Here is a 138,803-nt window from a genome sequence, read left to right as displayed (position 1 = left end):
AATTATTGGAATTTTCAGGATAAATTCTTTTGTAATTTGGTTAAAATAAGGAATATAGTTCTAACTTTCTTCAACACTATTTCTTTCTTCGTATTTTCTTCATAATATACTTAAAATAAAACTAATCTTTGTAAAAACTATACTTGTAAAACTTCAAAAGCCCGCCATTTTTCAGCTTTAAGGTCTTTTATGTGTATGCTGTAGACTTGATTTATGTATATACATATATATTTTCTTTTTTTCACTTAATGTTATAGAAAAAAGTATAATATTGAGTTGACCAACAGTACGTGCGGTATCTAAATATAAGTTAAAAACATTTAAGAAAAATCTAACGTTAATCAATTATTTATAGGACATATTGATCTAGAATCTTTTGCCATCATTTGAGTAATTTTAGAATTCTTCTTTCGCAAAAATTATTGTCTTTACTTTTAAAATATAGCTGTTAGTGTCGTTTCATGGTCTCTTCGTTATCAAAGTAGTGTCCACTCAAAAATTTTGTCTGAAGACCGAAACAGATGAAAATCTGAAGGCGAATTAGGTGGATGAAGTAACACATACCAACCTAACTGTAACAGTTTTGCATGCAATCATACCATTAATGTGCAAGTCTGATAAAAAACATTGTATATTTCACGGACGGTACGGGAATTACGAACATCGACTCCGAAAGGACTTCAACTCGTAATAGAGTCTCATTCGTAATTCCTTATTTACCGCCCTTCATGCACCATGTACCTTCTATTAACGGCTTTGTAAAGATGTGTGTGATTTGGTGATGAACGGCGACACCTTTCATTTCCTTCTTGGTGTTTTTCATGCATAATAAACTTAAAACTTTCCTGCTTAATCTTAAAATGCGCGCTAAAATATTATTTTTCTAATGACCACAGACAATTATCATTTTAATTAAGTTTTTTTGTTCGTTTAAAAGTTAGGTTGTAGCAATAACCGTATGAACTTTTGCATTTTTCAGTGTTAGTCAATACTTCTTTTCTTACTTTTGATTTGTCTAGTTGTGCGGTGGTTCTCAACAGTCTAATAAAAGTCACAGTTGTAGCCGCTTTTCAAATTATGTATTCTTTACCAGATGAAACCAGACTAGTTTGAAAGTCACAGTTTCCATAAACACAAACCGTAGAAATAGTTAGCTGCCACTGCATAGCGAAGACGACTTATTTCCTTCCACTTTTCTTTCAATCTCACGGATTCTTTGTGAAAATTGTCATGATTATCACTCCATCTCATGCGGGGAGGCAATGAAATCCTTTTATAGTATCTACTTCGGTATGATATAATCACCAAAGACTTTCCATAAATCGATATATACATATATTCGTTGTAGGTACTTAGGTTATATATTGCCAATGCACTTTATTGCCTTACACGTAGATAGATTATCTAAATTAGACTAATGTAAGATACGTATCCGTATATATATCGTGTAGGTTTGGTTGACAAGCTATATTGTGGCACAGGAGGTATCGTTGTCGTAATCACGGCCGGCGGCGCTATTCAATGAGATAAAATCACTATGCGGCCCGATGAATAATTCAGGTGCGGTCCACCCAGTGGGGGCGCCCCCACCACTATTTGCTCGATATTGATATGTCGTATAGATACACAAATATGTGAAAACTGAAAATACTGTATGAAATGATGACATACGTTAGCGAAATTGTCAGATTTTGTTGACTGTAAGAAGTTGTCCTTCTACCTAAGGCACTTTTATGATAACTAGTACAGGATTTGTTTATTCTTTGGATTTGTTTCATGACAATTTTATTTGAATTTTAACAAAATTAAATGAGGTGATTTTTTTTATAATACCTAGTTTCTGGACGAACAAGTCGTGGTAAGCCACACGCCTGTCCATGACAGTTGCAGTGCCACTTAGACCTTTAAATCTTTTAGATCTGTGGGGCACTGCCATTGCGCCCGTCACCCTGAGACATGAGTTGACAAATACCATGTGCCTGTAAATTCACCAGCACCCTTACCCTTCAAAACCGGTACGTAGTAATGCTTACATTACTGCTTGGCGGCAGAAATAGGTAAGGTTAGCAATATTCCCCTGGAACTCTTTCACAAGGAGCTCTACTAATGCTAATATGTATATGAAGAATGTACTTATTTATTAATGTCTCCAAATTTCCGGCACTTCCGGAAGCCAGTCTTGTTTTCTGGAGTGTTTTAATTTTTCCTGACATCGCTTTTTTCTCTTTTCTTTTAATTTGTATTTAATAATTAAATACTTGCCCTGTTTTATATGTCTAATAGACACAGATTTGTTCTGTATAGGCAAAGATTTGCTTTTGTCTTCAGCCCTTCTCTTTAAAGTAATACATCACCATTGACTTACAATTATATGGACGTCGGGTCCGCGCTAAAAAGTGTCCGCACTTGTAAGGCGCTAAAATCGTATACAGAGCGCCAAACTCCGCTTTAGTCTTCATTTGTTCGACTGACAGCGCGATACTGCGATGACATTACAATTTAAATTTCGAATAGGTTGACTTGGGTAATTTTTTTCGTGGTTTTTGTATTAGACCCGTCGTCCATTTATTTGTAAGTCAATGTACATCACAGTTTGTTTTATAGCCCAGTGTAATAACTATGTACATAGAGCGCACTGTAAGTTTCCGGAAATGGCCACTTACATAAACAATATTTAAAATATAATCACAATATTTGAAAATGGAACTCTTTGGCTGTAGAATACAGTTTGTATAATCTGACTGCCACTTGTTTTTACATTGTGGCGTCATTTTAGAAATTGGTTGTCTACATTACCATGGACTCAACTCATCAAAATTTTAGTAGTATGATTTTCTACGACTTTAAGTGTAATTCAACAGCTTAGCGGAGCTTCGCTCGGCTTCAAACTGTTTTTGGCGATGAAGCACCATGCAAGACGACTATTTATAGCTGATTTGCAGAACTCAAACGCGGTCGCGTTCTCAGTGACGAATTTCGTGATCAAAATAGACAGGCACGTGACTTACCACGTGTGAAAAAGCTGCGTTCTCGGTGGATCCCACACAATTTCACTGAGGCTCATAAAACGGATCGCGTCTCTTGGTGCAAAGCCATGCTTACCAGACTCAACGAAGGGGCGTCAAATTTGGTGTGGGACGTAGTACAGGTGACGAAACATGGATTTATAGTTACGATCCCAAAACAAAGCAGCAATCGAGCGTATGGGTCTTTCGAGATGAACCGAAACTAACCAGAGTGGCGCGCGTGCAAAGTGCCTCTAAGCGGATGTTTGCTTCTTTTTTAAATAAAACTGGACACGTGGCTACTGTTGCTTTGGTGAATCGTTGTACCGTGAATAGTGATTGGTACACCATTTGTTTGCCGGAAGTTAATGACAAACTCCGTAAAAATAATCGTAAACTCCGTGTCATCTTGCACCATGATAATGCCAGTTCTCACACGGCCAGACAAATGAATTTTTCAAGTTGAACAACGTTGATCTTTTGAGCCACTCTGCGTACAGTCCCAACTTGACACCTTGTGACTTTTATTTATTTCCATAAATTGAGAACCAGTTACACGGTCAACGATTTTCATCACCTGAAGAGGTTGTCGAAGAGTTTGAAAAATATTTCAGAGATTGTCAGTCAGTCAGAGTGGCATCAATGTTTTCAAAATTGGTTCATTCGTATAAAAAGTGCATTAACGCTAACTGAGAATATTTTGAGAAACAATAAATTCATTTCTGACCATTTATGGTATTTTTTTCTTATTCATTCCGGAAACTTTTAGTGAGCCCCACGTATAATAATGTTGAAATGGTAAACAAGCATATAATTCAATAAATAATTTATTTGCTTCTAATCATTACAATAAATAGCTATAACTAGTTAACGAACAGTCTAGTGGTGGTAGGAGATGGCGGGAGAAGAGAAACTGACGGAGGCGAGGGGGGTGGGGTAGGCTACTTTGGCCACGGGGGAGGCGTACGCTAATTTGGCAACGGGAGCAGCATAGGCGACCTTGGCAACAGGAGCGGCGTAGGCTACTTTGGCTACGGGAGCGGCGTACGCGAAGGGAGCTTGATGGGAGTACGCTACGGGTGCAGGTGCGTAGGCGACCTTGGCGACGGGTGCAACTAGAATCTTAGTAGGAACTGGCTTGGGTTCACCTTCATAGCGCACGACAGCGTTAAAGCCATTCTCCTTATCGGCAGTATAGTCGACAACACGGAGGACACCGTCGGGTTGCACAAGTGAGTAAGATCCCTGAACAGCATATCCTTGGCGGCTTTCTTTCTGTTCCTTTACGTCGCCGGTGTGACCATCGTGCACAGAATATTGGAATTCGTAGTGCGCTGGTGCCTCTGGCTCTGCGTAAGCTACCTTGGCCACTGGGATCAGGGGGATGGCAGAGGCGGCGACGGCAAGGGAGAGGACAACGAAGAACTGTAATCAGAATAACACTATTTGTAGGTCTTAATAAGTTTAACCACATTTGTACACTAACTACAATTGTAATTCGCGTGTTGGCTTATGGAAAACGGACAAGAAAAATCAAAATGAAAAAAATTGGAATTCAGACTAAAATGCAACACACTGCACTTTCACATAAAACTTTGAACTTTAAACTCGAAATTAATATGCGAAACAAAATATTAAATGTTTTACCTTAGCGGCCATTGTTGCTAATTTGATTGTCAGAGGTGGACTATGTCAATGCGTAACCCGGCGGTGTTTATATACAATAATTTTTGCCTACAGCCACATGGTAGTGAGGTAGTGACAACCGACCGACCTACCAGTCCCCGGGGTTAATTAGGCCTTACAATTGATTGAGAGGTTAAGGTCACACTTAAGTCGGTTCGAGATTAATCTTGCATTACGTGGTAGTACTTAAGGAGATTGCTGATTAGCTATGACTATTTATGTTAGTAATGTTCTTTATAAAGTTATATGTATATATAGGACTTTTGTACCTTTGCGCTTTTAAATTTGTTATATTTTGAAAGGTTTTAAGATGTTCATTAAAAACTGTACTGCAACCAAACTAGGTTAGCATTCGAGTGTGTTAATAATATATTTCTTTCGATTTTATTCAATTTATCGCATGACCCTGTACTTATACAAAGTCCTTCAGTCGAAAACATTATAACTATTTTTAACAAAAAATTGAGGCTTAGAACAAATTCAAAATAAGAGATTATTTACACAAATAGGTTCTTAAGATTGTTTTTTTCTACAGTATTTATAATGTCATAGTTTACATGATCGATCTACGTTCATTGTTGCAAGTAAATATTGCAGTTATCATTTTTTGTTTAGATTCTTTGTGACAATTTTGCTTGATCTGCAACCGGGGCACCGTACCCTGGAATCTGTCATCATTTCGTTTTCGGATGGCTAAGTTTATTCTTTGCGGAGCTGCTAGCTCTGTGGTAATATGAAATTAGCAAGATGTTTTGCATGTGGCACATGTGAACGACGTTAGTACCCGCGGTAGTTAGTAGTTTAGTAGCAGTAGAACTCCTTGTGAGAGTTCGTCCAGGGTAGACTGCCACCTTACCTATTTCTTCCGCCACTTGTCAACTTACGCATGTCTCAGGGTGACGGGCGCAGTGGCAGTGGCCCTCAAATCTTTGCGATTGAAAGGTATGAGTGGCACTGCAATTGTTATGGACAGGCGTGTAGCTTACCATCAGGCGCACGACTTGTTCGTCCCGTCACTTGATATTATAAAAAAAGACGTGACGTTAGCTAAAGTAAGGTAGACATTTAAGCCTTTAGCGGGTTTCGTCAGTTCTGGCGGTGGAGCCTACTTCACTCAAGCCAACCTGGACATGAGTAGTCGCATCTCTCACTAGCTTTTACTCAATTTTCATAGACCTACAGAAATAAATAAATATCATAGATTGACTTGTTTATTAATAAATTGTTTACCTACTTTCAAAGTTTGACTTAATTTTATTTTGGGGAAATACAGTATTAATGAAAGTTAGTAGTAGCGCCATGTAGCGCGACTAAAGCGCCACTGCAACGCGTCTGAATGTAAGCATCTAATTTGAATTCGCCCTATGAGTCCGGTTATTATTTCAAATTTGACATTTTGGAGGTTTAAAGCTGTTGTGAAAGACATACATGTGGAACAAATACAGCTTCTTTATGCTTGAATGATACAAATCTACGGGAGTGCTTCCTATTGGCGCTTTCAGTACTTCTATACTATTATATTTCGAAATACATTTTGTCAATAATATGAACAAACATACAGACAGTAAAAAACTTTGGCTCTGCCTTTGCAAATACATGCCTAGTTAGAAATAGTATGTAGTGTGGAATCACGCACCTAATCATATCATTACGCTTTCATACGTAACGCCCTTACTTTCCAGATTCCAGAAAGAGTTCCTGCTAATATTTACTATATTATTAATGGCTAAAATACTTAAATTTCTCTTTATAAGCTATTTTTCCCCACGTTGACAAATTACTTGATTTCACATTTTATTTCCAGACCTTTACACTATCCACTTTCACACCGCGAGTTTTCCTTGTAGTAATTATTCATTATTTTACAATATCACTTTCTAAACATATTTATCAGATATCTTTTAATGTTTTATATGTCTCTCAATGTCAACAAGCTACCCCTAGAACTTTTTAATTTTCCCATGGGAATGTACATTACGAGCAGCGTTTAATTTTACTACTTGAAATATAATTTGTACACAAATTATTATTACTATTATATAAAGATAATTTGAATTGGAATCAGGCCTTTTGCTGTTGTTGCGACAGATTGGCTGTAGGCTCGAGGACAACCTGTGTTTTGACATTGTTATAGGCCCGGAAGTTAATGTTATTGCGTGCTCTGTGTCGGGATATCAGATGCATAATAGACAAACTCAAAGACAGCTAGCGAGAGAGAAAGTCTTGTGGGGTACCGACGTTAGGCGATGTTAGCGCATATAGTTTATATTCAGACTACTCTTCGAACATAGGCATAAGCTGAGGACGTTCTTCGGGGTTGCTGACAGAGTGCACGAATTCTTCTAAAACGCTATTGTGGAGCAGCTCATTACAACGCCTTTGTTTTTGTTGAAATGTCGAGATATCAATATCAGAGCATTTTGGACGTACAGCCTCAACTGGTTTCGGTCAAGCACGTCAGCTCAACTTAACCCAAAGAATAATGATGCAACCGAAAAGGTTGCGCGCGATGTGTGGAAAGCAGCGCAGATAATTTTCTTGACGCCTAGTTCACTGAACCGGATTGGATGTGAGACGTGAAGTCAAGAGTGGTCGTTGAAAGGCAGTTTAGAACTTCTATTATAATGTCACGGAACAGCGGAGAACATATGTCAAATTTTTGGAATTAATAGGCAGAATCGTATGACAAATAGGACCATGTGGAGGTTCATCTAGGAAGACGGTTGCATGTTTCGTTGGGTCGGTCTCTCAAGGAAAGGCGCGCCCAGCAGGTGGCAGGTGTCACTTGCGAGGATAGTAATATTGGGATATAAAATTAAACTGAGCGCAAGGATATCTGTTTGAGGAGATTTAGATAATCCCCTAAAGTGTTGTCTCCTCATTTAATTGTAATAAGGGATCAACATTATTTTCGCTTATCCCAATACGTCCGTCGTTCAACCTGTTAATTTTCTTGATTCCTTGAAACCGAAGTCAAAAAGCAGCAAAGCTATTTACCGAACTTCAGTGGGAGACAAAACTCGGGTCATCTGCACGCCATTGCACGACCATGCACCGTAGGCCGAGTGCATCCCCTCTGTAGGTAGGGTTAGGGCTCGTAAATAATAATAATATTATTATATATTACATGGCGATTAAGAAACATCTCATATTAGTATCATCACATCATAAACATATTACCGTACATGACATTAAAATGAAAAGAATGAAAATTGAATACAATAAATAATTTATTTTTACTAATTGTTACAATAAACAGCCTCAATATCATATATAGTTAACAAACAGTCTAGTGGTGGTACGAGACGGCGGGGGAAGAGAAGGTGACGGAGGTAAGGGGGGCGGGGTACGCTACTTTAGCTACGGGGGCGGCGTAGGCTAGTTTGGCTACGGGTGCGGCATAGGTTACTTTCGCAACGGGTGCGGCGTAGGCTACTTTCGCAACGGGAGCAGCATAGGTGATCTTGGCAACAGGAGCAGCGTAGGCCACCTTGGTTACAGGAGCGGTGTACGTGAGAGGAGCATGGGAGTACGCCACGGGAGCGGTCGCGTAGGCGACTTTGGCAACGGGGGCAGCTAGGATCTTAGTAGGAGCAGGTTTTGGCTGACCCTCGTAACGCACGACAGCATTGAAACCGCTCTCCTTATCGGCAGTATAGTCGACCACACGAAGTACACCATCGGGTTGGACGAGGGAGTAAGATCCTTGAACAGCGTATCCTTGCCGGCTTTCTTTCTGTTCCTTTATATCGCCGGTGTGATCATCGTGTACAGAGTATTGGAACTCGTAGTGTGCCGGCTCGTCGGGTTCGGCGTACCCCACCTTGGCCAAAGGTACAAGGGGAATAGCAGAGGCCGCGACGGCAAGGGAGAGGACGATGATAAACTGTAATTGGAATGACAAAATTATATACTTTTAATGTTGTATATCGTCGCCTTACTTTCCCAAACTCTTATAAAATACAAAAATACAAAATAATTTATTTTTACAAATGAACTTGTGCAGGTACATTACAATTTAGTTACGACAAAGAACCAGGTAACACAACTCAATTGTAGCGTATATCGCGTACAGGGAATTTCCTACGATTCCTGCACTAGGCAAAGCCTGTCTCGCAGGTAATCGATAAAAACATTGTTACTGTTAAAAGAATAACGCCAAAGCAAGGAGAATTTTGATTTTTTAATTTTTTTTATTATATATATTTTATATATATATTTATCTTAAAGCACAAAGTTACTGAAATGCAAAAATGCATTGTAGGTATATACAAATTTTGCAGGCTGATTTCACATCACATTTCCTTCATATTCACACAATGGCTTTTACCTATTCTTACAGTAATGCATTCAAATTAACACCCTTGATAAGAAATTTAAAATAAATAGAAGGTTTGCCATCTCCTGAATTATCACTCTTTATAAGATACGAGTTTGAGAAAGTTAGGTGTCAATATTGTTCATAGGAAATTACTTGAAACAAATTTATTATTAAAGGTAAGAAAGTAAAAATAAAAAAATCGGATTCAATCTGATGGATGAATGAATGCAGCACCTTTTAAAGTAAAAAAAATTCCCAAAACTCTAAAAGTTCACTCCAAGAGTAAAGTAATGTGTTATACCAAATATTAAGAATTATTTTATTACCTTAGCGGCCATTGTTGCTAATTGGAATGTCAGAGGTATACTATGGTCAATGCATGACCCGGCGGTGTTTTTATACAATGATTTTCGCCTACAGCCACATTGCAATGTGGTGGTGACAACTTGCTGACCTACCTGCCCCGGGGGTTTATTAGGCCTATTATTGATTGTAAGGTTAAGGTTTATAGTGATTGAACTTAAATAGATTGCAGGTTGTGATTTTAGTTTTGTGTTTTAAACATTATGTGGATATTTTGTAATAATAACGTGCACACACTCATAGCCCCGCACTAGGGAAACCCTGTGTCGCGGGTGCCATGGAGACATATACAGACAACCACAAATTGCACCCACACTCGCGAGAGAAATAAATGTAGGCCATACAAATATTTCTCTCGGCCTGGGAATCGAACCCGGGACCTCTGCGTGGCAATCCAGCATGGTAACCATTCGGCTATGGAGGCAGTTAAAATATTACGGTATTCATTACAATATAAATAAATGACGTGTAGGATGACTCAAGTGCATAAAGGAGTAGGCTGATTAGTAAGTAGATTTATTACTAGCTAGTAGGTAGATTTATTATTACTATTACTAGATTTATTACTAGCTTGTGTCCGCGATTTCGTCTGGGCATAATAAGTACCTACTTTGTGAACCTATTGGTACTACTTACTTTGTGAAATGATTGGTTCTCCATACAAAATTTCATCCCCTATTTCACTCCCTTCAACATTTATTTTTGTGACAAAAAGTGCCCTATGTCCTTCTTCTAGCTCCCATCTATCTCTATATCAAAATTCATCAAATTTGGTTCAGCGGCTTAGGCGTGAAAATCTAACACACAAAGTTACTTTCGCATTTATAATATTAGTTTGTATTAGTTTCTTACTTGTTCTGTGTTACTTATATAAAATTTGTTAAAAACATTGCTTACTTGCTTATTATGAACTCAGCGGTGCTACACCTAATCTGGACATATTTTTTGATTCCCTTGCAAAGTACAAATATATGTCTGCGAGCGCACTCGATAATTGTGTGATTGTTATTCTTTTAATTCTTTATTTTGGTTGTGATGATTTAACTTAAATTTAGTTTAATTGTTTGTTTCTACTTTTAATATTTGTTTATGTACTCATAGGTTTAATTGGCCTCTAGGTGTTAGTCATTGAATCGTACTATACTTATTAAGTGTATCGGAGTTTTGTCTTTAGTTTTAAGTCGTTTCAATGTATTAATACACATGCTGTTGATGTGCCTTATGAAAATAAATAAATAAATAAAAATGGTGATCTAGTTGCGTGAAGCTGTATGCACTTTTCGACTTAGTTGTATCAATATAAGTTATAAATCAAGGTAGCTCGATTAAATATAATTTTAGTAGCAATACAGCACCTTGTGAAAGAGTTCGTCCAGGGAATATAGCCACCTTAAGTATTTCGGTTGCCAAGCGGTAATGTGAGCATTACTTCGTTCAGGTTTTGAAAGGTAAGGGTACTGGTAAAATTACAGGCACATAGGACTTGTCAATGTATGTTTCAGAGTGACGCGCGCAATGACAGCGTACGTCAGATATTTGAGATTTAAAGCTGTGAGTGGCACTGCAACTGCTATGGGCAGGCATGTCGTTTACCACCAGGCGCACGACTTGCTCGTCCTCTCCCTTGATATCATCAAAAAAATTGTTGTGGATTCAGTTTGGTTCTCGGCATGACTTGGCAACACTACGGTCTTTTCGAAAAAGTATAATCATAATAATAAATAAAAAGTAAATAAAGCCGTAGTAGCCTAATGGTTTGACATACTGCCTCTCAAGCAGAAGGTCGTAGGTTCGAATCCGGGCTCGCACCTCTGAGTTTCTCGGGATTCATGTGCGAAATTTAATTTGAAATTTATCATGAGCTTTTCGGTGAAGGAAAACATCGTGATGAAACCTGCACGCTGAAGAAGTTTCACAACCCTCGGAAAACGTGTGAAGTCCTCAACCCGCATTGGGCCAGCATGGCGGACTATGGCCTAAACCCTCGTCTGAAAAGAGACCCGAGTCCAGCAGTGGGACATATAAATGGGTTGATGATGATGATGATGAATAATAAAACGTGTCTGACGACCGCCAGAACAACTTCCCAGAACACCCAGAATAGAACCAATTTAAAACCCGGGACCTTCCACATCTAGATGACGCAATCCAAACCATTGGGCCACCGACCGAGATCGACAAATATTAAAGGATTTGAATGTTAAGTTGCTTAATACTTGCCCTAACGGTGAAGGAAAACATGGTGACGAAACCGCTCCAAGTCGGAGAACATTGAAATTACTATGTATGTACATTCGATTTTAAGTCAACCTAAATTTTAAGTAAATTATGAAGACTGTCTTAATATGTGTTATCATATTTTAAACAACTTGTGTAATCATATTTTATTTTATTTTCATTTTTTTTAAATATGTAGGAAAACACAAATCACTTTAAGTAAAATGGAAAAAACAAATAAAAGGTATTGCTTATTTCTATAAGAAATTTCTTCCTGCAGACCAAAATACAGGACGCAATAATTACAGTAACGGGTATACAAAACTAAATTAAATTATGTAATAAAAAAACAATAAAAAAAAACAGCAAAAGTATTAAATTACTACGGACTATATAAATACTTAGATAAATACATATTTCATATTATAATATCTATAAAATGGATAGAACAGAGGATGAATAGTAATCCTTGACTCTCATTTTGAAGATTGCTAAGGATTTACTGTCGTGTACAGTAATGGGAAGTGCGTTCCAAAGTCTGACCGCATGAACAGTAAAGGTGTGAGAATAATAACCGGAATTGAATGATGGAAAAGATATTTGGGACCTAACGAGAGAGTGACAAGGCTTATCCCGGGACCTGAGGAGGCTGAAACGCTCTTTCTGATACTTGGGAGACAAAGGATTATGTAGAATGTTGTAAAGAAGAGAGACTGAAAGCACTGCAAAGATTCGATAAATTTTTTAGGCAATTATATACATTAACTTTTTATTCATTTTAGCTTTTAAAAGGAGAATTGCTGTTGGATGACTGAGACACAACTTGCTTGTGTTTCACACTTCAATTTCAACATACAGAACCGACAAGTCAATCGGCGTTCACGGTATTAGAAAACACCTTTTTTTTCATCCTATAGGGAAAACACACAATTCAAAAGCTTAGTGTTACATCACACTTGTCATTACTGAAAACAATTAAATACATGTCCTTAAACTTCATCCGGTATGCGTTCGCAACCTTCATTTATTTTCATCAGATAAAAGGTCAATATGCCGGCTACAGCGTACAAAATAATTATGATGCAATGTTCACGCGATTTTGCAGACAAGAATTCTCATTGTCAGTACAAAGTAGATAATTTGCAAACAAATTAACGTATTGTTATTTAACTCCTTCGAAAGCTGATGACATTTACGAGCCCATTAACGTATAAGAAATATTTTTTTATACTTGTTTAATACTTTTCACATTTCTTAGATCTTGAACTATAACCAAAATAAAAAGACCTTTTGTATTCTGAAGACTTACTAAGAAACTAACTATGTTGTATGAGAAGCGGTAGGTCTTTTCAAAGTGGGATTTCGGTAGGGAAATTAAAAGTAGTTTGGTGACCAACGACCGAGGCCTTGGCCGAGTTGTCGGCGGTACCGCGGCTCACGATATGTGTAACGTGTTACGATTGATCGATGAGATTATGAATCCAGTTTGAAATAATCATTACTATTGTTGCGAGTCTAATTTAACTCTCTTTATCTGCTTATACATGGGGTGTTTTAATCTGAGTAAATGGTGTTTTAACCGTGTGGAGTTTTTCTTAAATTTTATCTTACAATATTTACACAAGGTTGAAATACGTACTTTTAGTAAAAGAAATAATATGTAGTTTAGTAGCTGTAGCTACTTGTGAATGAATTCGTCCAGGGAAGTACTGCCACCTTACCTATTTCTGCCGCCATGCAGTAATGTGAGCATTATTACGTTCCGGCTTAGAAGGGTAAGGATGTCTGTGATACCTATTACAGGCACATGGGACTTGTCAACTTATGTCTCAGAGTGACGGGCGCAGTGGCAGCGTCCATAAGATCTTTGCGATTTAAAGCTCTGAGTGGCGTTATGGATAGGCATGTCGCTTATCAACAGGCGCACGACTTGTTCGTCCCGTCACTTGGTATTGTAAAAAAAAAAACTTAAAAAAAGTGACATTTTGTACACTTACACAGTGAATTTAATCACCGACATGTTTGGTTTATACATAACTTACATTTGCAATAAACGTACCTAAGTATTTGTAACTGACTGCATACTACCTAGTAATAAAGTAATATTAGTCGACACAAATCAAGACCTTTTCACACTTATCACCGCAACTTAAATAGGGATGTGAACTGAACAAGTTGGCAACCATATTAAACTATTCTCACGAGAAATCTTTTCGAAATTTTATGAGCCTGTGATTGTTTCGATTATTTTTCGTGTCACTGGTTGTCGCTTCTTGACAGAACAATTAATATTTGTTTAAGCAATATAAAGTTTAATATAAATAATAAGTAAGTATTTTAAATGATCACTTTGTCAACCTGTAGTTGTTGTAGCGTAATTACATTAACAGACTTAATAAGAACAACCTGTAGTTAACTAGCAAAATTCTGAAGCAAAATTCTGAAACAAAAAAAATAGACGTCATGGTATAAATATTTATCCACTTTCATCGGAAGATGAAGCAAAATCATCAGTTGAGCTAGTGTCACCTGTATGTACAATATTTGACTTTCAACCATATTATCAATGTTAACATCTTTGTCAAAATTAAAATTAAAAAGTCAACCTTTTTCAAGTGAAATTGAATTAATTCGGTGAAATTCGGACATTAATTGGTTACAACACTATTATTAAAAAAAAAACTAACTACTAAGTAACTGTTCTTAGGACATTTCGGACTAACTCAAAATTGCATTTTATTTTGGTATTTGTGCTCAAATAGTACTTAAAATATGTTCTATATTATAAAATGCTTCACTAAAATTAAAGTATTTTTTCAAACCCAATAACTTAATAATTGTTTGTTTACTGTTCCGTTAATTGCATTCAAAGTTACATACTATCACTTTCCTTAGTTGTCAATTTGGACCTCTTACATTTAGATGATTTTAAGTAACTACATAAAACCTGTTTATAAAATAGTCAGCGATATAAATAATATCAATTCTTGGTACACATCCTGTACATTAAACGTACTTGTACCTGCAGCAGTTATTTTGATTGATAGTTACTGTTTCCAGTTCGTCAGTTATTAGTTTATTAGTTACTTAGGAGTTGTTGGCCACGCGCATGACAGCCACCGGTTGGCGCTGTAGAGGCATGGTATATTTCTAATAGTATCTATCTCTATGTATTATTGTGATTTCTAACGTATTTTTGTGGTAATAGGCTGCAAATACTATAAACAAAACAATATGTAGTGGGCACAATGAAAAAACCGATATAACACTTTATGTATTGTCTATAACCCTGACGTCATCCGGAACTAGGAACAGTGGCGAACATTTTCAATTCTATATTCAATTTGTTTAAAAAGACATAGCAAACTTTACGACATCAACCAGTGTTAGGACACGATCAGTGAAATTGAAAATCGATTGAGATGAACTTTTGATACTGATTAAAATTAATCAGTGATATTATGTCATGGTAATAACTGAAATCACCTGAATGAATAAAAAAAATCACTATATATAATAACACAATTTTACCGAAAATAACACAAAGCTCGAAACAACATGAGCAATTTGCAAAAAACTAAAATTGTTGACATTACTTTTAAAAAAATACCGCCAACACATTTCTCAACTAATTAATGGACTCATCAACACTAACTAATCGACTCTATATTTTCAACATGTCCCATCTTATTTTTTTCTCATCAGACGTAACTTCATCGTGAGAAGTTAGAATATTAATAATATCGTAGTATATCATTAACTTGAAAAGTGATACGTCAATGATTTGTGAATTTCAATGATAGTGTGTTAATGAGTAAACGCAAAATCGAAAAATAATTGTTTTTTTGTTATGGGTAAAAAATGTAATTTGTTTAACGCCGCTACAAATTTACGTCGTCTTAATTTTGTTGACATCATTGTCATTCTAATTAAGCTAAATTTTATGGGATGTTTTATATTACATTTCTCGTAAGTCTTTTTCTTATGATACCAATTGACGGGACGAACAAGCCGTGCGGCGGATGGTAAGCGACACTTGATACTCGAGATAATAAAAATCGGTTCTCACTACTCAGAGTATATTGAGAGAAAAACGCCTTGAATTGGAGAAATAGCAAAATCAACCATTACAATAATTGCTCCTTAAGTAAAATTTAGGCGCTATTTATAAAAATGAATCTTCATGCGTGAACAGCCACCCTTAGAGGTGGATGATTTTCTTTAAAATGAAATGAGACCACTATGGAAGTAACCTCTTTCCAACAAAAAATGAATCCTGAAAATCGGTTCACAAATACCGGAGTTATAAACAGTCGAATTGAGAACCTCGTCCTTTTTTGAAGTCGGTTAATAATCAAAACATATCCACTTACCTCAAAATGATGATGCGCATTTTAGTACCACTTTCTGTACTTGATACTTGCGTTATTATTTATATCAAGGGAAAGTTATAGAAAGAATAGAAAAATAGAAAAGCAAAATCGAAGCAAGCATAGAAAAGACAAAATCTGAATTATTAAGTTATTGATTATTTTGTAAATGTTACGTAGCAATCTAAAATTTTTTAATTAATTTTTATTTAATTAATTTAATTTTTAATATAATTACGTAGTTTTTAAGTACCAGTAAAAACTACGTAATTCTACAATGGATCATGGGATAGTCAAAAACGGATGACGTAAGACCATAAACCCATAGTGTCCCTCCCTTAAAATGGTCAAGAGCAATTAATAATATACAAAAGTTAAAAAAAATACTCATAACGACACGTGGACAACGTGTATTTTTATAGGTAGTCTAGGGAAGCACTCTCAACGCCTGGTTACAATGATATTATACATAGCCTGTTTATCTTCATTTCCTTAAACTCAAAAGGCAAGATCTTCGTGCTCGATCTGCCGTTTTAACGAGCAGTGGTTCATATAATAAACACATTTTCAGTTTAGGTATCACGGACAACCGTTTATTTAGAGTGTGCAAGGATGTGACAGAAATGATATGTGTGGCTACACATATCGTTTTTCATTGCTCCGCAAGGCCAACTATTGGACGAAATATCTCGGTGGACCGAAGTCACTTACGAAGTATCTAGAAAACCCAATATGTTGCTAAGATTAGTCATAAGTCATTTACATATGTATTTATTGCGATCATGTGGTAGATGTGGTGTACATTTAAACATTTCAGTATTTAAACATGATCTGTAGAAGGGGACTGTGTGTGCTTTATTATTATTATATTCATATTGTCGTAAAATGTTCTGAACAAAAAATGTAATATAAAAGTCATCGAACAAACTCCAACTAAACATTCACATTACATTATCATATTCATTATAAATTATTTTTATGCATTCATATTATTTGTTAATTTATTGTTGTCCTTTATTTATTCTTAAATATATCAAACCATTTTATGTTAAAATGTACGATTTTGGAAGTGAAGATTCCTGGAATAGCTCATGTGGCACGTACCATACGATGACGCATTGTGGAAAGCTGTTTGTTACACCATACCATACCGTCGACTACGTAAATATCTTTTTTTCTACCACAATAGTAATTTTGTTTCGTACATCCAATCGTACGTCGATTCGTGGTAAGAAGAACATTTACATGATAACATAATTTAAATCATACTTCATATTTGCTATAAGTTTATGTAAATCAATAAGTTTAATAACTTCAAATTAGAGCAATGGCAAATATCAACGTGTAATGTTGTTTAACCGGTTAAGTTGTTGTACAATCTACAACAGAATTCTACGTCTACTCCCACTATTAATGCTCGGTAGACTTCATTGAAATGTGAAGTAATCAACAGTCTCTAGCGTGTTCGTATGTGTACCGTAATATGTCATGTTTTGGATTTTATTACGTGAGATAGGCGAGACCGATTTCTTCGGAAATTATATCTCAAGAAGGTAATTATCTTAATATAGCCTTACTTTACTATAGATATGTATGTTGTCAATAACATACGTTACGTTACTTAACGTTAACGATTATAAAGAAAACCTATGTAATCCTCAAGTAATTGTTTTAATGAAAAAATTTTTAACAACATTGTCAGTTTGTAAGCTTTTGTCAATGGAGACTCGTTTGGATCCTGCAGTTTTAAGCAGTGTTTAAGTAAGAAAATTGTACTCCTTTTGAATTCTAAAATAAAAAAAATAAATATCAAACTATGAAAGAAGCACATCTATGTAATAAGGTCCCACACTGGCTCAGTTTCAGCAAGGAGTTTATATCACCGAGACTTCTGAGCCTTACTCAACATACCTTTATTACCAATATCTTTCCTAATAATTTGAAATCTTTCTCTAAAGGGTCACTTGAGAAATAATTTTCGTACAGTTGTACTCGTAGACATTCATATGGACCCGCACCCTTGCCTATTCAATATACTCAAACAACCTTGAAAAAACTGTTCATTTTACTTATTTAGCAACGTTTCATCATCTCTTTACACATTAATAAAAATTTGAAATCAAAACTGATACGGGAAATCTGTAACACAGATCTAGTTGCCTAGCACAGACAGTAGTGTTTTATTTTAATTTCAACTTTCTTTGTAAGTTTGTTTCATTTGTTTAGTTTTGTAAGATCGTTGTGCAACCTTTGGGGATGCATAGGTCTTTCGGCTGAAATGACAAAATCCTAACTTCGTTGTCTAATTATTCACATTTGTATATTTGTTCTGACGTTATTTATGCATTGTTATTATTTTGACATCTAGTCAAATTATGAAATTGACCAAAATAACTATTACCGCGTTTAAATTAATTACAGACATTAAATCTAAAAAACATGTTACACCCAGTTTAGCTTGTTGAGGTGCGCCTCAGGTGTGAGGAAATGTATAATATGTTTGTATGCCTAATGTTTGGCCGGACACAGTGAAAATATACATATTTTGTTATAATGTCAACTTGTATACAACCTTTGTTTTCATAAATAAATAAATTATGAATTAAACTTTCTTCTGCGAGAAAAATTCAAGTCTTTATTGTTGTTCTAAAAAAACTGAGTTACCGAATGCTGTCTTTTATTTAGGTACCTACTACTTATACTATAAAGTATATTTAAATCTTGAATAACTTGAAGTCAGCGGTTAAAATGTGACGTACAAATACAAGTTTGTGGCACCATATACATGCCTCAATTTCTTATAATAAGATGCGTAATGTTCTTGTTAGCATTTCGGTTCGCCGTTTTTAAGTAATATTGCTGCAATATATATATTTTAATTAATTTGTTGTTACTTGTAGATTCGGTTATCAATTTTTTATTAGGAAGAAGTTGCGACATTTTAAATGTAGTATAAACATGTTCATAGAATTTGTCCTTTGTTTGTAATAGTTTAATTTAGAAACGTGGTTCCACCATTGATATTATTTTTAACAATGATTTGAGATTTAGTAGCAGTAAAGCTACTTTTGAATGAGTACGTCCAGGGAAGTAAAGCAACCTTGCCTATTTCTGCCGCCACACAGTAATGTCAGCATTACTGCATTCCGGTTTTGAAGGGTGCTGGTGAAATTACGGGCACATGGGACTTGTCAAGTTTTGTCTCAGGATGACGAGCGCAGAGGCAATGTCCCTCAGATCTTTGCGATTTAAAGCTCTGAATTGTACTGCAACTGTTATGGACAGGCGTGTAGCTTACCTTCAGGCGAATGACTTGTTCGTCCCATCACTTGATATTATTAACAAAAAAGCTAGTGGCAAGCGACACGACTGTACATAGCAGTTGCAAAGCTACTTAGAGCTTTAAATTACAAAGATCTGAGGGGCACTGGCACTGTGCTCATCACTTGAGACATAAGTTTACAAGTATTATAGTAGCAGCAGAATATGAAAGGTGGCAGTACTTCCCTGGACGAACTCTTTTCTTTACTTCTTACGCTTCTGGCAGATAACAGTAAACGAAAATTCAAACTATTCCACAGATTTGAATTCAACTAGCTTTAGTCTTATCCACGTCTTATCCACGTCTTATCCATCATTTTTTAAAGCAGTCACTGACAATGCGTGCGCGATATTCATTATTAATAACTTAAGTTACAATAATTATATATGATATTACAGATATAAAGTCAATCTCATGAATATTCCTAACTATTGTGTCGCTTAATAATAACGCACACACTCGACATAGCCCCGCACTAGGGAAACCCTGTGTCGCGGGTGCCATGGACACACATAGACAACCACAAATTACACCCAAACTCACCGGAGAAATAAATGTAGGCCTTACAAATATTTCTCCCGGCCCGGGAATCGAACCTGGGACCTCTGCGTGGCAGTCCGGCATGGTAACCGTTCGGCCACGGAGGCAGTTAATGTCACTGTTATATCTATTACATAAATTTGGAATAAGTTATTTAACAATTTTAGATTATATCATCGACCCGTTATAATACCCGTATTGATTTGACCTCACGATTTATCGTTTCAGACTCATCGAAACGACGAATTGATAGTGTATGTTATTAACTGGAACGCCAAGTGAGTAGCAACGGATCGATACGATTATCGTGACAATCGATCGAAATGAGTAATCGTCTGTATATGGTGGCTTATACACCCTTATGCCGGGCACGGGTCTCCTCTAAGGGGACGGTTTGGGATATAGTCTACCACACTGACCCAATACGGGTTGGGATCTTTTCAAGTTTTAGAAGTTTTTTTTAGAGTTGTGAACCTTTTTCGACATTCAGGTTTCCAAAGGAAAATTGCTACAAAACGTTGTGACATACGTAACTTTCAATTTAAAGTCATTGGTGCATGTCGCAACTGGGATTCGAACCGTCGACTTCTAAATTGAAAAGAAACCATTATCCTTCTGAGCTACCACCGTTCCTTGTATGTAAATGTAGAATTCATTTAATAATTCTATTATATAAATTATAAACATCGCGATGACTTTCGAGAATAGTGGCGTATCTCAAAAGTATCTAATTCTTCAGAAAGATATGGCTTAAAAAACTAAGAGAGTATCTGCAGCACAAAATTGAGAAATCATAGACTATACCAATGTGGTCACGAGATTATACTACCCAATGAGAAACTCGGAATCCCATTCACAATAAAATTTAGAATTTTCCGAATAAATCTCAGCAATAACTCAAAAAAGATCAGTTTTGGATGCTTGAAAAGCAGCAAAATATCCAAAATAGCTCTTCATAATTTTAACAACCTTTAATCTTCCAAGATTGAAACAGTATTTAAAAAATGCTGTCCAAAATATGTTAGGGAAAGCACTTAAAAATAATGAATATAAAAAGTTGTCTAACTACAGTTATGTACTACTTAGTTTATTGAATCGTATGGGTTCCACCGGATTGCCTCATAGAGATCCAGTTTTTGACTCATGACTGCTGCGATGGCAGGTACATCTTTTACGATGAGTCCTACGCAATCCTTGTTAGAAGTGTATATAAGCTCTTGATCGCCTTGTCGAAATACATTTAACGGTACATAACAAGCGAGATGGTAGCTAAAGTGAGTACCCATAACATTGAACAAAAAGAACAAACAACTTGAAATGTTTCACAATGTGTGTGTTGGTAAATCTGGATGAAAAGTGATGTTTATGATTGTGATATCTTTGTTGATATAAATGAAAGTGACTTTTGACAAAAGTGATTGTTTTGCGTTTAGTGAGTATTCTGTGATTTGTAAAGCTCCTTTTTCTTTGCGCAGCTGGCAACACTCTTCTGCTTGGTGGCAGCGGCGGCCGCGGAGGTAGTACCGGCAGCACCAGCCCCCGCTGCTGTAGCATACCAACCAACACACGTCGCAGTCCAACCTGCTCCCGTCACCAAACTGGTCTATGCTGAGCCAGAACTTCCAACGCAGTATGACTATGAATACTCCATCCATGACCCTAATAGCGGCGACGACAAACAGCAGAAGGAAACTAGAAATGGGGATAACGTGCAGGGATATTACACCTTAGTCCAGCCCGACGGTACTCGCCGTATTGTAGAGTACTCTGCGAGTAAAGAACACGGTTTCAATGCTGTTGTTCGTTATGAGGGTCAGCCTGTCGCAGCCCCTGCGAAGGTGTACGCTCCAGCACCAGCACCAGTAGCTTACGCTCCAGCACCAGCACCAGTTGCTTACGCTCCAGCACCAGCACCAGTTGCTTACGCTCCAGCCCCTGCTCCGGTTACTGTAGCCGCCCCCGTCGCAAAGGTTGCGTTCGCCCCTGCGCCAGTAGCTAGACTTGCGTATGCTCCAGCACCTGCAGCTAGAGTCGCGTATGCCCCTGCACCTGTAACGAGATTCGCATATGCTCCAGCGCCTGCAACTAGAGTCACATATACCCCAGCGCCCGCACAAGTGGCGTACGCTCAAGCTCCTACTCAATACACATATGCCCCAGCGCCCGCTCGGATAGCGTATGCTCCAGCACAGTACACATATGCGTCGGCCCCGGCTCCCGTTACAAATATAGCGTACGCCGCCACTCCCACTCAAGACGCATACGCCCCAGTTCCGGCTCAAGTCACTTACTCCCGTGCTCCGGCGCCAATACCCTACGCTGCAGCTCCAGCCCCGGTGTCCTATGCGCCAGCTCCAGTGGCTAAAGTTGCCTACGCTGCAGCTTCAGCTCCGGTAGCCTATGCGCCAGCTCCAGTAGCCAAATTCGCTTATACTTCAGCAGGACCCGCCTATACGGGCCACATCACATACGCCTCCCCAGTTGCCTCTTACAAACATTAGATTTAAGGTTCACAAATTATTTATTCTATTAGTCAATATAAAGTACACTAGACTGTGACTGAATTACTCTTTTATTTATACCCTTGGGTCAGCGGGGAAGAATTGCACAAGGAGGCGTCAAAACGGTGGAGTATCCGATATCAAAACGCTCCAAACGAAGTTAGGAAGAAGCGTGCGGGTAGTGTCGGGGAACCAATTGAATTATGTAGCATTATGAGGCGATGGCTCCGGTTACGGCACGTCCGCGCCCTCCTGGGTCCGCTGTTCCGCTTTGATGCATTACTCTTGACACCTATTCAATGAGTTATTTGAGTTGCCGATACCCACCTGAACCACTGATATTCCTTCTTAAAATTCCCCTTTCATCGCCAGTCAATTTGGCAGACAGGGGAATAAACTAACGCACGCTTTGCAAAACATCAGAGCTCGGCACCGCCCACATTAACGAGTGCAAGCAAATATAAATTGACAGCACTGCCAAAAGTGGTTGTTACTTACTACATACGAAGGGTTTGTGAAATGTGTGACAGGAATATTTAATTCTGTACCAACACTTTTGCTCATAAATTGATGTGAAGGGTTCGGAAAATATTTTGTTTTCAAAGATATAACAAAAGCCGACGTGTGTGTTGCGTGTTTTCGTATTTTCGCGTGTGGCAAAATCTTGCGAGTTATGTGTAAAAGTAGAGCAATAGGTATTAACTATGTAGTTAGTGTTACTTAGCAAATTGTGTGACTGTGAAGCGGGACAATACTTGGAGAACATGTTTTCTAATAATAAGGTCCTATAAAGTAGGTATATAATAATGTTCATAGTGGCCAAAACATTATAATATTAACAGGAAGTGAGGAATTCATAGTGGGAATATTAAATGCGTGGAATAAATAATCAGGCGCGGATAAATGTTTTGGTGGAGTTTTTCGGCTGCCCACAAAGGGTTGTATCGCGTTAATCCCTCTATTATCGGATGATGAACTATACCCTCGCCCCCCTCATCCTATCCTCAACCCCGTGGTCCCCTGCGATGCGCTGTCGTTTGTGTAACTATTAACTACTGACATTATACCGAATGTTGCTTGCTCCTTGGAGATTTGTATTTGAACAGTAATTACACGCGTAATAGAAGGGTTGCGTGTTGTTAAAAATATTGTTTGTGTAACATGGATTATATGAGTAATATTTTTTGTGCGTCAATCGCAATACAGTGGAAAAGGATTTTAACAAATTGAAATAATTTGTCATATTTTGTATTAAGTCGGTAAGACGTAATAGTAAAATTAAAATACGTATATGTAAAAGTGCGCATTGTAGAACAATAAAATCGAAGATTTTATTTGTAGAGAAATATCTTTCAACAACCTAGTTAGTGATTCTATTTTAAGATATTGTCTATAATTATACATCAGTTAACTCATCCAAACATCCCCTCGAGCGCCTAACAAGCGTGAATAGCAACATAACAATAGAGCATGATGTAGACATTGCTAATTCGTCACGAGCCGTTATCAAGCGCTCGGCATACGCTTGACACGTGGCCGTTTTCAAATATTTCAATGCGGACGAAAGCCATTGAATGGTGACGTTTAAACATAGTATTTGATTGCTTCCGGGTGACCCAGAGTGGGCAATATCGGTATTGTAGCTTCATATTACGAAAGTGGGAGGAATATCTTGTAATTTGAAACTTGCATGAGATCAATCTTGAGATCGGCTGGACTGGACCAAAAAGAATTAAAATGGAACACGTGTTAACATGTCATCGACAGACATTTAAAAGGCCAGGAGCTTTATGCTCCTGTCTGTACACACATCAAAAGTGAATCGAGGTACTTTTTAATTACCCTATTAAAGTTAAATAAAACTATCTATATAAATTTATTAAATGATTTATTTAGCTACTTATTTTTCAAATAATAAAATTGATCAAAAAAACCGTAGGTGTCAAAAAAATTAAATTAAAAAATCTGATTTTCAGTAATTGACATTAACGTGCTGGATCCTGGACACTTCTCATGTGAAGGTACATCCTCCTGTTAGTTTCTCAAAAATTTCTGAACAACCCCTTGGATGTGGTAGTAAGCTAGGAAGGGCTAAATCTTTGAAATGAGCGAAGCGTTATTCTTTATCTATCCCGTTTATTAAGAACGTCAATTGAAACTTTTCGCAAAGACAAAACAAACAGCTTCATGTTTGCATCTCAAAAATGGACTAATTATTCATTTATCACTATAACTCCATGGCTATGTCAGTACATAAAATTAAAGTGCCTTCTTTAGTTTAGTGTAGTAAAATATATGTATTTACATAGCTTCTTGTTACATTAATAAAAGTAGCTAGTAACTATCTTGTCTGAGGAATTGCAATTCACTTGTACATTCCGTTTTTCCCGTCGTCCGCGGGGGTAGACGGGTGGGGAAAAGGGTGGTCCCCGCAAGACTTGTTTCGGAAACAATTAGCATGGGCGCAAGCGCAGGAGCTTCTTTCGAGGCTAATTGGCGTATCTCTGCTGCTCGATGTGTTTCTATTATAATCGACGTCTGTTATGCAACAACCAGATTAGGTACACTCGGGCTTTGTTGTAAGAAGGGATTACGGAGACTAACTATATGTAAATCTGTCTACATATAAGATCATTGTTGTCTACGCTATACATTAATGTTATCTGGCTTTACCGACGTGATTAAGAGTAGGTGTGTATTATAGCTATTTGTTACGTTCTGACTCCTTTATTTTAATACCATTTTTTTCTATTGTCTTTGTGATTGAAGAGAATTATTAAAGATTAGTGCTGCATACACGTATGTGAATTATTTTCTAAGATGTTTTGTGCTACGTTAATGATGTTTCTTTCAATAAATAAATAAATAAAATCTCAAATGAAAAGTCGATTTTTGTTCACGAAAAACAACATATAATTGTGATGACAGCACTATATCAGCACCGTTGGCATCACTATTAGTTACATATGCTACTTACCGGAATATGAGATGGAAGAGACCTATGCCTGACAGTGGAATATGCACGTGGTTAATACATTACAAAGACGTGAGGTATTCCATTTCAAAGGTGTCGGAATATTGCAGTTTAAATATTTGAACGAAATGGACCCGACACTATTTAGTTTGAGTCGTTAATTCATTACAAGTAGATGATGTCTATTATTTTACTAGAACTAAACAGCAGTAGGACAAAAAATAAATCAACAAAATGACATTCAAATTGAATGTAGTACGCAATACAACCCTTCATTAGCAAAACAAATTCGCTAAACGGGGGTGTTTAGCCCTCACGTATTCCCATGGCGGGCTTTGCAGACCGAAATCTATTTATTCATATCGTATTGCTAATTTGGGCATTATTGGGGATTAGTCGACGTTCCGAAGGTTATTGAATTATCCATTCCGTTTGCGGGGACGCGAAGATCTCCCAAGGGATACAAGGGCTTTTTGCTTCTTCGTTTACGATTTTCTTTTGGCGGTTTTCTAGGTATAAAACGAGTCGTGGGTGATTTCATTGTAGATGTTCGCATGTAGCGCTGGTGTTAAGTTTTAATTTCAATATTCGTGTTGCCGGACAATAAATTAGATTTTGATATTCCACACAGAATAATAAAGACAGTAGAAGTGCTTAGTGAGCATAGCACGTGTGCCTATATTATGCGAAGTTCCGCATACTTGAGTACGCTATTTTCGCTTGGTACGTTATGGTCGTGTCAATTATTTTGCACAAAACCTCGAAAATCGTGGAAAAATGCCTTATTTTGCTACTTTGTAGTACAAAAATGATAGTCGCAACTGTAATATTCCGTGGTGGTGTTTCATGTCATCGTTAAGCCTTATTTTTTTTAATTTTAATAAATTTTCAATTTTGCGTTAACCGTAATTGATTTTTTGTTATAGAAACGAAAGTAAACCGTATATTGCTGCAATATAGTAAACTATTTTTTTGAGAACGTTAGTCATTCGTCGTCTTTCAGCTAATGCCGCTAGATGGCAGCATATCGAATGGAATTTCAATATAAAATCAACACGTCGTAACTTGCAATAATTTGTATTAAACTTTCTACTATATGTATAACTGGATAAAGTTTAAATTAAATTAATAGTTCAGAATTTGTTATATCTTTTTTAATTAGAAATTACGATCAAGATTTCAGTGTTTAACGTTATGATAATGTGAGTTTTGGCGACAGCGGTTGTGATAGTAATCGAGGCTTCAGGCCCTTTGTGTTTTTAACCGACTTCAAAAAAGGAGGAGGTTCTCAATTCGACTGCATGTTCTTTTTTTCTTTTCTTTTTATTTTGTATGTATGTTACGCGATAACTCCGTTATTTGTGAACCGATTTTCATGATACTTTTTTGTTGGAAAGGGGGTACTTCCATAGTGGTCCCATTTCATTTTGAAGAAAATCATCCACCTCGAAGGGTGGCTGTTCACGCATGAAGATTCATTTTTATAAATAGCGCTTAATTTTAATTTAGGAGCAATTACTTTAATGGTTGATTTTGCTTTTCTACAATTCAAGGCGTTTTTCTCTCAATATACTTTGTGTAGTGTCGTAGTGAGAACCTATTTTTATTATCTCCAGTGTCAAGTCCTGTATAGTGGCGAACTAGGGGATATTTCAATAAAACTTAGCAAATAAACGTAATTCTACGTACTTGTGAGGTCGGTTTTTTAGTACTCTGCACTGCACTGAGATTATTATTTCTTTCGTGATATTCCACAACCAATTTTAACATAATATATTATATTCTCGTGAAGGACCAAGACCATTGTTCTTGATGAGGTTTTTTTTTATAATATCAAGTGACGGGACGATCAAGTCATGCGCCTGATGGTAAGCTACACTCCTGTCCATAACAGTTGCAGTGGCACACAGAGCTTCAAATCGCGAAGATCTGAGGGGCACTGCCACTACGCCCGTCACCCTGAGACATAAGTTGACAAGTCCCAAGTGCCTGTAATTTCGCCAGCACCCATACCCTTGAAAACCGGAACACATTAATGCTCTGACATTACTGCTTGGCGGCAGAAATAGATAAGTTAACAGTACTTCCGTGGACGAACTCTTTCACAAGGAGCTCTACTGCTGCACATAAACGCATTGTAAAGTTATTAGTTCAATTAATCATAGCAGACTATATATAACTAACCTGTCCTTTGTACGTATTGTCCCGTTTTAGACTCATTACAAATTAACATCATGTTTGATTAATTGGAAGCTAATTATAGTTGCATCGGCTGCTTTGTCAATGTTCGTCCGTCTAGTTCATTAAATTTGGAATGACAATTCTACGTTGTACTTACATTACTTTCACGCAGCAGTAGATAAATTGCTACAATAAAGTACTTTTGTTAAATATAAAATATGTGTCTTTTTATGTATCAAGTATCGGGACAAATAAGTCGTGCGTCTGGTTTGCAAGCGACACGCCTGTCCATAACAGTTGCAGTACATAAAGCTTTACATTGCAAAGATATAAGGGGCATTTACATGGCACCCGTTACCATAAGACATAAGTTGATAGTTCTTTCAAAACCGAAACACAGTAATGCTTATATTACTGCTGGCGGCAGAAATAGGCTTCTTCTGTAGGAAGTACTTTCCTGGACGAACTCTTTCACGAGGAGCTCTACTGCTACTAAATGTGTTTGGTACGATGACAGGATTGTTATTATACTAATTAATTTATTTATATGATTATATGAATACAAAGATCAAACACAGAGAAATTATTTTTAACAAAAAAGAATCATCAAAATCGTTTCACAAATACCTGAGTTATCGCGTAACATACATGCAAAAAAAAAAACATACAGTTGAATAGAGAACCTGCTCCTTTTTTTTAAGTTGCTTAAAAACACATAGGGGAATTTCGACGACTCAGTAACTGGACCCGTGGCTCTGATCTTCGTGCTGACTTTCGGCATTCGTCGCCGCTCGTGACATCTAGTGAGAGATTTTTGAATAACCTTCTCACCGCAGCCAATACCTTTACAGGTATCACCACTGACGCAGATGTCGCTTTTCGGTAACTGGACCTGTGGCTCAGATGGTTAGAGCAATGTTAAGGTGCGGCATTGCTCGACGAAATTTTTTCTGTGTGTTCGACCTTTGTATTCATTATCGTAACACAACCAGTGGAGTTATTTCATAAAAAATCTCAATAAATAATTTATTTTAAATAGAAAATGTAGCATTTGTTATATTTTTCCCACTGTCTAACTCAGTCCAGCTTTAAGAGCATTGGCGCAACCACAGACTCTAAAGAGCATTATGCAAAGAATCCAAAAGACATTAAGATCATTGTGTCTGCCTCATCACTCGTGAACTGTTGAGGGTCTGTTAAACGCTCATTAATTTAGCATTTGACGGGTAATTGTGTCGCACAATGAATCAATGGGTGTTCGAGGGCACTCGATTATAAGACTCTCAATGTTGTGGTCGGGGGTTGCTCGGAAGACTGATTTCTCGATGGTCATTAAAGTTATTTTATTATGCTTTTCCATCGAATAAAAGTTCTAACATGCATATAATAGCATTAAATGGTAGCAAATCGTATGTTTTTCATTTATTTGTGAACAGTACATTTATGTAAGTTTTAATGTCTGTATACCTGTTATTTACTTTTCTTTTGCCTATAATTTACTATCGTTATGAAAATTGTGTATAAATTTTAAGCACAAGCACATCCCACAAATGAAAATTTAAAGTGTCTTCAAATTGCCGGAAGCGAATGTCATTCAGCATTGGATACTGCTCTATTTTCCACGTGTTGTATAAAACTTTTGTGATAGTGCTTATAAACGAATGTTTTTCATTATTATTACTTCTTTATTTTAAGAGTATATTTCTATATACTCTTAAAATAGGCGCCTGGACGTTGAGTTGCGGATACTAGCCTATTACGCCGTAATGGTATGGGCTGTAACTACTCATAAAACAGCTTTCTATTTTTAACGAACTTAAAAAAAGGAGGAGTTCTCAATTCGACTGTATTTTTTGTGTGTATGTTTCTCGATTACTCCGGCATGTGTGAAGCGATTTTGATGGTTCTTTTTTTATCGGAAAGAGGGTACCTCAGTATTGGTTCCATTTAAATTTTAAGAAAATATTCCACCTCTCAGTGGCAAACTAGGGGATGTCCCCAGTTTCGCGCACTTTCCGGTAACCGATTTAAATAACATTTGGCAAATAGATGTAATTCTATGAGGTTTTAAGGTCTTTTGAAGTTTTATTTCCTAATAAAAGTTATTAATTGAAGAATTATATTAAACAATTCAGAAAAAATCATAAACAAAATCTCTACGACGAAGATAACAAAACTATATTTATATTTTTATATTTTATTACACGTTAGTCTGTATAAAGTATATATTATATGGATCATAGTTGCCTAATTTAAATAAATAAAAAATTAAACTTAAAAAACATAAATTGTACAGATATAGTCATTAAAAAGTGAACGTAAAGAATTGGTACTATATAATATTATATCATTTAAATGCTAAGGTTTGCGGACGCAAGTTTTTTCTTTCCCTTTCGCAATACGTTTTTCAAATATAAATACTCACATGACATACATACTTACGCTCATTTCCCATCGGGGTAGGCACAAATCTTTCGCCTTATCAATACGCAATGTCGCTTTCATATACGCTCATCGCTGAAGGGTATTCTTCGTCGGAGTGTAAGTCAGGCACCTGGTGGTAAGCGACGCGCCTGTCCATAGCATTTGCATTGGCACTCAGAGCTTAAAATCGCGAAGATCTGAGGGGCATTCCCACTACGCCCGTGACCCTGAGATATTAGTTGACAAATCCCATTTGCCTGGAATTTCTCCAGCACCCTTAACCCTTCAGAAAAAGGAACGCAAGAATGGTAACATTACCACTTGGCGGCAGAAATAGGTAAGGTGGCAGTACTTCTCTGGACGAACTCTTTCACAAGGAGCTCTACTGCTACTTCGCAAAGAGCTCTACCACTTCTACTACATTCTAAATCCATCGCATTCTGCTCATAGCCGTTGAAAACGTCAACAATTGTGTAAGGAAGCCTTATAATTTTTGCGTTTAGGCAAGTTTTACACTCAGGAAAAATGACCTTTTTGATTTTAAGGCCCATAATTAAATTATTTTTCGTAGCCGTCTTTAGATCTGATCCTCGTTTAAGTGGCGTAACCTTTTCTTGAACCAACCTGTTGTGTACATATAGGGTTGAAAGAGGGTGTTGATTTTTGAACAGTTCTGTCTGTTCAATGATGTGGTTATACATTTACTACGGTAATTAGTCTTTATATACTGTCAAATTTTCACAAGTTTTAATTTGTTTAATTTTTTAATACTACAAATTTTCTGTGTCATGACTTCACCATGATATAATTTTTTTTACGAATAAATGGCATTTTCGGTTCATCAGATTAGATTTCTCTGTCTAATGTCGGTTGCAATTTTTATTATTTAAATATTCTAGAATATTATCATAAAGTTTTATTATAATTCGAGTGCAGTATCCTGAAATATTATTTAATATTTCTCGATAATATACTCGAATACTTAAATAATAAATTGCCACCGAAATTAGGCACAGAAAATAAACCTGAAAATTACCCCTTTACCTCCATTTGCTATTCCTGTATCAGTGCTCACACTCTTTGTTACCTTACTACCTTCATTTATTTCTTATTAAGATTTTTCTGAGAACGGAGTTGATTTCTTGACTGTACATCTATTCTAAAATTGTTGTACAACAAGGGGAGGCTTTAGTATATCGTTATAAATAGAAAGTTAATATTTGGGCTTAACATTTAGGACATTTTTATTTTTCACACCAGTTACACATTTTCTTGTCATTATTTCTTCTTTAATGAATTATACTGTTCCTATCGCGCTCTGCTACCAATGGTTAGACTACGATATATTTAGACAGTTAAATAGATGTTATGTTCATCTTCTTCCTTGAGGAAAGGCAAAAGTCTATGGACCGTGCAAATTACTTTTTGTGAAAAAACGCGATTGGCTAGAAGATACAGGATATAATGACGATGAACAAACACCACAGAAATAAAAAATAATTTTTTCACAGATTTCTGTGAGAACCACAATGTCAAGATATAAAAACACGTAACATGTTTCGTAAACTAATAAAAGATCACCAATCGTTTTTTTCACTAGTGAAAAAAGTCGGAAAAGATCTGTCAGAAAGTGTAAGAAAATTTCAAAAACTTTGTCTCGATTTTTTCTTTTTAAGATTTTTCTGGGTCATAGACACGTCCCAAAATACCATAAGATACATTTGTTACACACTGTATATTATTTAATTAGATTACTAAGTCAGTACTATATTCGACACTTAAGGGTCCGTATTTACCGTAACACTCGAATCCTCATTGGTTAACCATCTGAGGGCGCAATCACCCCTAGTTTGCACAGGAAAAGTTTAACCAAGTCACTTTGTAGTGTCCGACGTGATTTTAAAGATTTGATACACATTGATTTGCTAAAGATGTTGTTCATGTAACTAATTAATGGCACATGTGTAAATGACTCAATATAGTTAAAAGAATCATGTCACGTTTCTGTAATTTCATATCTTGCCTAGCGCATAAATAATTTGTCCAATAAAAGTCTTATTTTATCTAACTCTTTTTGAGGTTACCGGCAACAATTCAGGTATTCTGTCGATTATCAATCTCTTTTAGGGTTTGTCTATAATTTCCAAATTAATGATAAGGCAGCCAAGTTGCAGTAGAATCCTAGGAGGATTTCCCCACGTAAAAAAAACAAAAACTTTAGTTACAGGATTATACACATTGCCTGTAAAAAAAGTGTCTGGGCTGGTCCCGTCTGCCGCATGTCGAGCGAGTTGTGGGAAAAGATAACGAAGTGGAAGTCGCACAACTCAAAACGAGGACGCACTGATGGTGGGATGATTTAGAGTAATTTTTTAAAGGACTTGCCGGGGCCAATGATCAATGGAAAAAGAGGGAAGAGGCTTTTGCCCTGCAACGGGACAAGAACAGGCTCGAATAGGTTAGAAGGATTATTTGGACATAGCTACTAAGGTACAGGATTGATTTTCATATTAGCAGTAGAACTCCTTATGAAAGGGAAGTATTGCCACTTTACCTGTATCTGCCGCTAAGCAGGATATGTGAGCATTTTTTGTTCCGGTTTTGAAGAAAGTAAGTAGTGAAATTATATGGGAATTGTCAAGTTATATTTCAGGGTGCCGGGCACAATGGCAGTACACTGCAGCTATTATAGACAGGAGTATCGCTTAGCACCAGGCTTACCACGATGCCTACGACTTATTATATGATCGATAATTCAGAATGATTACATGCTTCATAGGCACGGGTTGGTAAATAAGAAACGTGTAACTAATTATAATCAACCACGAAAATCTTTAGTTACAGGATTATACTCATTGGCTGTATTTATACTCAATCTACATCAAAATGTTATTATTTGGGAACATTTAGGTACTAAATAATTCACTCGTTAAATGATAGCCCCCTCCCTAACTACCGTATTGTGTCGGCAGTCGCCCGATTTGCCGCGACTCCCCCGCCTGTAAGGGTAACTTGTATAGATATTTTTATACTCCATTAACTGAACTTTGGGGTTCATTGGTACTTCCTTAAACGAATATTATTTAATTCTGTGTTGAAATTAGTACAGAAATAATATTATGATATCCCGATTTCGTTTACACCTTTGTTTTTAACAACTACCTATAAACATTTAGGTAGTTGTTCAATAACAATATGACACAAAAGTACAAGCAAAAGTATGCCAGAATATTTATTTTGATGAATATCATGATGTTTTTACTATAAAATATTTTTTAAATAAAAATAATGTACTTTTTAGTAGTAGTAGAGTTCCCTGTGAAAGAGTTTGTCCAGGCAAGTGTTGCCACCTTAGCTATTTCTGCCGCCAAGCAGTAATGTGAGCAGTACTGTGTTCCGGTTTTGAAGAGTAAGGGTGATGATTAATTATAGGCATTATAGGACATGTCAACTTATATCTCAAGGAAGTGCCCTTTAGGTCTTCGCGATTTGAAGCTTCACACGACTGGTTCGTCCCGTCACTTGGTGTCATAAAAAATGTCAACTGAGCTTCGGAACCAGTTAGTAGACCTTACGAATCTCTCTGTCGTCGCCTTAGAGTGAAAAGGTATACGAGATACCTCACGTTTTCACATGATTCGTTTTTACTGAATTTTGTTAGAGAAAATTTTATAAACCTCTTGCTCAAATATATTATTAAAGTAAGATAGTATCTGAAATAGATATAATTTAACTAATTAAAATGCTAACTACAAATATTATTGCGTTTATCAAATTTTTTACCATATTTTATCTTTGTCCTGAAAAATTACATATCACATACGAGATATTCACTCTAAGACGACGCTATGTGCTTGTTGCAGATCTTTGTTTCGGTTTTAAAGGCTTTTTCGCTGTAGCGCCACCGATAAGAAACATATTATGGCAGTTTTTTCTGCACTCAGTCAGGTTCTTTCTACCAGCGGCTGACAAGAGAGTATGTCGGAAATCAATTAGTTTTACTATGTATAGATAAATAAACGAGAGCATCCTAGTTATGCGTTGTGGTCGCCCGCGCTCCATACAAATTAGAGCTTAACTCTAGGTATTACAACCGAAATACATACTAATATACTTGTAAGCAACCGACGCTCATAATGCGCTAAAGTGCGTAACAACTCCAGGAATAGATAAGGTATTAGCTTTAGAAATTATATATTTTGTATTTGATTATTAAATGTACAGCCTCCAAATCGGTCGGATGTTGTAGTTAATTGTAGTTTCATTAAAAAAAAATCTTCAATCGCTCCTAAATACTTGACTACCTTTCACTCTCAAATTTAAAAATCCACAATTACCGTGTCAAACATTTATTACTCCATCTTTGTACCGCAATTCGTATAGCAACATGCTCTTTTGTATGGTGAAGTTAATATCCCCTTCAAGCATCCTTCGAGCAGGAGGATTAGAAAACTATCGCCCGCTTTCTATGAAGTCCCACACTAATAATTTGCTTGATGAGTTTTCGCTAAGCTCCTACAGATTAGTTTTCCGTGACTTTGATTTGAAATAATAATTAATTAATAAAAAGATGGAGGTTCTCAATTCGATTTTATGTATTTTTTTGTATGTAAGTTACGCGGTACCGATTAAATTTATGAACCGATTTTGAGGATTCTTTTTTGTTGGAAAGAGGGCATCCAGTAGTGGTCTCATTTAAATTTGAAGAAAATATTCCACCTCTTAGCGTCGTATTTCAGAACTCTACTCAATGCTCAAGTCAGGATTTGAGCAGTCTTGAGTATGATTTCAAGCACTGGAAATACGACTCTAATGGCAAGGACTTGAATATGATTTCTAGTGCTTTGAATCATACTCAAGTCCTGACTTGAGCATTGAGTAGAGTTCTGAAATACGACGCTAAGAGTGGCAAAGTAGCCCTATGTATCCTGTTTCGCGCACTTTACAGTAACCGATTCCAGTAAAACTTGGCAAATAGATGGAATTCGATTTAATTTCATAAAATGAATTTCATATTGTAAAGTAAAAAAATAACACAAAACTTTAAACGTAAATAAGCACAATAATAGCAGGTAAATCTATACAAAATTATTTGTTAGGATGAAGATTCTTCGAAATAATAAGCATCATTTTTCATTGAATCAGTGATTCTTGGTTTAAATTTTCGGTACAAATTGCAGTAAATCCTTTTAGCAACTACAGTAAGCTTTGTATTAACCTTTGAACTACTTTTCCAGTCATCATCTTTATAATGTTCAGGTAGACACCATTTCATGCCATCCTTGCCCATCCACCATTTTCTAAAGTTCTTTATAGCGGGTGCGTTCTTGGCGAAGTCAGTGTGAAGCGCCGCACATAAATCGCATAGAGGGTGATAATCCTTAGGTGACGCTTCTACACTGTAATGATTTGTCCATTTAAAATATTGTTCGTAGTCAGTTCGATTAATCACTGCTGAATAGATGATCAACGCTAAGTCGTAGGGGTTAAGGTCCTTTGCATTTACGTAGGAACCTGGGGGTAGGAATCTGAAAATATAGGAAAATACTTAGTGAGTAGGTACTATGTATGGACTGAAATGCTAAAGAAAGAAACATTTAATCGGTCATACACAATAACATTTTAAACATTATCAAGTAGTTTCAGCTACATATAATAATATAATAATCTCAGTAGAGATCGTACTAAAAAACTGATCTCAAAAGTCATTTATATAAAGTTTGCCACCTTTAGAGGTGAAATATTTTCTTCAAATCTAAATAGAATTACTGAGGTACCCTCTTTCCAACAAAAATAGAACCTTAAAAGTCGGTTCACAAATACCGGAGTTGTCGCGTAACATACATACAAAAAAACATATAGGCGAATTGAGAACCTTCTCCTTTTTTTGAAGTTAGTTAAAAATAAAATTAAATAAACTAAAATACACATTAGCAGCCTAAATTGCTGGTTTTCAGCTGGAGCCTGAGAGAAGAGAGATCGTTATAAATACTTAACAAATTAAATAAACTTTTTCGGTTTATTGTTTGTCGAATTTGTTTAATATTTTAGGTTTATTTTTTGTCTACATTTTTAAAACACAAACAGTAAGGCAGACGGATAGTTTATTTTTAACTTATTTGTAATTTTATGAATCGGTCATATATGGATAATCGTAGGTGCTTCCGCAGATACGTACCTAGAATAATTAGCTCCCCCATATACTATCGGGACTGCAAAATTTTCATATCCATATAAAACTTTCTCCGTCACGTAATCTTCAATTATTGAATTTTCATATGCCATGTAAAAGAGGTAGTTCTCTTTTATTAGTTTCGGGCAATCATTATCTGGGCACTTCTTATAAGAACATTCTCCGTACAAGTCAATTTTCAACGAAAAATACACTAATACTGTCTGTAAAATAAGCAAGTAATTTTCAATGAAACTCTTACTCGGGCATAATGTCACAATCCAAACGACTGCTTTAGTTTTTTTTGAAAGTATGCTTTTTAAAACTGGCTTGATCGTTGTCGATGTGTACAAGTAATTATCTTCCCAAATCACATCGAGACTCGGAGCTACGATACCTCCTGATTTATTCCTTATGGAAAAGTAGGTCCATGGTATGTGCGAGTCCAGCCTATAGGTGAGAGTCCAGTTGAAAAAATTGTCATTAAACTCATCGCAAACTGGTGCCATGCGCGATGACGTCAAAGAGGTGAAAATATAAATCTGACTTCTCGTTCGGACACTTGGTCTGAATTCGCGAGTCAAATTCTTTGGTGGAAAAATAATAGCATCGAAGTGAGAGGGGTGAGCGCTGTACGGAATCCTATTCATAAAAAACTCACATTCCTTAATAGGACAGTTAATTTTTGGAAACACACTTCTGTTTCGATACCATATCAAATAGAAGTCGTCCCATAAGAGTATATATTTTGTTTGGTCAGAATGCTTATTCCAAATGAGATTCTTGACTTTATTTACAGCCCTTGTAATCTCAAACATTAGGCTGAAAATATAATGTATGATACTGAAGCCTACTATAATGAGAAATATGTGTACGAATTTGCGCCTGGAACTTGGAAGTACAAAAAACTTCATATTGGGTACTCATTTATAGTAATTTAACATAAATATTGAAACTATTTAAACATGTAATTATTCTTGTTTCCACTAGGCTTGTGTCAGTGTCAGTTCACTGTGACGAGTCTTTTTTTCTTTAGGGTTAGGCACAGACATTGAGTATATAACCAAAAATAGAGACGAAATGTCAATTAATTTGTTTGAAAATCATTCTGCCAAATCATTACTGTGACAACTGCACTCCGATTGACCAGTCCGAATTCGAAATAATTGACGGGTGTCGTCAATTGTTTCACTTCAAATTCCATCCTCTAAGCTTCAAATCGACCAATTTAATTTGGCGTTGCTTTAATGGGCGAAAATCGAAAAATTACACATAATGTTTATTTACCGACTAAATCTGTTTTTTTTTGTAATTAGATGTTTTGCTGTTTTTCCCACACCACCGAATGGAACAGTTCCCCATAGTTAGACATATTATCTTTAATGCAATAAATACGGAATATTTTTGGAATATACGGAGACGTACACACAGGTCAGTTGTTGGCTCTGTACTATTTCAGTTTTCTAATTTGTGATTTCAGCGAAAACGAGAGTTGATACTTAAAAGTGTACCTAATGAGTTGCCAGGGGTGGATGGCCATATTTCTGGTGATATACTCGATGGGCACAGAGCACTTTTTCCATGCTTAGGGCATTACCTAGATTTCAATTGGTTGTCACTATAGCAGACAGAAAACTTGAAAGCTTTTTTGTGGTACACTCCCATTGATATTTATTTCATAATGTGATCATTAAAGAAAATATGAAATTTAAATATACAGGGTTATTTATAAAATACTAACAATCTCGCAGGACTATAATGTTACCAACATCATATATAGCAACTTTTGTTGCCTGATACTTAATAAATCATCATATTTTACTTTCGTACAAAAATAAAATTATTTAATTACATCGCTCTAGCCGGTGATAACTCTGTGTAGTAATAAAAGAAAGTAAAAAGTCATGGAACAAAAGTTGTTGTCTATGATGTTAGGAATGCAGTCCTGCGAGGTTGTTGGTTTTTTTTAAAACAAATCTGCGTAATATAACGATTCATTAATAAGAATTAATTAACGTAACTTTACTATCAATTTAAACCGGATGCAGAAAGTTAGATGAAGATTAACCAAAACATAGTGAGTGTTATGGTGTGGCCGTTGAACAAAACGATCATTGTCCACCTCTGGTGGCACGTCATTCAACCGCAACTCCACGGTAGACATCCTCACAAAGGATTACAATCTCTAAGCCCGATTAAGATTCTATCTGATGCAGGTCATAGTAAACACTTCACTTACAAATACTTGGTTATAGCTCGAATACAGTTATGTTACATAGTAAACAAAATAGTGTAATGGACTCAGTATAATACAAGTGAAATATGTTAAACGCAAAACTCAGGGATTTTTTTAAAGAACGCAACAGAAATTACAGTATATAGGTGACACAGAAAAATAAATGACAATTAAGTAATACCTTTACATCCTTTGGCTAGCAATGAGATCACACCAACTAGAAATCTTCTAAACTCTATAGGAAAATTTATTCACACAAGTCGGTGTCAAAGCACAAATCTTAAATTTACTTAATCAGTATTCATTTGTCACAGACTGTATATCCACGATTTAAATGTTAATATTTGATATTTTGTTAATCTCTTTGATCACATTATTCTATTCTAATTCTAATATATTTAATTGATCATATACATACAGTTTCAATCAATGAACATAATAGAGATTATGTATGTACTGATTTTATTTTGGTACTCATGGGAACAAGAAAAAATCTTGAAATATTTATTTATTATTATCATTTTTATTCAGTATATTAACATAGTACTCACCATCTAATCAGGTATTATTATTATTTCATATAGTATATTATTTGCATATTCCAGTATCAAAAAATTGTACAACACAAAGCGTTCCAAATAAAATATACTTTAGGAGACAAATTTAGTTCCATTTACGTCTTTAATTTTTTCATACAAGTATTTGCGTCCCTTATTCTATCCTCCACGATATGAAGTGTTAAAAAATTACTGACCATCGTGACGAGGCGTCAATGTGGTCGAGATTTCTTATTGTGCCCCCGAAATACAGTTATTGTTGGCAAAATAAACGCTTTGTAACGTTTCGAGAGCAAAAACTCGCATTACAATAGTGTTATAATTGAATTAAGTCCACTAAATGTGAAGTAAAGTTGTTCGAAATATAATGGTTCTTAGAATATGCTTTATGTCGTTTTATAAGTAGGTAGTTCCTTTTGGTTATTGTGGTGTATCCTTGCAGCTGTTGAGGAAATTACTGTGATAGTTATTTCCCGAAGTGCGTTACATATTATACGCCTACATACAATATTTCATTCTCTATACTGGTAGTTAAAAATTCGATAGTGGTTTCTTTTTTTTTATAAAGAAAAATGCCTTTTGCAGGATCTTAATGTAGTCATTGATATTAAAAGTGATTATAATTCAGTGGTAGCAATCTTCGTTGTCGTCGTTCGTAGTTTTTAGGCCGCAGTTAAATGTGGAATGTAAGAATTTCGAAGGAAAAAAATATTGAGATGTAAACTGCAGTGTAACTAAAGGTGTAATTTAGGGCTCTACTGTAATTGAGGGAGTAATTGGATCTATGCTGTTTGCAATTTACACAACGAATATTTCTATTATTATTAGCCGTATTAAGTTGTAACTAAAATTTATACGCAGAGCAGACGATACTCTACTTTATGTACTACTTACATACACTGACTGTAGTGGCGAAGGTATCCATTGCGACTAATGTGCTATGTATGGTTAATAAAACGAATCCAATTTCTATCTCGAAATGATCGGTAGAACAATGAGTGAATCCAAATAAGAGTGTTTTGCGGTTCTTGGAACATATAAAATTAGACCTTTAAGTGACACTTGATTGTACAACTCTTCGGCATTATCCGAACCTATTGCGATATATATTACAAACGCATGCGAACGTTTATGTTACGCAGCGTCAAGACGAGATCACATTACATCTGATCTCGTTAAGAATCAGATTCTCAGTATGCGTTCCTCATGTTGCTTAAAATTTGCGTGTTTTTTACATTCTGTGCTTAAAAATATATGGCTATTTACCTTTTCAGTGAGCATAAGACGCAAACATATGCTGAGAAATAGCATGCCTGACAGGTGAGAGAGCTCACCCAGGGTTGTTATAAATATGCCTAATGTAAAATATTAATAAAATTTTAGATTGTTGATGAAATTCAATCTTTGAATGAAATTGTCTCCTCCTGTGTGAAGTGCAGTCGTTACCGACTTTCAGACGAAATTGCTTACAATGGCCAGTTGACAAACAATCTCGAGATGCAAATTACTTAAGTTAAGTTACTACTTGGAATTGGTACCCATGGTCATATATTTATACCTTATGTGTTGTAATGTTGTTGAATATTTTAATTGTATTCTTTAATTATTATCGTTATTACTCAGGTGTAAATATTATGTTTCATATTTGGTAACCTATCACAAACTCGATTTTTTTTTCCGAAATAACGTTTGTTCGAATTTTCACCGAAAACTAAATTATAAAGAAACCGTTATTCTTTCAGGGTATGTTGGATGTTTATCGCAAAGACACGATTAGGTTCAGTTAGGTTAGGTTAAGTTAGGTTCAAGAGAAAAAACATTTTCCTCTCAAAATTATTTTAGAGGTTATGAAAATACGATTAAACGTTATTTCAGGAAAATGTCATTTCGGACTACTGATAGGTAACCTTCATAATTTTTTGTGTGTTTTTAACGTTATGGGTTGGTAATATGCTTCATAGAGTCTTCTGTAGCCGAGTCATACGCCCATTTCTTAGTATATTAAGTTCTTAGGTTTTCGCGATTGTTACACACTGGAAACGAAACATTTTTTTTCGCCAATTTTGTGTATTATTAATTTGTATATCATGAATTCCGTTCTAAATTGCCATGATCATGTGTAACAATCGCGAAATCCCAAGAACTTGTTATTCATTTGTTAAAAGTCAAAGAAAGGAATTTTACTATTGATTTCTAATTTTGTTTTGTTTACAAATTATTTATTTACAATTACGTTTACATTACATTTGTAAATAAATAAATACTTGAATGGTTACAAACGGTAATACAAAAATGAATTTAATCTTTAGTGGTAAAAATCTGTAAATGACAAATGAACAGTGTAATCACACCTACGAAAACGATCGCGGTCACGCGCTGCGAATGGTAAATAAAATACATGGGGCAGATAAAATATTTACCAAATAAAATTGGTGCGAATTGCCGAACGCGGATATTCGGTTTTGTGGTTTGTGATGCTGATTTTTTTTAGTTTCTCAATTACAAAGCTTGCCTACCATATTTTTTTAATAGTAATTTGTTTAATTTACTGCCATAGGTAATAAAGTTGTGCGTATAGAGGAGATTAATTTATTTATAATAAAGAATCAAATTTCGCTTATTGTAATTATTAAATATGCAAAGATCGAAAATTCCTTCGATCCGAAAGGACTCCAACAAACTAGCAAACTAATGGAGTTATTTCATAAAATAATACAAAATATAAGTGCATTCGCTTATTTTGCCAATAACTACAAAAGGTGATAAAGAAAGCATACGTGGGGCGCACTATAAGTTTCCGGAATGAATAAGAAAAAAATACTGTAGATGGTCAGAAATAAATTTATTGTTTCTCAAAATATTCTCCGTTAGCGTTAATGCACTTTTTCATACGAATGAACCAATTTTGAAAACATTTATGCCACTCTGACTGACTGACAATCTCTGAAACATATTTTCCATACTCTTCGACAGCCTCTTCAGGTGATGAAAATCGTTGACCGTTAACTGTTTCTTTTTGGAAATAAATAATAGTCACAAGGCGCCAGGTCGGAATTGTACGCGGGATGGCTCATAAGGTCAACGTTGTTCACCTTTGAAAATTCATTTGTCTATCTGGCCGTGTAAGAACGGACTTTATCGTGGTGCAAGATGATATGGCGTTTACGGTTATTTTTACGGAGCTTATCAATAACTTCCGGCAAACAATGGTCGTGTACCAATCACTATTCACGGTACAACGATTCTCCAAAGCAACCACGTAGCCACGTGTCCAGTCTTATTAATAAAAGAAGCAATCATCCGAAAAGAGGCACTTTGCACGCGCGCCACTTTGGTTAGTTTCGGCTCATCTCCAAAGACCCATAAGCTCGATTGTTGCTTTGTTTTAGGATCGATACTATAAATCCATGTTTCGTCACCTGTTTCTATGTCCCACACTAAATTTGACGCCCCTTCGTTGAATCTGGTAAGCATGGCATTACATCAAGTGACGCGACCCGTTTTTTGAACCTCGTTGAAATCATGTGGGATCCACCGAGAGCACAGCTTTTTCACACCCAAATGTTTGTGTAGTATTGATTGTATTTGACTCATATGCCTAAAGATGCCCGAATGTCATGGTATGTCACATGCCTGTCTATTTTGATCATACCGCGCATAGCATCGATGTTTTCCTTGTTCACAGCAAGTGAACGGGCGATCATCACTAAATTCGTGACTAAGATTCACACGACCGCGTTTGAATTCTGCAAATCAGCTATAAATTGCATTTGCATGGTGCATGGTGCTTCATCGCCAAAAGCAGTTAGAAGCCGAGGGAAGCTCCGCTGAGCTGTTACATTACACTTAAAGTCGTAGAAAATCATACTACGAATATTTTCACGGGTTAAATTAAATACATGATGATGTAGACAACCAATTTCTAAAATGATGCCACAATATAAAAACAAGTGACAGTCATATGAAACAAACCGTATTCTACAGCCAAAGAGTTCCATTTTCAAATGTTGTAATTAATTTTTTAATATTATATACATAAAGTTACAAATCCTGACTCACTTAGAAAAATAGAACGCATACTTCCCGATATGGTGGAAAAAACATATTTATACCGTTGCATGCGGATAGGCTCCAAGGCAAAGAATCAAATATGAGAAGAACTGAATGTGGAAATGTAAACGAGTGATCAACGGCATGCAAAAACTATAATACATGGGGGGGATTTTTGTGCATTTTAAGTAAAAATTGTTCGAAATTCAAATAAACAAGATGACCGCCATACAAATTTTATAAGCCTTCTATCACGTAAACTATTAGAGATAGGGAGGAGGAGTTGGAAGGAATGTCATAGAGTGCAATAGTGGTCAACTGCCTGTGTAAAAAAAAAATTCAAGATGGCGAATCCAAAATGGCGGCCGATGGAAAACTTGATTCGATGCGGCTGAAAATTGGCATGGTCTTCAGGAGTCAAATGACTACAAATGTTTTTTTCATAAACTGGCTCAAATCAAGGATCGAATCTGGAACCTCCTCATCAAACGCCCATAGTACTAACCACTGTGCCACCGAAGAGCATAAGCACACCCGTAACCTGAAACCGACCACGCGCCGCAGGCCGAGCCCGACCCCACCGTAGGTGGGGTATAGAGCTAGTTGTTTATGTAAGTGGCCAGTTCCGGAAACTTATAGTGCGCCCTATGTACTTATGCGGTCCATTACTGGGTCCACATCGTACGAAATTCGGACATACTGTCTGGTCCGGACTTATGGCATCCATGAAGATTTCTTCTTCCGCCTTCCCACGGAAAAAATACGTGAAAAAAAAATGCCTACACCGGAAAGGAATCTAGCAAAAATCAGAAAACACCAGAAGGCACAACCTATTAATAGTTTTTTTTATTCTTAACAAATTCCCTAACAACTTTCTCAAGGGTTAAGCTGTTTAAATATTTATGAACTATTTGGTACTGACAAAACAAAATGTGTACAATGGCTTTCGTCAATTGTTCTCTTCAATGGTGAATGTTTTCGCTTGTGAACACGCCATTGACCACTCGAGAGCTTCCTCTTTTGGTCAGCACTAATCATGTTGTGGGACCATTGGCATTCTGGATTTTTTCAGTTCCGAGAATTTGATTTTAAAATGATAATATTTTTGAACAAGAATTATCAAAATTTTGTGAAGGAAGAGTAAATAGTAATTTCATAATTGCTTTCCTTTTTTTATTTACATTACACTATTTGACTATATTCTTTGAAGAAGAAAGGCAAGTAAGCTACAAAAAGGACTTATGGGAGATATTAATCATGCATTTTCCTTCTACGTAAGCAAGAAGTTATAAAATAACCTCCATTAGGTGGACCGAAGACCCGGTAAAAAGAAGGTTGCGAAACTTTGACAAGAAGTTTGTGCTGAACAGTATGATGATGAATAAAATATGTTTAAAAAATCTTATGGCGATTTCTTATTCCTTAATGAAATTTTAAACTCAAAACTTAAAAGTAGATTTTTTTCTATATTAAGCATGTTTATTATATTATTTCTATAAAGATACTATACTATTTATATATTAAAGTATGTGCTAAAGTATCATCACGAGTACAAGTGATTTATATACATATTTTTGTCTCTAGTCGGAATAACAGTAGCGACAACAAAGGTACTTCAAATAAATCTCACGTGAAACCAACAATTGATTATTTTGACAAGCGACGACCAGTAGCCGTGAACTCAAGTGGTATTGTGCCATTGGGAAGGGCGCACACGGGCGGTAATCCACTTAATATCTCGCTTAATCCTCGTTTAGTTACCCATCAATGTACACTCTACCACGCATGACGACCCCATTAAATGTAGTAGTGTTTAATAATAATATAGAGTTCCTGCTGCTGCTCTGTGAGATGTACTCATTGTTGTATCGAGAAGTGTGTTACTGTTCGAGTTGATAATGGCTTTTTCAATCTGTCATTAGGATTAGGAAACAGATAATCGGATGATTTACATTTTGTTAACATTTCATTACAGGCAGTTAATATACGTTTTGGCGTTAAGGCGTTTTGGAAAGTAATTATTAGGTGCTATAAATATTATAATAGTATGGTAATATTTTCATACTGCAAATATCAATGTGCCCACTTGATATTATACATGATGCATATAAAATACGGTATATGCGATGTATATACAGAGATATGTAGGTGTATGTACTTTATAATATTCATCATTAACTCATTTCAGCCAATACTAACCGCACGTCCCACTGCTGGGCACTCCTCGTAGGGAGAGGTCTTAGGCTACAGTACTCTGCACAGCAAAGTAAGTATGAAAATCTTTAAGAGTCGATACAACCTCAAATGGTTTTGGTTGGTGCCGCATAACGGTGAAAGTGTTGAATGAATCACTTTGGAAAAAATATATACGTAGTAAAATTGAGGATATACACTGATTAGTATAAGGTGTGAAAAAACGATTCATAAAAATTTTTACGATAGAAAAAAAATAAATAGAAACTTACCTCGAAACTTTACAAGAAAACCCGCTGTATTCAATAGGTACTTTACATATACCAATGATTTTTTTATATCAACTGAACTTAATAGAACACGTAAGTATATTACATTATACACTTTTCAAATGGCCTTAATTTCGTTTAAAAAAAAGTTCTAAAATAAAGCAGGTGTCCCTGTCGCTCGAATCGCGCAACAAAACCGATTCAGTACGGGAAAAATTTGAATTCGAGCTGAGGTAGTATCGACTCTTAATGCCCGCTAATCTACTTTTAAATCTATCGACTTAGGTACAATTGACAACAATCGTCCAACAATGAACTATATAAACAGGCAAAAGAAAACTCATACAGCCAACTGCTCAGCGTTCGTAATTGCAAGAATTAAACATACCTTCTTGTACAATTTACTTTTTTTTTTAAAGAAAAAGATGGTAAAATAAACTAAGTGCTTTGGTAGGTATTCTTTTCTGTTGTTTAATAGGTCCTAAGTGAGACTTCACAGGTTTTCCGAGTGCTGTGAAGTTTATTCGACGTGCAGGTCATTTATTTATTTTTTATATGGACAACAAAACAGATAACAATCAAATTACATTGATACAAATTTAATATGATTTAACAAAGTTCTGTTCATTCTAGTAAGATTGTAACCCTACATATGTTGATACATCATTCTAAAATAACAAGATAGAACTACTTTTAAATTTGCAGATAATTTACTACTTACTTAATACTAAAGCGTCCAGGAGGGGGTGAAAAATCTATACAAGCGCAAGTTGCTTTATTACTCGTTTAAATACTTTGGATCTTGGATCAAAAATTTCCAAATCGATGTTTTTTTGTAAAGCCGCCACATTCCTACAAGGAGGTTGTAAAATGAATCTTTTTAGGAAAGGTCATCGTTTCCTTCACCGTTAGCGAGAGGAATAGCTACTAAACTTTCACAAATGCATACATAACTTAGAAATTACAGTCATAAGTACACGCCGCCACAAGGATTCGGACGACGGCGATCTCTCAAATAATTTTTTTTTTCTTATGTCTAGACAATTGCATGGCATCTCAGTATTACAAGACATTATTATACGAGGAACATTAAAGATCAGATAGATAGATAGATAGAAAATTCTTTATTGTTAGCACCACATTACAATATACAGATTACAGTATACAGGACAAAACTAAACACATTACTCGGGTAACAATTGGCGGTCTTATCGCTTACAGCGATTTCTTCCAGACAACCTTAGGATGGAGAGAGATTGTACATGAATAAAAGCGGGGGTGCTAGATAAAAATAATTACACACACATATAGAATTTATTAAACAACATATTATAGTTCTAAATATACACACGAATACAATATAATAAATACATATATATATATATATATATATATATATACATAGAATATTTATATATATATATATATATATATATACACATACATACATATACACATACACATATGTATAATATATAATAACATACAATTACATAACATTTTATTCCTACATACGTACACAATATTTACATATTTTAAAGATATAGAAGCAGCCTAGCAGCAGTTTATTGTCCTTGTGAAAGATAAAATGAGTTAATTTGATTCTTAAATATGTTTAATGACTGCGCTTGTCTAATTGTAGCTGGGAGGGAGTTCCAGAGACGAACAGCGTGTGTAGAGAAAGAGAAATCATAAAAGGAAGTGGAGTGCAATGGCATTTTGAGACTAAGATTTTCTGAAGAACGTAGTGAGTGACTATTCGAGCAGTGTCGGAAACGAAATCTATCCTTAAGGTAGTGTGGGAATGTGGGGTTGAACAAAATGTTGTAAAGAAGGGATAGTATATGAGAGATCAGGTTGAACATTAGCGTCTACTAGTTTTATAAACAAAGGTGTCTACAGTTTGCTCGATTTTTGACGATTGTCACGTATGATCAAACAAAACGAACATGTGTAAGCAGCAGACCATCGACATCGTATTTTTTGTAGATCAACACGTGCAATAACACAAACTCAAGTAAATGTATAAGGAACAGACGATCGACCGCGCATTTTATGTCTATCGACACTGGAATTTCAATTGCTATAAATTTTTAGTATTGATATTTATCTATCGCTAACAGGCGACAGTAGCGATCGATACAATTGTGCAAGGAGCAAACCTGTTAGCTGACAGATTTATTAGTCCTCAAAACGCAGCACATCAAGCGCCAATTACGATCGTCAAAAATTAAACAAATCTATAGGCACCTATTGATCGTCAAAACACACCATATCGAGCGACAATAACGACAGTCAAAAATAGAGCAAATCTGTAGGCACCCTATGACTACGGCTTCTACTTTGAGAACCAGACATTCGCTCATTGGACTACTACTACATATATTATGACCACATAACAAGGATTTGAATGAGTATTTAATATGAAAATGCAATGTTTAAATATAAAGAATGTAGTTAGTTTAATAGTGGCCCTGAAGAAAACTACCAAATAAAAAACATTTCGTAAAACTAAGAAAGTCACTCGTATTACGTCTTCCTGCTTTAACGGAAAAATTGGCGACCACTTATCTCAAGCCCGAATCTTAAACACCCGGAATATCTTCCATCTACACTTAACAGATAAAGGGAGCTCCCAAAAAATATTTATTGTGTTTACACAAATACGTAGGTGGTAATCCGAGCAAACTGACGCTTTACTTATTCAAAATATTAAGTCAGTGGGAAAGGGGACTTGCTTTATTGCTTGCTTGGGGCGAAGAAAAAAACTTAATAATATTATTGGGCTCTAATTTCGTTTGTGATTGTTAATCGGGAGGTATAAAAGTGTCACAAGTAAGAATGGGGGTACCAATTTGTATAGAGTTACGTTGAATAGAGGCGCTTGTGTTACGTTACCTGAGTTACGCAAAAAATATATCGCGCCTTAATAAAATAAGTGATTCGAGTGTTGGAGTGATATATCTTTATTGTAGTTCTTGTAATGTGTTTCTTGGAAGAATAAATATTAGCTCAAGTGGGCTAAGAAACTTTTCTTATTTATTGACAATATAACAAAATCTTTATTGGCCTAATTTCAAGTGACAGTGATTAGTGAAATCCGCACCTCGACAACACTTACTAGCGCATGATGCTTATTTTAGTAAAAGCTCATTCCTGTCAGTAAGAACTTAAGAGATTTAGATTATAACCTAGTAACAATAGAGCTCCATGTGAAAGAGTCCGTCTAAGGAAGTAGTGCCACCTTACCTATTAATGCGTTCCGGTTTTGAAGGCTAAGGTTGCTGGTGAAGTGGAGACTTATCAACTTTTCTTTGTCTTATGGCGACAGACGCAGTGGCAATGTCCCTCTTGTCATTGCGATTTAAAGCTCTGAGTGGCACTGAAACTGATATAGATATAACACCATGGCAAGCACAAGATTTGTTCGGCCTGTGACTTACTACAATAAAATCAAAAATCTCTAAATAAATAAAACAACAGTGACAAATTTTATTCCAACTAACATGTACTAATACTTTGAACATAGAACTAATACACTACCTAAACGAATACTGTATTTGTACTTAGACGTATGACACGAAGGCGGGCGGCTTCTCCCTAGCTCAGTAGGTAATTTACTCCCTCTCGAGCTTCTCCCCAAAAACAGAGGCAACCCGAAAACAACAACATACTACGTACGTGCTTTTGTACGGTTTTCTCTTTCAGGATTGTTCGGAAAATTAGAGACCGACGTTAGGGAATGTTTTTTTGTTTTTTGCAGTCCTTCTACCATGCCATTAGAGTCTTCTGTGTGATTAGTATGTGCCAACATGATACCTATTAAATAAAAGGAAACGTGATGACAATGATAATCAAAATAGCATTCACGAAGAAAATAGACCTTGCATGTATGGCTAGCAAGCGTAAACGAATGATACAAGATGCATTTATAACAAAATGTTAAGCTTAAGTTACGTCATCTGAAGAACGAGGGGGAGCAGCAACAAGATCCTAAAGATGATAGCGGACTGGATAGACGCTGCAGTCTTCCGGAGGTTCACTGAGATGCACGGTGGCTTACTGCCACCTGGATGGCTGGGTACCTATTACCTTCTTTTATGTTGTAATAAGTGCACATTTGACCTACATCTCACCTGATGGAAAGTGACGATGAGGTGGACGACGACGGTGCATGCATTACAAAATAAACCTATATATAATAAACCTAACTGTTTGCTATAGTCGTGCTATATAGTGTGTGAATTGTTTGTAAGTGCTTGTAAATTTTTCCGTTAAAGCAGGAAGAGTAACTTTCTTAGTTCTACAAAATATTTTTTATTTAACAATTTTCTTCAGGACCACTGATAAATATATTATATATTTTTTATATAACCTAAATTAAACAATCTATTTATGTTATTAAAACCAACAAAATATAGTTAAAAGGCGTGTCATGTTACTAACTTACTAAATCGTTTGGGCTTTTAGTTGATTGAAAGTAAACAATTTTTATTTTTTTTATTATTATTTTAAGTTACGTGCACAGACAAACTAAGAAATTCAGCCGTCTATTAACTAAAACGCGGCTAAGTGACTTGTAGTCAAATATCGGTTTTTTAACAGCGTAAGATAGAGTTCAGAATTCTCTATTTAAAAACAGTTAAGTCACCCGTGTCCAGCAGTTGGACGTATAAATGGGTTGATAACGTTATTTAAATATTCTTAACAACAACCATAAATAGAATTCCCTGATACAATGAGTTGATGGAGTGTAAATTTCGACACCGCAAATACGTTGATCTTAAAAATTGTACCAATATTTATTACGATAGTTAGTCAAGGGTGTGACAATATGAAAGAACTCATTATTACCTTTTCTCGTACAATTCACTGTTTGCATTTAATCAAGTAAACCTACATTGAAATAGATTACCAAGAAAAACTACAATTTATAATCTGGTACAGCACGTAATCGTATCGGGGCCTCTTCTCGACGTCAGGGGAAGGAGCTTATCTCAAAATAAGCGTATTACATCCGCAACATCCTTTGTCATCCAAATAACTACGGCTTCCTACAGAGTTTTTTAATAATAATAGTTTATTAATTTCACAGTAATACCTTCCCAATGATCACTATCATTCATACCAGCCTCTATTTCATTTTTAGTAGCATTAGAGTTCCTTGTGAAAGAGTTCGTCTAGGTAAGTACTGCCACCTTATTTATGCCACCAAGCAGTAGGTAATTACGTAATGTTGCTCATCGTGTGTTGCTCTACAAGATTTGCGCCTGTGGTAAGCGACATACCTGGAATAGCAACTCAAAACCTTAAATCGCAAAGATCATTGTCAGAAGGGGCACTGCCACTACACCCGTCACCCAGAGACATAAGTTGACAAGTCCTATGTGCCTGTAATTTCACCAGCACCCTTGCGCTTCAAAACCGGAACGTGTAATGCTCACATTACTGCTTAGCGGCAGAAATATGTAAGGTGGTAATGTCTCCCTGGACGAGCTCCCACTAGGAGCTCTACTGATACTGTACTGTTTCTTATATCATTGACTTACCACTAATCGCTTTTTTTTTTTTTTTTTTTTTTTTAATAATAACGCACACACTCAACATAGCCCCGCACTAGGGAAACCCTGTGTCGCGGGTGCCATGGACACACATAGACAACCACAAATTACACCCAAACTCACGAGAGAAATAAATGTAGGCCATACAAATATTTCTCCCGGCCCGGGAATCGAACCTGGGACCTCTGCGTGGCAGTCCGGCATGGTAACCGTTCGGCCACAGAGGCAGCTTTGCTTTATCCTTCCTAATGTCGACGACAAAAAAGTGGAATACGCTGTCGTCGTTTGTATTTCTCGAAGCCTACATTTTAGGTTATTCACGGCAAGAGTGTATAGGCACTTATTAGACAAATGCGTAACATCGTCTTCTACATCATCGTTTAACATAAGGTGAAATTGTGGTCAAACGTTCACCAAAAATGTTTATTTGATAAAAAAGAATTATTTTTCTTTTTTTATTGTCATGACAATGATTATCTCTGTAATAATAGTAGTAAGTATGTAGTCTCAATACTTAATAGCTTTGCTTTAGAATTATTTAGATTTGCACGCCAATATCGGTAAAAAGGACTGTTTTGCCTTTAATGTTACAAAATTTAAATAACATTTATCTATAGCTCAATATATATTATTAATATTATACCTAAAAATGATTGTGTTCACAACGGATCACTGACTCCTAAGACACAGTTTTCCTAGTTTTGTAACTATTAAGTAATCTGTGGTTTAGCCAGCTAGCCAGTAATCCAGTAATCGCTTAACTGTTACGAAAAGCTATATACCACCTAGTGTTATTTTTTGTAAATATATAATATTATTATTAATCAATGTTTTATTATTTATATTTGTACGACCTATTTTTGAACCATATTTCAAGCAAATTAAATACCATTCATTAATTTGAAAAATAGCTATATGTTTTTCTTTAAATGATTCCAAGTGACGGGACGAACAAGTCGTGCGTCTGATAGTAAGCGACACGTCTGTCGATAACAGTTGCAGTGCCACTCGGAACTTTAAAACACAAAGATCGGAGGGGCACTACCATTGCGCCTGGCACGCTGAGACATAGGTTGATAAATCTCATATGCCTGTAATTTCATCAAAAATGTGATGTGAAACAGTAAAGATACTATTAAGTAATTCTCAATCAATACTTTCTCATTTATATGATGAACGGCAGCGGAGGAGGAAGAGGAATTCCCTGCCTGCATATTTGTTCCCTGAATGGTATGACTTGGGCCTTTCAAGACGAGAGTGAATAGGTATTATTTAGGTGTGTACATCGTCAACCTCGTCGTCACTTTCTATATGACATGGAGGTCAATTGCGACTTATTTTCTTATAAAAGGAAAATAAAGTGGTGTGGTACGTACTACGTTTAAAGCAATAAATTAATTTTAATTTGCACTTTGCAAAAATACACAGCGCCACAATTTCAGACTTTATAAATAAACTTTTCAGTCTTTACTTTGTAAGTGTACGTTACTTTATAGTCTTTTTTGCACATTTATTTCGTAACCACATTTCCTAACTCTTCTTCAGATTTTCGAATAGCTGTTATGGAAACTGTTACACAAAATCTTATAAGTACACAGGAAACTTGAGTAGGTGTACAAAGGCAGACGCCATTCTCGTTCGCCGCAAAGCCCCGAGGACAGAATGCCAGTAGGGCTTTAAATATTGCAGATTTTGTCGTTATGGCTTCTAATATTTAAATTCTTTGTAAATGCTTAGAAATATTGTTTTTGATTTTACCACACAACACACTTAAATGTACTGGTAATATTTTCATTAAGGTTTAGGTATATTTGTGTTTTCTTTTCTATCTATTGAAATTATTGTCCAGAATACAAAAACAATCATTTATATATAAGCAACTAACCTATCTTATTTAGTTTTTTTATTAATCTCGTGTATTTTATTATTCAAAACAACACAGCTGCGGCAGTCGCGTCGAAAACGAGGCGAAAACATTCACTTTATCATCGATCGACGTCAAAGTTTAGAAGTTGTTTCCCGGTACACATAAACAAATTCCGCAACCATAGTAAAACTCAGTCGGTGGTGGCTGCGGGTGTGCGGGGCCGCAGGGAGGGTGATTTGCATCAAATTATCGCGAGGCGGTATCTCCCTCCCCGCTAATGCCTCCTTTGTGACGCCAAAATATTTTGTGAACAGTTTTCCACACAAAGTCTATTGGATCTAATTCAATATTCCGACGGGCGGCGATCTAAATGTGGCACGAAATTAAATATTACTTTTTTTAGATAAGACAATAGAATACCAAAAATAATATAACTGTTTACTAATTTTTTTTTAGATTCCCTTGGGAGAAAAGAGCAGTGGATATCTCCCTTTACGCATAGACACAAAGTCACTTACGGTAGAGCGGACCAAAGTACAACGCGGACTCCATTGAAAGGACATACTGGTGATTTATATAATAATACCTGCTCAAAAATTGAATTATTTGCATGCTTGATGTAATAAGGCCTTATCTGAAAAATTAAAAGTTTTCAGGAGAGATGTTTAAAAAATTTAAGAGCTAAATTAATCGATAACTTTTTATCCTTAAATAAGAGGGTCATAAAATTTCACGTAAGTCAATGCATACATACATAATTTGTTTCATATTGTTCGTAGTATTTTATTTATTTCTTATTTAGACACAATAACAGTTCACAAACCATGTACAATACTTAATATTAATTTAATACTACAACACTCTTTAGCTTGGAACAGATGACAATTATTATTGTGCACAACATTGAAATGAGATAGACTTAGTTAAATATTCTATTTAAAAATGAAAATGCACGTTTATAAAATTAAAAGAAAAAAAAAGAGAATTTTGAGCAAACCATTTGTGATTTTCATGTTATAAAAGGACTTTTGACGTATTATCACACGTGCTTTTTACGAATTTTACGTTAGAAGCATACCTACTACCTACAGCAATTCAGTAGGAGAAAGGATACCTACTTTTTCTATGAGAGATCGATGGATTGAAAACCTGTGACGGTATGTACCTATTTAATTTATAATTCGGAATTTCTAAGTTACATACATTTTGTGAATTTTTAATAGGGAAAACATCGTGATGAGAAATGAATGTCGAAGGAGGTTCAAAACCCTTGGAAAACACGTGAAGGACCCAAATTGGCCCTGTGTGGCGGAGGTGGCCTTATAACCCTCCGCTTCCAAGCCCGTATCCCGTACCCAGCAGTTGCACAGAATAACGGGTTGATGACGATGAACTTATGTATGTCTTTATGGTACAATAATACAAACAGAGAAAACTATGGTGTGTACATGATAAAGAAACGCAAACGTTAGGTATACAGGGTGCAAGCATTATGCGCAAAGATATTTAATAGTCGTAATTGGCATATAAATAATTAGTTATTAAACAACGATATCTACTGAACATACATTGTAATTAATTCTATGAAGTTGAAAGATTTACTGTCAAATAAAAGCTGTAGAAAACATTAAAATGCTTTAATTATTTATTTGCCTCAGCAACTTATTTTGAGTTTGTTGATTTTGAGTAGTAAACTTTTAAAATGCAGTAATTAACTATAGGAACTGTGAATTCAGTTATCATGTACACCATATATTGATCAAAATTGATATTAAAATATAGGGAGTATATTTTTTGCTTATTTAGCATCTCACATCACAAGTCCAGTCGTGAATGGAGTATATTGCTGCCACTTATGAGATGGCTCTGCTAAATACCAACTAGCCACCTTGGATTCAGTTGAAAAGCGTGCTAAGTGGCTTATAGGTGACTCATATTTAATAGAAACGAAGCTGCAGAGCCTTGAACACCACTGTAAAGTTGCCTGCTTATCGGTATTCTACAGGATATATCACGGAGATAAGGTGCGACGTTATTGCATGATTTGATTCCGCCTTCCTCTTCCATCGTCTGTGGACTAGACGTATTTAGGCTGGGGTTCCACTCCTATATTGTGGATATTCCCAAGATTCGCACGTAGCGTTTTGCTTCCACATTTATACGGCGAGCCGCTAAGGAGTGGAATTGTCTACCTGCGGACTTATTTCCCGAAAGCTAAAACTTGGACCTCTTCAAGGCGAAAGTATGCATGCTTGCTACATCGTTGACCTCATCGTCACTTCTATCAGGTGAGTTGGAGGTCAAATGTGCACTTATTTTTTAATAAAAAAAATCCCGAGCGGTGATAGCCGGATGAGGAACAGTTGCTTTCTGGAATTGGGAGTTCCTTGGTTCGAATGCTCTATGAATTTCATTTCTGAACGTTGGAATTACCTATCGCTAAAGTTAAAACTTGCATATCAGAAAAGATTCACTACCTAGACACTAGATAGTTAGAACTAACGTAGGGTAGACCTGTGTTCAGCAGTAGATGTTTTATTTTACACATTCATCTCCATCCCTCGCAAACTCGTTGGTTACTTCCTTAGGTTCCATATTATCGTTCACATAATATATCCAAATTGACTGTAATTTACAGCAGTCTTCACAAAGACATAACTGCAGGTATACGCTTCTATTATTCGTTTACGGTTGATAATAAAAATTTGACATTTACGAGGTTTAAAATTATAGTGAAACAAAAACTATATCCTCGTACCTAATCTTTCTGTTTGTCTTAATTTATGATGTTTCAAATGAATACTGTAAATGATAAATGTCTACAAATGCCCATTTACAAAGGGCGATTCAAAGAGTTTCTTACTCATTCTCAAGGAATCGCCTTAAGAACGGTAGAGTTCAAAATAAATCCTGATACATGTTTGCCTCTCACGAGTATGTTTACGGGTATATTTTTGGTGATGGTTCGTGACTGTAGTTGCACTTGTGTTACTACCTTGATTAGTTTTATGCTACTGAAATAGGCTGCTTTTTGTCACAAAAGTAAGTCTTAAAGTAAAATTGGGGCTGAAAGTTTGTATGGAGAACCAGAGAAATTATGAAAATTACTATAGTACAGTAGGTTATTGGAAGTACTTATTCTACCCAGACGAAGTCGCGGGAAGCAGCTTGATATTAATAAAAACAAACGAACACCCCATATGTCAAACAATAACAATGGGCAACCTATATATCGAACAATACGGGACCGTAGTACAATACAGCATGTTCCAAAGAGTGTAGCGGCGAGGAGGCGGGGCGGCCCGCCTCCGCGCGCGAGCAATTACGCGGCTGGCCGGAGACGCCAGGTAGAACTAACCTCAATCCTTCCTTAATCTACATAATTTGTCAGTCAAGCTCTTCAAAACAGACGACAAATCTTCAATGATAAATGAGTTACTAGTTATTGTAACGGGTCTACAAAAGTTTAGAGATGCAAAGATAAATAAATGTAGGTGCAAATAGCTTTTATTTATGGGATTCTTTTAACAAGGCTGACAAATTTGGTTGTCATTGCTGTATTTTGGAATTTAAAAAACTGAAAGAAATTTAAAAAATCCTTAATTCTATGACTAATTAATATTAATTCTTCTGCCATTTCGTGATGAGAGTGAATAGGCATTGTACAAGTGTGTATGCTGCATTATCGACCTCATCACTTTCCATCTCATGTGATAGAGATAATGATAATAAAAAAGACGTAAGTAAGTTAAAGTACATACTACCTGACATTCTAAACAAAATATCTGTACATTTACTAAAAGATATGTTTATAAATGCTAAGATTTCTTTGCATTTGCAAAAAAAATTCGCAAAATTACTGTCTAAGTACTTGTTTTGTTATGGTACTTGTAATAAAAGTGGCTAGTTACATTGCGGTCCATTCTATTATCGTGTAAACCCTTTAAAGGGGTTTTTGAAAGGCGTCTTACTATACTTAAGTTTTAGTTTAAGTATTCTGTTTTTTAATAAATAAATAAAAAAACTAATAGCGGGACCATTTCAGTAAAAAAATGTTACAATTACCTAGTGTTCAGCTTATATTAATTTCGTGTTTTAGTGCGTTCTAATCTGTGATGATACTTTGACGATCTCGGTGGTTCAGTGGTCAGTACTATGAGCACTAAATGGAGAGGTCCTGGTTTTGAATTCTCTGTAAGATCAATTTAGGGAACAAACTATTCTTAAATTATTGATTTAGATCTGATCGATATGTTATAAAATGAATGACCTTACTAGTGTATTATCCAGATTGTCCACTCAGGTACTACCAATTACCTACTTTAAAATAGTTCGTGTACTTTACTGACACGTAGTACTTCTAAGCTATAGGATGATAACTGTTTAATGTCAATAAAACTATCTATATAAATCACCAAAGGGAATTCGGAGTGAATAGTTTACGCCGCGAATTTCAATTGTTTGTGTAAACCTTTTGCGTGGCCAATTTGTATTTTATTGACTGAACAAAACGAATGAGTTATAACGCGTGTTTGTCGGTGGGTAGGCGGTTGCCCGCGCTTGTTTAAAAGTGTATTGACGCGCGCCCCCACCTGAATTTTAATATTGTTCATTGCTATACCTCCAAAAATTATTCAGAAACTACTGATTAGAATTTTCACAATCAAGTTTAGTTCCATTTCGTATACCAATGAGCTACTGAGAATTGTTATTACGTAGCAACGACGAAAAGTAATTAAGTACATGATAACAACTTTACACGCAAAAAAAATTATAAGAAAACTAAAAATTCCCGCTATGAGACAGCTACGGTTTCCCGTAGCGTTGTCTACGCTGCAAATAGGTAAATATTTCCTGTAATTTCGTTACCCGCGAAACACTGCTTTCTGAAATACAAAAGCGTGGAGACATTGAACAAAATGGCGTATTTAAATGGGCGGCAACTGCATTGTTGGCACATCGATATATCGTCTATCCTTCTCCCACTCGCGCCATTCTGTCGCAGTGTCTTTATTTTCGTTTCTCATTCAGGTCCAAACAATGCACTAACGCTTAGAAAAAGCTACGCAGATTTCAAACTTATCACGTTACGTTAAAGTTGGAACTCGATTGGTAAAATGTGAGGGTATCACAGCCGTGATAAATGCGAAACTGTTGCACATGCTCCATCCCTCTCTAACATGCGAGAAAGGATATTTTTGTGTGTACATCTCTTTCGCGCGAAGTAATGTGTTGTTGTGTGTTGTGATATCTCTGAAATAACAGGGAAGCACTCGCTACGAAGTTGTCATTTGTAACGGTTTTGCGAAGTACAGATGGCAGACAAATCAAAATAATATTCATTCAAATCTTTCCACTTATTGTGTGTACTGCTAAATGAGTGCTAAATAAATGTAATATAAAAACATAGCATTAAAGAAAGGTGTTAAATATGCTTAATATGGAAGAAAAGAAAAATATAACCATTTTCCACTTCTAACGCTTTCTTATGGCTAGAAAATTTAATCTACAAAGGCCAATGCCTATTTTCAACTCGCAAATTTTGTTGTAAAAACAAAAATATGTTATAAAATTGAAGTAAGTTGGAGAAAAAATTTTTTTTTAATATGTAGTACCTAGGTACGTAATTAAAATATTGTAGATATTTGTTGTGGATCGACTAGTGCTAGTCGTTTCAAGACTTATATTTTGACATTTTATTTTAAGCGTCGTTTGCATTTGCCATGATTTCTCTAACGTTGGTACAATAATTATGATCGAAAATTACAATGTTTGTGAACCGATAAATCTTCCTTAACTTGAATTTGACTATCAACTTCTAAGTTGTCAGAAAACTCGAGAAGAAATTATCTGAACATTGGGAAAATCATGTAGCCCACGTATGGAGTCTCCCAGAACGCTTTGCAGGATGGCTTGCACGCTGCGACTACATTCATAATTCAGCATTACGCGGCGGACGACGAGGCGGACTGAAATGCAGGATGCCCCCTTATAGTGATGCTATGTTCAAAACTAAATACTAACGACGTATTCAACTTTTTTAAACTGTAATTATCAGGTTGGTTTTCTCTACCTAATTTCCGTGGTAATTGTTATTATTTAAGTATTCGAATACATCATCGTTTAATATTATATAATATCTCAGGACACTACTCCTGAATATGTAGCAATGACTTATATAAGTAATATTAAGACAATATTATAAAATGTTTAAATAATGAAAATTAGGTACCACCAAAATTAGGTAGAAAAAACTAACCTGAAAATTACCCTTGAAGTATTTTTAAAAAAGTAACATTTTTGCAGTAAATAAATAAATAAAAAGATATTTATTTCTCCACAAAACATAGGGAACAGAATACTTAAAAAACGAATAGAAAAAAAGAATTAAGTGATGTGGACAAAAAGGTTAAAGACTCAGCATTGCTGATTTTCAGTCTTCACCTGTAGCTAGCTAGCTGTTCTCATTAGTCAATCATAGTGAATCTAAGTGTTACTTTTGATGTGTACCCAGTTGGGTACATACCAAAAGTAACACTAAAGTAAGTAATTCTTATAGGCTCGAATGGTGAAACAATGAAATCAATTTTAGATATGTATTGGTATACTTATACCTTAGAATAATATTTAGCTTGTACTATAAATGAATATATTAATGTTAACTGTTAACAAATTTCAAAAAAATGTTACTTAAATCAATTTTTCCTTTAGTCCTTTATTACTTACTTTAATATATTTGCTTCAAAAGTCAAGTTTTTATCTACTCATCCATGCTCCACATATGAAGTAGATCGAATATAATATTTAGTTATTATCAATAGCAGTACATTTGAACTTAATTTCGATAGTCGTTTTAATGAGATAGATTTACTGATAAGTATTAAGATCCGTAACGTTCGTTGGTGACGGTACCCATTGCCTCAAGGCAGGGCGCGTGGCTGGAGTGGGGCGTCGCTAAACAAAAACACGTACACGGTGAGCTAGCGCGACGGTGATTGGCTGGCGCGGTTCGGCCCCGCGGCAGAGGACGCGCGCCGCCTGCCGCGCCGCACTGTGCGCCGCGACCTCGCACCGGCAACATGTGCAGTGGCCCCGAAGGAGGCCCCTGGCCACTCGCTAAGGACGCACCAACTGTGGCCGCCGCAGCACTCGACCACTACCGTCTCCAGCTGTACAATTATGCTGTGGCCGAACGACTGCGCCTGTATCCGCCTGCTGTAGCGCCATGCTATCCGCCGTACGCGCCGCGACTTGCGCTGTCCATGCAGCTGCTGCAACAGCGCGTGCTGCAGCCCGAGGAACCAAAACCACAGCATAGCTACATCGGCCTCATTGCGATGGCAATCCTCAGCTCGCCCGAGTGTAAACTCGTTCTCTCCGACATCTACCAGCACATTCTCGACAATTACCCGTACTTTCGATCCCGCGGGCCCGGTTGGCGGAACTCCATTCGACATAATCTGTCGCTCAACGACTGTTTCGTGAAAGCAGGACGATCGGCGAATGGCAAAGGGCATTACTGGGCGATTCATCCGGCAAATATAGAGGACTTTCGTAAAGGTGACTTCAGAAGACGCAAAGCTCAGAGAAAAGTGAGGAAACACATGGGTTTAGCGGTGGACGATGACGGCGAAGATTCTCCTTCGCCACCTCCTTCATCACCGCCGCCGACAGCGCTGCCACTGCCTTTCTGGGGAGTGGCCCGGCTGCCTGGCGGGGGACAGGCGCGCAAACGGCAGTTCGATGTGGCGTCGCTGTTAGCACCTGATGATGCGCCAGAGAAACGAGCGCGGAGGGAGAGCAGTTGCGAAGATGAACCTGAAGAGGACATCGATGTGGTGGCGAGTGATCAAGAGGAACGAAGCGAGGAGGAGGCACGACGTCCTCTAGCGCCGGCGGCGCACTACCCATTGCTACCAGGCTGGTGGCCGGCACTGGAGCCTGCGCTACTGCAGCAACTGCGCCGTCATGCGCCTACAGCGCTCCCCAGTCCCACCGACCAGCAACGCCCGCCAGATACTTAAACTGAATGTGAATGTGTGCTCTAAAACTAAATGATGATGTGAATCGCAGTATCGTATGTAGACCTGCCGTGATATGTTAATGTTGCCTGTTGGATACTCATCGGAACGACGACAATTTCGACATTTCTTCTCCCGCCAGCTTTATAACAGTTCTGACTATAATTTCTATTCAACTATACGTAGATCGTATAAATTCTTTTGTGTTTTTCTATTATACTGTTGAAGACTTTCCTTCCACGTTGTGGTAGTTCATGTTCCATCTACTTACTTAAAAAACTATTCTCTTTTCGTACTAAGTATACTTTCGTAATAACATTGTTCTATGAAGTGTAAATTATTGTAAATTTAGTGTACGTATTTACTCTACTTAAAGCTGTACTTAGAACGGCTATTGTAGTAATATCTGAATCTAATGATTAAAGTCTGATATCGACCAATCGCCTGTAGATACTCATAGGTCTATTTGTAAATAAATAAAATGTGTATATTATATACACTGTATACTTACTGTTATAATTAGTAACCTGTAAACCTACTGTTGTTTATTTACTAGAAACCTTCTTAATTATAAGAATATGAACTCTATAAAATCTCTGAATAAATAGAAGTCATAATACATATTTCATGCTTTAATTTCTACCAAAAACCCCGTCAATATTGGGTATATTGGCAAATGAGTTAAGGTATATTCAAAGTATACTATAAAAACAAGACGAAAGCTAATTTACTCAGACCTTCCATGTCTTTGTAGGAAAAATATCTACCTTCATAAATTAGAGTATAATATACGTTCTCTCGTAACATTTATCTTATAAATGAAAACCTTATTTCATTAATGCATTACTATATTTATTAATACAAAATTAAGAAAAGGCACTACAGTATCACAAAGGAAACAAATGTTGTTTATCTAAATTCCTGCATGCTTACAAAAAGGACGTGCAGTGGGTAATAATGAAAAAAATGTACTAAAATCTCTATTTGTTTTTGCACGTTCATTTTTAATCTATTTGTACGTAGAAGAAAGGAATAACCTCAGAAAACAGTATTAGTCATAAATTTCTCACGTAGAATAAAAGGAAAATCTACAAATTCGAGGAAGGGTCAAGTGATTATCTAAATAACATTCTTATCTATTGTTTGGACCTTTTTAAATAGTGCTAATACTATATTGTTTACTAATCGGTCTGAGAACTTGCATTTGTATTTCCATACATTTTTTTATAAATTACGTTTTAGAAAATGATTACTGCTAATAATTACGCAAGTATTTGTAAGAAAACGCTTAGTTACGTATTATTCAACATTTAATCAGCCACTACTCACACCAGTTATAAAATTACGTGTGGTTTGCCTTTTGAGGCAATGAATGGCATTAGCCAGTCAAAGAAAATGTTCAAGGGGACAATAAAATCACTTGCATATCGGCTACAACAATATAAAAACCAATTCCCATTAATATTTATATCGTCCGCATGGCGATTGTGTGATAAACAATTTTTTCGGCAATTTGTGGTTAGTATTATTTGGGATTGGATGATATGGAATCCCTTTGATTTAAACAGCCTTTTTTTCTATTTTGATGTTATCACTTTTCACTTTTACCACTTCACATGAACACGAACAACAGTAGCACGATACTAGTATAGGTATTATTTATATATCTGTGTATTTATTTACATGTAGGTATTGTACATACGCGAAACCCAGCGGTACCGAATTATTTTCGTAAACATTTGAGGTTAAGAAATGAGCGAATATAATTACTATTGGTATAATTTTAATCCAAAAAAATGTCAATTCAAATATTAATTTTAAATCTGTAATAAAAATTTCAAATATTAATGTTAAGGCAAACTTTTCATTCATTACTTAAATACGATTACGATGGCGATGTTCTAATACTGATATATTTATATATGTTTTCAAGAAAAACACCGGATAACTGAAATGTAGAACAAACTAATGAATATTAGCTATATAGTAGTCACAAACCCATGAATATACCTTATTTCTTAACTTTTAACAGGGAGTATATTATTACATTAATCTTCCGTAAAATTTTAATACTTTCTTGGTTCTTGCAAAAGAAGTTCGATATCTACCCAGGATGCTGCGTGAGGCTAATGAAATTAAAAATATATCTTAATTTCAACAGGGAAGATGGTTTCTCTGTACCTTTACCTTTACTTACTTACCTTTCTGACTACGGACGCTGAATTACAGACTCGTACAACAGAAGATGCTTAATTATAAGAATTCACTGGAGTCAATACTCGAAAACGATCGCACCAAAATCTATTGGGACCGATCCATTATCACAGGCAGGACTAGTATTGCGAATAAACCTGCTATTGTGATATTGGATCGATCACAGTTGAGGGTATTTCGAGTGGACTGTATTGTTTCATTCGAAAACGAGTTAATTCCAGTTAGTCTCGCTAGCAGATTGAGGCGGTTGGAATTCTGTGGCGTGTCGCTTTCAGTGCAAATGTAGAAGGTCGTCCTGCTTTCGTCTGTCGTATGCTTCGCCCTTTCTTGAACCTGAGTCTGGGACCTAAGCTTTGCCGGAGAATACCGCCTCTCCCATCCAAAAATTCAAAATTAATCTTTTAATCCATAGGCGAAGGCACGAGTCTAAAATAGACATAATAATAATAATAATAAAATAGATAAAATAGGTAGTATAAATATATAATAATAATAAAACATACACTCATAGCCGCACACTAGGGAAACCCTGTGTCGCGGGTGCCATGGATACATCGAGTATATAACCAGACATGGACACCACGTCGACAACATACCAAATTACACTCAAACTCACGAGAGAAATAAATGTACCATAAAAATATTTTTCCTGGCCCGGGTATTGAACCCGGGACCACTGCGTGGCAGTCCAGCATGGTAACCGTTCGGCCACCGAGGCAGTTACAAAATTATGAAATAAGTATATGTAGCGTAAATTGGAATGAAAAAGAAATGATCTTTGAAAAATTCAAAATAAATTATTTTAATAATTACTTTTGTAACTATAGTGAAAAGTATGGTGGTTTGCATTAATATTTTACCATCCCAGTCAGCCGTGACCATGGGACCTTTAAAGGGCCCAAAACGTTGGTTTCTTTGGAAAAACAAATATACGCAATTTAGATCCGAAAAGAATAGTTTAATTTCCTATATGCAATAATCACGAAAACCTAAGAACTACCTAAAAACGATATTTAATAGTTTCCATTAGAATTTTAGAATATAGTGCTTTTCAGCTCTAGTGTAAATTGTATTTATTTCTAAATATCTATAAGCCCAATTCGAAACATTACTAGCCAGTAGATTCTGTTAAATATTTATTAAAGTACTTTACTTATAATTATACAATTTTGAATACTTAAGATTATGTAGAAAATTGAATAAAGGAAATTGAAAAATCAATGAATTTATTAAATAGTTTTATTTTATATTGTATTAAATTAATTTTAAGACAGATTTTAGGGCTTTTATTTTATTTATTTCTTTATTTATAATTCAGACAACTTAATAGGTCCACAATTGTGTTAGAAACTCTTAGCCTACGTTAGTACTTAATAATTAATAATGATTTCATGTTTTGAGTGAGTTTCCACATCTAAGGACTATTGAGAAGCTTTTAAAATTTTATGTACACTAAAATCACGTGTATGTGTTTCGAACCTTTTTTTTTAAAAAAAAACTGTCGGTAAATGTTTAACTGCCTCTGTAGCCGAACGGTTACCATGTTGGAGTACCACTGGAGCTGCTCCAGAGTAAATCCTAGTAAGGGACAAATTTTGGAAAATCATTATTTACCACTACTACTCCCATGGTAAGTACTCACCTAAACGCGCTGATAGCCGCATCAAAATTATACAATTATCAGAGATTTCGAAACTTCGAAAACCTAATAAGGTACCTACCTAGTTTGGGTCGTGAACAGAAAAAAAATTATGTTTAAATTACATTACTTTTGTGCCACGTGAATTGGTTATTCAAAACATAGCAAGTATTTGACACTTGCTAGATTTTAAAGTAGTAAAAGTGCTTTACTATGTATTTGATTTGGCAATTAGTGGCTGGAGGAACTTTACTGATTCTGAAAAATCTTAGTCGTTTTATTCATTTAATTATTCAAACAAAATTAAGTGTTATTCCAATTTTGTAATGCAATAACTAAACCAAATACCTAGAAAATGCATATTGTGTTTTGATTCTGGCTGCTACAATAACTTTACTTATGTACATAAATATCTAAAGTTAGTAAGGGACAAAATATATAATAATTAGTAATAATAATATTAAATTGTGATTCTTTCTTGTGAAATTTTCTCTAAACCACTACTAGGTTTTGTTATGTGAAAGCCGAGATAGTCTGTTGCAGCCGAAATCAAGACCCAATTATATTGTGTTTTACGAATACTTACTCATAAAAACATTGAAAAATTTGATGTTGTACTAGTTGTGTTATACGGCTGTCAACGTTATTGCAAAGTTTTAAATTCTCGCCTGCAGCTCGGGCTAATGGTGTCAACTTCTATACAATAATGTGCTTTCCTCCTTAGTAAAACAGTACAAGGTTTTTTACCATCAATACGGTAATAGTATAGAATAAAATTGTAAAATAAACTCTAAGTCTATATTGCATAGGCATGTAATGCACAACGAATATATAAAAACAACCACTAGCTACTATAATATAGCAGATGTGGTTTAATATTGAAATATGAACCAAAAGCTATCTGTTTTATTCACACCGCTTACTCCCTCATCTATCTTTTAATATATTGAGTTGTTTGTTAAGTAGTGCATCAAATTTAATTCAGTTTCAATAGCTTTTCCATCATGTAATAATCTCAATAGAACCGGCGGCTGTCAATCAGTCAGCGGATGGTGGACGGGTGGCGGACGGCCTCTAATTTGCGCCGTCGCACCGACAAAGCACACTATTTTGGATCAATTCTAATTGAAGTAGATATCTTTTTACTTCATTAAAATAACAGTAATTTCGTTTAGGATTTTAACAACACTGTTGTGAATAACAAACTTTGAGAAGGCATCGTCTCTAATGTACATAATCGAAAACAAAGAATTCACAAAACATTTTGTTTGTTTTACAATATACTAATATATTGTAATATAGTTAGGTACATATATTCATCCAAAGAAAACGCAAAATTAATCACTTACTTTATTTAACTTTATTACAAACTAAAACAAGGAATTAAACGCAATGGTTAAATTTTTTTCTGTTTCATTCAGACCTTTTGAAAGTAAATAAAATACAACATGGAGATTCCAAACTTTTAAAAGGCATAAAAGATTTCAAATAGGTAAGGGGGTTAATGTGAACCCGGACTTGTGGCTGTTATCAGGGTTATCAGGTAAACAATAGCAGGTGGTAATCCGGCACGGAAGGGCCGATGCGTCAACTTCCTGAGCATTCTCTCGCTGTGTATTGTTGTGCCTCGCGTAAGCCGAGATTATTTGTGATTATTGTCATGTTCATGTAAACATTTTTGGGTTTGCTTCTTTTAGCCGATATAATCTACAATCTTTTTAATTCAATAGACGTGAAAATAACTGAACTGAAATGGTTACTTTTCTCACGATATTCTAAATTGTTTTGGAATTAGTCCTAGTTAGCTACGTATACCAGCAATTTGATCTTTCGTTATCGTAGTCAACGGTAATACATTCTGCAACAATGTGTCTGCAGAACTGGCTAACTCGTGCATAGCTCTGAGTTATGGCAGTAAATTGGTGTTTGACTGTGTTACTAATCAAGGCTGGAAGCTGGAGGCCGGAGGCAGGCGTCGGCGCGTAATCGAATGAGTGGCGAGGCTGCCGGGCGGCGACGAGAGCAGCGCAGCGCAGGGGCGAACATGTAAATGCGCCTTAATGGCTCTGCAGGCGACTAAGGGGTGGCGGCCACGGGGAGGGGAGGCGTCTAATGAACGTGCGCGCAATACTTGACTACTAAACGTTTGCATTGTTTCGACTAGTTTACAAATGTGTACGGAACTTCAAATGTTCCCCTAATTCATTCAAATTGACTCAGATCAGAAGGGGTGGAGTACAAGTTCTCAATCAGATTATATTCAATTTAAGCAATAGCAGCATTGACGTCTAATGATCTGTTAGCTAAAGATACCTACGTGGTTGCTAAGTGTTGCAGTGTATAAAAAAGTGACGGCCCTTGGTAGAAAGCTAACAAATCCTCCGACTATAAAAAAGAAAACCTTTTCAAACATGAGTCAAAAGCGTCCATTAGGGGGCCATTGAGGTGAGACGATCGAGTGATCGGGATGCGAGTGCAGGGCTAAAACGCGTCCACTCTCGCGAATTGCCCACTCCCGAATCTAAACGGTCCCAATTCTGTCAAGTGTCGACAAAGGCCGACTTTTAGCCTCAACAATGAGTGAATGAAGCAAATTACAGCGTTTCGACACTTGAAAGCACCCATCGGGTCGCACCGGCGGGCACATTGTCGCCGAACGGTTTGCGCCTCGAAACAAACGATAACAATAAACAGTAAAAAGGAAAGTGTAGTATTTTGCGTGGAAATGCGCGGGGACAAAGGGCGCGCGGTAATAGGTGTTAATGCTTTGGAGTCGGTGAGCAATCTGAATAGCATGTCCCGCGGCCGCCGCCCGCCGCCCGCCATCTGATTCACGGCCGGCCTGCTCCCCGAGAGTATTTTTATAACAAATCATCGGGGCGATGATTGACAACATTGTGTTGATTTTTTAACGAACGACTTTTTATTGTGGTGCAGTTTCCCTTCACTGCGTAATTTGAATGATTGAATTGCTTTTAAAATTATTATTGTTTCATAGATGTTTGTTTGTATTCATCTTAGGTATACTTTTGTTTCATACCCTGAGAAATTTCTGGCACCATACATCTACACTACCTTGGTTTGATTTTTGTAAGTATATGATTCATGTCTGGAGACATTTTATACGAAAAAAATGTTTTGCCAAGATTTGTTTGTACGTACCGGCTAGGATCCTGCAATAAGGAAATAAGTTATAAAACAAAATTACAGTAAAAATTAATAGTCAACCAAGGACAATGGAGAATGCGGTATTCCTGACTCAGTTATGGTGAATTTGTTTATACGATCCTTCGCGTCGTCGGTGTCATGATTGCATTGTAGGTAATAAACTCTTATCAATCTGTCCATTCGCTCATCACCGAGTTCATATCAAAATCCAACATTTATAAACTAGGCACCTGCATCATCGTTTTGCAACATCAACGGTCAACATCCTTGAGTAAACACTAGGGCGCCACCCACTTCTGTGCCAGTTTACACACCAGCAAAACAAATAGAGCAGACCGCCCGCGGATTTGCACTCGTGAGGCAAGGGTTCATCGAAATACGCCATTCGACACTAGGCAGCTGCTAAGGAGTGTTTGTTATGTCAATAAATGTATAACGCCCGAGGAAAATTATAAATTAGTATTATATTACTTTTTTGTCGTTATGCGACATCAAAAAGCAAATTATAGAATCCTAATAAATAATCATGTTATCTATGGAATTGCAGACATGCTTACAATTACAAATGTACGTTTTCAGGCTAACCTTAATGAACGGCATAAAAACGAAAAGTTTCAATCATATTTCAGTTGGTAATCTTACTCAGAACTTCAAATTCGATTGGATATATATTATCATATATTTCTTATGTACTACTTTATTAGATAGCAAGGACTAAACTTTGATAATATTAATTTAAAAAGCTACATAGGCTGCAATAATTATACAGATATGTATTTGTGTGTTGAATAACATGCATGGACCGTGCCTCGGAAAAACGCTCACGCATTGACAACGAGCATGAAGTTAACCTATGAGTTCCCGAGTGCCTAATTAAAAATCCATACAACAATTATTCTGTATAATTCCACTTCTTTATATAGAGAAACTTGTATTTTATATGTATTTAAGATTATGTATTATATTGTTTTATACAGCAGAAAGTGCTATTTCTTAATACTGCCTTAACCCTTTTCCGGCTGATTACACTGTGAGCAGTTTGGTACAGATCTTCTCTGGAAGTAGGATACCACTATATACAATACTGTAATTTATTAAATGTAAACTATAGGTACTTCATATTTATTTATTTGTACAACCGCCCCATTAGCAAATTTACCCGAACACAGCCGTCACGCTTCGGATCCGTAGATACCGGAAGCGAATATCGGATTGTGTCGGTCCGGATCGCACGCAAATCGGGGCGACTGTATTCGCATCGCAAATGAACGATTCGTAGGAACAGTGCAACGATGCGTGTACTCGTACTACGGTGCATTCAGAGCCGGTGGCGTGGACACATTTAATTGTGGCGGAACCCTACAGCGTAGGGTGGCGAAAATTTTTCTATTGGGATGGATATTCCGAGGATTTTATTCAGAAATATTTCAATGAATTGTCATTGATTTTCAGGTTTCATTCAGAGTTTTTATGTTGAACTTTCATTCATTGCTTCCTGTTTTACTAATAATATTATCTAAATATTGGGTTTCATGAAATAACTTAACGCAAAGAGGGAATTTCCATTTCATTCTATAAAAGTGTACCAAGAAGATCCTAGCAATAAAGCCTAAAAGTAGCTTACCTTAAGACTTACCTTTTAAGACTTCATATTGGAACCCTTTTTAGTACTTTAAAAAATTATAAATTGATACTAACTGTTCGCCTCATTTTTAAAAGTACGGCATACCACTATGAGGTTTATGATTTTTAATACCTCAAAGTGTTACGTTTTAAGGTAGTTAGACGAATCTCGAATCTTGTTTTGGCACTGCTTCTCTTCATTATTATTAGCAACTTCAAGTGAACGACTATCGGAATTAGGGCCTGAAAATCATACGGGGATTTCCCTTCTAATTCTCAGAACATGGACTTACTAGTCCGGCAGGCGCCGTTCACGAAGGAAGTAGGCAACAGATGCTGATTACGAGACTAGACGACCCTCGAATTTGGTAAATTGTTTCCCCTCAAAGTAGGTACTTTAACAATGACAACTCTTCACAGACTTTGCTGATTGTTACAATCAAAATACTTCGAGATCTGTGGCTTGAACGTCAATTATTTTAATTCGTACAAATTTTCATTTTATTTTGTTTATTTTTACATATTATGGATATTACACAATAAATAAAAAAATACTGAAGCTAGATGTGCTGTCTCAATCAAAGATCGCAACAAGATACCGTAAACCGTAACTACTAATTTATTTACATTTCATTTATTTATTTTACATTTTCACAATTTTTATTTATTTACTATGCAATAGCAGTAGAACTCCTCGTGAAAGAGTTCGTCCAGGAAAGTACTGCCACTATACACTATAGTACTGTAAGGGCGCTGGTGAAATTAGAGACACACGGGACTTTTCAACTTCTGACTCAGGGTAACGGACGCAGTGGCAGGGTCCCTCAGGTTTTTGCGATTTAAAGCATTGAGTGGCACAGCAACTTCTATGGAGGGAGGCGTGTTGCTTACCACCAGGAGCACGATTTGTTCATCTCGTCACTTGATGCCATAAAAAAATATATCAAATTTAAATAACGACAGTCGCAATAACACTTTATAGCAATGACTATTTCATATAAAATTTCGTATTGTAGTGTAGGAAATGAAACTATTTTTCGGATCTAAATCAAGTATATTGGTTTTTTCAAATTAATCAATATACTTATGTATATGTAGATTCGAAAAATAGTTTCATTTCCTATGTGTAATAATCGCGAAAACCGATTATTACACATAGGAAATGAAACTAAAGAACCGATATTGTATATACGTTTAATTTTTTTTTATCAAGTGACGGAACGAACTAGTCGTGTGCCTAATAGTAAGCTACTTGTCCATAACAGTTGTAGTGCCACTCAGCTCTTTAAATCGTAAAGATCTGAGGCGTACTGCCACTACGCTCGTCACCCTGAGACATAAGTTGACAAGTCCCTTGTGCCTGTAATTTCACCGGCACCCTTACCCTTCACAACCAGAACACAGTAATGCTGACATTACTGCTCGGCGGCAGACATAGCTAAGGTGGCAGTACTTCCCTGGACGAACTTTTTCACAAGGAGCTCTACGCTACTAAATATTCTAATGACCAATATATCTACTATCACCTGATACAGTTTACACTAAGAGCACTCACAGATCGCATTCCACAATGTTTACAACAACAGAGGACCACCGAGGCTCGCTTTCAAACCCTTCGCATATCATACGCGTTTCTATGACAACAATGTTATTTTATTAACACGATAGCTTTTTATGCATCAATCCTTTCAAGTACTCTCCATAAATAAACCTTTAGGTCCCATAAATGGCTAAGTATTTTATATACTAAAAACATGGAGCTTGCGGGACATCGCGATGAATTTTCAATGTACGCGACGTGGAAGATATATCAGCGATTATATTTGATATTGTTTGTTTTACCAAGAATATTGTCAATAGAATCCACCCACACATGATAAACACATTATTTTATAGTGTACAGTGTGGTTCCTTAAAGTTGTTTGAATTTCGTTCTCTGATAAGAGATCTTGAGGTTCGAAAATGCAGTCTCAACTTAAGCAAGAGCTAAGACTATAGATTCTGCAATGAAGCAAAAGAAACTCCTCTATACTTCCTAAGCCGATGTTGTGTCGTTCGTTGTACAATACTCGCTCCTGGGTAAAACTTGGGGTAAGCTCAGTATGAGAATGGCTGCTTCTCAACTAAGAGGCTGGAGTTGGCATTTACCTACTGACTTTGATTTCTGAATTGCATGAATTTGTGAAAGTTTAGCTGCAGAGAATGTGTGAAGTCTTCAACCCACATTGGGCCAATTAAGGTTAAGGCCAAGTATTACCTTAACCCTCTTCTTCGAGGAGAACCGTGGCCAGCAGCAGGACGTGAAACGAGTTGATAAGATTGTTCTTAATTTTGGATAAGCATAAATTCTGTGGAGATTAAGACAATCGGAGCTTAGAGAATCCTACCGTTCTTTAAATCTATTGGCTTTGGCTCCGTGTAGTAATTAGTTGTGACCACAATAGGGGATTTTGTAGGTTTTAATATACCACTCTTATAATAATAAAAAAGTGTATATGTATAACTTTTTATCGTCGTCATCAATTCTAGGTCTTTATCAATAGAATTCCATCAATTCTACATGTTCGTATCGATCGTATCACAGCCAGTACTGGGAAGTGCAGTTGAAATCGTTGTGAATGAGTTCGTACAGGGAAGTACTGCCACCTTATTTATTTCTACCACCAAGGAGTAATGTGAAAAATTCCGGTTTGGAAGGCTAAGGGTACTGGTGAAAATACAGGCACATGGGACTTGTCTACTTATGTTTCAGGGTGACGGATGCAGTGGCAATGCCTCAAAGATCTTTGCGATTTGTGGCGTATCGCTTACCACCAGGCGCACGGCTCGTTCGTCCCGTCACTGGGTATTATAAAAAAAGTTGCCCCAAAGTGAATTTCGTTGCTCTGGTAAGTAATTGTAGTATAGGGAACTTCCTAGTTCCTAGTTCCTTCCTAGAGACCAGGCAATTAGTCTCTGGCACATTATTATTCGTATTCATATCTTTATTGCGTGCACATGTGTCATAAAGATGTTATAAAAATATAATACAGTAGTCACACATGTGACACCCTGCAAGGGCGCCATTAAGGTGTTGTTATTATTAAAGTGTAAACTATAGATTTTTTGCTTTCAATACCAAACCATTACAACATAAGTTGCGAAAAATCAGTAGAAATAGTCTATAATATCAATTCATATCTAAATAGATGCGTTCGAATCCTCTAAATTGTCAATATCGATGCATCCTGTACCAACAGTTTTTATACCCAGTCCGGTCACCTACACCGTGAAGTTTTGAAATGTAGAAGGCACAAAGCGGTTCGGGGAAAGATTTTGTGGAGTGTTGACACGGGCTCGCCACAATGGACGCAAACCTCGCGCCAACACACTCATGGATTACTTTGAAAGGCGACCCATCAACGTTTAAAGAGATGACTCGAGAAATTGTGCTTCATATTATTTTTGGGAGGTTATGTGACATTCGTTTAAATGTTTGATAATTCAAAACAACGTGGTTAAAAAAAGTGTAAAATAAAACTTCAGAGCCGCACTAATTTAAACCGTTTACTGTTTGCGTAACTTTACTTATGAGTAAGATGTGGTTGCGCAGTTTATGAAATGGTAGCATAGTGGTTAAGTGACTGTGGTATTTAACAAACATTTTTATTTTATATTCCGTCCCTCTTGAAATTTCTCAGACACTCATGTCTTGTAGTAGGTTTCAAGTGCTAGGTATAAATCGCAAAAGACATTCAAATATTTGGTTTAAATATTTATCAGTCTTTACTGTTAACTCAATGTGAATATTTAAATAAGAAACTTTGCACAAAATATCGTGTTTGCTTTCCCATCGGAGTTATTGTTGATGAATTGATGAATTCTGGTAAATTCCAACCATTCCACCTATCCAATGCTTGCAATAACAAACATGGTTTCCAAATATGACAAGGGGTAAACAAAGCAAACACATTTGGTAGTTTTTTTCTTTATTTCTATGGGACACGTTTTCTATTACGTAAACAAAGTCGAAAAAACTCTCCCATGGATAATATCGGTAGCTCATTAACGGTGGAAAGTTTAGGCCAAATATTTGATCATCCCGGCACAATTATAATTACTGAGCTGCGGTTGCAGTGACTGTAGTTGATATAACGTCCAGTTTAGTTATCGGTAAGCACACCAACTAATTCAATCAATTCGCGGATGTAGACTTACGTAATCTAACAGATACGTTTTCATTATTCGAAAAACAAGAAAACGCTAAGTAGGCAATACGTTACAAAAGGGTATGGATTTATCTTTCATGTCTCCAATTAATTGTCTAAAAGAAACAGAAGGTATGGTAATGAGTATAATGTTGGTAGTGGGCGATCGAGCGGGAGCTCATTAGAAACACATCGGGGTACATGTGTAAATAAATACGCATTGAGACGACGCTGCCAAACATCTTCAACGGTCGATGGGCGGCCATGCACTCACGAGTACATTGGACTCTTTAAGTAATATTTTTATGACATACTGCAGAGGACCGTGCTCTACAAAAATGCATCATGGCATTGGCTAGCAGAGTCGCCAATTTAACAACAATGGTGAACAACATTGCGATATTTTATATTATCTATACATACCTTTTTCCAGAGTCATGTACATGAAAAATCAGTACACAACCGACTTTACTATATCACACATAGGATGTATAACAAATTTTTGTACTTCAAAACAAACACCAGGTCCACCACTGTTGAACAGTTTTTGAAATCTGTAAAAAAAATTGTCTATTCAAAAGAACTACTTCCTACAGTAATTTAAAGGCCTGGAAATGCAAATTTACAGAAACCGTAAAATAATTTCATTTATTTGATGTTAACAATAAGCACTGTTTTGGCACCAACCTTAAAGACATTTTTTATCAATTTAAATTAAGCCTATGAAATGTCCCTTTGCTCTTCAGCATAGTTCTCGTGATCACAGTCAGTCGTAAGAGAGTATTGCTAACAGAGCGGGAGCCAGCTCGGGTTACATCTCATACACGTTATGCAAACACAAGCCCAAAAGATCTTTATATTCTATAGGTAAGTATACTATACTCTATACTTATGTGTCTCGTTGACATTTCTAACGAATCTTTGAGATTGAGAAAACTAGACAACTAGAATTGGATCTTTACCAAAATTATAACTCGTTGAATTTTAAAAATTGGACCCCAAAATTGGAATATATTAGTTAACATATTTATAATAAGTTTATCTTTATTTGAACATATTAGTTAACATATTTATAATAAGTTTATCTTTATTTGAACACATTTCGATGGTTTTCAAGGCCTATGTCAAAAGCATCTAATTCATCAGCGAGATGGTTATAAAGCTGACAAGCGTCTGTCGCTCAAAGTTAGCGAATTGTAGACCACCTTATGTTGTCATGTGATTGCTCTATGCAATGAAAATCTTGGAATCCCAATCGCAACAAAATTTGGCATTTTCTGAATAAATCTTAATAACAAGTCAAAATAGGGTCAATTTTGGATTGAGCAACTGTTCTTGAAACGCAGCGATTTATCTTTATTTTAGATTAAAACCGACTTCATGAAAAAGGAGGAGGTTCTCAATTCGACTGTATTTTTTGTGTTTGTTTTATGCGATTACTTTGGCATTTGTGATCCGATTTTGATGATTTTTTTTCTCTTGAAAAGAGGGTACCTCAGAACTAGTCTCATTTAAATTTTAAGAAAATATTCTACCTCTGAGGGTGGTAAACTAGGGTTTCAATCCGGTTTATCGCACTTTCCGGTAGTCGATTTCAATAAAACTTGGCAAATAGATTCCGATCTTTTAAGGTCGGTTTTTTAAATTGTAAAATAATTTTTTTTTCGGTTTCATTACAAGCAGAAAATAAAATGGCATTTAATCAATTAATTCATATTTTTGGAACCTGTGTAATGGACTTGTAGTGATACCCTCTCGCTAACGGAGAAGGAAAACGTCGTGAAAACAGCTGCATGTGGAAGGTGGTCCACAACTTTTGACGACCACCACACCACATTTAGTCAACGTGATGGTCTATCGCTTAATCAGGCCGGGAATGTCTCAGATCTTTGTGATGCCAATATTATGGACAGGCGTGCCGCCTACCACCAGGCCCATGAATTGTGCGTTTGTCTCTTGGTATCATAAAAAAATTAAAATAATCCCCTTGCTTCGAAGACCCGTGGAGTTGACAATGATGGTGATGTGGAGTGTTTAGGTTAGTGCATTATTTATATCTACAGTAACAGCAAATGTGTTATTTCTACGAACATACAACAGAGAAACATAGGTGGCACTGGTCGGACAAAAGAAACGCTATTCTATTGAAGAACAAGTATCTATAAGCACAAACACATAATGTACATGCATGTGTATATGTGTATGTTTGTCCATCCGTATGTTTGGCTGCCGCTTGACACACGCTGTTTGCACAAGCATTCTTTTAGTCGGAAAGCTGAAGTCTTTCGATGTGACCCTTGACTCTACCGGGCTGGTCGAAAGAGGTTGTCTCCAAATATTCTTCGTATTTTGTTTTGGTTTCGTAACGGCTGAGACCACCTTGTCCATGTCCCTTCAGAGGTTAAGGCTTTTTAATGAAATATATATTTCTTACTTTTAAAATAAGATTATCTATTTCAAACAACGAGAAAAGTTTCACAAGGACTATTTAGTGTGCATGTAAACATACTATGTCATATACATCATGCAATTTGCGCTGGGACAAATGTACATATTTAAAAGATTGTAGGTAAGACGCCATGCTGAGTTAAGATTTGCCAGTATTATAATTGTGGAAATCCCACGCATTATAATAATATTATCACACACATAAAAGATCAATATATGAATACTAAGAAAAACATTTCCACACAGTCCACCCCACTCCGCGTGATTGGCGCACCTATTGTTTCAAAAACAAGGCTGCAATCTCGCCTCTATTTACGCTCATGTTATTGTTACCGATTAACCAGAAAAATTAAGCTTTGCTAGAGAAGTGTGAAAACTGTTGCAGAGATCTAGATGTAATGGTCGTGTCAAGGGCCATTGTTAATTTGAGTCGAATGAGTTTTGTAAGAAAGCGATCCGCGGCTTTGTTTGGCCGATTTTACATAACGAGGCGGCAAACGGCGGCCTTTGTGTCGACGCGTTGTGGGGGAGTACCCAAACGTTTGAGACGTGAATTGAAAAGCGCCGCGCGATGACGAGGCGCAAGCCAATGCGTGGGATAAGTTATACGAGTGAGATGTGGTTGATCTTGCTTGTTGGTTCTTCTTGCTTGGTCTTCATAGTAAGGTCATGCATAGATTTCAAATGCATTTAAGTCAATTCCTGATCTTTAATATTTCTCACAGTTTTGTAATTGGTTAATAACAATATTAAAAAAGGAAAGAATGGGTACATATACAATTTTGTGTATTTTTTTTATCAGTATGACAAATGTGTTTCGTAAATGCTAGGGACACGTAACGACGCGGTACGCCGCTACAAAAACTGCCGCGATGCATACGTTATAGAAAATGGGCCTTAACACCGCGGTGACTGTCTGTGTTAACCACCTGAAGTATCTCCTCACTTGCACCATAACACACCATTGCATTACTCAGCGCCGCTCTTTGAACTGTCTTAATGATTGTTTTATATTTGTAAAGGCAGTGCCCCAATCTCCGCCCTGCGCCCGCGCCATCGCTGACGTAATGTAGCATTTCAATTAGTCTCTCTAACGTTTTATTTTACAACAATAGTTGACCAGCGCATCCACTGATCTCTTAACAATAACATGAATGTATATTTGATCCCTTTACGGCTATTGTAAGTATTGTTACCCTTTTCAAATGATTAAAAATATGAATAGAGTTAGTAAAAAGAGTTCAAAATTGTTATTATAAGTAATAAGTGAAAATGTTTCTGACAATTCGAAATATAAAATGTAGTTAAACTGAAATAGATGTCTTTATAACTGGTACCTATTTATATAATATTATGACCGGTTCATGTAACATATTAATTAAATATTCCTGTTCTAAAAACACGTCAAATAAAAGTAATCTTAGCTAAACAATAAACTCTGAAATAGTTCTCAGTAAGTTTTTCTAACAAAATTGTAATAAATATACCGTACCTCTAGCGCCTACGAAGAGAAATAAACCCATACAAGCGGGTAGAGACCAAAACTCGGTACGGATGATTAGAGGCCGGGCCAACGCATGATTACAGACTCACTAATGCATTCCTACACTTGCACTCTGATGCACTGCTTTCCTTCCCTGCTATTTGTTAGCCGCTTTTACAACTTGAGATGTTTTAAAAAGTTTTGATAATGTTGTAAATTGTAGTTTCTGATCTGTCGAACTATCCGATAACAGCGTGAAACTTGCTTATCATATTAACTTACCGGGAATTATATTTATAAAAAATACGTTACTCCAACATTGAAGTACTAATTTTTGTGGTGAATACATATCTAAGTAAGTATAGAGCTATAATAACTTTAGATCATTAAAAAATTTTGTTTAAACACATACGTCGCGCGTTAAAGTCTTTAGTATACATGTAAGTAGTCTACGAAAGATAACATGCGTAGACCCACGCTACGCGACAGCTACGAGGGTTCTAAAAAGCACTTAACCCCGTGTGAATATTTTTTTGCAACTTTTAAAACACGCCAATCTATCTCTATCGAGAGCCAAGAAAAAGTTGAAATTGAAAGTTTTTGTTTAATTTTTTCCATCGACCGGCTGGAGTGTCAATTATTTCATCAACAGATCTATGGGCATCGCCACATCGATCGATATTTACACGCGGCGGCGTTATTGGTTAACACTTAGCGGGCGAGATCATTATCGATTTTTGTTTTTGATGTTTTCTAAACTTTACAAGTTTTATTTTAAAATTAGAACTGTTTTAATTGAAGTAATGATATTATGTTGATGTTTTTTTTATGATTACTATCGGTTATGTTAACACCAATCATTTTATACTTAACAAATGTTCGAAAGGTACTCCAAAAGTCAATCATTGTTAGGTATTATATTATTTTTATTTGGGTAATTTTCTATGTTGCGGCACATACTCACGAATTGTAACATATTTTTTCCGCCTTTCTCTTAAAATTACAACGTTGCGTACATTACATTTCAAGTTACAAAGTAATAGTAATGTGTTTTACACCATATGGGCAAAAGTAGCAAATGTATAAACAATTTTGATTGATTTCCTTTCACCTCACTTCACGAAACAAAATTAAAACTCTGCCTTCAGTGTATATTTAGGTTATTATAGAAAGTGTGATTTTCGGCCGTAATTCTTTGAGAAACGTGTCAATTATATGGGAACAGACAGACAGACAGTCCGGCGTGTGATATTAGCCCTTTGAATAACAGCTAACTCCACCGTTTCCTAAAACATTTGTCCGATAAAAGTGGCGAATCATGCTTTCCATTTACGCCTAAAATAATGAGGGGTTGAAAACATTTTGGAACTCTTGTAAGTGAGTATTCATACAAGTATGTGCTAAAATAAGTTACATATGTCACAATACTATAACTTAACTAAAGGTAATATGATTGTAAGACCGAAGATGTAAGTGAATTCATTAAATTAAATTTTACGAGTCTCAACACCACAAGCACACCTGAATACTTTATGGCTAATTAAGGTATATGTATTCTGCACCAATGTTGTAAAAAAGGACCCTGCCGTCATCAGATTGAAAAGATAATATTTGAAAAAATGTTTGATTCCCCTGCATAGGTTTGGAAGTGCTTCCAATTCGACGGTGGCACCTAATGTTTGGTTGTTTGTGGCACAGCCAGCCAATTAGTCGGCGACACGCGGGACCGATATCAATCTCTCTACTCTAACAAAACACCGAGGTCTTTGTGTCTCGAGTTCTCGACTGAAGAAAATTTAATGAATAAATATTAATGTAAATTATAAACTCTACTCTTCCCTCTACACTACGCTACCTATTTGGACTGACGCCTGTTTCTGGGGCCTAGCCGTCTTTTAGCAGCACTTTTGGCTGTTATTGCGTAGTCCTTGGAAGGTTTAAAAAAAGTTTTTTCACATTTTACTTTCTTCTAGTGTCCAGATTTTTTTTGTCAATACAATGACATAATAATAACATGAAACTGTTTTGTGTATATGTCTTAGACTATGGAATTTTATTCCATCCTCTAAGGTATATCTACTGGGTAAAATTCAACGAGTTCTATGTACTAATAAAATTTCTATAATTTTACTATGCGAAAAATATTTTCGTAAAAAAATCTTATTGTATGTACATAAAGGCAGTTTCCCTGTTTGTACTAGGGTTGCTATTTTCACATATTGTACCAGTAAAAAAGTTAATAAAAATTAACGCCTATTTTGTTACTTTTTGGTAATATCTTGAAAGCGCGTCTAAATTAGGCGAAAAACGCCTTATATTTTTAGAAAACTTAAAAGCTTTTTTAATAGCTCATATATTCACGAAATCGAAATAATATTTTACAAAAAATATATAATTACAATGATGGCCGACTAATATGATACTTTACTGTTATGTATTACGCAAACACAACTGCAAAGAATGAGCTTTTAACATAAAAAGCAATTCGTTTAATCTTTCTTAAATTAGCGCTGTTGTGTGGTCGTATGGAGCTGTTGAGGCATTTTTTTGCTACTGTTAACAGCAGACATGAGCATGAAGGCTGCATATAATTTTATTTAAAATGGGGTTAGTACTGCTGCATTAGTCTGCTGAGCACGCTATAGCTCTTTGAGAAATAATCGGATTGGCTCTAGAGCTCTAATGTACCAAACTACGTGTACATGATATATTTGCAAGGTTGAAAAAACCTGTCTTGACTTGGATGCTGACTGATTTTTGGAACGTTTTTAAAATCATAGAAGTATTTTACAGATACATCAAACGTAGCAATGTAAGGAATTGAAATTTACGTTTAAAGCAGTTAAAGCAAACACATAATATTAATACTCCCAAATTATTACTTAGGGAGTCTTGTCACTTTATTCAACATGCAAAGTCTAAAAAAGAAAGTTCTTACACATATTGTTCCCCTAATTACATTGCTTTTAGTAAAATTACTTTATAAATATTCAGACAAGGTAAAAAGTTAATAGCGCGATATCGAGTTGGTTAATCGCAAATTATACGTGTTTTACATGTGCATTAATGTAGGAAACGGTCAGAGTTCGCTTGCACTCTGGTAATAATATAATTACTGCATATGTTACAACAGGGATTATTCACCATGACTTGAAGTTTGTGCTCTTTACTCACAAACCCTATACGTGGTGGATCAATTCATCTAGACATATGAATTACTCGAAGGGTCAAAAAGTGTTATTATATTTAAAGACAAACTACTAGCCTACCCACCTAGTTTCGCAAAGCTAATTAGCCGTAATCGCAATTACGGCCAAACTATATCCAAGTTATTTTTAGGAAAGACCTCCTGTGACCAGTTTTACCACCAATACATACGGAACCTTTACATGCGGAATACGTTAATATCAATAATTTTATGGTAATAATGCCGCCCCGCCATTGAGAACACCTTAAGACTCGAAGCAGTAGACGGCATTACATAGCAGTTACTATTTACATCGACTAATTTACACTCATACTTTATTATATACGAAGTTGTAGCCGAAGTCCACAGTGTAGCTTTAAGTGGAAGCGAAGATGGCGGCGTTCGCCCCTCTAATTACCGAGATCAAGCCGATAGCGCAGGCTTTTATCTCGAACACTCTTCCATTAAGCAAATATACAGCTTTATACCTCGCTAATTATATACCACAACATTTTCCAACTATAAAAACCAATTAAAATATTTTGATAGACAAAATAAATTGTAATTACGAGTTATGCCATTTAGTTTTGTTCTCAGGCCTTAATGGATTGTTATTTGTAAGTCAAAGCAAATATGTTTGCTTCCGCAACAAACGCGCTTTATCTCAATGTTTTATTTTAATTTATGCGTAGAGAAACTATTGTTTTGTTAAGTCAAAAAAGCACAAATAGCAGATTGTGTAAGCTTAATTTCAGTTAGATGTTAAAAGTTGACAGAATGTTATCAAGATTGCGTGGGTAATCGGTGAAATACGGCACTATGTTTTTCATACTGTCTGCTTTATTTTTATAATTACGTTTAAACATGACAATGTATTTCAATATACAAAATTAAATATGGGTATTAGAGCGCAAGAAAGTCGGAGGGTAAAAGCCCGCTTTGTCGTTGGCTAATTTGCGAATTAGCAGTGCAATGAGTGCTGGCACTCAAGCACAGTAATCAAATTCATTAACCTTTGTCGCTTGCACTAACTTGCCCGTTTCTCACACCGTGCCAACACTGCCAACGTTTGGAAACTTTGTCCGGGAAGCTTTGACTAGGGGAGCCCCGGACGTGAGACTCGGTTTACTAAATATAATTTGCATAGCATCTCCCGCCAATTTGCACACAGAGCCGTAGTATAAAGATTAATTGACAAAGATTATTTTCAATGTAGTTACGAGTAAGTAGGTAAGTTAGGAACTATCGATGACCTCAACAAATTGTTACCTTATTAAAAACTACTTTTAAAACTTCGCAAGACCTCGGTAATATTCTTTCTTCTACGTACCTACTTAACTATTCAAACTAATTTCCTTACGTAAAAATCGTAGTAAATAATCCCCAAATACAAACAAAAGACTAATTGGGTCAAGTCTCTTCGATTCGAGTCAAGATATCGAGTGCATGTCGAGTCCCACTAGTGTACTTCCCGGGCATACAACACTAATGTTATTTGGACACGTCTAATGGAGTAAGTGCTCAGCAAATGGCCCGCGCACGGAGCTTTTAATGCAATTTCGCTCCCTTTGTGACGCGAATTGGCGCAATCAATCCATTTACACTTTGTTTCGCCAACATTGCCACTACCCACCACCGCCACTCTACCGCTCCCCACTTGCTACCTTTACCGCATAGAGGCTTTTAGCGCCAACTAAATGGCCTCGCTTTTTCCACTATCCTGTCGCAGGACTTTTTTTGACGTGAAATGTTTCATTTAATATTTTAAGTTTTAAAAGTGTTCGTATACGATTTTTTTATCATTTCAAACACAGAACATTTTTTATGTATTACAACTTTTTGTTATGTTGACAATGATTCCGTGACTTTTAGTTTGACATGTTATATGCCTTCTAGAGGTTATTTATCGTAAAGAAAATACGTTTATAAACCAAAATAATTATCGGTTTGTTCGTTTGTTGAAAATGAAGAAAACGAATTGGTATAATATAATAAACCGTAACAATGAAGCAATTTTCAATGGTAACAATAGACTGTTTTTTTGTAAAAGGCGTGATAAACACAATATTGTATTGATTTTACAATAGTCAATCATTGACTTGTTTCAGATACGAATCACACATCTCGCAGTACAATGATTGGTCCAGAATTGTTTATAGACCGTCTCTGGTTGAATGACGAGGATATGACAGGTGGCGTTCAGATTATAGAGCTGAAATCCTCCGATGGTTCTGATGCTTCACAAGATAAAGACAAAGACGACCAAGATAATGCCCAGACAAACAATTATGACCAGTTTCAAATAAACGATCCACGTAGCGTTAATACGAGCAATGCGAGAGAGAAAAGACGTCTGAAAAACCAATCGCCACAAAATCCGAACCAATTTGAAGAAAAAAATGTAAATTACAATGTGTTTGACAGCACCTACAATAATGATAGTTTTTATAAAGAATTTTACGCTTCCGGCAATAATAACAAGGACGAGAATGTCGTGATAAACCACCAAATGAACTGTTTCACTATTCTTGATAAACATTACGCAGTTATTTCCGACAACTCTTCGGAAGAAGACTTTGGTAATATAGAAGTAATTGACTGTGATAATCTGCCCCCAGAGTACATTTTAAATAGTTGCACTCGTGAAGCAGATCGCGTCCCCTACGACGTTGAAGCAGATATAGAAAAGCGTATGGTTTGGATCTATTCTTTTAAAAACAAACGGCTTTTATCAGACAATGACTTCGAGTTAGTAAATATTCCAAGTCAAGATCTCACGACTGAAGCTTCCATAGAAAATGTACCAGAATTAAATAACCTGGATAATAATTGTAGAGTCCCAACGCCAATTCCCTCCACTTTTGTTCCCCGATTAAATCTAACAATGACTTCCAGTTTACCAACTGTAGAGGAGGTAATAGAGCCTTCAGAGCAAAAGTTGTCACCAGAGGCTACAAAAGAGATTCCCAATGACGAGGTCAAACGAAAACCTGTGAACAATTGGTTTTCCAGTGAAAACGCTACATCAACTAGTAAAGAAGAAAATTATACTGGTATCGAGAAATCCAGTAATGTCGTTGATTGGATGGTTCTATCTCCCAGAGAAAAGAGAAGACGACTTATTAGCAGTAGTTGCAGTGATAGCCTATGCAAGTATCAATTTCCAATTTCGTGTGAGATTAATTCCAACAAAGAGAATGTAAACTTTGAGAATACAAATCCTTTTTCAGACCATAATCTATATAATGGTGGAAATGAAAGACGGACACCAATTACAGAAGAGACAACTGATACATCTAAACAAATAATTGTTAAGTCTTCACAAAATACTCATACTCCTAAGCAACAAACAGATGCGTCTAGACAAAAAACTGATACGACAATACAAAAAACGAATACGCCTATACAAAAAACTAATACGCTTAAACGAAAAACTTGTACACCAACAAAACAGGCCGGAAATAATAAAACACTTATACAGAAAAAGGACAATGTAGATTTGGTTCGAACTGTTAGAAGTGAGTCGTCAACACCGCAAGGTTCTACTAGAAGAGAGTTGCATTATTCCAAAATTACTACAATAGAGATAGGAGGTGATCAACAAGACACGCCAGAAGATAGAGGAGACTACATTAAAAGACCTCCACATATTCGTATAAGACCACAACATGTTCCAGGATCTGCGATATCTAACCCTATTGAGAACTTAAATAGTAACGATTGGATTATTGAAACTAGTTCAGAATTTAATAACGACAGTAGGGAAAAAACAAGTTGGCCGAAAGAACATGGTGACGGGGTTGGTAATGTGATATTTATGAAGCATATGTCCTTGTTCAAGCCAGCTGAGTGGGAAGCCTATTTGCCCATTTCGGAAAGTGTTCCATCGTTAAGTCTCTCTGTGAACACACATTCGGAAACCAATTCACGATCTTGGCTGAAACGATTTCAAAAGATTTTTTCATGTTGTAAATAATCAATAATAGAGATATAAAACTTAAATATATTTTGTGATAATAGGTTATGTAAATAAAACTCAGTAAATTTAAATCGGCGAATTTATTAAATTCAATCACTTTCAACTTCCAGTAATTGAAGTACTTAAAATAAACCTGCTTAGGTACTTTGCATAAGAGAACATTTCACAAGACAATAAAATCATCAGCATAATTATGTACACGTTTTTCTATACTATCACATTATGTTACACACAAAAAGTCGTATAGTCTCATATTCAATAATGCATCATGTTATGAAAATAAAACTTTCCATAAATCATAAGATATTCATCAGGAATGTAAAATACCATGCAAATGAGAAATCTGTACGCACTTTGGGTCAGATTAGCCTAAACTATCGTAAAATGCATCAATGTATGCCACATCGTTATCCATTGTAAACACAGTAAATATCACACTCTGATAGCTGAATTATATAGTAACCTCAATCTGAATAATATTCAAGCAAAATCCATAATATATACTGAATTGTCAACAACTGCATAAACTATGACATGAGTATTCATTTTTTAGGTCTACAGCTTAACACTTTAAAAGGCAAATGTAATGCTACGCGTTAGATATAAAGGTACACAGTATTATTTTGTTTAAATATGCCAATACATTTTGATAAGTAAAATTCCGTAATGTTCTTAATTTCTTTGGTGATAATTCTGTATATCTCGATACGGCTATAATAAGATACATATATTCATTTGGAGTCATAAATGTTGACACACTCTGCAGCATGCAATAAGGCGGGAAGCAACGTGCACGTACACCGTACACATATAAAAGAAAACACAATGCGTTGAGACCAGCTCTTGTATAACCTAGGAATGATGTTCCATTCAACATGATTCCTATTTGCACCCTTACCAATTCCAAAGTTAAAAACACCTAAAACGATGGCAACATGATTAATTTTTATATAACCTGAAGGGCAAAATTTCAATCAAAGCCCCAAATAAACGTACACAATGTTTGTACTGTTTACAGACGTTTTAACAGGTCTAAAAAACTCGATCATCCTTTGGAATATAAAATCGAATGACTCGAATTCAACGACCTGTAACTGCGTAATATTTGCGTCGTAATTTAGCGCTCAAAGTATACCGCAACAGCACTATTCCACGCTATATGGTCAACCAACATAACCATTTTGTATGGTGCAGTGGGTGATTCGTTCATTAAACGGGCGACTCTTACACTAACGAATTATTCTGCGTCGCATTCACTAGGAAACTAAATGCCTCGTTGTAACTTGGCTATAGCGTGTGGGCAGGGGTCAACAGAGTGTGGGTCGTCACAAGGCGCTGGGCAGCGCCAGTTCGCGGCGTATGTAGAAGAGGATGTAGGGCTTGCACGACGCGACGGCCTCGGAGTGAGTAGCTCGGACCGTCTGATCATTGAAGTGGAACCATTGCTCCTCGTTGATCGCGTAGGCAGTGTAGTGACCGGAGCCCGCTCTGTGAAATAAATGTCGTCGTTTCATATTTGATTGCAACGGGCTTCTAGAATTACGGTATATCTACATAAAAACCTCTTATCAGGAAGATGGCTTAAAAAGCTGAGGAGCATTTGGCGCTCAAAACCGAAAAATCGTATACCTGCGCAATATTGTTACGTAATGATTATGATATAGATGATATTTAACCAATGCTATAGCTATATGATATATGCTATATAATATATAGCTCAATTTTACTTATTAAGTGTTTTGGATTGGACCACTATTCTTGAATATAGGCGACATGTAAAAGATGTTTTAATGAACAGTTCCCAAAGATATAAACCAACCGTTTTAGTCGACATTCTAAACTTTTTTGGAGGTTACTTTTGGAGGGAAGCCACAACAGGACCGTAGTAATATAATAAGACAAGTAATGTAACTCCATACAAACGTAGTGGAGCGGCTTGTACACGTGCACGCTTGCTCCGCACCGTATACGGACGCACACATTCGTATAATCTCACGGTGCACTAGAGCTGCTCGTCGTGGGTCGCACGGCCCTTTCATTACAAAAAGTTCGCTAGGTGTTTAAAATATTTTTGTCTCAAATTAGTATTTTTTTTACTTATAAATATATAGTTACGTATATAAAAACTCTTATTTCATTTCTATTTCGTGGTCCTACTCCCATAATCGAGATCCTAAACTGCGACATACTACTAGCAGTATGTTAAATATTAATATGTAAGTACTTCACTTGACAAAGGTTATTTCTTTAACGAGCGAGAATATTGTGACGAATACCTCAAATATTTATAATTATGTTTACAGACTGTAGGTACAACTAAAATAATAATGTGACAACCATACACTCCAAGCGACGTATTTAGTAGCAGTAGAGCTCCTTGTGTAAGAGTTCATCCAGGGAAGTACTGCCACCTTACCTTTTTCTGCCGCCAAGCAGTAATGTAACTAGAACTGCGTTCAAGTGTTGTAATGATGCTGGTGAAATTACAGTCACGTGGGACTTGTCAATTTGTGTCTCAGGGTGACGGGCGCAATGGCAGTGCCCCTAAGATCATTGCGATTTTAAGCTCTGAATGGCACACAACTACATGGATATATATTAGGAGATATACAACTGCTATGGATAGGCGTGTCGCTTATCACAAGGCGCACGACTTATTCGTCCCGTCACTTAATAATAAAAAAAAAAGTGTAAGCATTGATAGCCGAACAGGCGTGAGTTACACTACTAGTCGTTTACACTATAACAACTGATTAAAAACATATAAATATTATAAATTATAAAAAAAAAAATTATCGGTGAAACTGAGTGGTGGGGCATTACCCGGATCCATGATGCACGATGACGGCGGCAAGGTCGTACAGGTAGTTACTGAGCCCCGAGCGGCGCGTGTCCGGCACGTTGTGCGGTACGAACCGCGACATGTCCAGCGCGCTCAGAGGGAACGAGATCGACGTGTCCACTTTGTTCCTGCCACGCATCATTATATATCATTTAATCACTACAGACAGTGTGAGTGCATTATATATGTTAATAGTAAAATTAACTTGAGGGATATAAACCCATTCGCCTTAAACTGCAGCATGCAAATTTATTTAATAAATTATTGAAGTTAAACGAGATATCGATGTCTTACTTTCTCAAACTTCTATCTTATAAAGATTGATTATTCGGGAGATGGCAAAACTTTATATTTATTTTAGATTTCTTATCAAAGGTGTTAATTAATTTAAAATAATAATAATAAAAATTAATGAATAGGTAAAAGCAAGTGTGTAAATATGAAGGCAATATGATGCGAAATCAGCCTGCAAAATTTGTATATACAAGCCATTTTTTGCATTTTAGTAACTTTGTGTTTTAAGATACGAGTTTGAGAAATTATTGTAAGTAAGGCGACGATATACTCTTATTGAAATAGACGCTTGATTTGGGATAAAAAATAAATTATTTAATAATTTAGTTGGTACAACTTTAATGTAAAGTTAGTCAAATCTGTTCATCATTCAATAATAAAAAAAAAAAAATAAAAAAATAAAGATTGTAGTAATAACTAATTGTATTGGAAGTAAACATTTTCGATTAAGTAGTGCTTAGGCGACAGATTGTGAATTTCAACATCTCTTTTGTATTTTGCATACTCATATTGCGCGCTTTATTTGATTCAGAATTGTTATAAGTTCCTACCTACTCTGAGCATTTGTTTATTCTTTATATCTTTCTACTTAAATAAAAATAAGAAAAAATAAATACAACCCAACGAACCAATACCTATAGTTGTTATGCCACCGGAACCGCTTGAGATGCAGGCATAATACATTGGGAAGCCTACGGATCCAAAATTGCTTAGTGGACTTCTGCTTGCATTTGCAACTGCTACAGAAGTAACGCTCTGTGTCCGCTAGCTCCTCCACCTGAAATTTGGTACATATTTTTGTTTAAGTAAATGTAAGGGATGGAAAATGGAATAGTTAACTTCCAAAGGGGATAGTAGATAAGCCGCGTTTAAGTAACAAACAATATTCCGTTATGTTACTAAACAGTATTGAGATACCAAAACTTAAAAAAAACCCCGATACAAAACAATGAACTCCAAAAAGTCAATAAAATAAAGTCACCATCTGTAAGGCAACACAACTCGAGCAATAAAAAAACTGCTTCAAGATCAGTTCGTCTGTTTGGGAACTACGATGTCAAAGACAGATATAGCACATGCGCACTACGTCCGATTCGTACCCATTGCGAGTCCGAGACGATCCGAAATGTCACAGGTGTCCGAAGTGTCATTTTATCTCTAGATGTACAAACGATATTCGTAGTCTCGTGACATCCGACGTGGGTCCGAGTTTTCCACATTTGTAGTCTCGAGTTCGAAACGAATACGAGTCAGACGTAGTGCACAAACGTGCATACAGTTACACAGATACATTGACAAAGGCTTCAAACTTATAACTCACGCCTTTTTGCATCGGGGGTCAAAAATACTATAATAACGGGCCTAAACTTATAAATTCAAAAACTGAAAGATCCACTTTTCAAACCGTTTGTATCTGATATATTTCTCTATGTACAATGTTGAACTATGCCACCGTATGTTCTGATCACTGTATTTCTCTATGTACAATGTTGAACTATGCCACCGTCATATATGCTACGGACCCGTGTAACAGATTTATGTTAGCTAACACAATTGTGAATCATACAAACTAAGGCAATATACTATTAGAAAAGTACCTCACGAATTCTGTGAAAAATGTAAAAATTCATACCTGTACGAAGCTAGCGAGGCAGTCCGCAAGTGGCACAGGCTCGTCGTGTCGACCGTTCTCTGGCAGCTCCAGAGACAGGTCCAGAAACGGGTCAAACTTTTTGCTCTCTGTACCACACGCGAGACAGCGCACCTGTAAATTTATTGAAGAATACTTTGAACTCACGCAAAGTCTTCATTTCCAAAATGACATATTAAATAAAAATATTAAGACTATTAGCAGGCTATGACTATGTTGTGTATATTGTCAATAACGCTGGCGTGTTGGTGTTGCTAAACAAGACGGTGGCGAATATACAATCAAGGCGCTTGTACGGAATTACACTAGGTTTATTTTAGAATGTACCTTTTTTATATTATCCAGTGACGGGGCGAACAAGACGTGCAAATATCTGAAGAGCAAGTAGACAAGTTCCATGTGCCTGTAATTTCACCAACACCCTCATCCTTCAAAACCGGAACACAGTAATGCTTACATTACTGCTTGGCGGCAGAAATAGGTAAGGCGTACTTCCCTGGACGAACTCTTTCACAAGGAGCTCTACTGCTAATACTGTTCTTCTAGTTTCCAGACGCGATATGAAGATCATGTTTTTCATATTTGTTTCCTCTTATCAAATATCGGAAAAGGGAAAAATAGTGTGAAATACCTCACTCTGCAGCGTGCCGCCGAAGACGGCTGTAACGATGGAGGCGGATCGAGCACGCGGCACAAAAGTGCCGGCCGCCTCCGCGCCTACACGGTCGCCCGGCACCAACTGCAGCAGCTCCGTATGCAGTCTGCCAGACCGATGATAGATTAAGATTTGATATCTCAAATAGCATGTTTGTCGTAAACATTTAATTCACCAAGAAGACGGTTTAAAATAACTGAATTGTATGACCAAATGACTGACGAATAGTATACCGGTACAATGTTGTCACGTGACAATTTTAACCAAAAGTTCGGTAACAATAACAATAAAATATAGCATACCCAGCTGTAAAAATTGAAATATTTCGGTTTGGGCCACTATTCTTCAAAAGCGATATTATGTCGGATTTTTATATATTTGTGTGTTGCAGTAACAAGATAATGTTCAGAGTAAATGGCAGTTCCGAATCCCATTATATAATTGAACCCTTTTATAACACCTATACATAATTGTTGAGAATATAGTTGTAGAGACTGTTGTGAGGAAATACACGCAGGCGGCCGAAAAATAATGTTACAAACAATAACTACATTGAGTAAAAGCCTATCATAACGTCGAAATTTTTTTGTCCGAAACAACGTTTATTCGAATTTTCATTACATCGAAAACCGAATTATAACGAAATAGTTGTTATCGAGTTCTTAGGTTTTCGCGATTGTTACACATAGGAAATGAAACAATTTTTCCGGATTTAAATCGCGTATATTTGTTTTTTCAAACAAACTGAAGTTTCGGGCCATTTACAGGTCCCATGGTCACGGTTGACTGAGGTGGTACAGTGTTCAACCAGTTATGTCTAATATTGATGCAAACCATCCTATTTTTTCACTATAGTTACAATAGTCCTTAATTAAATACCTTATTTTTAATTTTACAAAGAAAACATTCCAATTTACGCTACATTAAGTTTTATTAAGTTCAATTTATTATTAATTAATAATAGAAATTAGAATAAACTAAAACATATTAATTGGTACTGCAGTCTTATGTGTGTTTGGGATTTTTCATTAGAGGAAATACTGGATCCCAAACTGGTGGTACGGAGAAACCACCTTCCCTGTTGAAATTAGGATGTTTTTTAATTTCAATGGCCTCTCGCAGCATCCTGGGTAGATAACGGACTTCTTTTGCAAGAACCTGGGGTTTGTCAAACTTCATTGAATGTGTAAGTTTATCCATGACATGCTCGCAGACTGCAGACTTGTCTACGCGACGGTGTTTTACATCAGCTATATGTTATTTGACGCGGGTACAAATATTTCGCTTTGTTTGTCCAATATAAGAGAGACCGCACTCACAGTCAAGCTTGTAAACTCCTGCATCCGGTAAGGGGATGTTACATGTCACGGGTCGCAGGAACTGAGAAATCTTCCTCAGGGGCAGGGGCAGGCGCAAGACCTATTTCAAGCCCCTGAGGAAGATTTATCAGTTCCTGAGACCCGTGAAACGTAACATCCCCTTACAGGATGCATAATTTTTGATAATTAATAATAAATTGAACTTAATAAAAAATCATTCAATAAAATATAATTTGTAAAATTTAATGTAGCGTAAATTGGAATGTTTTCTTTGTAAAATTAAAAATAAAGTATTTAATTAATAACTATTGTAACTATAGTGAAAAAATAGGGTGGTTTGCATCAATATTAGACATAACTGGTTGAAGACTGTAACACCGCAGTCAGCCGTGACCATGGGACCTGTAAAGGGCCCGAAACGTCGGTTTGTTTGAAAAAATAAATATACGCGATTTAAATCCGGAAGAAACAGTTGTTCTTTCAGGATATGTTGAATGTTAATCGGAAAAACACGATTAGGTTCGGTTAGGTTAGGTTTAAAAGAAAAAAACATTTTCCTCTCAAAAATTGCTTTCGAGGTTATGAAATTTCGACCAAACGTTATTTCTCGAAATTGTAATTTCGGACTCCTGATAGGTAACCAAAAAAATCACATGTTTATATCACGTAACGCTGATACAATGAAGTATATAAATTGATACACAAATATCAACATACCTATCAAGCATATATCGAAGGAACTCATGTGCATCCTGTTGCTGATACCCGCGGAACCGCGGTACTACCTTCCAGATCACGTGGAACAAGTACTCCGGTGAAATCGCGCCCTTCGACCCGCACCCGCCTTGGTTCAGATTTATTAACACCTACAAATATAAGTGTTATATCACACAACAATAAACAACTTTAATAGAACCCCATGACATCTATTTGAAAAGTAACATTTTTTTATTACACTGCTAATACAAATGTCTATCTTTCAACCATCTTGTACAGAATTGCACTCATATTGTTGTCACTGCTGTTGCAAATTGGCAGGCACCTTGTCTCATTCATTAAACATTTCTGTATTTCAATTTGTATTGGTATGTTTCTGGAGTGTGTTTAAATATAGCACAAACATTACAAATCAAAATGGACATTCTATTCTCAAACATTTTATTTAATTCACATTCATGAATATGTTGCACATTTTGAGCATAATTCTTGATTCACAAGCAACGTGACGAAAATGCAAGTAAAAAATTTAAAAAATTATAATAATCAAACCTTTCTCAACTCCTCAGCCATAACCACCTCATTCACCTCCTGCCGTGTATAACTCCTTGAGTGATAAACTTTTCGCCCATTGGTCTTCACCTCCAATGAGGGTAGTTGGCTAAAGTAACAACTGAACTCCTGTATGTTGTTCAGACTCTGTAGCACCGCATTCATAAAACATGTGTTGCCTAAATTTTTTAAACCTACAATTTTCTTGTCTTTCTTTCCATTGCATGGTGACTTTTTCTCTTTTTTGCTTACTTGTTGAGTTGTACTGTTCTCTGTGGAATTGCTGTCTTCTGAATGAGATCTCTTTCGTGACCGTGGTCTTAAACTACGTGCTGGTTCTTCAGGATTCTACAAATATCAATAATAAAATTACCCAGTGTCATATTGAAGAAGTATTTATAGCATGCTCCATAGCGCATCTCTATCATGCTGCCACATTTACTAAATAGCCAATCCACTTAACCATAATCAATCATTACAATAATAAAGTAAATATAAAAAAATCATATCTCTACAACTTTCAAGACTGTAATAAAGATATACTTTTAATAAAAATTCAGGACACACAGCAAAGGGAAATAATAATTATTTATGAGAAAAGAAAAATTAACAACCATACCTTGGTAGTTTTAGTTGATTTAATATCACTAGTTTCTGAAGTACTACTAATAACATTAGGTATATCAGCACATGTGGCAATTAGCACATTGTCAGGCACTCTCGTGTATTCACTTTGCACTGGTGATGGAGACTGTGCATCTTGAGCTGAATTGCCAGAAATCTCACTACCATCTTTGCTACTCTCCTCGTGTTGTCCTATATTACTATCTGCATCTTCACTTTTGCTAATTTTCATAATACTTTGCCTTATCTTATCTATTGCTTCAGTTTCTGTGTCATTGGATACATAATCATCACATTTATAGCTGAAAATTTTGAAAATAGCATTATCTATTCAATACTGTACATAAAAATTATTTTTGCGTTTTCAGTTTAGGCAGTTTATCAACAATCTCTTTAATAATTATTACATCACATAGGTAACTAAGTGTAAAAAAAAAACCACCTGGCTAACAGAACATAATAAGTTTACTAATGACACATCGTGCTTATGAAAAAAGAATGTAATTCAAAAGCCAATAGAGCTTGAATACCAGTGAAGGAGTCAGGGAATGAATGTGTCACTTAGGATAGTTAATCACATTAGTCCTACCAGTATACAGAGTAGACATCACAGCTCATACAAAGCTGGTGTAGGGCCTCCTCAGCATGCTGCTTGGCATGACCATTAACATAGCGGCCACAGTTCACAGCTCCGCATTGCAAACATAACCAATTCTGTTCCTTTGTGCCACATCCTGCAAGTTCAATAATTAAGGTTGTCCTCACCATACATAATGTCTTACACATATACTTACAAAGTCTATTTACACACATAAATACACAAAAAAACATAAGACTTTGATCTCCCCTAAGAAGAGACAGTTAAATACTTGATTATGGACTTACATTAAATAAACGATCAATGGAATGTGTACTTCTTTACTTACATAGCATTAAAACATGTTTTGAATGATTTTTTATTTGTAATAAATGAAATGAAAAAATGAATGACCATAATTTTATGTTTAGCCTATTGTTTCTAGTGTTCCTTAAAATGCAAATTATTTTTTTATTTCTATGAAGTATTTCCAAATAATTGTAACCTACCTAATATTGGTAATAACAATTCTATTATACAATGTTAGCAAGATTTTCAAATTATGACTAAATTCATCTCGACCATGGCCTGTTTACAAGGTCTATTGTAAGTTTTACCACATTTTAGTCATGCAAAAGTTTCTTTATGTAAATAACAGCTGAATACTTAATTGGTTGATGCTGAAGGTTATCCACTTCTCCTATTTTTGTTAGACAATTTTGATATGAAAGCTACATAGTACTAAAATAATAATTTGACAGTATGCCCACTACATTAGAAATATGCTTTATTCTAGTTAAATTGAAAGATATAGTGTGACGTACATAAATGAATAACTCGTTTGGTTGTGATATTTGGCTGGCTCTTCTATGATAGAGTTTATTACGCTGCGTATGTGAATGGCGTGATTTCTTTGGTGAGTCATTTTGTTAGGAGTGTTCGCGAGTGGCGAGCGGCGCAATAACTCGGCGGCAGGGGCGACCCATAACATTTACATTTACCACGCCATGGCTTCGAAGACGCGCAGTTCAAAATAGCCCACCATAATGATGTGATAGCATTAATTATAACGCAACGCGTCAGAACGCGACACCGAGTCACGGTCACCCATGCCGCGCCCCTCCCTCCCCCTTGAACAGCTGATTATTAAAGTTCGCTGTATTGATTTTCTAAAACTAACCTCCCGTTACGTGATTCGATGCGATGTAGCGTCTATTTACAGCCACGCGTCATATGAAACTCACTAGGTGTTATTTCATAAAACAAAGCAATTAATTACCTGAACAACTGAAGTTCTTTGTGATCGAGATGTCTACCGCAACGAGAACGCTATCCACTTTGACGTTATCTAACAAATGTGAACATTCCATCCTTCATGCTACAAATGATGTTTTTAAGAGTCAAATGTCCGCTAGCTCGTAAAATTATAATGGTTATCTAGCACAGCTACCTCCAACCCAGAAAACGAACATGAGCGACAGACATAACTTTTTTCGATTTTGCTCGACTCAACTCGATTGGAGAATGAATTTTCTAGTTCAACGAGAGCGAGGGAGACAGCAAATGAAAACAATTGCGGCGCGTTCGGATACATGATATTATTATTGTTTCCTAGGCGGCTACTACCTTGGCTTGGCACTACGGCTTGGGCCAAACAGTACGGTTATTATAAAAATTATGGCAATCATCACACATTAGAAAGATATTGTATGATCACACACATAATAAGGATGCTAAAGCAAGTATGAACAAAAAATCGACACATGACATACTATGCGATGTTCTCTCTTTCTAGGGTTCCACGCTTAATCGAAAAATGTGGAAGCTAAAATGTATGACTAATTCTGGTTACTATCACTACCATAGATTTTAGATTTAGTATGATCACTACCTATTTAGTTTCATACTCAAGGTGTGAGGAGGTGTCATATCACATTATGGGCCATCTTTAAACACCTATTCCAAAATTATTTTACACGTATTAATTTCACTTAGACAAATGTATGTATGACAAAACTAGACACACATTTTCCTTGCCATTTCTAATAATTTACGAGAAATTTACAATAATTCCTCAAATATCATACAAGAGAAAAATTGAAACCTAATTGACATACATTTTGTAACTATTGAGAGTAAAAAACCTGTGTAATCTTTTATTTACTGTATTTGATTATATGGACTAGTCCGTAAAAAATGTTTTATTTGTGCAGTAATTTTAATTTTAAAGTAAACAAAATTAATGTCATTTTAAAGTTTATTAGCCTTAATTACGTCTGCCACCATAGCCACCCTGCGTAGCTGGCTGTGTGAGCTGGAGACCATTGATGTTGTTGAAATCAAGCATTTTCAACATGTCCTTAGTGTCAGGGTCGACTTCAATGATGTCATGCTCCAATGCAGAAACCTCAGGCACGTAGTTGTCACGTCTCTCACGCTCTTCTTCCTGCAGTTTAATGGAGATTCCACGCACCTGGGAGTGCCTAAGACGTCTCATTAAGTGGGTGGCAAACCTAAAAACAAATGCTAGATCATACTATTGTGATATGAATTATTGAGGGTGGACAAGGACTTGTTCTATATTAAATAAAATCAATATTCACTTAATTGTAATTGACTTTGAATACCATCCGAGGATATTTTTAAAGCATTAGTACACATGTACAATTTTAAGTAATTTGTATTGTGTAGATGCAGGTCGCATTATGACAAACCTTAGTGGTTTAAAATGCGATTAGAAACATATTTGTGTATTTTGTCCTTTATACAATAAATAAAAATTAAAAAAAAAAGTCTGACAGAAATGAAAGTACAAGTAAATTAAGCAATATAATCGTATCACCTTAAAAATACACGAACAAGTAAGTAATCCTGTTTCCCACAAGTATTTAGGAAGATGCCTTCATGGAAAAACTAACCTCCGTTTGAGTGGACCAAATAAAAACATCATTAATTACTTACCCAGCGATTTTATTGCGCAGGGGCTTAGTGGGAATAATTGCGATTTCCTCGCATATCCTCTTGTTTGTGTCGAAATCAAGTGTTAACCTTGTGTAATACTTCTCAATGATAATTTTCGCCGCTTTCTTGACGGTCTTAGTCCTGACACGACCCTGGAGGAAGATGGAGATTTATTACAAATAAGACCATTTTGTGGCACTAACACATGTGCCATCTGTAAGAATAGCTTAAATTTCGAGAATTTTGGAAAGATTCGCAAGATTCACAAGGATTATTTACAAAAATCAAAATTACCATGATTGAAACACTGTATTCGCCTTTTGACAAATGACAGAAAAGAATTTACTTAGCTATGGTTTCTTGTCAAAATAAATTTAATGACGCCAATTATATTCTCCTTCTTCTTCGTTTCGACAAATCAAAATTCTGAAAACAAGAAATCATTTTTAAGAATATATTATTTAAATAATTGCGATAAAAGGAAGAGAGAGCCATACAAAAACGTTCCAGGACGACAAAAGTTACATAAAAAAATATATAAATTAATTTTCACACAGTTTTGGCAATTGGCAACGTCAAATAATAAATGTCAAGAACTTGCTCTGTAATCTATGAAATTTCCTTCACTTTCTTTCCCCATTTTGGATTTTTGTGGAGGTTGAGTTTTGCCGCGCGGTTCTGTCTTCCACGTTGATAAATGAATATCTGGCTGCTTAGCAACTGTAATTGTGATATAGATATTTAAACTGTAGTTTTAGTGATTTCTGTTTGTATCTATTCGTTGCGTCACATAACACATTCAAAATGTTTTGGGGTGAGTAATGTTCTTTACCGGCTAACCGTCACCACGTGTTACCCACTTTTCATGAACATATTTTTCATGTCTTGTCCCGAGTATGATTTTAATAACCGTTCAAGGTGCCTAATTGTACTCAGTAGCTATCATTTAAGGGATTTGCATCACCGTGAACATCGCACTTTAGATGCTTGTAGCTAAATTGTCAAGGTTGCTAGAGAGACCTTTGCTCATAATGCTGGTCACTGAACACCCGAAAACCAAATTTAACAGTTTGAACGAAAACAGCACTATACTATAAAGAAAGACATGTGCCACTTATATAGTTATCTTATCCTGTTAAATATAATTTTAATTTACTGAACATATTTTATGAACAAGTATGAGCTAATTCATTATTTCTTTTAAAAAAGCTATTTCGAATCACACTAATATTTAAATGACAATCTTTATGTGTACTGCCCCCTTATACCATGCACTCAAATATTGCATGGTACAATTAACTGTTCAAGATATTTTCCACTGATGGGTTCAAATGACTTCTTTTTATATTTAATACTGCAAGGCCCTGACTTGTTGGAAAATCTATACTCAAATGAATAAATATAAATTATTACAGGACTAATAATGGAACCTAACAAAAGGTACACTCAAGTAGTGGAGAAGCCATTCCACATATCACAGGCAGCTATGGACATATCCACAGGGGATAATGACCCATGCCAGGTGATGATTGTAGTGGATGGCAAGAATTTCCTTGTATGCACACTGCAGAAGAACAAGTGCATTCAAGTGCCTTTGGACTTGTACTTCAAAGCTGGAGACTCTGTTGCATTCTTGACTAATGGTAATTGTAAGGATTTTTTATACTGTTGTTGTTTTTTTTTTTTCATAAAGCCTTAATTTAATTCCTTTAGAAAGTATTTTGAGAGGCAAAGGTGCTGAATTAAACTATTAAAGAAGAGTAAGTGGGTTGAAAAGAATTAATGTAGGTTATAAAAGAGCTGTTTATTAGGTTTCATGCACTTACATAACAACTCAGCACAGAGTGCACAATGCGTATCAAGCCATGGGAGTTATTAATGTACATATATGAAGGGCAGGATTTGCTTTAAGTAATAAAACTTGGTGTCAAACTTTCTTGAGTATTGTATACAATTTTATATCCAGTAGGTAGTAGTATCCAACTATGGTTGTAAATTATTATTTCTACAGGCAAATGCAATGTACACTTAACTGGTTATTTGGACCCTGAATTTGAAGAGGAGCCCTCTGATGATGAGGAAGAGGAGGAGGAAGATGAGGAGGAAGCTCCGACACTAGTTCCCGCCAAGGGCAAAAGGAAACTTGAGAATAGTAATGATGCTTCTTCCAGCAAGAAAAAGGTAAATTTTACTAATGGACAGTCAGCATGCAAATGATCTGGAAGGCAAACTGCTAAATATCTGCATATTTCATAAACATCATCCTTATTGTAATAAACTAGGTGATTTTTTATAGTTGTAACTCTGTATTTTGTTTACTCAGTGGAACCATGACACTTTTAAGAGTAATAAATAAGTTGAAAATAATTAACAGATAATTATAGTCTGTTCCAATCCATTTTGGACAAAAAGTAAACAAACCTGTTTGGTTAAAATTCTAAAGCAATCACTCAATAAATTGAATAAGTAACACTTTCACGAATATTTTGGCTTGATATATCATCACTTTTTCCCACAATATTAATTTGAATAGCATTGTAAAATCGTATTTGAAAAAGGTAGTCCAAAAGTGAGGTTATTATTCATCTATACTTCTATGACTTGCCTATAGTTGCATAGTGCTGTTCAAAAAAACATTCGGTTCAATCAATTAAAGTTTAGTAATTGATTAATACATTGAACATTTCAATCGCAATTGAACAAGTATCTGAATGTAAGGATTTGAATTGAAATTTTAAATATGCTTATATAGGTTATGTAAGGAAAACCGCTAGTATGACTCAATTGAACAAATCAATTCATTCAATTATTTAATTGATATGTAGTTGGTGCTACAATTGACCATCACTAAACGGTCTATGGTCGGGTCAGTGACTCGTTTGCTTTTTATTGTTCAAAATGGATTGAAACGAAGCGTAGTAAGTCTTTTAACTCTTTTTTATATATCATAAACACTGAGAATTAAATAATATAATTTTACAAAGATGTAGCTTGAAACCTCAACAAATGTTACCTATATCATAGAAAACTGACAAGAAGGCTGTAGCAGCCGAAAACTCAGATTCTGATGATGACGCTGATGACGAAGACCAGCTCCGGAAGCTCTTGGATGGAGAGGATGTTGATACTGATGAGGATGATGAGACCTTCAAGGTTAACACGTCAGCTGAGGCAGATAGGTAGTAATAATACTTTAATTGTTTTATTTGACATTTTAAAATAAATGTTATAAATGTGAACAAATGTACTCATTCTTAGGAAATCTACTTTATAAGTTAATAGTAGAGAATAATCAATTCATTGATTTAAAATGAAATTTACTTACTTACAAAATATACATTATTTGAATTTAATAGAGCATCTGCAATCCCCTTAGGATTCCTTATCACCTCTGGTTGGTGGTGGAGGAGCAGATGGAATTATACCATAATAATATATTCTATTCACACTCCTAGGAAATGTATCATATTAAAAACTTGTTTGTAATGTAAAATCTTATGACTGACTGAAGGTTATTTCAGTTTTATTTATTTAAAAATGGGAAATTTTATTATTAATAAACATATTCTTTATTTTTAAATCAACAGTGATGATGAGGAAGACTCTGAGGAAGAAGCTGAAGAGGAAGAAGAAGATAGTGACAATGAAGAAAAAGACTCGTCAAAGGCAGATTCTACACTAGATTCTAGCAAGGGAGATGTAGACATGTCTAAGCTCAGCAAATCTGCTAGACGCCGCCTTAAGAAAAAATTAGCGCAACAGAACAAGCAACCCCAAGTTAATGGAGTTGATCGGTCGAAGGTAAAGCTTTTATAGTGATATTGATAAGTGTTGTAATGAACATCTAATGATGTGCACATTATTGTAGTAAAGATCTTGAACACGGATTCACTCGAATGCTGAAATCAATGACTTAGAAAGCATTGCCATTTTCAAAACAAGTGACATATTATTGTTACTATTCCATAAAGCTACATATGGACTGTTTGTAATTTGTTTGTTATTGCTTTAGAAAGAGAAAGGTGATGCACCACAGCAGAAAGGTGAGAAAAAGAAGCAAGATAGCAAGAAGGAAATAGACACAAAAGAAAAGAGTGGCGATAAGAAGGAAAAGAAGGCACTCAGTGGAGGTGTGTTCATCGAGGACATGAAGGTGGGAGAAGGACCTGCGGCTAAGCCTGGCAAGACTATCATGGTTAGTCAAGAATTGCCTAATTGATTATTTAAGCCAATGTCAGGAAATGTTTAATAATGTAATGTAAAAAATCACCATAATTATCTTTTAGTTTATTCATTTTCAGGTGCAAAGTTTATTAAAATTAGTTAACATTACCCTATAATTTGTAATATATAATAACCTTTCTTTCAGGTATATTACGAAGGTAGATTGAAGCAAAACAACAAGATGTTCGACAACTGCAAGAAAGGCGCCGGTTTCAAGTTTAGGTTGGGCGCCAAGGAGGTAATCTCGGGGTGGGATATCGGCATCGCCGGCATGAAGGTCGGCGGCAAGAGGAAGATCATCTGCCCTCCTGGCATGGCGTGAGTAATGTACATTTTCTAAAGAGTCATTTATGTTGTTGTCATTTGTGTCATTGAAACAAAAGTACTGAAGCTAGGAAAAGAAACAGTTTCTTTGTTAGTCATCATTATCATCTTACATCATTTTATAATTGCACTTGTGAAGGATTTGTTTACAGTTATGCTTTTTGCCTCAGATATGGAGCTAAAGGATCACCACCAGTCATCCCACCAAACTCTACCTTAGTGTTTGATGTGGAACTAAAGGAAGTGAAGTGAGATTTTGACCAGTGAGGCATTGCACCAGCAAGAGGACATTTGTTGTGTTTGAAAGTTGTTGGAAAGTTGCCATGAAGGGATGCAGTTGACATGTCTTGTTCTAGTTATAATATGATGTATCTCCAATTGTTGATTTTTTATAACAAAAATTATCTTTATGAGACTATTTTAGTTACACTGCTCTTTATATACAGTAATGGACACAAAATAAACATGTCATTGACAACTTGTCTGTACTGTTTCATATGGGCATTAAGTTTTTACATTATGGGAAAACTTCTCAAAGAAACTTTATTTTTTACATGAAACACGAATTTTATAGCAGTTAATAAAAATATTGCTGGTGCATCATATTCCATATAATAGTAAGTTAGCTTATAAGAACCCAACAGGACATCAGTTTGTTTTATTTTTTATTTGGTTTTTATTAAATTAATGAACATTTTTGTCAATAGTGTTGTAAGAGCTGAATTTCAGTAAGAATTTTAGATAGAGTTATGAATATGAACTGTATTCGAGTCCATGATAGAATTTGTAACTGACATAAGATTGCTAGGCAACAGAATTTTAGATTATGAGTTCTATCATAAGACCAGATTCCGACTATTATTTTAAGAATATCAATAAGTTACTATACACTGTAAACAGCTACAAAAGTAATAGGTAAACACAACTTGTGTGAATGAATGACCTCTTGAATGTTGATTGGTTGTATTGTATCTGCATGTCATTGTATGGGTTATTTCAGATGCAATAATATATAACATACATTAATCAACAGGTTAGAGAGAACATTACAAATTTAAAAATAATTTCTTGGTACAACTTAGGCAAGTTTTATTAAATTCAAATTAAATCCCAGACTTCAGTCAACCAAGCCTTTTATTTCTCCTTAATTTTTTTTACACATTAAATTCCATTCCTATAACAAAACTAAATCTCACCATCTCGTATTGTTCTTAATAGAACTATTGCATAGGGAAACACTTATATACAGCGAATCATAATAATTTAAATAGCATAAAATAAATGTAAGATTCATCAACAGATAATTAAATTTCAATGGAAATATGCAATCTCACAAGTAATGTGATTACTCTTTACAGTTAGATAACATTATTCTGATTTTAGGCGACAGTCACTGGCCTTAATATAGCTAGGGCTTTGCTTTGCGTCATTGTCTTTTTCTTCAACTGCTTTTTTCGCGAAAACGCACTTCCCTCCTTCGCAGTTGAGCGGGAATTCTGTCTTCACCACATTTCCGTCGGCGTCCTTGACGGCCCATGGGTTCCAGAAGCGTAGTACGTACGGCTGAATGAACTTGTGCCACAGAAACAAGAGTACTGGAACGATGAAGCAAGGAACGCAAACCATTTTGTTTCACAATTTCAAATCTGCCACGAATTCTTAGGTACAATATATGTGGCTTGATGAAGTCAGTTATTGGGTTATTCAAGTACCAAATTATTACCTCGATATTATGCGTTTCAAATTGTCGATTTATTATGGAATGGAAAACAATGGAATATTTTAGAATTTATCACCAGCCAACATCAGTCATCAGAAAGAACAAAAGCAAGACAGATAAACTAAATCGTAAAAAAGCAATGTGATGTCACTCTGACTGTCAACTGTCACTGTCACTGACACTTTTTTTGGCTAAGGAACTTCACTGGTATGGTGAAAAATTACCATTTTGAAAATAATAATATTTTTACAATATTTTTCTTTTCATTTTCCACATTTGAAGTTGTCAAAAGTTGAAGTTACTGAACGAAAACGATGAAGCCACTCTAATGAGATGAATGATGAGAATCGATTCTACAAACTCAACTATAATGTCCTCTGCTTTCCTGTCCGCCTGTTTGCGTTGGCCCTAACATTTTCCACTAAACGGCTATCGTGGGTTGACTGGTCGCGCGCGACTCTGTTTTACTCCAGAGTTGCGGCCGCGTCAATGGGTATGGTATACCGATTGACGCGGTATAATGACATTTGCATAAATAGGAGTCGCGCGCGACTAGCTGCTTAGTGGAGAATGCCTGTAATGTGTTATCTATTAATATCTTAGATGATGGAAAAAAATTAGTTTCCAAAAAAACCACAATAGTGTTTTTGTGATGGCTATAGCGACGGGATAGAGCGGGCTAGGGCCGATACTCCGGTTGGGTTTTACCTGTCTGATGCAAGCGAGTTAATTAACAGGCATTACCTCACCTAAACTTTTCAACCTGTATGTGAACGACCGAGCTCAGCAGCAGTCGGATAGGGTGTCGCGTTGATGATGTTAGCAACAACATGTGTCACCCGAGAAAAGTACATACTTCCTCGCAAACGCAAGTCGGGCCTGTCTATGTCGTGGTGTCAACATGGGCACCTTCCTTGTTACTCTCCCAAATAAGTGTGCCTCCATCAAGCATCTTCGAACGGTGCGTGCAGATACTGCGCGAGGATGGTTCTCACCAAAAACTTCGTTTTTTATTTGATGAGCCTATGAATAGCTTCTGCTTAGCGAGATTACTATTCTTGAATCTTATCGTGGAGACGTTTTTCTTTCTTTAAGTTTACGGGAAATATTCATAGTTGTCTTGTGTGTGTTAAAATGTTTCACGGCCTGATACACCTTCGTTTTTGAGCAATGCAAATGCAATTTTACCGATATGACCACTTACGACCACGCAGCTTTATTATAACTTCTTGTGGGGAAATCCAGAGTTTATGGATACCTCACAGAGATCTCGGATATTCGAATTAGAAACAATAAAATACACAAATCAGGGCCGTGCCCGGGACGTGGACGGGGTGTGCTAGTTTGTATGAACTGCGGGCCCGTCCCGGCGCCGGCCCGGACACGGACATGTGTGAACGAGTTATCATCATATTATATATATATATATATATATAGATATTTATATGAGCCCCTGACGGAGCACGGCCCGTCCACTTCCCGGGCACGGCCCGGATATGTGTGGATAGACCATAAGTAAATTATTTAAAAACACATTTATTTAGGACTGCGGTCAAAATTTTTTTTTTTTTCATCCTCTAAGGGTCAAAAGTATATAATGTCATGAAAAAACAATGACATAGAAACATGAAAATATATTTAAATTTGAATTACAAAGGAACGCACATACTAAAAAGGTTTGCTCTATTAAAAATACTTAACCTCCTTCAACACTCCTTCTTAAATGAGCTAGTAGAGCCAGTCCCAACTTCTCCTTAAATCTGCATTCTTTTCGAAAAATTCGCACCATTTCCCGAATGTAAACTTCGGGAAATAACATAACTAAACGGTAGTTCTCCAATGAGAACTACCGTTTAGTTATGTATGCATCATTGGATGCATGGGATTTCCAGCAATTTGAATCGCAGACTGACTATCATTGAGTAGTTCCACAATTTCATTAATCCCAGTCAGCTCGGCTAGAAGTGCAGTCAAAAATACTGCCTCCCTGCACCCTTCCGAAATGCTATAGGACATCCTACAAATAGGAATACAAAACCAGTGTAAGATTTACCCTGTAAGACTTCGCCTGCATGATCTGCATCCACGTAGCCAACAAGTTTTCTTTCCGTTTTCTTAAATACTAGTCCGATTTCTTTGGTTCCGTTTAAGTACCGAAGCGCACGCTTTGCAGCTGTCCAAAGTGTTTGAACGTAATAACTATTAAACTGGCTTAAATAGCTGACTCCATACGTAATGTCCGGCCTCGAGCAGACAGCTAGGTAATTCAGTGAACCAATCAACTCTCTGTATGGCAGTTCACTTGGCAAAACGTAATTCTCATCGTCTGGTTTCACGAGCTTCAACCCAGTTTCAACAGGAGTCTTTACACCCTTGCAGTCACTCATCCCAAATTTCTTAAGTATTTTCTCAAGATACTCTAATTGGTTGAGTTGTATTGAGTTCCTCTGCTGTTTGATCTTCATTCACCTAAGTCTCTCATCTCCAATTTAGCTTGAAGCTCCTTCATTACTGATATCCTTTCTTTTTGGTCATTCCAGAAAATTAATGTATCATCCACATAAACCGCAATAAACGTCATACTGTTTTGTTTCTTCCTCATATAGACACAAGGTTCACCTTCGGATCTCTTGAAACCCATATCTAACAAAACTTTGTGTAATTTCTCATACCATTCTCTGGGAGCCTTCTTTAATCCGTAAAGAGCCTTTTTCAATAGGCAGACGTGTCCTTCTTTACCAATTTCTTCGAAACCTTTACGCTGTTTCATATACACCTTCTCTTTTAAATCTCCATTCAGGAACGCAGTAACTCCACTGATCCACTTTCAAGTCATTCTCCACAGCTAAGGCTAATAGTTATCTCAGAGTACTGTGACGTACAACAGTACAACAGGCGCAAAAGTTTCATTGTATTAGTTATTAGTTTAATCCCTTTATTTGGGTAAAACCTCTGGCAACAAGTCTATCTTTATACCATATCTTCCCCGGCTCCTTTTTTGTTCTAAAAATCCATTTAGAATCCACGTAGTAGCCATTGGCCTTTTCTACTAACTCCTAGGTCTGGTTTTCTTAATTGCATCAAGTTCTTCTAAATTGCTTTAAGCCATTTATCTCCATCTGATCTGGACAAAGCTTCGTCAACTGTTAAAGGATCTTCCCTCATATCCTCTTCTCCATAATAAAGAACATAATCATTATATTTTTTCGGTTTCCTTTCTCTAAGAGGATATCTTCTTTCAGGAACATCATAAGTGGTTTCCAATCTTAGTTCAGAAACTTCTTCATCTTGAACTTCAGATTCAGAAACTTCCACTCCTTCATTGGGGTTACCGGTTGCAATTTCATTTCTAATTTCACCTGATTGTAACTCTTTTCCAACAATGTTTTCCATACACTGCTGTTCAACATCTTTCAGTAAAAAAATCTTCATGCTGTTCTACTCGTTAAGTTTCAGGAGCATTAACGACTTGAGTCATTATAGGTTTCTCGCAGCTGTCATCTAATGTCACCACTTCCTTCGATTTCATCACAGTCGTTTGCATGAACTCTTATTTGATTCTCAAACAAGACAACGTCTCTCGCTTTGTGTAAGCTATGCGTTACAGGATCTATAAGACGTTCGCCTTTTGTTGTTTCACAGTAGCCAGTACGCTTCTGTTTTGAAACATGCATAAACGCCCGGCAGCCGAAAAATTTCAAATGACACAGGTCAACCTTTCTGTTAGACCATGCTTCTTCAGGCGTCTTCACTTTTACAGCACGTGTAGGACAACTGTTCTTCAGATACACTGAGGTATTGACCGCTTCCGCCCAATATTTCCTGCTAAGTTTCGCTTCTTCAAACATGCTTCTAGCTCGGGCCATAATTGAACGATTAGCTCGTTCACTCACTCCATTTTGTTGCGGTGTATACTCTATTGTCAACTGATGGACAATACTATTCCGCAAACAAGTATTTACGCGTTCATTGCCATATGCTTTCCCGTTGTCTCTCCTAATTGCCTTTAGCTTTTTACCCGTCGGATTTTCAATAAGCGTTTTAAACTCTATCAGCTTAGAATAGATCTCACTTTTGTTCCGCAAAAAATAAAGAAAAGTTTTGCTTGAATTATCGTCATTAAATGTCTGGAAATACCTATAGCCTACAAATGAAGCAGTCTCCATAGGGCCACAAATGTCGCTATGGACCAATTCAAGAATTTTAGTAGTACGTGTACTCTTTTGCTTCGGTAAAGGTAATGTATTTTGCTTACATTTCAAGCATTTGTACTGAATGAACACATTGTACTGAATTTGAATCCTTGAAACATATACCTCTCGCCAGTTTGTCACGTAGTAATTTCATATTGCTAAGTTCTAAATGTCCAAGTCTGCGGTGCCATAGTTTAACTTCATCATCAGTAGTTGCTTTTAAAGCTGAAAAGACGTCAGGATTAGAATTAAGTTTCACTACATAGATCCCTTTCTCTTCCTTACATACCAACTCAACCTTATCGCTCACTTGACATTCACTAGCTTTATATAATTCACAGCCTCTCTTCGAAAATACTACCACAAAGTTACGACTCACTAACGTACTTATATTCAACAGATTCGCAGCTAGCTTCGGCGCATAGACAGCTCTCTTCACAGTCACGTTCAACCCATCCCAACAAATATCACCTCGGCCTTCGCCATCCACTCTGCTCCCATTCGCGCAAGATATTTGAACTGGCTCCTCCAACTTCAAAAGCTCTGTATATTTTTTTTAATAGTTTGAGAGTAATCTATTACCATTCTCTTCTTATGTAGACCTCCACCTGCGATTATGGCTTGTGCTCGCCAGGGTGAGACACTGGGTTCGATGATACCGTCTTTAAGTAGTATTGAAACTTCTGTGTTTATAAAAATTTCGTCCTCTTTGTTATGGAGTCTCGATCGAAACGCTATTGATTTTATATGCGGTGATAAGTTAGTAAACAAGGATGCAGGCGGTACTGAAGCTTTTATAACATTACAAATGCGTAATGGTTCTTGAGTGCCTCCAAATTTCAGTACCAATGAGGAATGGTTTTTGAGAATGTCACCAATGATGACATCAGCACAGAGATTGTCGACAATTAGTAGAGATTGCAGTTTATATTGGTACTTTTGAAGTTGAATATTAGCATGGCAAGGTACCTTGGACGAAGGACTGAATACGTGATTTAATGAAGCCGATGTGATAGACTGGCGGCAAGGTTTTATTTTTAATTTCAATATTTCGGCTAGCTTTCTGTCTATAAAGCTTATAGAGCTTCCTGTGTGTATCAAAGCCTCAGCTTTATATCCGTCTAGTGTCAAAGGTACAGTTGATTTTCTTAGACTGCTGAGATAGTAGAAAGTGCGTCATCACGCTGAGTGTCGTGTTCAGTTACTCTTTGTGGCTGTCCGGATCTGCACACATTAGCAAAGTGGCCCTTTTTCACTATGCACGGCCAATGAACGCTTTCCAGTTACAAAAAAAATCTCAATATAATTGAATAATCGGGTACCACAGACTGATTACACTGATCTGAAATTGATATTTTATTTATACAAATTATTAGAGAAATTAATAATCTCAGTACAGTGTACTAAAAAAACCGACCTCGAAAGTTCGTGGATTTACATCTAAGTGCCTATTCGCCAAATTTTATTAAAATCGCTTACTGGAAAGTGCGCGAAACCGGATTCATCCCCTAGTTTGCCATTCTTAGAGGTAGAATATTTTCTTCAAATTTAAATGGGATCAATACTGTTGGAAAGAGGGTACCCTCTTTCCAACAAAAAAAGAAGCATCAAAATCGGTTCACAAATGCCGTTATCGCGTAATATACATTAAAAAGAAAAACAGTCGAATTGAGAACCTCCTTTTTTTTTGAAGACAAGTTGATGATGAATAGGAAAATAATATTTCGGTAATGGCTTCACTTTTTATCTGTCATTGGTAAACATTTATCAAATTTGTTTTCATTATGAATTTATTGAATTTTTAATCAATTAATAATAATAAAAACAAATTTGTGTGTGTAAAAGTGCTATTTTTCAAACGTCGCCCTGTAATTAAGGATACCGAACTTTATTTAATTCAAGATACAAATTGACGACAACCGTAGAGTTTCTGTTATATCTGTCAATTTTTAGGAGCGACTTTTTTGCTACTAGAACCAAATAAAATGACGTCGATTTACCACTAATCAAATTCAAAAAATTCTACCATGGCCACGCTGGAACATCGAGTATATGCGCTGGAATAAGACACACACAATGTCTTTATATACGTAGGATAAATAATAGCCGCAGGTAAAAAGAAAAACAATTGTATTTTATTTATTAACGACAAGCGACCATTGTATTACACGAATGATCACCGTAAACAAACAATAGACTATCGTTGACTGTATAAACGACATTTTCATGTACTCGTTTTTTTAAACAGTCCATAATATTAATTTTTAAACTTTTATGTTTCTAATACCCTGTTTGGTTATATAACTCGCATAAATTAGAAAGAGAAAACCAGACTTAAATATCTGTAATTACATCGCCCGGCCCTAGCCCGCTCTGTGCCGTCGTCATAGCCATCACAAAAACTAAAACACTGTTGGAGTTTTTTAATTTCACCGAAATTACTAGATAAAAATATTCTCCGTTCACGCGTTCTTTCTAAGCAGCTAGTCGCGAGCGACTCCTATTTATACAAATGTCATTATAGCGTGTCAATCGGTATACCATACCCATTGACGCGGCCGCGACTCTGAAGTAAAACAGAGTCGAGCGGACTCGCCGTTTATTGGAAAATGTTAGGCCCAACGAAAACAGACGGACAGGAAGGCAAAGGACATCATGGTTGACTTTGTCGAATCGATTCTTATCAAATTACTAATGTACTGCGCTGACAGACATTTGAGATTTTTCTGTTACGGGAAAAAATATCAGCGTTGGTACAAATATATTATATATAAATACAAATAGGTACCATATTTGGAATAACAACATGCCTATGACTAGGTAACAAGTCCTCAAAGCTATTTCGTGTTCTACACCAAGGCAAATACACTTTTTAACATTAGTTTAATAACATCAATAACCTCTCAGCACTATTAAATATGAATCAAAAATATTTTTCTCTGCTTAGCTATCTACTTAATTTAAAATTCAACTATGCATTATGTCTCAACGAGAATCAGTAACATTCGTTATCACAACCTCATAAAAACAATTTAAACATGTAAGTATACTTTGGACAGAAAAATAAACGTTGTATAAGTATGTACTTCCTTTGGGTAACTAAGGTATTATGAGCAAATATGATTTTGAAGTACTACTTTTACTAATGTAAATTACCTATGAGATCTCACTCACAGCACGTGTACTTAAAAACAACACAATGACTACAAACATCTTACAGATATTGATAGCATAAACGTAAAAAGAATAAATTACAAACAACCTTAAGAATATCTAGCTCTCGATTCTCCGTGAAGTAAAAAATCTAGGTAATAAAATATGCTGTGTACGCGATTGCATTAAATGCAATAAGTCTCGCATGGCACCATGAAATCACTAGCACTGATAACGTAGATGTACACCCCAGGAACGGTGCACCCGAAGAGCGCCCACATCACAGAAAAACAGAAGTCACTGCATGGCGTAGTCAGCTTCGACGCTGGAGAGAGCTGCCTTCAGCGAAAGTGGCAGCTCCGGCACTCGGTAGATAGGATCGGCAAGCGGCGGCAGCACCAATGCTTCCGGTGATTTTTCGTAACTACTAAGCGATAGGTACAGATGGGATACACGCCCGATCTCGTCCTCAGTCATCTTTACAGCTCGTAGGTGCTTCCTGAAGTCAACGTGTGTTGACTCCCCGCATTTGGCGCACGTGTCCTCAACGGCTGCAGGTTTGCTGCTCTTTTTAGAGGATGGTTTGCGAGCCGACTCGATCGGCTGGACAAACCTGTATTTTGGAGGCTTCATGGTATCGCAGTGCTTCTCTTCGGCGTCAGAGAGCAGCACGACCAGTTTCTCTTGTGGAGCGGCGACACCGGTCCGCGCGATGACTTCGCCGCCGCCCTGCATCAGTGCTGCCCACAACGCCTCCGAGGGGTTCTCGACGTCATAGTATACAAAGCGCGACTCAGAGCTGCTTTTAGCGCTGTTTTCGACTTGCAGGCTGTACCGCAGCCGGATCCTTTTCGGCTTGGAACTGTGTTTAAGGTACACGTGTATCGGTATCTCGATCGACGCGCACCCGGACTCTTGAATTTCATACGGTGGTTCTTGAATTACTGTAAAAAATAATGCGGTAAGTGAGATGTGGCAATCGTCGCGCCACCTACGTTTCAATCGTACGTAAAGGAGTAACAAAAGTCTTGGTAGACGAAAATTACTGCGATCGACACAACAAGGCTATCTGTCATGTACAGATAACGATAATGAGCGTATTTATGATGGAGTCATAAAGCTAAGACTTGCTCACCACGTAGTCGGCGATGGAATAAGAATAAATCGAAAATAGTCTTGGAATAAATTAAGCATCTACACGATAAAACGAAGATCAAATAACTAAAAGAGCAAAAAGTAGTTCCACTGGATTTAATTTTTAGCTCTAGAACTAAAAATTAAGTAATATGCTAATATGTGAAAACCGTGATAGTAGTTTCACTGGACTTTTACCGCACACACTCATAGCGCCGCACTAGGAAAACCCTGTGTCGCGGGTGGTAGACAACCACAAATTACACCCAAACTCACAAGAGAAATAAAGGTCATACAAATATTTCTCCTGCCTCGGGAATCGAACCCGGGACCTCTGCGTGGCAGATCAGTATGGTAACCGTTCGACACCGAGGCAGTTAAGTTACTTTCCACGATTGATTGATTACGTTGTAGCCTTTTTAATAGATGTAAGTATATAAAAAAATCATAGATATAGGAAAAAAAGGGTAGATATGTAAGATCGGGTACCGATGTCGCCATTTGTTAGCTTCAAACTTTCCGCTCTATTATCTACTACAATTACTTAAACATTTTGATTGGGTAGGGCCTAAAACGTGAAAACAACGTAACACAATTTTAAAATTTAACAAAACTAAACTTACAGTCACTTGAGTAAGAGTTATATTAAAATATTTCAGTATTTTTTTTCATCCTGGTTCCGCCATTCACCATCAGGTGGCGTTTTAGTAAAAATGCTACTAGTTGATAATAGTTAACTATTACACGTTAGATGTCGCTGAAACTCATTTTTCGTTACACTAAAAACTGGAGCGGTTTTCACCCGCGTCTGCCGCGGGACCGCGGCTTCTGTAGAATGTAATAGTTAAGTATGTAAAATTAGTAGCACATTTCACGGCGCGTTATACGTCTGTAGTAGTGACGGTTGCTCGCGGTTGCCGCGGTGGGATACTATAGTAAAACCGCGGAGCACGCGATCACCTGCGCGCTTGGCAGACGTCGTCGCCCGTGCACTTTGGTGGTCGGTTCAGGCGCAATGTGGTGCAGGCGCACGCGGGGTTACCACCTTGTGCTGGTGCTGACCGGGCACGGCTGCTTCGGTCACTACCTGCACAAGGTGGCGAGGAGGGAACCGTCCCCGTTGTGCCACGAGTGCGGCGCTGTGGATGACACCGCCGGTGGGATGGGCAGCACCGCACTCTGACGGGGACTGTAGGGCAGGACCTCTCGCTGCCGAGCGTGGTTGCCGCCATGCTCGATAGCGAGGCGTCCTGGGAGGCGGTGGCCTCCTTTTGCGCAGAGGTTATGTCGCAAAAGGAGGCCGCGGAGCGGGGGCGCGAGGATGCGGCGGACGCGCACCCGCTCCGGCGCAGACGTACAGGGAGAAGGCGAAGGCAATTCGCTGCTCGCTTGATCCCCTAGTGAGACCAGCGGGTCTGGACAGGGACTCCGGAGCCTGCATTGCACGGCCTCACTCGTCTGGGGGGCGGATCGGAGAACAACCGACTCGCCCCTCCGTTGGCGCGGGAGCCCTGGCGTAAACTAGGGCGGCCGGGCGGGTTCGTGGTGAATGTTCACTGATCCCACGGCGCCGACTCAACCGGCGAGAGGGAAACCCGGGGGGGTTTTAGTGGGGTAGGCCTTCCAGTCTGGAGGGAGAGTCCCCACATAATCCCTGAGTCTCCCTGGGCTCAGAGGTATCCATAAAGATTTCCCCCCGTCAAAAAAAAAGGCACGCGGGGTGTGTTCTCTATTAACCGCGTGACTTGCGATTAACTCCCGCTAACTTCGCGGTTCGTTCCGCAATGGCAACGGTTTCGTGCCCGCATAAACTTGCAGGGTCGTGAGTATTGATATAAAACCGCTGTCTAGCAGCACCGCATCATCAGCATTGTTAACCTTATTAACCTTAAACTGACGCTACTCAACGAGGGATGTGGTCCTACCTAATCGATAGTTAGAAACCATGTGGCTGTTTTTAATATTACAAAAATATTCAATTTTTCATACTATACCTACATTAGTACTGGTATATTATTGAATTAATATATTAATACAAGTTATTATTATTTTCTTAATGGCGGCCACTAGGCTTGGGCCAGTGTCGGTTTTATAAGAATAATATAAAAAATATGGCGATCGTCGCCAGTGTCAGTTTTCCATTATACGTTACCACGGGTTGGTGAAGCTGGAGTAAACTCGAACCGTCAAGTAATTTAATAAATTAAATTGTTATTTTTTTTTAGGATTTATGTAATTTTCTATAATTGTTTCTAATTTATTTTGCATGCACATGTAAAATAAAGCCGATTTTGTTTTATTTATTTTCTTAAATGCATTTGCTATGCAAATTTAAACACAGTCAGAAATAGTAATAAGAAAACCAATCTTTCGATTTTCCTGCGGCTTCAATCCTACCTTCTTTTATTTTGAAATTCATTGGTAAAACTTAAAAATTAAAAATACTCTACTTTTAATCTACGAGTATAATGGAATTTAAATATCTAGATTATCTAAAACAATAATACACATACATTTTTCTTCGCAACAGCAACATACAAATTGACATGAAATTGAAACGGTTGTCCGAAATATGAGTTGTGTTAAAGATACTCGAAATAAAATGGTTAGTGATAATAATAATAATAAAATAAAAGAAATCAATTTAACGTTAAAGTTTTTCGCTTCGATATTTTAGGGACTTTAATTACAAAAATCATAGTAAGAAATTCAAACATTTCAGTAAACATTTATTGTCGATAAACATCAGTCATCGTCAATGAACATCACTATATTTGAGTCTACAGTAGTCTTTCTATGGAGACAAAAAGAAAACATTAAATAATTATAGAAACAGTAAGTAAAAATGCAAATAGCCGGTGGAATGTTAAATCACTGGTTTTAAAATGTTTGTTTTCACTCCAATTCTTATACGGTGTATTGCTACAACTTGGCATTTTCACGTTTTACGAGAGATCTTATATGTACAACGATCGCCATGTCACTGTAGCGATGTTTGTAGGCGTGTCACCTCGATATGATCATTTTGATCATATCGAGGCGACACGAACCACGCCCCCATACAAAATCTACCCTTTATTCCTATATCTATGAAAAAAATAGACCGAGTCGTGAGTTTGGATTACAAAGAATAAGCATAAAATTTACGTTATCTTGTATCCTAACGTTTAGAACGGTAAAGACACGCATAAGATATTATATACCTCTTTTGGGGTAGACAAAAGCACTGGGCGGGTGCAGGTGGAAGACGACCTTGTGCACGAAGGGACTGATATCTTGTCCGCTGATGCCGCGTACCCATACGCGCCAATCAAGCGCGAGCGCACGTCCCAGCGCTGACCGACGCGGCTCGCACGCGTGGCCCACTTCCAGCCAGACGCGTACGCACATCTACAAAACAAAATTATTATACATGTTCATTTTATCAAAGAGAAAAGTCACATATACGCATTTTTCCTTTATTTATAAGAATCGTTGTCAAAATGTAATTAATTCAGTAGGTACAAGGATAAAAAGCACTTTGCCCCTTCAAAATCAAACAAATCAATAAGCACGAACCAATTTCCACATAGACATAATCAATTACGTTCCAATTAATGCCTTACGATTCTGGTCACAAAACTACTTAAAACAGCATAACGAAGATTAATATTGTACTACTCTACTCAATAGATGAATTGAAATTCGCAACATGGTTCAAAATATCATTATCAAAATAATAGAGGTGATGTAAAAGTTACGGTTGAAGGTCTAACTATTTTTACTCGGCTCATTTACTCTACGATTCAAATTTAAATATGAATATCATTAAATATTATAATAGACAAAGTGAAACGGATAACGGAAGCTATTACAACTAGTAAATGGAAGATATTATGTTGCTAACCATATTAAACAAATACCTAAATATGATACCTAGATATGATAAATTCAATACATTGTCACAGATAATAGCGTCAACTGCTGCAAGAGAGATTTAGTATATCAAAATTCGTTTCTAACTCAACTACACTACAATTTGAAGGTTGTAAAGTTAAACACGGTAGCATTGTTATACATAATAGCAAAGTTTTCAATCGAGCCGGTATCAGACAAGTCGAGTTGTGCCAAAACATAGTTAGTCATATTGGCGATTACGTCAAATAAGTCAACATTGGCAATGAATTGAGAGTTTGTTGCCGTGTACGTGATTTTCGCGCTACCGATTCACTTTGTTTCACATACACCGATGGGGACTAGGCTTAAGTTTAATTGAAATTCACTTAAAATGAAATGAAAAGGTTCAAAGTTATGCATTGCTGATGGCTATAGGTGGTTACGTAGAGAAATTGATTTTAACATTCTCGTTTCAAGAAAGTCATGAAGTTCTTAGAAGATCTTAGAATAGTTTACAAATATAGATAGTGCTACGGCTAAAAAGTAGTTAAAAACCAGATACAAAGATCCGACAACAAGCACATAGAAAAATTCGATGGTTTCGCTCCGTGGCTTAGTTGGCACGTCGAATCCGGCCAGATCGAGGGGATTTTTTCTAAGTTTTCGATCTTTGTATTAATAATTTAACAAACTAGTGGAGTAATTTCACATAAAAAGAAACACGCCGACATTCAATAAAAAACTTAGTTTACAAATTATTTGTAATTCTAACTAGTAGATTTGTACCGTAAAGAATTCAATTGCTAAATAAACACAAAGTACCTCATTAGCCGTTAACTGGTAACCCACAACTTCACTCTTGGTGGTTTATTGATTGAAAAAAAAAAAACAAAAAGAAACTACTGATATGCAAGTTTGGTAAATTTCAAAAAGTGCTCAATTCTTAGTTGAATTCAATAATATTATATACTTCTTTGTTTGAATTACTGCTCTTCGACTGAGAAAAAAGACACAGCAAAGTGAGAACAAACAATGAATAGCGAGAGTTGAGTGGTCGTATTATTGGTTAATAATATGGTGGGTGAGTGTGATGGCTGGTCAATGAATGTAGCGCGAGAGTGATTGAGGAAAACGAAATCTCCGAAACAAAAGTTAGTGTTTTTCCTTATCTCCATATTTACAGTTATACTTACAGCTTTTTTAAACTTTACGTTCTTGTGTATTGCTAATAAAAGTATTAAGTTACACGAATTAAGTAATATTCATTTTTACACTCAGATATGGAACAATATCAAGAATAACTTTGTGACAAGAATATGAAAAGAATAAATATGTATTAACTTATATATAATTAAAAATACAGATTTAAAATATTTTGCAAAATTTATTGTTCCGAACTTTTTTCCATCCTTCAACTTCAACTTCAACTTTTGTGTCTATGGCTCCGTCGTTTTGCGCGACGATTTTGCCAATGTCAGGGTTGAGAGACATGTGTAGCGGTAGTGAGACAGATTGCCGGTTATTAAAATACTTCGGCGGTTTTTATTCACAATGACGGTTATATATATATTTTAATGACATTACAAAAATATAATTTGAGAGCTCATGTTATTTTCTTTCTTTTAGAAACGTTGTAGGAAGTTTTATTTAGCGGGAAATAAAAAATAAAATCGTTTAGTAAAACAAAGTTAGGCGTCGTTTTCGTTCAATAACAAACTTTTGACCGGTGTCAGCGTGGAAAATTATCATGGAGGATGGAGAAAGAAATAAAATTATACGAAAGAAAATGGGAGAATACGGGACGAATAAAGAATATTCATTTTTCTTAAAAATTAAGACTGATCAGAAATGAGAATTTTTCTCCGACTCACATTGTTGGGGCAGAAAAGGCTTTAGGATTCCGAATTAACGAACTGTGTAAGTTGACATGTACAAAAGCAAAGACAGTAGTAATGAGAATGTAACCACGACGTTTACCAAAAAGAATTGAATAATAAAATAGTTTGTATTATCTATCGGATTATATTTCTCAAGACGAAGCGAAAATAACGAATTTTATTTTTTCTTACTCAAAAAAGAGCCTACTTGGCGCTTTATGAACGTACAATCGTTATTCATATTATTCATAATTATTAACCGACTTAAAAAAGGAGGAGGTTCTCAATTCGACTGTTCCTTTATATCACCCGATTATTCCGAAATTTGTGAACCGATTTCGACGGCTTGTTTGTTGGGAAAGGAGTACCTCAAAATTTGAAGAAAATATTCCACTTCAGGGTGGCAAATTAGGGCATGAATCCGATAATTGTATATCATCCGCTTTCCGTAAACTGATTTCAATAAAACTTGGCAAATAGATGACAAACTTTTAAGATTTTGCTTCATAAAAAAGCTATTATGTTGGACTCCGAATTTGTAACACTAATATTGACTTTTCGTATTAATGTATCGTTACTTAGTAAAAGAATTAGCTTGTTTGTAAAAAAATATAATTTGTTAGCTTATAAGGTACATGTAAAATTTAGTTGCTAAAAACCACACTTTAGTCTTGATCAACACCACTAAAACACTCAGGTAGCACGCCCATTTGGAAAATACCTACATATATCGACCAATACATTATTTTAATGCACTAACACAATACGTAATTCAGAAGAAAATACCAAGATAACCATCGCATTAGCGTAAGTCCATTACTTTATTGGATAGACATTCTATAAACATTCGAAGTGTACAATATAAACAATAGTTATTATTAATCGATGTCATAACTTAATTAAAATTGTAAGTGAAATGTACTTTCTACGTAATCTATAATAGTTGAACGCATACGTATTATCTACATTTCAACTAAAATGTGTTTTATGACCATTTATAAAGAAAGAGGTAAAGGTTTTGTGCTATTGAAGGAATTAACAACTAGAAAAGACAGCCATTTTAGTACCCAAGCGACAATAAATTTAGAAAAAGAAAAAACTTATACAAACTAATTACTGTACATAATAATAATAATAATAACGCACACTTTCAACATAGCCCCGCACTAGGGAAACCCTGTGTCACGAGTGCCATGGACACACACATAGACAACCACAAATTGCACACAAACTCACGAGAGACATAAATGTAGGCCATACAAATATTTCCCTCGGCGCGGGAATCGAACCTGGGACCTCTGCGTGACAGTCCGATATGGTAACCATTCGACCACGGAGGCAGTTATATAATAGTCGCCTTCTATAGTAGAAAATATGTATAATAACCCAACTTAACTTTTGAAATTGTATTTTTCAAAAAAATATTTATGTCGCATTAATTTCGATCTTGAAAATGATTGCTGAGAAAGTGGAGGGACCTCTTATAAGGAACCTCATACAATTTACGCGATCTTTGTTTAAAATAATTTACTAACATAGTTTATAAGTCAATTAGTAATTTAAATATGATTTACTTTGTCCGAAAATAAAAGACAAGTATCAAGTATGAAGCTTCATTCGCATCACGCGTCTTTTCATTTGGTCAAATATTTCTTATTTGGCAGTAATTGTTTCGGACGGATGTCGGACGGAGATCGAGAGTAGACCCCATGGATAGGCATGTCGCTTACCACAAGGCGCACGAATTGTTCGTCCCGTCACAAAAAATAACCCGTCACTGTGTGAGGAAATTTCAAAAGGATATATTAGATACCGAGCTAACACTAACCACCAGTGTGTGCAGCAGTGGTGTCAAAAGGCAAATGCGTCAGCATTTTAGGGTTCAAAACTAATTTGCCAGTCTTTATGCCATTTGGCAAGGTTTTTACCTTGTCAAAATTAGTCTTCAGTTTGAATAGCATTACGACAAATTGTTTCCATGTCTGTTCAATTCTAAATATGAAGTTAAACACGATTGCGATAAATTAAAGTTGAATCATTAATAGATTATTAAAATTAATTTTTTAACTCATAATTTAAAGCGATCACCATTGTATAGGTAAAAAAAATCTTTAATAATACATTTAATGAAAGTTATATTCATGGCACACGCGTTGGCACTTTCAAAAAGTTGGTCATCAAAATTTAAAAAAAAACACTTTACAAATAAAAATCAATGCAAAGCAATGTGCAATTACTAATTTGCACTTTTATTTGTATGTATGGGTATGTAAAGAATGTTTCTCTGGTGGACGCATTGACTTGGGTGAACTTTCTATAATAAAAATTAAATTGTTGTAAATGCTCTCACCTTAGAGGATGGAAAATAGTCTAGGCTATCACCGATTGATGTGTCTACTGGAGGGGCACAGGTGTATAGGTATATATGGAGGTCCATAATACACTACTTTATCTATTCCTAATTTAGTGTTGACATTATTCGTGGGTGGTGACCTTAGAGGATGGAAAGAGATAAAACTCTAAGGTGGTGACACAACTGAACTAGGAGTGCAGTAGTTTTACTGAAATCCGAAAACCGTTTACGTAATCTGTGGTTAACGGTGTTGGTTACACGTTAAGTTACTGTTTGTTAGTTATAGCTATGTACTATTTGTAATGTGTTTGTTGCTAACAGTTTGTTGACCCTAATAAGTAAAAAACAAATATAAAAAGCAGGACTTTAACCACAAGTTATTATACCGCGTTCTTTTAAGTTTTAACTTTAACAACGATTTTTAGATCCAATTTCTGGCTAAGTTTTCTTCTGTTACTTTTGTATAGTTACAATTACTATGCAGCAGCACCATTATACGTATATTATCTCTTTGGTATCAAAGAAAACATTAAATTACACCTTGACTGTACAATCCATAATATCACTCATGGCAAGTCCTTTCGTTTTGAATCAACAAATTTGAAGTGCTAAACATCTATACGTCTACACGCAAAAAGTTAAAGATTGCGTAAATAAAACTCCACAACAATATATTGTACGAGGTTATAATATTAGGTATCACAACGTTCCACGCCTTCTTCCTGTTGCGATGGAAGGTCAACTACTTCTTAGCAGTTTCGCTCAAAATGTTCGCGTAGCCAAACTATTTGATAGGAATAAATAGCTTTGTTATTTTTTGTATCTTCACATTTCATTAAATTTTTTTAATTCATTAAGTTGTTTTTATGTTGTGCAAACCAGCTGTCAGATTTTAGTTATAAGACTTAATTTGTTGCTTAAATACAACCCTGCCTATTAATGAAAAATAATTTAAAACGTGTTTATCATACTTTGTACGTTTAAGTGTAAAGCGGGTACCATATCGTCGGAAGGTGTCTCGGCTAGAATATTTGTCGAGATAGGGCGAGACGAAACTGAAACTCTACATTGTTGCTTGTTACAGTTGTACATAGATGCACTACAAGATGAAGACCAAGAATACTTTGATATTTATGACATTTGCCGGTAGTAAATGGCGAAAATACGAATATACACGAGACCATACGAACATAGACCAATATTTTCTCAAGATTCTCGTACTCGAAAAGTCTTGTGTAGTTTTGCCGGGAACATGACACCTGCTTACGGTATCGGAAACTTCAATCTTAAATTCCACAGCAGGTAACGCATTTGCGATATTAAATGGTACCTCTTTATTATCGCAAATATCTGTAAGTTAAAGTTCTTAGGTAGAAATATGGTCTGTTTGAACACAACACCAATTTTTTTTAAATATGCGTAATGTTCAGGTCATTTTTATTCTATTTATATCTATATCTATCTAGTCCAAACTAACATTATAAATGCGAAAGGAACTCTGCATATTACGTTTTCACGGCTATACCGCAGAACCAGACTTATAGTATAACTGTATTTAGCATCTCTATATCAGGGTTATCACCTCCCGGTAATTATCATTGGTAATTATGATAACAATTATATAAATATACCTTGGTAATTATCTTCATATTTATACAATGAATTGGAACAACAAAATGCTACCTCAAGTAATCTTCTTCTTAATCGTGCCATGTCTTTGTCATATTCAACCGTGTCAAATGTCAATGTACACAAACCAAATCGTTTTCATAAAGATTTTTCTTCGTACTGTTGTAGTTTTTTCTTTATATGTCATTTTACAATAGAATGTTTCAGCACGGATATTATCGGATTATCATGATAATTATCAAAGAAAATAAATATCTTGATAACTGTCAACCCTGCTATATGTATATAATTAAACACTGTTTTACAAACAGCTCTTTATGATTTTCTAAGGATTTTTGTGTTTTGCTTAATCAGTAAGTTTCTAATTGTCCCCGAGTTTCAATTTAGTTTTAGGTTTCTTGTTAGTTTTGGATGTCGTGTTGATTTAATCTAAATAAAAAAAATACCCTGGTTTTAGTGTCGAGTGAGAGATCATATAACACTAACTTTTCACTTCAATTAACAACACTGTACTGATCACAGGAATGAAATAAAGTGTGTTGAAGTTAATTTGTTTACTTTGCAATTTTCTGGCTCGTGCAATCAAATATAGTATTTGATGATTATTTATTTCAAATCAGTCTTATATTTCTTATTCGTAATCATTTTTATATCATAATACCTATATCAACAAAATTATGCTTTTGTTAAAAATTTTAGACAAAGATAACCTTTTGAGGTTCTAGTGACTCGTAAACAAAGGTACATGCATAACTACCTATGTAAGTACCAACTTAAATAATGGATTAAACATTTGGAAATTTTATGAAATACCACTAGGCAAAATGACATTGATTTTCAGCTGAAGATACTCACATGTGTTTTACGCCTGCTTGGTTGCTCCATTTAAAATAAACTCTAATAAGTAGTATATATTTAAGTAATATGTGAATCGAATGAAACACAAAAAATTGGAGAAATGAAACTTCGGGCAGTTTGCCCATAAAATAGTTGTGCACATTACACGCTACTGGTCGGTAATGGAAGGTTGCCCAATCCACAATTTCCATTTAACTTTAAGTACCTACAGTTCAATTTTACTTATCGCTGTACCGATATTACTATGGTCATTTGTAATTGATTATCTGCGATATTAAAAGTTTGTTATATAGGAACATGAGTATTATATAAATAATTTTAATGTGTAGGTAGTTTTAAAATCCGTACGGTCCGTATGAAAAATAAGTAGACAAATTGTAACTGTTAAAGTATTCCACGTAGGTTTTATTATTACAATACCAAATGACGGGACGAACAAGTCGTGCGTCTGATGGTAAGCTACATGCCTGTCCATACCAGCACCCTTACCTTTCAAAACTGGAAAACAGTAATGCTGACATTACTGCTTGGCGGCAGAAATAGGTAAGGTGGGTACTGCCACCTTACCTATTCCCTGGACGAACTCTTTCATAATTAGCTCTACTGCTACTCAAGGTATGGACATGTAAAATACACTCTTGGGTATTTACAGTGTACGTAAGAATGTAGTTGTATTTGATCAATGCTTGACGTTTATTATGAGACTTGTTATTTACTTAAGGAAAGCGATAACCTAGTTGGAAGAAAGTGTACGAGGTTCTATATTCGATTCCCATCGTTTCGAATCATGTGGAAAACTTAGCGATAAAAACTGCAGGGCGAAGAATGATAAGAAAATTGTACAACGACTTCATAAAGTCCAGCGTAGTGGACTACGGCCTGAACTCTGTCTTTAGAAGAGGAAGATTCTAGAACCGTATTTGACCTTACAGATTAAATATGATTATCTTCTAAAATACATGACTCGTCTGTAAGAACAATCTAATGTCTTGTCAATCCTAGTTTTGTGTCAGCTTACACTTGTTCTATTTCTTCTTCTACTTTTTGTCGAGTCAATGCCAAGAACCAGTACAACTCTTGTGTTATATTTTTTTGGCCCAGTAAGCAGCCACCTCTAAGCCCCTATCCGTTGCCTTTAGCAAGTCTACGCGGGTGCAGATGCTCGGACATGAGAGCAACAGTGGGCATGAGAAAAAGTGCGACATACTTTGTGTGGGGGATTCGCAAGCACAATGGTTTTGAGTCCCCATCCCCATTTCACAATGTTGTCTCTACATCGGGCAACTTGTGATCTGAGACGATTCAGGGATTTACATACTGACCACTGCAACTCGTGTCCACGGGGAAGACTTTCGGCTGAGGTAATCGCGTCCGTTGGACTAACTTCTATAGCGGTGGTATGTCGAAGGAAGTTCTTACAACTTCATAGTCGTACAGGTGGCAGCTTGTAGCCGAATGAAGGATGCCGACTGTCTACGTCCTGCTTTAGATTCTCTAGCCAACATGCTACCTCGCGACGTACATTGGGAGGAGTAATTCCCGCTACCCCTAGCGGGTATACATATAATATAATAAAGAGAGAGAAGTCGGCTTCAAGCAACCCGTTATGATGCGACAAGTATCGTTCGTACTAATTCAGCCTGCTCCATTGGAAGACAGGTATTATAGAATAAATGCTCTCAGTGTAGGATTAATTACTAAATACATAATATTTTATATCTTTTGAATAGTGAGGCCTTTCAAGCAGAGACCGTAGGTTTGTATCCGGGCTCACACTTCTGAGTGGCAGACTGTGGATTAAACCCTCGCCTGAGAGGAGGCCCGTGCCTAACAGTGGAAGACATACAGATGAGTTGATGATGATGACGATGAACAATGACCAGCTTGACTTAACACTTTGAAATTTGGACAATTTTTTCATAAGTATTATAGTATTATAATATGCGAAAAGCGAGAATTGAAAAGTAAGTGCGTCCGTACAAATATAATATCAATTCTTCTCATAGGCTACAATACCACGGTACTGGTACAGGTTTATTGAAGTTAACGATTGCATTGTCAACCAATTTCATTCTAACGTATAGCATTGTAACTTTCGCGCTCGTCCGTTCGCTGCTACGATGAATACACATATCACATAAATGAATATGTTATGGCGTCAGTGACATTATTTCAGAAATATGTATATGTAGATGTTTTCTTTTAAAACGTCGCGAGAGAACATCGAAACTTAGTGATCAATAACACTTTACCTTAGCTGTTTAGATATAAGGTTAAAAGTGATGTTTTACCGTTATAAAGATTTTGTCAATAATAATTGTATTCGCTTGTTTCCGTAAAACTCTAATGACTCTGAATATAATGTATATTGCACGTACTGTATGAGATAGGCCTTAAAATCAACTGCTCTTTAAAATATCTACTACGTAATTATGATAATGGAAACACCATTAGCATTAAAATGTTATTTTAAATTCCATTTGAGTGTGATGTAAGAAGTCTGATCTGATTTGATGTAAACAGAGAGCAACCGAAGTTTATACGAATATTATAAAGATTCAACAAAAATTAACAATAACAAAAAACACAACTATTGACCCTATTATCACAAAACGAGATGCATTAATGTTCACGGGGAGCGTACGATAGTGATATATCAAATTAAGTTGTTCTACATAAAACCAGTTGTGAATTCGGCTTTACCACACGACCAGTCACCGGTTGGCATTTTCTCTCTACAATGATCGTGCATTGGTGCACGTGAACGTCTAACTCAATCCACGTATGATAATAAATATGTTCTAAAAATGAACTTCGCATTAGCACCGACAAAATAAATCATAATTCTCTTCCATTTACAATAGCTTCCAAAAAAGGCAAACAAAACAAATTGGGACAGCGTTATGCTCTTCTTAGAAGGAACCCATAGCAGTGGGTCGTAAATGGGTTGGTATACAGTTGGTAAACAAACGTACAGTCTATCTACACGTTCCCATTTGCATAAACAAGTCTGTTTGTATTTTCTTTTAAACTGCAAAATGTATGAAACTGTAAGTATATTTGTATTGTTGTTTTAGTTCTGCATGAATGTATTTTCAACTGATAAGCTAATAAGTAGGTAGCCACTTAAGAAGAAACTTACAACATAAACCAATACACCGTACACACTAGGTAACTTGTTAATTAACTAAGTTTACATTGCAATGACTATGCTAACATAGTTTATGTCTGTTAATAATAAATAAATGCTTATTACACTTATTTTCCCATTATTTATTGTTGACACTTATCATAATGTGTGATACCATAAAATTCGGCAACATGTTCAAATTAGTTCAATACGTACATGTGATAGCACTGATAAGATTGATCCGGTCAGCGTGCTGATAACGTTATCATCAGGCCACGGTTTGAACTAGCCACACTCCTAAGAATTAACTTTTTAAGACTTTCCTAGTCATTATCACTGTCTTATATCTAACGGGTAAATTTTAAGGTAATCGATAAAAAACTTATGTCGAATAAATTATAACGTCCAATAATTATAATATGATATAATTATAATTATGATATCTTGTCATAAAGATTAATTCCTAAATCAATTCTATTTAGGTCATAGTTCTTTAGTTCTTGGTAAGTGAACATGTTAAAGAGTTAGAAATTACAAATTTATTATATAAGTGGACGTATACCGTCTCCCTATTAATACCGTATAATGACTCGTGATATAATGATAAGCAGTATTTAAAAATATATTAATAGGGTATTGTGTATAAGGCAAAAAGCCAGCGATAAGAGCCGTTCAATATAAGTTATAACTTATATTGAACGGTTCTTAACCGTTCAATATAAGTACAGAAAATATTTATGACATTTTATCATATTAACACAATTATAAATATCAGCCGGTGAAATGGTGTAGACGCACGAGGTGTGATTATGATCGTATCCAGAGCAGTCAGTAGCCAGTGCCAGCAGCAGCGCTGATAAGTTTCCCGCCGCATTCCCGTCATGGGTTGCACTCGCGATATCCACTACTGCCACATATCTCAAACGACTCCAAACCACTCGCCAAACTATGACAATTATCACTCACCGAATTTTCATGTTGTAGAGGACCTTCAGTCATTCTCTAAGATGTGATAAAACCGCCGCTGTTCGTGCGGTGACGGCTGACATCTGCAACAGGGCGTCGAGGTCATATGAGTTGATTTAGTTACACTTGCGCAAATAACACTAAATTGAATAGTTGAGCCGGGAGGCTCACTTGTGACGAGTCGACGGTATGCAAAGATGCATGAAGGTAGCTCTATGATTCGAGCGGCGCGGGATCAGGCTCGCATGTCGTCCAGCGTGAGCGACGGGCGACGAGCGACGCTGTCGCGATGCAGGAGTCACTGACTCATTGACTCATTCACTCAATAAGCACGATTGCGGAGTGGGAGGGCGAGCGAGTGACGTGATGATGACGACGCCCGCGCCGCTGCTCCTCAGCCGCTACCGCCCCGCCGCTAGCGCCGCCGCGCATTCCAAACTGTGACGTACTGTATAGATACTACGTTCCATTTTTTGCAAATTCTGAAGCATATGCTTTCTTTATATAGTTTCTAATTATTTATTTACAAATTACATATTCGACTTTGATATTTAATATGTATACTTCTCCTAACTTAGGCATGTCTTTTTTATACTTTAACGTTTATAAATATTATATTGTATGAGAGTTAAAGTATTAAAAAAACATTCAGAGTACCAAAGACCGTTACAAATATTTTGATAACGCCATGGTACGGATTATGATACGAAATTGCCATTGTATAAGGGGACTTTAAACAAAAAAGATTTTAAATAACATTTATTTAAATAAACTAGTTTTTTTATTAAATTTTTTTGTGAAATAACTTCACTAGTTTTGTTATCGTTATGAATACAAAGATCGAACATACAGAGAAACTGTTTTATTTTTTTTTTCGTTCCACCCGAGTGCAACGAGACAACCGTTGCACCGGGTCGACAAAAGTTTTTCTGTGTGTTCGATTTTTGTATTCATAATCACAACAAATAATTTTTTTTTAAGTTTTTCTTTTGCCATCATGCTTTCAATACACTTCTTACCATCTTGCTGGAAGTTCATTTAAAGTAGTAAGTCATAAATAGTAAAATCGTGTTTTCATTTAACATAATTTGTTAATTGTCTACATTGCGGAAAACAACAATGTTTTCCGACTTAACGACTACCATAGTCGTTAAGGGCCAAGCCAGGTAAGTGATGTCAATTTTATAATGAACATTTATCATATTAACAACATACGACAAACACCATCCGAATGTTTAATACATATAATATGAATATTTTCCAAAATTTTATTGCGAGTAAAGGTGGCGTTGTTTAGGAACCTGCAATGTTTTGTTATGCCAAAAGAAAAACTTTTGAAATGTTAACCCAAATTTATTGTATAATTTTTATTCTTGATACAGAAATTCCGCCAAAAATATGTTTTCGGGACGCTTATCTATTTATGTATGTATTTATATCGTATTATCGCTGCACTTAACAGTGCATTACAGTAATTACACTATACAGTAATTTTAGACAATGCTTGAGAATCTTTTCAGTTTTGCTGTTTCCTAAACGGTTCCCAACTGTAAAATCTTGTCTTGAGTGTCGTCAAAATCTGTATTTACTAGAGCGTGGTCCTGATTGCGCTTGAGTACATAATAATCGGCAATAAAAATTGCAATTATTTCTCTTTGACCAATTATAATGTTATAATTTAAACTTCTAAGTAAAAATCTAGGTAGTTTCAATAATACAAGCTTTGTTTCGTTGATAGGCATACATATATTCAGAAAATAACAACTTTTCCAAATCATAGTAATTTAGCAATTATAGCGATCATCGCCAGTATCAGTTTTTCATATTCCGATCGATCATCATAACAAATAATTTTCATTTTCAATAGTAAAGTTCAGCGTTGCGTATTTGATTTTAACAATGTTAAAGTTCTTCCTGTAGGAAAGGCAAAGGAAAGTTAGGGGATATAGCCAAGTATTAATAGACAATTTTTTTATTACTATATAATGGACACTCGCTTGACCACAATCTCACCTGATGTTAAGCGATATGTGAGGCGTTTATCTAAAAAAATGCCTATTCACTTTAGCCTTGAATAGCCCCAAATTGTACTTTTTGGGAAATACAGATGCCGTAGAGCATTCCATTCCTTTGGCATACGCATCAGAAATGAAAAAGCAAAGCGCTTAGTGCGAATAGGTAGAATATCAACGACATAAGAATGGAGTGCTCCGGACCTTCTAGTCGACCGAAGGAGGAACCGGAGTAAGGTGTAAGGGACTCCGTTTTGATGTGAAAAGACACGCCTGTGATTTAGCCGCATTAAACCTGACCCTGTTCGCATCTCCCCAGTAGGGAGACGCTTTCAGGCTCAGGTTCAACCGGGTGACCATCGCCTCTCGTTTACACCGGATCTCTTCGCTGTTGTCTCGGGCGTCTGGCACATAACTCTCTCTACCACTGTGGTGTCGTCAGCGTACCCAAAGATACCGGGCATCAGCAGCAGGTCGTTGATAAGCAGCAAGAATATAGTGCCGGAGAGGGCAGATCCCTGAGGTACACTGATGACCATGACTGAGTACCATGAGGAGCTGATGATTAACCATCTACAACTTTTCGGATTGACCTATCCTTCAGAAAATCGCCTATCCATGTGTAAAAGCTAACAGGAATTCCGTAAGCTGGAAGCTTGTTTAACAGGCTATCATGCCAAAACCTATCGAAGGCCTATACGAATAAAATACGAACGAATGAATGAAAATCGGATATAACCATGGATAATCCCAACTCAAACTTGAGTGAAAACTTGAGTGCAGTTCAGCTGAGTACAGCACTGAGTACTATTCAAGAATAAACGAAATGCTTAAGACTTGAATAAATGCTCAAGCAATGCTTCGTCATATATTTTTGTTTGTTAACATTTATTCTACATCTAATGTGGCTAGAGTATAGATTTTTTTCCTTCTGATTTTTTGTGTTAAGTTAATATAAAAAATACGTATTTTCAATTATTTTTTGTATTGGTGGGCGTTGGATTTTTTATCTTGCCTATGTGGGGGAAGCCAAAAGTTTGAGAACCTATGTTATTAACTCTTGGAAATGTGTTAACTTCCCAACCTGCATTCGACAAGATCGCGGACTATGACCTGAACTATAATAATAATAATGTGCAAGACAACCACACCAATTGCCTGGTCTCAAACTATAGAACTGCCAGTACTGTACCTGTACTGCCAGGGAAAACAGTCCGGGGCGCTACCCACAAGACCCAGATCAAGACCAATTTAGAAAACTTAACTTCCTAATTTGAACCTACCGGGAATCGAACCCAGGACCTTCTCATCTAGCGACTACGGTGTAATGCGTTCAACCACCGAGGTCGTCCACTTGAGGGCAAGTCTCTCTTATTATAATATCATATTTTGTTTTTAGTTATTACGGTAAAAATATCAAAAGTTTGTAGCTTTATAATAACTAGTGGAATATCTGTTCCCTGCCAAAGCACAGTTATTTGTCTTATTTTTCTTTTTTACAGTTCTCCACATTTTCGTGCACAAAATTCTGCAATATATTATTTTTTTTCATTAATTTCAAAATTGTAACTTCAATTATTCAAAAAGTAAGCTCGAAATTCAAAATTTACGTTTAGAATTGATGAGATTTCGTTTAGAACTTGTAGATTTGTATTTTTATGCCAGTTTCAAATTTCATGCTTTTTTAAACAGCTTTTGTGCGATAACACGCAAGAGACTGTCTGTGTCGCGTGCAATAGTTTCAAAACCCTTGTTGATTTAGTAGTACCCTGCTTGCGACACATGAAAGCGCTGGAACCGAGTTCACATGGATTCCAGAGGCCTTATTTATAATTTAATGAATGTGAAGCCGATGCGGGCAGCGCAGGACCGATCGTCGTGGAGATCGTTGGGGGAGGCCTATGCCCAGCAGTGGGCGTCGTATGGCTGAATGATGATGATGATGAATGTGTAATTGCATTTAATTTATAATTAGATGTGGTTTATAATTTGTTTTTATTTATTGAATCGTAATTTATGTCGTATTATGGTTTAAATTCAGTTTAATGTTATAATAATTGTCATGAACATACATTTTTTGTAACTAACATCTATGGATATATGATCTGAAATAAAAAATGATTTTGATTTTTTTATGAGTGATTCCGTTCGTATTCTTAAATTGTGGAATTTGAGTGGACGCCAAGAAAGCTTCACTCGCTGCGCTATGAACTCATTAAATAGGTATATTTTGTTCGGTGTTGGTCACTCATGTTTAATGGACACTATCCACATTCATACAGTCTACTAAACACTAAAAAGAAATACACGGGCGTATTAAAATTTCAATAGGCAAATTACGTAAATATAACAATTGCGCTTAAAATTTTATCAGGACTTGAGAGTTGGTACTACCTCTGCTCGAATTCAAACTTTTCCAGTACTATTACGGTTCATTTTGCTTCAGTCGAGTAGCAGGAACACTAGCTTTATTTCAGAATTTATTTCTTACAAACGTAATTAAAGCCATTTAAAAAATGTATATCGTACGCGTATACGTGTTCTGTTTCATATCATAATCATCGGTATATGTAAAGTACCTATTGAATACAGCGGTTTTCTTGTAAAAGTTCGAGGTAAGTTTGTGTTTTTTTTCTATCGTGAAAATTTTTAGGAATCGTGTTTTCACACTGTATAATTATCAGTGTACATCGTCAATTTTACTATATATTTTTTCCAAAGTGTTGATCAAACAGTTTCACTGTAATGCGGAATCAACCAAAGTCATTTGAGGTTGTACAGACTTTTGAACATCTACATTGTTAATGCCGATTTAACAAATGAGGGATAATACGGGGCAATAATTAACTGACTTAAAAAAAGGAGGAGGTTCTTAACGCGACTATATTTTTTTAACTATTCTTTCCTCGGAACAGCTCATAGGTCTGAATTGGGACCACGATTAACTCACGGACTCACGGCATTATAACTATGTTATATCATATCTTAATAAGTTATACTATCGATTAACAACAAGCTTTTTTAATATGTTACAAAATCGATTGTCAATCGTTTTTTCAATATTTCTGCTCTATATTTATTATAGGCGCCCATTATACTTGTATTTGCACACAAATGTCCATGGAATAGTATGTGGTCATAGTCATATCCTTAGAATAATAACGCATAGAATTATAGTTTCATATCAAACGAACTGTCACAAGTGAGGCAAAAATCAAATTCATGTAGACTGGTTTTAGTAGTAGGTTAATTTTCGGTTTTAGTGAATATTTATAAAAAATACAAGTTGAAACGAGTTACTTCCTTGTGGAATGTGATGTTCGTATCTATTTTATGTTTGTCTGACGTATTTTTACACTCATTTACCGCACATTTCGTCATTTTTATCTAAAACGCGAACAGATCAAGAATTTTTGCTAACAATGACGAAATGTGCTGAAATGAGTGTAAAAATACGTCAGACAAACATAAAATAGATACTAACATCACATTCCACAAGGAAGTAACGCGTTTCAACTTGTATTTTTATATAAATATTCACTAAAACCGAAAATTAACCTACTACTAAAACTAGCCTACATGAATTTGAGTTTTGCCTCACTTGTGACAGTTCGTTTGATATGAAACTATCATTCTATGCGTTATTATTCTAAGGCTTAGAAACCTAGCCCGCCCACGCTAAGTGAGGCAAGTTAGAGGCTTCCCAAAGGGCCTACACGAGCGGGCGGGCTGTCAGTGCTCAAGGTCAAATTGCACCGCGAACAGCTCAAAAATTTTTGCTAAAAATGACGAAATGTGCGGTAAATGGCTGTAAAAATAGAACAGGCAAACTTAAAATAGACACTAACATCACATTCCACAAGGAAGTAACTCGTTTCAACTTGTATTTTTATATAAATATTCACTAAAACCGAAAATTAATTTCTTTGCAACAAGACACGAAAATGTTGCAAAGTAACGGATTTCTTTCTCCCAATTTTGCTATTCTGTTTCAAAATAATTATATTACGTAATTTTTTGAGAATAGGCAATATCGCGATGGCTGCAGATTTTATTCTAATGTAAGTGTGCATTTGACCTCCATTTCTGCAAGTTACATGCGTACAAATGTTGTTTACAAAGAGCGCAACCCCTAGAGTTTCTTGCTCACACTTCTTGGGGGAATCTGCCTTACGAATGAGCGGTAGAGTTTAACCAATGTGACGATTTCTAGTGTAATAATGCTTACCTATGAAATAAAGATTATTTTGATTTACACGAAATCGACACCTCGTAAAGAAAACAAGAACGTCACCTTTATACATTCTACATGTCTGTTTGCAACATCTAGAAACCATCGAGATTGCGCAGCGTAGCTTCATTAGCTTTGTAGCATTGCTAAGTAAAGGCAATTTGACTTATTAGCTTATGTTTCAGATTGACGGGCGCAGTGGCAGTGCCAATTTTACAACTTAGAGCTCTGAACACCACTGTTCGTCCCATCACTTTTTGCAAGAATGTATTTTCGTGTTAATGAAAATCATTTTTTTTTTAATAAGGCCCATCTCGTTTGATAATATCTCGATTATAAAGGTACCTCATAAAATTACAAACTAGAAAATAAAAATTGAGTATAACTTCTGATCTCCTTGAGATTTCGAGGAATGAGATCTCGATGATGATATAAAGTAATTTTTTTACCGATGAGCTAATATACACCCGCTGTGGTTGGGCACTCTAACTTTAGCGAGGTAGTCCATTACTCCGAGGATCTTTATTGAATTTTAGTCTTAAGGTGAAAAGTTTACTTTTCACTTCGATTGCTATAAGAAAAATATTTAAATTTTTTATGCTCTACAACAAAATTACGAAACAAACTTCTGAAGTTTTCGTGGTATTTTTTTTTTCAATCTACTTTACTACGACGACGTACTTTTAGAGCATGAGAAGTGAAAAATGTATTTTCCAAATACGACTGAATAAAAATTAGAACGAACATTTAAAATTAACATAGGTATAACTCTGAATCTAATAAAGTTCCGAGTTTGGTAAAAGTTCTTTCAAATGCAACTTAAAAAGTAGGTACTAGTAGGTAGGTAGGTACTTTTGAACTATAAAATAAAAATAATAAAATAAAAATACTTTACGTCGTCTCAAATATTAACAAAATTGCATACAAGGTTGAGACCTTCTTTTAAGTATGAAAATACTTGTATCAGGAGGTCTCGCACCTCTATAACTAGTACGTAATTACTGTAAAACAAAGTAAAATAAAATAAATATTATCAACTATATAAGCCATTTTGCCACACGGCAGTTTTACACTAACGTTTTAAATTATTATGTCTGTAAGTTTTTGGAATAAAGAGCAAATGTCTGAAACATGGTTTATACGTTGACAGTGCCTGGCTGTATGGTCTGTCAACCAACGCAGAGCGCGTTGGTTGACAGATCGCACCTGCCTTTTTCAAGATTGCACCAAGCCTGATTTATTACTTTTGGGATCACAAGTGAGAAAAGTTGAATGAGAATAGCAGCAAACTACAAAAGAGTGTTAAGGACTGTCACGGAATATATAATATATAATAGCCGAGCGTGATCGGGAGAGGGCCAATCCCGCTCGGCAGCGACGCACCTTCGCCGCTGCGGGCGATCGGAGCGGAGGCTTCGTTCGCATGTAAGTTTGGCAGCCTTGAGGAAGACGACGAGGTGGTGTGGTTCGCTTCGTCGTGAGGAGGGGAGGGGGAGGACGTAGCTCCTCCTAGATGCTGGGGGGATTCCGGTGCACAAAGTCGATCCCGGATCCCTCCCACTAGAGCACCCGAGAAGACCACCGTGAGGTTTTAGCCGGTAGAAGTCCTGCATAATTCGGAGAGGTAATCCTAGGAGGACTTACCCACGAAAAAAAAATACTAGGCAAGAATGTGACAACGTTCTTTTTCTCGCCCGAGAAATCCTTGGACAGGACAGGCGAGCGCGAGACTAGACGGCGCGAAATCCCTACGCTTCTCGGATGTTCTCGGGGTTTGCCTCTGACAGTCTGGCGAGGAGTCGACGAATTATCATCAAGACGTCTAATGCTGGTTTCTCAAGGTGCTCGTGTCCAAGACTGACCATCTTCAACTGCCTCTGTGGCCGAACGGTTACCATGCCGGACTGCCACGCATAGGTCCCAGGTTCGATTCCCGGGCCGGGAGAAATATTTGTATGGCGTACATTTATTTCTCTCGTGAGTTTGAGTGTAATTTGTGGCTGTCTATGTGTGTGTCCATGGCACCCGCGACACAGGGTTTCCCTAGTGCGGGGCTATGTTGAGTATGCGCGTTATTATTTATTTATTTACCCGACTATCGGTCAGTGTAGTCATGAAAAAGAGTACCTCGCGAACACAGATGTGCAATACCTTAACGTATGTGGCCAATGACGTCCTCTAATGTACAATGTAGGTTAATCTGGTGAATAGCAACGTTATCCACAGTTCTCTAACCGACAGGGAACAAACAATTTATTAAAGAAGCGAGTAAAGTCATTGAACTGCGGTGTACTTGACCTACGTTATTATTCCGCTTGCAACAACAGCCTTTATCATTAAATTGGATTTTAATCGATGACTATTTAAATGATTACCATTAAATGATAAGATGCGTATTATTCCTGTAAGTAAGTTCATTGTAGCCTTTGAGACAAACAAGTGTCTATAAGAAACCTCATCAATGCAAAAAAATGCAATAGAATTTTAAAGAACTCTAACTGACTCTGACTCTCTGACTGACTACACGAATATTGATGTCAAAACTGATGTTAGCGTTACCACTATTTAGGGATGTAAAAAATCTTCACAACCTTCTCATCGCAAATGTCCATATCAAAACAACAACTCACATTAGTATGCGTTAGGTAACTGAGATATAATTGCACTTTATTCAGCATTAGCGACGAGTAGTCTAAGGCTGAGTTTTATAAAACGAACTTTGACTTCGAATAAGCAAGCTAAGTTTAAGCAAGAAATTAAATTAAACTTAGTAAGAAAAAACTATAGTCGATAAACTCTCAACCCAGTATACTTCGTAATTACTTGCCAACAAAGGTCGTTTAGTATATACGAAACACTTGCTTAGCTGGTCGCCATTTTTGCTTAGTCGAACGCAAACTTCGATTTATAAATCTCTTTAGAGTTGTTGTTACTGTTGATGATATAAATTATAGCTATGATTCGATTTTTGATAAATAACATTAAAGATATTGATCCTATTTGGAAGTATTTATTTTCAGGTACCAGCAACAGTCGTAAATATTTTCACGTTTTTAATGTTATCGTTGTGCAATCTAATTGTATGCATAATAAACATAGAGTAGATTTTAGCGAACACCTCTCTCTAAAATCCCGGAATGATAAAAAATAAAAACAAAACATTGAAACAGACAGTATGTCTATTACTATCTTGAACTTTAAGTAAACTTACTTACTCTTTGCCAATTATTTTAATCTTTCACCATAAAAATATGTATAAAATGGCTTTTTATTTCATATTATCTGTTAAAGGACATCTTATGATGGCGATAATTTTAATCGATTTAATCTGTTTCAACGCGTCGCAAGGTATAAATAGTGAACCAGTGTTTTTATATCTGTCACTTTTGGTACGTAATTTACAATAAGACATGAGGTATACCTACGATACAACATGACTGGTAAGTACGCTCGTAACGTAATTGTTTTTGAGCTATGAATGTAAAGCCTAATCAGTTTTTGTCGCTTACAATTGTTTTTGTCGCTATTGTACAATATATGAATGTATATTCATTATTTAAACACTCAGTTATTAAACCTTAATTGCCGCTCAATTCATAAACAAAGTAATTTTTGTATTAATTATTAGCAAACCGTGGCAGACGCTATGCCAACTAAGCCACGGAACGAAGCAACGGACTTTACGAATTTTTGTATATGCTTGATGCAAATCTTAGTTTTTGGTTTTTAACAATTTTTTGCCGAAGCGCCATTTGAGAAATCTATTTCTTAAAAAAATATACACAATATAGGTATCATAATAACACTATATTAACACACAGGTGTTGACTTGCATTCTAGCCATATTTATAAATTAATAATAGAAATAATACTAAATCATCAAAAATATTCTGTTCAATATTCTGACTAATTGTATCTGGTAAAGTTTTGCAAAATTGTTCCTAAATCGTATGCACCGCGCGAGGGCAGTGACCCCGCCATTCGCTTCACCGTGCGATACGTAATATTTCTCGAGCTTTCATTTCCCTGTTTTTTAATTATGATTGTTATAATTTATTAATTATTTACATTCATTAGAAAAGTTGACTGAGAAAAGTTTTTTTGTTACTTACATTTGGCACTTACCAACTTTAGGTTACATGAAAGTATTGCTAGAAGTATTTAGCTCCACACCGGGTGGCTGCCTCCGTACCGGAGCCACCAGCAGCTATGTGAAGATTTGTACGTGAGTTTTGTTGCAATTTAGCACATTTGACTTTACAACTTTGAAAGCAGAGACGATTTTTCCACGCAATTCTTTAACACTCATAATCTCCTCCTCCACGTAAACAACACGTTTCACATCATGCTTTAAGAATAGTCACGCACTTGTACTTTACGATAATGCAAGTTCTGGTGAACCTGGTAGCGGTTCTTTTTTGCACTAACTCTTGTTTACATGACAAGCCACGTGGCATTTCGTGAGAGACTAGCTAATATATTACTAGAAGTCTCTCTAGAAAACTCCCATTTTGTCCTTATGCGTAAGCGAGTGCACTAGGGCAGGCGCGTGCGCTGCGTTTGAGAGAGAAAGAGACAGCAATATTTTCCTCGGTTCCTCCGGCTGCGCTATAAGTTTAACAACACGTGTCGTGCAAGTCAATGACCTTTGGATCCGTGGTTGCGAATCGATGTTTTCCGCAATTAAATAAAGAATAAGTATAGGATTTTTTATTTCGATTTTTTTTAGTGATTTGGGTTTCCTTAATTTGGGTTTTAGAATGACCTCTGTAAATATGTGAATTCAAATCAACACATTGTATAAATTAGGTTTTAAATCAATGGACTTACGAAATACGATTTATCGTATCAATTTTAACGATCCTTTTTACCCACTTAGGCCACAAATTCGCAACGGTGCGTTCAGAGGGGCGTTCAAGGTTTTCGCGTACAGTGTCTTGTGTTGGATACCCACAAGACACAATGTAGGTACGCGCAAACTTTGAACACCCCTCTGAACTAAGACCATTGCGAATTTGTAACGCTGGAAGCCATTTTCCAAAATGCTTTCGTATAGTTATTGAATAATAAAAATCTTAATTTGAGATAATAGAACCATCATTTTTACAAAAAATTGCGACTTACGGAGCGATGAATAAAGCGGCAATGTACCTATGTAATGATTATCGAAAGAGTCGACGCCAACTTTTTCAAAAAAGGTGTTTATTGTAGGCATGACATTAACAACTATTGTTAAATTTAGTGTAAATGTGCTCCCAAATATGTAAATTCACAGAGAATCGTAGCGAATAAAAGCTTGTATGTGGAGATTTTTTTTTCCACTAATTTCTATAAAAAGTTATTCGTTTTGAGGTACAGAGAAAGAGTTTCGATGTGTGTTTTACGAGATGCTATTTTTTGTTCCAGGTAACACTTTAATACTAATCTGTATTCTAGCATACACTAGCGCTACTGTTACGAATACAAGAAATAATTTTGATAATTTCCATAACGACCATGGAATTGGCAGTACAGCCTCTAGAATTTGTGCCAGTGCACCTGAAGGTACATTTATAGCTCACGAAAATTGCAATCAGTATTATCAATGCTCCCACGGTCAAGCCATCGCTATAAAGTGTCCTGCTAACTTGTTGTACAACTCCCATCGCGAATGGTGTGATTGGCCACAAAATGTAGAATGCGGAGACAGAGTTATCCCCGAATCTTGTGAAAACAGTGAAAACTGCAGTGAAGAAAATAATAGCAATGACAACGGAAACAGTAGTGGCTCCTGCAACTGCAACCCTGACGAAGCCCCTGACATTTGTGCCACTGAAGGATCTGACGGCACACTTGTAGCTCACGAGAACTGCAATCAGTATAACATATGCAATCATGGACGGCCAGTAATAATGAATTGTCCAGGTACCTTATTGTACAATTCTAATACCGAACAGTGCGACTGGCCCGAGAATGTAGATTGTGGTGAAAGGGTAATTCCAGATTGTGAAAACGACGACAATAATAACAGTAATGACGATGAAGACAGCAACGGCGATTGTAACTGTAATCCTGACGAAGCCCCTGAAATTTGCGCTGCTGATGGGTCTGACGGTACACTTGTAGCTCATGGAAATTGCAATCAGTATCACATATGTAATCATGGACGGCCAGTAATAATGAACTGTCCAGGA

General features: G+C 36.2%; 10 protein-coding genes across 16 annotated transcripts in view; 4 read left to right on the top strand and 6 right to left on the bottom strand.

Moving 5' to 3' along the window:
• Nucleotides 1-3,884: 3,884 nt before the first annotated feature.
• On the bottom strand, nt 3,885-9,350 carry LOC113234897 (cuticle protein 18.6-like). The gene is made up of 4 exons (XM_026470419.1): nt 9,339-9,350; nt 8,251-8,577; nt 8,047-8,181; nt 3,885-4,430 (listed from the first exon to the last, which is right to left on the bottom strand). Exons 1-4 carry the CDS (start codon nt 9,348-9,350, stop codon nt 3,885-3,887), a joined length of 1,020 nt encoding a protein of 339 aa, XP_026326204.1.
• An 11,736-nt stretch (nt 9,351-21,086) lies between these two features.
• Nucleotides 21,087-22,353, top strand: LOC113234896 (cuticle protein 8-like). Its single transcript, XM_026470418.1, has 2 exons — nt 21,087-21,098; nt 21,300-22,353. Exons 1-2 carry the CDS (start codon nt 21,087-21,089, stop codon nt 22,323-22,325), a joined length of 1,038 nt encoding a protein of 345 aa, XP_026326203.1. The 3' UTR covers nt 22,326-22,353.
• Nucleotides 22,354-34,976: 12,623 nt separating this feature from the next.
• Nucleotides 34,977-36,989, bottom strand: LOC113234912 (alpha-(1,3)-fucosyltransferase C-like). 2 transcript variants are annotated; one of them, XM_026470434.1, is made up of 3 exons: nt 36,738-36,989; nt 36,083-36,300; nt 34,977-35,432 (listed from the first exon to the last, which is right to left on the bottom strand). In XM_026470434.1, exons 2-3 carry the CDS (start codon nt 36,187-36,189, stop codon nt 35,000-35,002), a joined length of 540 nt encoding a protein of 179 aa, XP_026326219.1. In that variant the 5' UTR covers nt 36,190-36,300; nt 36,738-36,989; the 3' UTR covers nt 34,977-34,999. The 2 variants fall into 2 exon arrangements, with proteins under 2 accessions (XP_026326219.1, XP_026326218.1); XM_026470433.1 differs by lacking the exon at nt 36,738-36,989 and having other exon boundaries at nt 36,083-36,696.
• A 22,869-nt stretch (nt 36,990-59,858) lies between these two features.
• Nucleotides 59,859-61,393, top strand: LOC113234799 (forkhead box protein L1). Its single transcript, XM_026470290.1, has one exon. It carries the CDS (start codon nt 59,889-59,891, stop codon nt 60,831-60,833), a length of 945 nt encoding a protein of 314 aa, XP_026326075.1. The 5' UTR covers nt 59,859-59,888; the 3' UTR covers nt 60,834-61,393.
• A 23,441-nt stretch (nt 61,394-84,834) lies between these two features.
• Nucleotides 84,835-95,450, bottom strand: LOC113234743 (ubiquitin carboxyl-terminal hydrolase 3-like). Of its 3 annotated transcripts, none has more exons than XM_026470207.1 (10): nt 95,269-95,450; nt 94,002-94,146; nt 93,408-93,714; nt 92,789-93,136; nt 92,237-92,385; nt 90,177-90,306; nt 89,528-89,659; nt 88,524-88,672; nt 87,582-87,728; nt 84,835-86,246 (listed from the first exon to the last, which is right to left on the bottom strand). In XM_026470207.1, the coding sequence occupies exons 1-10, from the start codon at nt 95,357-95,359 to the stop codon at nt 86,084-86,086; spliced, it is 1,761 nt and encodes a 586-aa protein (XP_026325992.1). In that variant the 5' UTR covers nt 95,360-95,450; the 3' UTR covers nt 84,835-86,083. The 3 variants fall into 3 exon arrangements, with proteins under 3 accessions (XP_026325992.1, XP_026325993.1, XP_026325994.1); XM_026470208.1 differs by having other exon boundaries at nt 88,530-88,672; nt 95,269-95,448; XM_026470209.1 differs by lacking the exon at nt 95,269-95,450 and adding an exon at nt 94,814-94,967.
• A 782-nt stretch (nt 95,451-96,232) lies between these two features.
• LOC113234777 (40S ribosomal protein S17) lies at nt 96,233-97,262 on the bottom strand. Its single transcript, XM_026470255.1, has 3 exons — nt 97,245-97,262; nt 96,951-97,102; nt 96,233-96,502 (listed from the first exon to the last, which is right to left on the bottom strand). Exons 1-3 carry the CDS (start codon nt 97,245-97,247, stop codon nt 96,256-96,258), a joined length of 402 nt encoding a protein of 133 aa, XP_026326040.1. The 5' UTR covers nt 97,248-97,262; the 3' UTR covers nt 96,233-96,255.
• Nucleotides 97,263-97,586: 324 nt separating this feature from the next.
• Nucleotides 97,587-102,625, top strand: LOC113234665 (46 kDa FK506-binding nuclear protein). Of its 2 annotated transcripts, none has more exons than XM_026470085.1 (8): nt 97,587-97,764; nt 98,366-98,593; nt 98,962-99,131; nt 99,975-100,129; nt 100,538-100,751; nt 100,963-101,145; nt 101,320-101,492; nt 101,669-102,625. In XM_026470085.1, exons 1-8 carry the CDS (start codon nt 97,755-97,757, stop codon nt 101,748-101,750), a joined length of 1,215 nt encoding a protein of 404 aa, XP_026325870.1. In that variant the 5' UTR covers nt 97,587-97,754; the 3' UTR covers nt 101,751-102,625. The 2 variants fall into 2 exon arrangements, with proteins under 2 accessions (XP_026325870.1, XP_026325869.1); XM_026470084.1 differs by having other exon boundaries at nt 98,366-98,599.
• On the bottom strand, nt 102,620-103,315 carry LOC113234666 (UPF0729 protein AAEL015238). Its single transcript, XM_026470086.1, has one exon. It carries the CDS (start codon nt 103,122-103,124, stop codon nt 102,867-102,869), a length of 258 nt encoding a protein of 85 aa, XP_026325871.1. The 5' UTR covers nt 103,125-103,315; the 3' UTR covers nt 102,620-102,866.
• Nucleotides 103,316-109,623: 6,308 nt separating this feature from the next.
• LOC113234805 (protein ENL-like) lies at nt 109,624-126,713 on the bottom strand. The gene is made up of 4 exons (XM_026470299.1): nt 126,559-126,713; nt 126,388-126,470; nt 114,902-115,088; nt 109,624-111,508 (listed from the first exon to the last, which is right to left on the bottom strand). The coding sequence occupies exons 2-4, from the start codon at nt 126,418-126,420 to the stop codon at nt 110,862-110,864; spliced, it is 867 nt and encodes a 288-aa protein (XP_026326084.1). The 5' UTR covers nt 126,421-126,470; nt 126,559-126,713; the 3' UTR covers nt 109,624-110,861.
• Nucleotides 126,714-136,044: 9,331 nt separating this feature from the next.
• LOC113234650 (chondroitin proteoglycan 2-like) overlaps nt 136,045-138,803 on the top strand; it is a 3,404-nt gene continuing 645 nt past the window's right edge. Inside the window, exons 1-2 of one of the 3 annotated variants that reach the window (XM_026470053.1) lie at nt 136,045-136,070; nt 138,037-138,803. The exon at nt 138,037-138,803 is cut by the window's right edge and continues 645 nt beyond it. In XM_026470053.1, coding sequence (XP_026325838.1) covers nt 136,064-136,070; nt 138,037-138,803 — 774 coding nt within the window. In that variant the 5' untranslated portion in view covers nt 136,045-136,063. Of the gene's footprint in view, nt 136,071-136,754; nt 136,856-138,036 lie in introns of those variants that run through there. The other 2 variants (XM_026470052.1, XR_003310808.1) reach the window with 2 other exon arrangements.

The sequence above is a fragment of the Hyposmocoma kahamanoa genome, unplaced genomic scaffold, assembly GCF_003589595.1.
Source record: "Hyposmocoma kahamanoa isolate Upper Pololo Valley unplaced genomic scaffold, ASM358959v1 86, whole genome shotgun sequence".
In the NCBI taxonomy this organism is placed as follows: Eukaryota; Metazoa; Arthropoda; class Insecta; order Lepidoptera; family Cosmopterigidae; genus Hyposmocoma; species Hyposmocoma kahamanoa.
The sequence above is the reverse complement of the archived record's forward strand: the minus strand, read 5'-3'. Positions and strand labels throughout refer to the sequence as shown.

What these genes read in the sequence shown, in the direction of transcription:
- LOC113234897 (XM_026470419.1), bottom strand. An exon ending in TAGCTGCCCCCGTTGCCAAA is followed by an intron (nt 8,182 to 8,250) that starts GTCGCCTACGCG and finishes CCTGTAACCAAG; the next exon opens with GTGGCCTACGCTGCTCCTGT. An exon ending in ACGCCGCCCCCGTAGCTAAA is followed by an intron (nt 4,431 to 8,046) that starts GTAGCGTACCCC and finishes TTCTGATTACAG; the next exon opens with TTCTTCGTTGTCCTCTCCCT.
- LOC113234912 (XM_026470433.1), bottom strand. Translation starts at nt 36,585, where the DNA reads ATGGCACCAGTTTGCGATGAGTTTAATGACAATTTTTTCAACTGGACT. An exon ending in GGGGGAGCTAATTATTCTAG is followed by an intron (nt 35,433 to 36,082) that starts GTACGTATCTGC and finishes CTATATTTTCAG; the next exon opens with ATTCCTACCCCCAGGTTCCT.
- LOC113234799 (XM_026470290.1), top strand. Translation starts at nt 59,889, where the DNA reads ATGTGCAGTGGCCCCGAAGGAGGCCCCTGGCCACTCGCTAAGGACGCA.
- LOC113234743 (XM_026470207.1), bottom strand. Translation starts at nt 95,359, where the DNA reads ATGGAATGTTCACATTTGTTAGATAACGTCAAAGTGGATAGCGTTCTC. An exon ending in GATGTCTACTCTGTATACTG is followed by an intron (nt 93,715 to 94,001) that starts GTAGGACTAATG and finishes CAAAATTTTCAG; the next exon opens with CTATAAATGTGATGATTATG. An exon ending in GCGGCACGCTGCAGAGTGAG is followed by an intron (nt 89,660 to 90,176) that starts GTATTTCACACT and finishes ATAAATTTACAG; the next exon opens with GTGCGCTGTCTCGCGTGTGG.
- LOC113234777 (XM_026470255.1), bottom strand. An exon ending in CTGCGCAATAAAATCGCTGG is followed by an intron (nt 96,503 to 96,950) that starts GTAAGTAATTAA and finishes ATTTGTTTTTAG; the next exon opens with GTTTGCCACCCACTTAATGA.
- LOC113234665 (XM_026470084.1), top strand. An exon ending in ATGGAGTTGATCGGTCGAAG is followed by an intron (nt 100,752 to 100,962) that starts GTAAAGCTTTTA and finishes TTATTGCTTTAG; the next exon opens with AAAGAGAAAGGTGATGCACC. An exon ending in AGCCTGGCAAGACTATCATG is followed by an intron (nt 101,146 to 101,319) that starts GTTAGTCAAGAA and finishes CCTTTCTTTCAG; the next exon opens with GTATATTACGAAGGTAGATT.
- LOC113234666 (XM_026470086.1), bottom strand. Translation starts at nt 103,124, where the DNA reads ATGGTTTGCGTTCCTTGCTTCATCGTTCCAGTACTCTTGTTTCTGTGG.
- LOC113234805 (XM_026470299.1), bottom strand. Translation starts at nt 126,420, where the DNA reads ATGACTGAAGGTCCTCTACAACATGAAAATTCG. An exon ending in CTCTACAACATGAAAATTCG is followed by an intron (nt 115,089 to 126,387) that starts GTGAGTGATAAT and finishes TTTGTTTTGTAG; the next exon opens with ATGTGCGTACGCGTCTGGCT. An exon ending in TTTTGTCTACCCCAAAAGAG is followed by an intron (nt 111,509 to 114,901) that starts GTATATAATATC and finishes TATTTTTTACAG; the next exon opens with TAATTCAAGAACCACCGTAT.